This window comes from Erpetoichthys calabaricus, chromosome 2 (genome assembly GCF_900747795.2).
Source record: "Erpetoichthys calabaricus chromosome 2, fErpCal1.3, whole genome shotgun sequence".
Lineage (NCBI taxonomy): Eukaryota > Metazoa > Chordata > Cladistia > Polypteriformes > Polypteridae > Erpetoichthys > Erpetoichthys calabaricus.
Genome location: NC_041395.2, coordinates 83904312 through 84048490, shown reverse-complemented (window position 1 = coordinate 84048490; position 144179 = coordinate 83904312). Strand labels below are relative to the sequence as shown.

Here is a 144179-nt window from a genome sequence, read left to right as displayed (position 1 = left end):
GTTCTGTTGATTACTTGTCTTGTTCCATATTACACATGGAATCACCTTTTCCAATATGACAGAAATGAAGGGTGTAAGTACACTGCATGGTTGAAGATCAAAAAACTCATTAACTTGGAGTCATTTTAACTTGACATCTAGTAAGAAACCCATGTCTTGCAAGATATGTAAAAATTAGGTCACATGGCACTGATGCATAGCCATGATAATAGCACCTGAAGAGAAAACACATCTCACACTCAGGAATAATCCGGTACTATCAATATCACTTTCTCCAGTTTATTCTGCCAGCTCTTAATCCTTTTCTGGCACTGCAGAATCTGAGTCATCAGCAGTACTCGGAACTTCTACAAGCGAATTATTTTTTGATTACAGTGACTTGGTTTTGATGCCATATTTTAACAAAGGGGAAGACACAAAGTGTATACTTATCTTGCAGTGTTTGTTGCTATCCCACAGATAATCTAACAATACACTCTAGGCATCAGTTGTCAACGCTTAAAAGGTTCTGCCTTCTATCTGCTTATGTTGACTTTTATTGACAACAGCCTTGAGAAAGTTAAGCTAAACCTTATAGTTAGCAACAATTCAATTCTATACAGTTTTTGGCTAATAAAATTTTACAACAAATTTTACTCGAGTTCCTGAAGTATACACAACAACAGCAGAAAGCAATAACCAATTCCAAGTAGGTCACTAAACACTTGCTGAAATTGGGCCAACTTCATCTTTTACTAAATGACTAGTTTAGAGCCCGAAATGTGACAGGTGATTCAATTAAAGCATATAGTGATCATTTTTTTAAATGCTAAAAAAACTTGCTCATGCTAGAATATTGCACACTTACCTACTTAATCCTACAGACAAATTGATGAGGTAAACATAATGGAAAAAACAGAAAAAAGCATTTTCATATTCCTAGAAACTGACATCTTAACAAAAATGTTTATTTAACTGCAAACATAAAAATAGAGATTTTCTGCAGATTCTATTCTGCAGAAAACACATACATGTTTCACAAGAACTACCAAACCATGCTCTGTTCATATTTCTTCAGTTAACAAGGAGTACTTTTAAAATAAAAATTAAAAAAAAAAAAAAGAAAATAATAAAAAATGAAGGGGAGCTGAAGTTAAAAAGGTTTAGCGTCGTCTTCTATCTGGACTCCTACTTCTCCTTCGTCCTCCTCTGCAAAACAAAAAAACAAAATGCATTACATAAAAATTGTTTAAGTGTTTTATTATTACTGCAATGACAATCCAGACTTGAATCAAGAAAATGCTATTGATACTTTTATTATATATTGAACTTTACGCAGCATCTAGAACTATACAACATCAAAATATGACAAAAATACACACATATAAAATGGTCTCATCTAATTAGAGTGGACATCAAAAATCATATAAAAAGATAATAATAGCTCATAGCTAAAAAATTATAGCTCATAATAGATGCTCGTATCACAAATGGTTTGCTTATTTTAACCTTATAAAGAACTCACAGTCAGATAACAGTAAATGAGACTTATTTCAGATACATAATGGCAGGCCAGGAATAAGAATTGCTTTGACAGTAACACCCAAAGGGAAGGAAAGCAGCACCGGTGGGGGGTGAGAAGAAAAAAAAAAAAGCCATTTTAGGAGGACGCTGATAACACTTTAGACACTGCATAAATAATATTTAAATTCACCCACTCAAACTGTCCATAGTATTCCAACTTGAGTACATTTGTGTCCTGTCTAGTCTAACCGAGACAATCTGTATAATGTAAAAACATGGACTGGCAAGACACAAAATGTCAAAAAAACAGAAGCATTCACCTGCAGAACCGCACTGCAAGTCTACACCAGTTTCACTGTGGAATTGACGTCACTGCACATCTATACTACACATTAATGACACTAATCCTTTATCTAACATGTTATACTGTATGATAACCATACTAACCCTAATTCTGTGAATTTCCCCTTGGGATTAATAAAGTATCTATCTATCTATCTATCTATCCATCTATCTAACCCTAACATTAACTTCCACTGTGAAACTGGTCATGTAGACCTGTGGTGACGTATGGTACTGTGGCTCTGAGGTGAATATTATTGCCAAAGGATGGTAAAATGCAGTGGGTTTCACCTAACCACATCAGGTTTACCAATTATAAAAAAGTACAAACTACAAGTTTGAAATTCTCAAAGTATACCATTGAGCCTGACAAAGCCTCACAGTGTCATTAATCAGAAAAATAAGACAAGATTTGTCAATAGACTTGTCACAATGAAAACTGTTTTAACCAAGATTGGTGTGACAGACTGAGATAACTGTATACAAATTTGTATCAAAAACATTTCAAGTTTAAACGCAGTCTTAAGTATTGCACAATGTTAAACGGATACATTCATGCAGTCTGAATTCATTTATGGTTAAAAGGTCTGAATGCTTAATGAAAAATTTCTTCTATGCGAGTGGTACAGGAATCAACATGGCGGCTTTGGATTGATAGATGTTACAGCGGGTATGCCAGATGCAATACAGGGTGCTCTTTCAGTTTCCCTTCCTTGTTATGCAGACACAGCTGAGGAAACACTGTGTTGAGCTTAATTTATCATTTCCATTTTGCACATATTTAAAAGACAAACATTTACAAAAAAAATAAATAACCGTGCAAATACCATTTACATATGGTCAATAAGCCAGGATAAATATTCTAGCCTAGCACAGAATATTTCATTTTTGCCACTGTTATTATACACTCTGCAAATACTCAGCATGCAGGAGCGCATGCCACTTTGGCAGGCTTTTAGTTGTAATACGAGAAAAGTCTTAAGTATCGCATTTGTAAGGAAAAAGGGGCACGTCGAGTGAGTTTGTAACGCTACCAGTTAGGATGTAAAACTTTCCAGTGCCCGCATTGTTAGTAGATTGTGCTTTGTAAGGTTGCTTCATTATGTGTGAGAGGAACCTATTAAGACTTTAAATAAAGCAGTGAGTCAGTTTTAAAGATTTACTGTTTAATGTTATGTCTATAAGCAGAACTAAGAAATTCATTAAGAAAAAGAAAAGTAGCACTGAATACATAACACAACATACAGTGCATCCGGAAAGTATTCACAGCGCATCACTTTTTCCACATTTTGTTATGTTACAGCCTTATTCCAAAATGGATTAAATTCATTTTTTCCTCAGAATTCTACACACAACACCCCATAATGACAACGTGAAAAAAGTTTACTTGAGATTTTTGCAAATTTATTAAAAATAAAAAAATTGAGAAAGCACATGTACGTAAGTATTCACAGCCTTTGCCATGAAGCTCAAAATTGAGCTCAGGTGCATCCTGTTTCCCCTGATCATCCTTGAGATGTTTCTACAGCTTAATTGGAGTCCACCTGTGGTAAATTCAGTTGATTGGACATGATGCACCGTGAATACTTTCCGGATGCACTGTATATTTTTCTGCATTTGATTCCTATGTGCAGCATTTCTTATATTTAACATTGTTTTATTATGTATACTAGTACATAATACTGTTTGTAAGAAATAGGAAAGAACCCTAGAAGACTTGCACAAGAATGACAATATGATCTAAATAGTTGTCAGAAATATATAGAAATAAGGAAAGTTTAATAGATAGAGAGGAAGAGTAGAATATAAGCACTAATGATTAACTGCTGAAAGTTAAGTACATAAAGTGCTGAAGAGAGATCAGGTGTTAACAGAATACTGAAAATGTTATTTTCTTATGCTGCTATGAATAAACTATGAAGAAGACACTGCTGAGGAAACATTATGTTGAGTCTGATTTATTAATTATTCTCCTTTTGTAAGGGGCATAAAACAGGCTGCATCTTGTTCCATGTTAGATTAAACTAGAAAGTATTCAATCATGATATCCTCTGTAGAAGTGATGCCTTCATTAAACCACTAGGGGGCTCCGCCCCCTGCTCGCTTCGCTCGCCAACCCCTGGTGTTGGGAATGACAAAGAGCGTGATGTATGAATGAGATATAGAATAGTGTGACGGTGTAGATGATGCAAATAGAAAGCAAACAATAAAGTGTGTGGCACAGTTTAAAGGTTTATTTGAAAATTTCTTTGTACACGCCGTTTAAGTGTAAAAGGTAATTCCAGCTCAGAACTTGTAAGGTCATTTAAGATGGTTATTGTTGTGATCAGAGTCAAGTTTGTCAGAGCTTAGAAAGAGTTGTGTCTTTCCAGGAAGTAATGGAATGACTTGGGTATTTATGTTTTCCACATTAATATTTTTTGGACATAATATAGTGCGTTGTGTTAAAAGGGGCATTTGGTCTAATGAGATTGCTGTTCCAAATCTCTCTGTAACTAAGTCGTTGCAGATAAAGGCTTGAGGAATTGTAATAATATGTGGGTGAAGTCCATCTGTATTGGTGAGTGTACCATCTCTCAGTTGTAATAAGCAATTGTTATGATCTGGTTCTGGACATCGTATCTTTTTTACTAACTGTATCTTTTGAAAGCAATGCCAATTGTCTGCGTATTTTAAGGTGCACTGAACAATAGCTGAGTGAATGGCATCTGGAAGAATAGCTAATCACTGTCTAAAATCTCCTCCTCATAAAAGTACCTTTCCTCCAAATCGAATATTATTATTCATAAACGTTTGTTCATGCCATTGAACATTCATCAATAAACAACATTTTTTCAAGACGGATGTCACGTGCAGTGCCACCGTTAATGTTCATAGTGGATTCCGATTTGTAGGATCTAATGTAGTTGATAAAGATTTCACTTTCAGGTACATCGTCAGTTATAAGCTTCTGTAGATATTCAGTATATGAATGTAAAGAAGGCAGTCTAATTTGACCCTTTTGACAACAACGTGTAAATGTATTACTTGTATTGCCAGTTGTTTCTTCAGGGAAGTGAACTGAATGACAATGATTGCAAATGACATTCATTAATCCGAATTAATTTTACTGGTGTATGTTTTGCTTGTGCCGTTTGAGAGGCGCGTTGTTGCATGTGTAGTATTTGGGACGTGTTGTTTTGGAGCTGTAATCGATTTGCCTGTGCTGTGTGAGAAGCCCGTTGTAGCCTTTGCTGCCATTAACGTATGTCTGAGACGGGAGGTGTTTCGTTTTGAATCCGTGCCTGTTGCGATGCAGCACTTTGATTGATAGTTTGCGTCATGTGGATCTAGGATGTAGATTTGTGCATATTAAATGAACTATTGTAGGATCTAATGCAGTTCATAAAGTTTTTACTTTTAGGTACATCGTTAGTTAGAAGCTTTAGTTGAGCTTTGCGCATTTGGAGTCGAGTCATTTTTTCTTTTAGAAATATGGATAAGTAATAAGGAGTATTGCACTCACTGTTAATATGGAGCCTTTTCTGCGGTTGAACGGTTAATAGTGCCTTATTGTAATGAGATCCACCTATGCTGCATAGACGTCTATTTTGTTGTTTCTTTCGTGTTCGTGTGTTTGTTCCTGTTATCCTTTCCTTTTCGTTTTGTACTGCGTATTTTAAGGTGCACTGAACAATAGCTGAGTGCATGGCATCTGGAAGAATAGCTAATCACTGTCTAAAATCTCCTCCTCATAAAAGTACCTTTCCTTCAAATCGAATATTATTATTCATAAACGTTTGTAGAAGTTTATGAATGGTGTTGAGTAAGTGACTTCATGCCATTGAACATTCATCAATAAACAACATTTTTTCAAGACGGATGTCACGTGCAGTGCCACCGTTAATGTTCATAGTGGATACCGATTTGTAGGATCTAATGTAGTTGATAAAGATTTTACTTTCAGGTACATCGTCAGTTATAAGCCTCTGTAGATATTCAGTATATGAATGTAAAGAAGGCAGTCTAATTTGACCCTTTTGACAACAACGTGTAAATGTATTACTTGTATTGCCAGTTGTTTCTTCAGGGAAGTGAACTGAATGACAATGATTGCAAATGACATTCATTAATCCGAATTAATTTTACTGGTGTATGTTTTTCTTGTGCCGTTTGAGAGGCGCGTTGTTGCATGTGTAGTATTTGGGACGTGTTGTTTTGGAGCTGTAATCGATTTGCCTGTGCTGTGTGAGAAGCCCGTTGTAGCCTTCGCTGCCATTAACGTATGTCTGAGACGGGAGGTGTTTCGTTTTGAATCCATGCCTGTTGCGATGCAGCACTTTGATTGATAGTTTGCGTCATGTGGATCTAGGATGTAGATTTGTGCATATTTGCGTTGTTGATATGTTTCAGGGTGCACTGTTCCAATGCGATGCAGTATTTGTGCACATATGCGAAAGTAGTATGGGCCATTGCCTTTTGGTGGCCTGATATTTACTCCGGTATATGCAAAAGCAAATGAACCATTGTAGGATCTAATGCAGTTCATAAAGTTTTTACTTTTAGGTACATCGTTAGTTAGAAGCTTTAGTTGAGCTTTGCGTTTTTGGAGTCGAGACATTTTTTTTTTTAGAAATATGGATAAGTAATAAGGAGTATTGCACTCACTGTTAATATGGAGCCTTTTCTGCGGTTGAACGGTTAATAGTGCCTTATTGTAATGAGATCCACCTATGCTGCATAGCCGTCTATTTTGTTGTTTCTTTCGTTTTCGTGTGTTTGTTCCTGTTATCCTTTCCTTTTCGTTTTGTACCCGTGACCGTGTATTCATGACTTGTTTCTTTCTCCGCATGCGAAATATGGATAAGTAATAAGAAGGATCGCAGTCACTGTTAATATGTTTCTTTTTCTGCAGTTGAACGGTTAATAGTGCTTTATTGTAAGGAGATCCACCAATGCTGACACCTATGCTGTCTAGTGTGAAGGTGTTGATGTTCACTTTAGAATATGTGGCTTTGGGTGTCACTTCTTATGGATGTGTGTGTGTGTGTGTGTTGGGGGGGTTGAGGATTGTTGTCGCGCGAGCGTCTTCTTTCTTTTTGTGTTCCTGTGTCTTGTTGAATCCCCCTGTTTGTGTGTGTCCCGTCCCTTGCTTGTAGGGTCTGTGGGGTGGTTTTGTGTTCTTTTTTTTGTGTTCCATGGGCTTGTTGTATCCCCCTCTTGGTGTGTGTCCCGTCCGGTGCCTTGCTGTTGTGCGCGAGCCTCTTTTTTTTTCTTTTTCTTTTTTTTTTTTGGGTCTAGTTTCGTGTGCAATGTGTGTCGTGCTTTGCTTGCGTTTGAATACTTTTTTATGTGCCGTTTCCTTTTTTCGGTGCTCTTTGCGCCTCATTTCTCAATTTTTCCTGTGCTCACTCCTTTTTTCTGTGGTCTTGTCCGCCTCTCGCGGCCCCTCATCCGCCTCTCTCGCCCTCTTCTATCCGCCTTTCTCGGCTCCTCAGCCGACCCTCACGGACTCTTTTTGCGCCTGCGCAGTACGTCTTTTTGCAGCTACGGCCCATTGCCGGATGTGCCTGCGTCCATCATCCGGTTTAGCATTCTCGGTTAGTAATATGGATAATTAGGGTTGCATATCTGAGAAAGTTACTACTGCCTAAACTGTAAAGTGCTACTACATCTTATGGAAGATTCAGTTTAATCTTGAAGAAAACAAAGCTCATTTGCGCACAAGCATATTACTCACCTCCTTTTGCCTTTTGGTGGCCCTCGTACAAAAGCCCAGTCAACACTGATTGGCTGACCCATCAAATCTTGGCCATTTAGACCTTCCATAGCAGCCTGTGCTTCTTTATATGTCTCATATTCTACGAGAGCGTATCCCTACCAAAAAAAAAAAAAAATCACAACATGACATGCGTACCATTTCAAAACACATAACAGAATCTGCTGCTTCAGAGTTTTCAAAAGAACACCTTTTTTAGTGCTGAACACACCTAAAATACAGCCATATATGAATTGGCTGCAGCACTACACCATTTATAGTTCATCAAAAAAAGGCATATTCTTAAGATTGTTTTAGAATTTACACTAGAAAATATTGTATTGGAATGACTTGCATCTATTATCAAATGGCACAAGTCAGTTTAATCCCTATATGGTCTTGAAATACTGTGCTTTACGCATTTTTTCTGACCCAATCCCATCACCCCTTTTTAGGTGACCCAATTGTCAGGATTTTTCACCTCATACCTATTTTATATTGATTTACCATCTACACCTGTCAAACCAATGATCTCAAATTTAGAACAGAGGACATATAGGATGTTTTAGTGGGTAGTGATCAAATATATTGCTCTAAATGCAGAGGAAAATTCATTAAAGTCAATGCTGGGTCAGAACTGACACTCCCAGTGTTTCTCAACCCAAGCAAGTCTTTCCTTTGTATCCATGAACACCTGATTCGTGAATACTTGATCTGTGTATAACTGCTGCTTGAACTTTGCGAAGCACATTTTTAGGATATAATCCAAGAGACAGTAATTGGACATTTTTGAGACTGACAACTCTAAACCATTTCCTCTGTGGCAGTCTGCTTTTGCAATGACAGTCCTCATGAGTGCTGGTTTCATAACACCTGATGTTTTTTGCAACTACTGTCCTTGAAAAGTCTTCTGATTTTCCAGTTTGACTGACGTTCATTTCTTAAAGTAATGATGGACTGTCATTCCTTTACTAAGTAGAACTGCTCTCGATATATTAAGGACTACAATCACAAATAATGGCCTTCTACAAAATTGGCTATTTATACCCATGCTATCTTGCCTTAATAAAACTAATTCATTAATAAGGAAAGAAATTCCAAAATGTAAGATTTTTAAAAGTACATAGGGGAAGAGGCACTGGGTCACCATTATATTAATTAATTATATTAAATATTAAAACTGGATTGGGAGCAGTCAATGAAAGGAGAATTTTTTTGCCATTATAATATATGCCTTCACAACAGAGCAAGAGATTTATAATTTAAGTTTAACACTATCTGTACCTGTAGTAAATAAAACATTATTAGTCATAATTGCAATAATTATATGTTCCACCTTTTAGCGTTACAAAGACTGAAAACAGTTATTACGTGTAATCTACTACTGAATGTTGTTTTAATACCTTTAAATAACCTGTTCTTCTGTCAAGATTTAGATGAAGATTCTTGATTTCTCCAAACTCTGCAAATTTGTCGTGGATATCTTCTTCAGTAGCTTCTTCATGAACTCCAGTCACAAACAGAATCCACCCTTCTACAGCTTTGGTAGTGGGAGAGGATAAGAAAAATTAGTTTTCATATACATAATATACATTACAGTGGTAATGATATTCTGTTTCAGATCTACGCAGTGGGCACAGTGGAAAAGCTACCACTTAGCACTCTCTAGGTAATAGGGTCGAATTCTGCATCATCTGCACATTTAGCACTCCAAGTAGTAAGCGCAGATCTGAAACAGAACAGAGTTACCACTGTGACAACTGGTTAAAAATGAAATGGGCAAACACACACGAATGCAAAGATTTTGTACCAACTGATAGTTGGGCTTCAGCAACATGTCAATTAAGCAGTTTCTTTTTCTTCAATTTTAGTCTTGAATAAAGGCATACTTGTTTTGTTACACCTTTTGTGAAAAGTTAATTGGATATTTGGGCTTCAGTCTTCACACATCCTATACTTCATGTCAAAATGTTATTACTATAACATATGCAAACATTTTCTGTTTTAGCCTCAGCATTTCTTGCCTCACATTTCCTCCGTCATTCTATATTTACACAGATCATTGTAGACTTCAGCTGTGAGGATTGCAACAGGGTGATGCCTTCATCTGACTGAACAGTGGGGTGGGGATGTAGCAGGCTTCTTCTAAACCACACATTTGCAAAACAAAAGTGGGTTATTAGTGATAAGGAGCTATGAGCTTCTTGGCATACGTCAGGAAAATTTAAAGAGGTCAGGGAAAACAAAAAAAATTGTAAGCTTCAGGGATTCTAGTATTAATAGAGGTACACTTTCAAACTCATTAACTGAGGTAAAACTTTCCAAGTTCTCTATTGTTGATTATATTTTTGATTGCAAAATATCTGAATTTCAGTAAAGAAGTTAATAAAACCTTGACTGAAAAATTCAATGTATTCAGAGTAACACAGTGGTAATGCAACTACCTGTACTAAAATGCATTTTTAATTCTAGTATATGGAGATGGAATGTATTCCTTTTTTTATATATCAAAGACACCACAAGATTTCTGGGGTGATAAAAATTAAACTAAAAAATAGGTTTGCAGGTTAACTTCAGTCATATCATGTCAGGGTTGTGGGGAGTGCTGAAGCCTATCTCAGTCGGCATAGGGTACAAGGCAAGAACAAACTCTGGACAAGGCGCCAGTTGTTACAAAATGAACACACACAACTCCACACACCAAAACACTAGGACCAATTTAGCATTTCCCATTCACATAACCTGCATGTCTCTGGCCAGTGGGAGGAAACTGAAGCACCCGGGGGAAACCCATGTGGACTCCAGAGGGAGGATCTGGTACATGAACACTGGTCTCCTTACTGTGAGGTGGTATATACACTACAGGGCCTCAAGAAAGTATTTGGATCCTTCACTTTTTACACATTTTCCTAGATGGCAGCTTTCAGCTATTTAATTCCCCCCCCCACATCAATGAGATGCATTTTATTTGTAATAAGTTTGCAAAAATTTCTAAATCCCAATTTTATTCTCTGTTATTTGTGTAGTGATTCAGAGGTTCCTGGACGTAATCCACAGCTTTAACATCTACAGACTTCTACTATGAAATGGTTTCTACTGATATTTCCATTTTCAGCTTCCACTATTCTCAAAACTGACTGACACATTGCATAAAAAATGAGAATGATTTAAATAAAATACTAATGTTCAAAGTGGGCCTGCTAACAATATTTTTAAAAGACCTCTAACTACAAAAAATATTTTAACACTAAAATGTCAGGAAAACTGTTCTCCTAGTCTCTAAAATTTGGTAATTCTATTATGTACATTACTCATTATACAGGTGGAAACAGTAGTCATGGACCAATGCAACTCATAGTTGCAAAATATAAACTTACATCTTTGAGGTCCAGGTTCATCACCATCTTGCTCTACAGTGTCATAATCTTCACGTACACGTGATCGTGCTCCTTCTTCTGTATAAATGAAAAGGACACTTCAATAGAAACACAACCATTTACATGTATTTTAATTCACTGTAGAAAATTATATTGTGCATGTATGAAAACATATACAGACATACATATACTGTACAATCTATACATAATAACAAAGATATTTACCTGCACCAAAGCCTCTGCCTTTCCTTTTTTTTGCTTTCTCTTTCAACTTATGGATACTTTCTGGAGAAGAAATGAGGAAAACAAATTAAAACACAAAAGGTACTACATGAAACAGTTTTTACAGCACACCCATCAACATTTAAATGCAATACTCAACAGCTTCTAACTTTTGACAACCCCCAATTTATCTTTCCTTCATTTTCAAGCTGCATGTTCCCTGGAATTCAACTGGGGTGGGTGGCTGAAGCCATGTTATTTTCCTGTGAATTACTATTTTTGCATGGAGAAACAGAAAACTGATGTTAATGGCAGAACTTTTCACTTTTCTCTGGTATAATAACTGCTCAGTAAACTATATCAATCTGTACTTAGTTCATGAAAAAACATTTAACCGCCTTTTTGGTGGATGTTTCTTTCAGAGTGCAACAAAGCCTGAATCTGGGGAGTTAAAAAAAGAAAATATCATGCAGCACTTATGACAAAATCATTGAGACACACGGCATATACAGTATTTCATTTGGCTTTGCACTCTGATACAACATACTTAAGATAACTCAGAGTCCACTAACTTCTGGATTGCCTGTTTATTTAGTTGATCTGGGGTCTAATCCAAAAAGAGGAACTGAAAAATCATGGATCTCAAAAAGAATACCAATTGATTATCAAATACTAAAATGCTGAATTGCAGTCATCTTGCACAATATAGAATTACATGTGCTCATATCAATCTTTAAAAGCCTTTATGACTCAAGCAATGAGCAGCTGATCAACCTTCGTCTATAATTTTGAGAAACAGAGGACAACCACCTTCACACCAGCAGAGGAAAAGCTTTTGGTGTCAGGTCTTGAAAATTTTTTTGCCATATCCACCGAAAGAGGTGGGACACAGCATTAGCAGCTGCCAAGAAAAGAGAGATGTTAGTAAGATACATCACTGACAGAGTAAATGAGTAAAACAGTTATTCAGTAAAATCTGTCTACACTTCCTTACTTGTTTTAAGCACCCAAGTAAGCATTGCATTCTGTTTATTCAATACTAATGAAATCAAAAAACCTTTAAGAGTGTTCATTCAACATCCATCAGATCACTATTTGATCACATTAGAACACAGCCATTAACTGTCGACTACTAAAAACAATGGCTACGATCACTTCATCGATTAGTTGATTGTCATTTGGCTGCTTAGCTTGTGCAATGCAATTGCACCACTACTTCATTCAGTTGTGAACACATTTGAAAAAAGGAAGATTTCCAGAGTTTGGGAGCACTTTACTCTGAATGCAGAAAAGAACAGGTTGTTAATTAGAAAATGTGTAGGTCTGACCTTGTATGGCACAGGAGCACAACAAAGACACACAAAAATTTAAACAGGAAACACATCGTTACAGGCTCTGTGGAGAAGTACGACTTACTGTCATCACTATAAGTTGAATGTTACTTCAGCGTTATATGATACAGATATATGAACAGAAGATTGGCTAGGTTGGGCATAATGACATGACTTCTTGTTTGATTTGAGGAATAATTTGGAACATAATCCAGCCCCCTACAATACAAATAAAATGCTAGCATACGTGGCAAGAGTTTTACAATAAGTGACAAAAAAAAAAAAAACCATGTGTCAATAGCCACTAGCTAGTAAATCAGATTTTCACTTTCCATGTACAACATACAAATAGACATTTTTTTGATGCTAAATTATAGTGCTGCATTACACACTTGCACTCATGTGTAACATTAGCGCGTCTTTATAAAAAATGGTTGCACAGAAACGCAAGTCCCTGTACGAGCAGAAAACTTTTTTTTTCCTTTTTAGTCTTGTGTGCAAATGAAATCAAAATCTCAGAGACAGCAGCTGTGAATCGCACAGCACATTAACTTGTGACTGAAAGGCACATTGCTCATTCAGAGTCAAAAGGCAGGAATGGAAAAGCAAAAATTCAAGACTAGTTTACTGGCTTTTATACAGTCTGGAGTAAGACACAATAATGTTCAAGTGCTGCTGCAACAAGCCTAGTTTGGCCTGTAAAATAGATTTTATGGCAGGATCACAGTTTTAAAACATGAAAATCTAACAGCACACTTCCAAGAGCAAATGACATGCGACAGGTTGCAGTGGTGTGTAGGCTGCAAGCAAATGTGCCAAAGAATCTGCGGTGGTAAAAGATTTCCAGACACAAACACAGATAAATGATAATACAAAAGATATGAACTCGGCATAGAGCACAGCAAAGGAAGAACCCAGTTTCACACAAATGAAACCACTTGCTTTGCTGCAAAAGGAAAATAGTCTGGATATTTTCCCAACATATAATAACTAGCAATGGTCATTATAGAGTGTTTGTAGACGAGTCGTTATAAAAGTGAATTATCAGAGAAATACGCAGTAAACTAAAATCATTGACCATCTCATCCTGACTCTGCAGTTGTGCTCTGTAAAAGATAAAAATATTTGGTGTTTTGATAGATATATTTTCAACCCACACATCCATTTACACTGAGAAATCCCTTAATGCATTTATTCATTTAGCACACGTTTTACCTATAGCAATTTATATGGGAGCAATCCTGTGTTTTCATACAGCAGTGTACTGAAATGAGTATAAGGCTAGAGAAAAAGGTGAACTAAGCTAGTGGTAAGAAGTGCTACAGACAATATTAAAAGCAATCAACCATATGAACCGCAATATGATACATAAGTAATATACCCTAAGTTCTTGTCTATAAGCCGGACTCATGTATTAGCCGGAGACCAAAAATCATACGAATTTTTAAAATAAAATCGTATCATAGATAAGCCGGACTCATGGATAAGCCGAACGTACTATAACCTATAACTAATAGAAGGGAGGGAGGTCAGTGGTCTCACTCGCGCCCATTTAATTTCTTTAATGGGGGAGAGAGTGTGAGATATTGGCGTCTCTCTCACTCCCCGCATGGCGCGGTTGGAGCGGCCGGAGCGCGTTCTTTCTGCTCTGGGCGTCACCGAGTCAACACGAGCGCGTAGCGGTCATTTAAATTGTGATTTTATATGTAAGCATATTTAAATATATATCGTGGATTTCTGCGGACAATGGGTCTTTTAATTTCTGGTACATGCTTCCTCAGTTGGTTTGCCCAGTTGATTTCATACAAGGGACGCTATTGCCAGATGGCTGAGAAGCTACCCGGCTTACTTTTCTGTCTCTCTTGCGCTGACTATCTGTGATCCTGACGTATGGGGATTGAGCAGGGGGGCTGTTTGCACACCTAGACGATACGGACGCTCGTCTAAAAATGCTGAAAGATTATCTTCAGGTTGCTATCTTTTGTAAAGCTGATTCCTGAAAAGACATGCTGCACAGTGCTTCGCATACTTAAAAGCTCGAAGGGCACGTATTGATTTTTGACTGAAAAACAAACTCTCCCTCTCTCTCTCTTTGTCTGCTCCTGACGGAGGGGGTGTGAGCTGCCGCCTTCAACAGCTTTGTGCCGCGGTGCTTCGCATACTTAAAAGCCAAACAGACATATTGATTTGTTTGTTTCACTCCTTTGAAGAGGAAGATATGTTTGCATTCTTTTAATTGTGAGACGGAACTGTCATCTCTGTCTTGTCATGGAGCACAGTTTAAACTTTTGAAAAAGAGACAAATGTTTGTTTGCAGTGTTTGAATAACGTTCCTGTCTCTCTACAACCTCCTGTGTTTCTGCGCAAATCTGTGACCCAAGCATGACAATATAAAAATAACCATATAAACATATGGTTTCTACTTCGCGGATATTCTTATTTCGCGGGTGGCTCTGGAACGCAACCCCCGCGATGGATGTATAAGCCGGACTTATGTATAAGCCGATATTCTATTTTTTCATTTTCACAACTTTTTTCCTTAGATAAGCCGCGGCTTATAGACAAGAACTTAGGGTAGTAGTTTTACTCTATTACAGAACCCCAATCAAAACTGCATTATTAAGCATACAGGTACAGGTATTCAGGGAAGGGAGAATCTTCAGACATATTTCTCTATAAGGCGAGGGACTCATCAGAAGAGATGAAGCTAGGTAAACTGTTACACTTGAGAGCGTATTATCAGTAATTATTGCTCAGAAATGTTGCACATTTGCTTATCAGGTTTCACTACCTGTGACTCTGTGGAAAAAACTCTTCAATAGTGGTAACTTATTTCTGTCCTGGGAAGACAACCTCTGAGGGCTGACACTGCTTCATATTTATGCAGATTGCTCTAATCGTCGTGTATACTATTGCATTGTCAATATATATGTGGCATCTCCAATGTTGTGGAGAAAGCTGCCTTTAGCAAAAAAATGAAAAGCGTGGCACAGGATTCATATCACTGTCAGTTTAAAGCAACAATGCAATACACTGAACATGTCACGTTTTACAAGATCTTAATACATCTTTACAATACGTCTTCATTTGGTCATTTAGGGGTGCAATATTTTCAAAATTTCGTTCGCTTTCTGTGTTTGTTAAGTACTGCAACAGGACTGGCCTTTTGGACAGAACGACAGACAATTTGTTCAATGTTGAGATTCCCTGCTCCTCATCTATTATGGTTACAAATTATTAATATTTCATATTAATCTCATTCTTTTGCAGATTCGTTTGGAAACATCTGTTGTTACGGTGCTGGATTGGGTTAAAACAGACAAAGCCAGAGTCGCTTTCAAAAAGGAAGATTAGGAATTGTCCCCATCATTAGCCTCATTGATCATGTAATTCTGGCTTTCATATGATGCAGGAACCCCAACTCAAACTCACCAACACCTTGGTAAAGAAGGCATAACAACATCTTTACCACATCAAATGCCTCAAGTATTTCAGGCGGCCCTCCCAGGTACTGAAGAACTTTTATAAATCCGCCACTGAAAGTATTCTGACACGAAGAATTGCTGCCTGGTTTGGGAACAGCACTCGGCAAGACTGCAAAACAAGCAAAGACTTGTGCATCCACATCAAGTGACGTCTGACCAGGGCAAAAAAAATAAAAAATTATCCATGACACCAGCCATCCAAACAATGGCCTCTTTTCTGTGCCGCTGTCAGGTAAATTATTCCACTGCCTAAAGCCCAGTTCAGACAGAATGGGGAGGAACTTTTTCCCCACAGTTCATCTGCATTTTGAATAAGTACATATAAATACATGATGCCCTTTGTTAACTCTCTTACATTAAGTTATCATAGATTTATAATTCCATTAATGATTTTTGATATGTAAAGCCATGTATTATTGTCACTGTCCTTTTATATACTTCTTAAATGCACAGTCACTGGAGTTGAGAAACTAAGTCTATCACTAATTATTGTACTGTATGTATAATTTGTATGTAACAAATTTTGATTTCATATGATAGTCTTTGGGGGCCAGAGACTCAACTTGATTAAGAGGGCTCGAGGCAATGCTTCATTATATTACAGTATATGCAAAAAGCAAAGCTAAATTTTCAATGTGTCTCATTGCCGGCATCAGACAACAGTGCTGTTAATCCACTGGATTATTTTTTTCTCTTCATGCATGGAGATAAACAAGTTAACTGGTCTCTACAAAAAGGTAAACATGCAGAGCTCTAATATTTCATTAATTACTAGAACTACTATTGTTTAGCAGCTGTGAAGAATAATTAAATTATTTTTCACATATACAGTACACACATTTTGGAAGACCAGTGTTCATGTTCTTATATCACTGGAACATATATGGTGTATTACTAGAATGCCTTGTGTAACAACTTCACAAAACAAAGATGCAAGTGAAGAAGAAACTGCTAAAATTGTTAGTTGGCTCTAAACAAGAGCGAACACAGTTGACTGTACTACTTTTGAAGTTTTTAAATATTTGTAACGTCTAAAATATTAATGGAGTTTAGTTAGTAAGGACTTGCGTTCCTTGCACGGTTGCGTGCCGTTTACATGAAGTTACTGATTCCACTACTGGTCCAACATTTCTGAGTACAAGGACAAGCATATAAAAAAAATATACTTTCACTCAGACTGCCATTTTTGATTAACAATGTACTCATTTTATATTATAACTTCGTAAAGTACTGCGACTTTAGTAACGTATGAAAGAACATATCGACATTTAATGCAAGGTGCATGTCTCATATGTGCGGTAACTTATTTTAGGAAAAACTACTTGTATGCAAAATTTACTTACAGGCATAAATAAAAACTGATACATAAATGACGCATACTTAAGGCCGGTAATGTACATTCTATCTAATAAACAGTTCAAAAACGTGGACGCGAAATAAATCATGCAAGAACTGTGATAAAGGTAAAGACTGAAATGTATTTTTATTTACACACGTGACTCACTTGTATTTACAGTTGCGTATATACTAGCAACTGAATAAAACAGCAGGGCAGTTAAAAACACACACACACGCAGCACCTCGATCAAGTGACAAAACTTACGGCATAAGGAAGTCGTCGATTTTATTTTTTCACAGCAGGGACATCGAAATCACTACCGGCGGTTCTGTACACATCCATATCACACAGGCCCAAGCGGTAAAATAAATTAGCAAACGGCCAAATCCATTGATACTCAGCAAAAACTTAACAAGTCAATTTTTTTTAATCATAATTAATGCATATTTTTACCATCACCATCCTCGTCCATAGGGAAGTCTTCCCCTCCAGCTTGTAAATCCAATACATCTGCCATTTTTATCGTTTTCTTTGAACGAAGGTTTTCTTAAGAAATGCGGTGGTTACGTTTAATGCATTGCACGATGGGATACAAGGAAGTAGGCGGTGACGCGATAATGCTTCCGCTGGTCACGGAATGTAAGGAGTTCAAGTTAAGAAGAGTGTGTGTGGCTTTGTCGCTACCCGATCTGCGTGCAACAGGCTTACACAACGTGCGCCATGTTAGTAAGGTAAAGATACACTGACAGAGTGAAGGATAGGGCAAATACAAAATGTTTTTTTAAGTCAAGAGTTAGGACACTTTTGTCGACACTTGTTAAAACATGAACGTGAATGCTCGAATATACAATTGAATGTGGGAAAACTGATATTAAGTAGTCGAAAGTATTGCAACTTTTAAGCATTTAAGAATTCTTTTCAAAGTTTCTAAAGTAGCCAATCTAGCACAAGCTTACACTCACTACCACTGCACTAATTAAATAAGCTATATGTCTCTGAATTGTGAGGAAATCACATTGCTGTACACTATCTGAGCTATGTGGCATTGCCCGAGATCTGTTATAGAAAATGTTTGAACAAAGGCCGACATACAGTACTGTTAAAAGTCTGGACTTGCTCAGAATTTTTCATGTTTTTGATAGCAATGAATACCGTTTTATTATTGTGATAGCATTAAGTTGATAAAAATACAGTTAAGACATTACTAGTATTGCAAACAACTAGTACTGCTTGAAATGACAAATTTTCAATATTCCCATATGACAGCAATGCCTCACTTTAAGCAGCCATATTCCTTCTGTCTCCTAATTGTCAACTCCCTTAGCTTAACCTTAATCAGAAAGGTTTACATGGTAATTGGTTATTTGAGAAACCTTTGCAATCACATTAGCAGCGCTGACACCTGTTACTCTAATCACTTGGGTTTCAAGGTACTGGTATTCCTAAAGTATAATTCTGGGTTCAAAAATGGCCAAAATGAAACAGCTTTCATTTCTGTTTTTTTTGTTTTTGATCTAACCAGGAGAGAAAGAGAAGGGGATGGCCCATTTGCACAACTGCATAAGAGGATAAGAACATTGTAGTGTGCAGTTTGAGAAACAAATGCCTTACAGGTCCTCATTTGGCTTCTTCCTTAAATACACACCATATACCAGTGTCATCAGCAACAGTGAAAGGATGACTCTGGGATGCTGATCTTAGAAGAAGAATTTCAACGAAAAAGCCATATCTGAAACTGGCAAATAAAAAGAAAAGGTTAAAATAGGCAAAAGAACAGACATTGGATGGAAGATGACTGGTCAGCATCCTGGAGACAAACAGTAACAGCCAACACTAGTAATGTGTTTGTATTGTATAAAAAGGTATCAATTTCTATCAAAAACATTAAATTTCTTCATGTGTCCAGATACTGTGCGTTGTAAAATATATGTTGGCTGTAATTTTTTTATTATAGTGTTGGGGAGAACATATGCATATTTCTTCTTAGAACTTTCGTGAATGCTCCATAAAATTGCCTACAAGAAAAGCAATCAGTGTTCAGGTTAACAGTTTGTTTCTTAAGCAATCAGGAGCTTTTTGAAAGGAACTATCTTGTGTACTGCTACACGTTCAACCCGCTATATCCTAACACAGGGTCACAGGGGTCTGCTGGAGCCAACACAGGGCACAAGGCAGGAACAAATCCCAGGCAGGGCACCAGCCCACCGCAGAACACACACACAAACTAGGGACAATTAACCTGCATGTCTTTGAACCGTGGGAGGAAACCAAAGCACCCAGAGAAAACCCACGGGGAGATCATGCAAACTCCACTCAGGGAGGACCTGGTCTCCTTACTGCGAGGCAGCAGCACTACCACTGCGCCACCGTGCCACCCCATGTCCAATAGGAAAATCATTAATCGCGTGTAATGGGGAGCTAACAGTGTCTGGAGCACAAGAATAATTTTGTGTTCAAGTGCACCTTGGAAACCTGGCTATTGACAAGAGGGCTACATCTTGAAAAAGAGATGAGGTTATTGCACTTTTATTGATCTTGCATTTATGTCATATCTGAGAATGTATTTGACAACATGAGATGAAGACTGGGAAATGTTAATTTAACTTGGACTCTAAGACCACCCAACCACCAGAATGGACATTGCTTATAAACTGCAGATTTTGCTTGCAGTAGTCCAGAGTTTTCAAATTAAATATATATTTTATAGGCTGTAGAATCAATTTACAATCAAATCATATTTTTCGGAACTGCTGTAGTCTGGTTTGCAGTAGTGTTTTCTCTCACTCAGTTGTTGAAAGGTGGACATATTAACTATCATACATACACTGGGTAGCTACCAATGTATTCACTGTTGTCTAACCACCCCTGAACCACATCCTCCAACTTAATATTTGGTATCCCTTTAAATTGTTGCTGCATGAAACTGTACTGGGATGTGCTTTTAAGAACTGTGGACACTAGAAGTCAGTCTATAAAGCTGTTTCTAACATGAATTCCTGAATTGGATGCTGAAATGAACAAATAGGGGTCTTGTGTTTGCATCCCTGGCCTAGTTTCATGTAACTATATATTTAAAGTATACAATGTGGACTACAGTAATCCTGCCATTTTTATATTTTTTTAGACATGACCTAATCTATCAGATATTGGAAGACAACTTTCTTGGTTGGAGAGTTTAGTATACCTTTAGCATTCTCACTTCCTAAACTGTTTTAACATATATCACTTGCATATGAACATCAGATAATAAGAGAATAGTTTGAAAGGCCCATAAAGATAAAAAAAAACAAGTTGTGGAATAGTCTTAAACTTACAGGTCAGTGACAGAACCTCATATGAAAATTAAGCGCACACTATAGTGGAAGTACCTCATAAGATAATGGAGCTTCCATCATCCCTCAGAAGACAGACCACTAATGCTAAAGTATCTAGAATTGGTTACAGAACATCCTCCAATGAGCAATGTTCAGTTTGTGTCATTTTCAAAGCTTAATTGCAATAAAGTGACTGAGATGTATGTTCAACATTATTTAAATGACACATTTCATCATGGTGTAGCTTTGAATCAATGGGCAGTATCCTACATTAAGGACTGATGACCTGACATATCACTTACTATAGTATCTGTAATGATTCTAAGACCTTCTCTGGTAGTGACTTTATTGTATGAGGGTGTATTATTGTTTTGGCAAAAAATAACAGTTTTTGATGTTTTTCATGAATAGGATGACATCATGGTTGTGTTAACAGTGCCTTCAATGATAGCCAGCTAGGATCTGCTGTCACAGACTATAACTAGTGAGACTAGCCACTGACAACTTATGTCATTTAACAGAAGTCTCTGGATGAGCCAATTATCCATGCCTACTACAGAAACAATGTCAACAAAAACAGAACTAAAGATGAATTGTCTTTTAGTGATGAAAATTTTTTATATGGAGTTCAAAAAGCAGAAACAGCAATCACAGAGAAAGAAATAAAAAGATGAATCAGTGTCGCTTTTTTACCCAGCACAGCCATTACTGACATTAGACAAGCCTCCGTCTCCGACTTCTGTGTTGAGGTGTCAGAGTGAAACATCACAGTGGAACTCTTGACAGTAGGGTTGGTAGCTTATGGTCTGTCTTTTGATAGCTAATTATTTTACAAAATGAATGTATACAGTTGGCAATATGTAATTGTCATCTGGATTGTGTTGATCTTCCCTCTCTGCTGTCTTTTTGGATTATTCTATACCTTTGACTGTGCATCCATTCAGCTACCAAGTGGTGCCCCAAGTGGTGCTCACTGAAACCAGTATTGTTTGATTGCCGGTTAAGGAAAAATCAAACAAAGTTCTGAAGCTTAAAAAACAAATCAATTAAAATGAAGGAATAATAATTTTGTTCCATTACCACTAGTAATTGGTTACTAACTAACAAAGTGACTGGAAAGAAAACCTGTGACCACGGTGGTACTGTAAGATCAGAGTTTGACTTCCTTGGTCCATGCAGTGAAGGTGTATGCAGTCCAGATGGATTTTCAGGATTGTCTTCTAAATTTGTGGCTTAGATAGGCGTCACTCACAACTTGGTACATCCAGCAACTCATTTGGGCCTGTACTTTCACACCATCCCACCCAAGATTGGTATTGGTTTCTCTTGACTTTGCTTTCTTAAGGTTGGTATTGTGCTTTAATATGATGTACGGAAGATGTAAGTGATTGCTCCTAGTACTTGCTCCCACAAAATTTAGCTGTTGGTATTTTCAAATCATTGAAAATCAAAAAAATGTCAGGGGCACAGGCTGCTCTATGTCTAGCAACAACATCAAAATTTTTAATCAATCCCTGCTCTAATGGCTTCAGAATTTATTAGGATTGTTAGGCACCTCTTAAGTTTTTTTTTGGTTGAGGAGATTTAAATCGGAAATAACTTTCATTCATATAATGATAACCACTCAGCTGTATTTTCCATTATTTCATTGAGATGAAACATTGAACAAATATTAAACTTAGACCAGCGGAAGTTTGTTTAGCAGATGGTAATTACAAATCTTAGTGATTTGAAGGGTTTTAATGTTAATATAATTGAACATACATGAAATTCATGTATTGTTTTTGACAGTGCTCTTTTAGAACATTAGAACAGTTTAGACGAGAACAGGCCATTCAGCCCAACAAAGCTTGCCAGTCCTATCCAATTAGTTTTGAAAGTCCCTAAAGTCTTCCTGTCTACCATACTACTTGGTATCTTATTCCAAGTGTCTATCGTTCTTTGTGTAAAGAAAAACTTCCCAATGTTTGTGTGAAATTTACCCTTAACAAATTTCCAACTGTGTCCCTGTATTCTTGATAAATTCATTTTAAAATAACAGTCTCGATCCACTGTACTAATTCCCTTGATAATTTTATACACTTCAATCATGTCACCTCTTAATCTTCTTTTGCTTAAACTATATAGGCTCAGGTCTTTTAATCTATCCTCATAATTCAATCCCTGTAGCCCTGGAATCAGCCTAGTCAGTCTTCTCTGGACCTTTTCTAGCGCTGCTATGTCCTTTTTGATTTTGATTTAGGCCATATTAGATATCTGCCTTCTCCAGCTTCGCAGCATAGTAGATTAAGTCAGGTTCATGATATGGGCATCCAGCAGGGATCATTAGCTCCATGAATTAATCAAGTTTGGTGTTGAGTATTGCATTGTGGAAAAGTAGATCCACTGACAGTATCCCCTTAAAGCCACAACAATAGCAAAATGATAACAACCAAAACCAATTATGATTCAAAAAATAATTTTTCATGTAGCTTGTATTAAATAGTCATTCAGCGTATTATCCATATTTGGCTCCGTAAATACACACCCATTGAATATCAGCAGGGGTGAATGCTGCTGTAGAAGCTGAGAAGCTCTTTCACTGTCTCATTCTTTCTGTTACCTGAAGTGATCTTTGTGCTCCATCTTTTCCAGGTGCTGATAGTGTGGGCAGAAATTAGAAGGGCATAATGTTACAGAGGGCCTTAATTCAAAAGTCACAGGGCTGAGTAGGTCTGGAGTTGCAATGTTTTAGTGTGTCTGGTAGTCAGTGGTTATAGGGTTCTAAAATGACATGGGGAGGTAACACTTTTTATAACTTTAAGATCATATTGTTTTGGTGTAAGAAACCAATTAGTGTTTACCTAGAAGTTTCACCCCATTTTTGCTAGAAATCACTGGGAACAACAAACTTTCTCAGAGTATCTCCAGGCAGAGCACCATAAATACTTTTTTACAGAATGACACAGCATAATAGTGAAAACAAAAGAGCATGAATGTATAATAAAAAAGAAAGGCAAGTCAATGTAACATAATAATAATAATAATTAGAAACAATGTTATTTTATATATGAAATAACAATCTATATATACCGTATATAAAATGCTAAGGATTGTGTCTGAGCCCAGAACCTTGATCTTAGTCTTATTTGAAAGCATATAACGTGATACAAGCTGGTGAAGTAAAACATTTATGTAGCAGCAACTTTCGCAAAGTAATCAGGGTTCTTTGTTAAGGATAAATGTTTGACAACAGGGGACATGGTAGAAAGGAAAACTACAGCAGCTATGGCATATTGAAGTGCATTGCAGCGCCAATCTTATGAAGAAAAAGAAGAACAACAGCTCCATTTGCTGAGCGTCAAGTTGGGGGTACTGAATGCAAGCATGACAAAGACAAACAAATGCTAATGCAAAGTGATCATTGCTCGGGTGGCCTGTGCTCAGCAACCTGACCGTTGTTATTGCAATATAAAGTGATACACACCATTATGGCACGAAGAAGAACAACAGCCACAACTTCTCACCAATTTTTTTACTGTGAAGCTGTGGTAAAAGCAAAACAAGGTCTTACCAAAATGGAAAAGTTCAGCTTGCTCTATATCAAGGGTGAACAACGTCAGTCCTGGAGAACCATAGTGGCTGCAGGTTTTTGTTTCAACCCAATTGCTTAATCAGAAAACAATCCTCATCAATAATACGTCGTATTTAATATCATGACCTTAATGTCATGACTTTTACTCAAAAACAGAAGTCAGCTTCCTTGACACCACTTTTCAACTGAAAGACAACACCCCTGTTTTTCACAAACCAACAGACAGACAGACAGACCTGCCTGAGAAGTGATAGCTTCCACCCAAAGCATATAAGGTGCTCCATTATTTTCAGCCAAGCAATACGATACAACTGTATTTGCTCAGACCCAACAGACTGGGATAAACAACTGCCGGAGTTTAGACAAGATTTCATCAGACAAGGTTATACCCCCAAAACAACAGACACTCAAATAAGAAGAGCTACTGCCATACCCAGAGACCACCTTCTGGAATATATAAACAAAGACAACAAGAACCACATTCCCCTTGTTGTCACCTATAACCCACATCTTGAAGCACTTCGCAAAATTATAAAAGAAATTCAGCCAATGCTAAACAATGACAAAACGCTGAAAAATGTATTTCCAGAACCTCCTCTCCTGGCATACTGACAAATGCCAAACCTGCAGCAACTAATTGTATGAAGCTCCCTAAGTGAACCAACAGAAAATGGCACAACTCCCTGCCTACAGACAAGATGTAAAACATGTGCTCACATTTACGTATAATACAGACCGTGTAGTTAAACCACACAGCCGTCTAGGACATCGCATAAAGGGATCGTGTTCCTGCAGATCATCTAATGCGGTCTACCAAATTCTCTGTATGAAATGTCCTGACACTGCACTCTGTGTGGGAGAAACTGGACAAACACTCCACCAAAGAATTAATTAACACAGGTTCCACATCAAGCATGGCAACACATATGTTCCTGTAGCAGCCCACTTCAACAGCCATGGACACTGTGAAAGGGACTTTAAAGTCACAGGGCTTATGGGTAACCTCAGAACACAGCAAGAGAGAAAAGAATGGGAAGTCAAACTCATGCTAAAATTTAACACATTACAGCATGGTTTAAATAGAGACAAGAGTTTCATGGCCAGATATGAGGACTGTTTGCATCTCTCTGACTGACACAGACATCCTGTCTACAGACCCACATTGTATTGAAAAACTCATCAGAAACTTCAAAAGACTTTGTTGGACAGTTATCCAAAGATCATGACCATACCTTGTTCTCCTCTCTTGCTAAATGAATCTTAGCCTGAAGAGGTCTATTAATTTTTTACATTTAAGATGTCTCACTTAAAGATTTACCAATGTTGTTTCTTGTCCTAGTGTGTATATAAACACAGGGAACTCCAGTTTCTGTATTACATCTTGTGTGAAGAAGGGGCCTGAGTTGCCTCGAAAGCTTGCATATTGTAATGCTTTTAGTTAGCCAATAAAAGGTGTCATTGTGGGTTCGCTTCCCGGTTCCTCCCTGTGTGGATAGCGCTTTGAGTACTGAGAAAAGTGCTATATAAATGTAATGAATTATTATTATTATTATTTTGCTTGACTTCTCACTACATTCATAATGGCTAACATGGTACAACACCCTAGTACTAATATCATGACTTGTTAGTGTTTTAACTCTGCAATGTCAGATCATTCTTAAATCATAGATTTTTTCCTTTCTAGTGATATCATCCAAATGATTTGAAACCAAAAATTGATGAGTAATTTTCACTTCTTTACTTTCTCTTCTGTTTCCTTTGGAGTATTTTATTAAACCAAATAGTGCACAATGAATACACACAGGTAAAAACGGAAACAAGCTAGTTGGAGAACTGCTGGTTCCTTTGTCATTAGCATCTTATTGCTATTAACGAGCAGGTAAAACAATGAATGCAGCTTTTTAGGTCTAAAATAAGCAATTCAGGGTTCAAAATCTTAACAAGTGAGGACAAAAAACAAAACCTACTAACAAAACAAAATTAAATGAACGAGAATAACATTGCAAGTATAACAATATGCTTCAGAAACAATTAAAAAAAACTGTTGTATGTAACATGATTTTATTGCCATGTTTGTATGCAAATTATTAAACACAACACATCCCTGCCATGTTGATGCTGAACTCTGAACTACACTTTGCAGCAATCAGCAATAGTAGTAACTGTAGTACTATAATATGTATGGAGTACAGTGACATTCTCTGACTAACACATTGCCACTCTCTGTTACCATGATAAAGAAGAATGTATTAAAATACAGAACTTAATTTCATGTAACAGACAACACATAGAAACTTACTTGACATACTCCTTAACTCGGTTTCCATACCACTTGTTTGAGAATGCTCACTGCTCCAGAAAACGTATGGAAAAAATCCAGAGAAAAACTCCAGTATAGTTATAGGTGCAAGCCATGAATTTATATTACTAAGCTACAATTACCTACTGAATTAATATGGAAAGGAAACAAAGGAATCCAAAAATTAAACAAAAAATTTAAATGAAGTACTAATAAATACAGCTGTCAATAATATCAAGAACAAGATAAATGCCAAACATCAAAATTCCAAAAACAAACCCAATACAGTAGATGTAGTTGTATCACGGCCCTCAGGGACCTTGGGAGGTGCAACATAAACTAAAAGTGTGTCTGATAAAATAGGTGTCACTGGACAGTGTGGCCTAGTGGCTTGGGTGTTTAGCAGTACACCTCAAATTTTCCAGCTCAGTCCCAACCAGCAGATGACTCTGAGCAAATCACCTAACGTACAAGTATTGTGAATGCAATGATTAGGAAGAAACTGAAATCTGAACTTGTCATTTATAAAGTCACTTTTGAGTAAAAAACTGACGTGTCCAGCACATGCCACTCCCCTACATAAATCAGTGATTTTGAAGTTCAGATCCCATCACATACATACAGTTAGGTCCATAAATATTTGGACAGAGACAACTTTTTTCTAATTTTGGTTCTGTACATTACCACAATGAATTTTAAATGAAACAACTCAGATGCAGTTGAAGTGCAGACTTTCAGCTTTAATTCAGTGGGGTGAACAAAACGATTGCATAAAAATGTGAGGCAACTAAAGCATTTTTTTAACACAATCCCTTCATTTCAGGGGCTCAAAAGTAATTGGACAAATTAAATAACTGGAAATAAAATGTTCATTTCTAATACTTGGTTGAAAACCCTTTGCTGGCAATGACAGCCTGAAGTCTTGAACTCATGGACATTACCAGATGCTGGGTTTCCTCCTTTTTAATGCTCTGCCAGGCCTTTACTGCAGCGGCTTTCAGTTGCTGTTTGTTTGTGGGCCTTTCTGTCTGAAGTTTAGTCTTCAACAAGTGAAATGCATGCTCAATTGGGTTAAGATCAGGTGACTGACTTGGCCATTCAAGAATTTTCCACTTCTTTGCGTTAATAAACTCCTGGGTTGCTTTGGCTGTATGTCTCTGAACACCTCAGAATTCATTCGGCTGCTTCTGTCCTGTGTCACATCATCAATAAACACTAGTGTCCCAGTGCCACTGGCAGCCATGCATGCCCAAGCCATCACACTGCCTCCACCGTGTATTACAGATGATGTGGTATGCTTTGGATGAGCTGTTCCACGCCTTCTCCATACTTTTTTCTTGCCATCATTCTGGTAGAGGTTCATATTGGTTTCATCTGTCCAAAGAATGTTTTTCCAGAACTGTGCTGGCTTTTTTAGATGTTCTTTAGTAAAGTCCAATCTAGCCTTTCTATTCTTGAGGCTTATGAATAGCTTGCACCTTGCAGTGCACCCTCTGTATTTACTTTCATGCAGTCTTCTCTTTATGGTAGACTTGGATATCGATACGCCTACCCCCTGGAGAGTGTTGTACACTTGGTTGGCTGTTGTGAAGGGATTTCTCTTCACCATGGAAATGATTCTGCGATCATCCACCACTGTTGTCTTCCGTGGATGTCCAAGTCTTTTTGCGTTCCTGAGTTCACCAGTGCTTGCTTTTTTTCTCAGGATGTACCAAACTGTAGATTTTGCCACTCGAAATATTGCAGCAACTTCTCGGATGGGTTTTTTTCTGTTTTCGCAGCTTAAGGATGGCTTCTTTCACCTGCATGGAGAGCTCCTTTGACCGCATGTTGTCTGTTCACAGCAAAATCTTCCACATGCAAGCACCGCACCTCAAATCAACTCCAGGCCTTTTATCTGCTTAATTGATATTGACATAACGACAGACTTGCCCACACCTGCCCATGAAATAGCCTTTCAGTCAATTGTCCAATTACTTTTGAGCCCCTGAAATAAATAGATTGTGTTAAAAAAATGCTTTAGTTGCCTCACATTTTTATGCAATCGTTTTGTTCACCCCACTGAATTAAAGCTGAAAGTCTGCACTTCAACTGCATCTGAGTTGTTTCATTTAAAATTCATTGTGGTAATGTACAGAACCAAAATTAGGAAAAAGTTGTCTCTGTCCAAATATTTATGGACCTAACTGTACACGCATGCAGTGTATGCAATAATGTCTATAAGGGGCTTGGGAATATAAAAGACATCAGCAAAACATTACATTTAAAATTCCAGGAATTAGACACAAAACATTTTTCTTCATATTTAGGGTTTATTGCATTAGACATAAAAAGAAGATTACTTTCATAGTAAAATGCCAAAAATTACTCATATCAAATATATATTTGTCATGTAGAAAAATACAAAGAAAATTAACACACATGAATTAAATCAAAATGCAATAAAAGAGTTTGGGATACACACCTATAGATGAGGTCATAAACAACAAGTTATAAATCAGTTTTAGTGCTGCATCAAACACTGTGCAATGCACTTTTCAATTCTCCTTTGCATAATGTACATAAGAAAACACAAAAACACAACATTAACTCTATTTTGTTAGTACTTTGCAGCTACTCATGTAGAAACTAAAAATATAAAAAAGGCAATTTACTAGAAAGAGTTTAAAAAGTATATTAGTGCTGCTTTGCTTCTGTCAGGTTTCATTCTATTCACAATATGGAATTATCTAAACCATAACTGTCTGTTTTGTCGGCAGGCTTAATATGTCCGCTCGTGCATCGAGAATTGTTTTGAAAAAATAAGCAATTGTAAACAAGATTTTAAAATTAAAAAGAAATTGTACACATTACAGTCTGCATGGTTCTAGAAATATGAAAATGATAATGCAGATTACATTCTAGTGGTAATCAGAAACTTCTGGATGCCACAGCACATTGGGTTTGTGTTTTTTATTCCTGAAGTTGAGACATGGGTTTCATTATTTTTACCTTGGTGTTGTAAGGCTTACAGATAGCCATGAATCATTGTTACTAAATGAAATATCTTGTTTGAAATTCTTTGTAACTGTACCAATAACAAAACTCCAAAATCTGTGCACTATCAATAAATGTGGTAAAAATATTACAAACATTTACACAATATATGGTTCCAATGATATATATTAGTTTTATCATTGGTGCCATTGCACCTAGGCTGAATGACACTAGATTACACAAGGTTTGTTTCCTGCAGTGTTTCTTTCACATGTAAGGTTCAATTGTGTGTGTGAGTGTTATCAGTGATGAACTGTTGCTCTACCTAGGGTTGGTTCCTGTCTTGCACCCAATGCTGCTAGGACAGACACTGGCTCCTCTCAACTGCTAACTGTATAAGCAGGCTAGTATGTAGACTGTTGAGCATAAGTTGGGTACCGTATATGTACAATACTGAACTAGAAAATGGATAGGTGGATGTTCCATGTAACATTCTTGGTCGCAAAAGTTTCCATAGGACACTCCACTTCTTCCCCATACTACAAAGAACTACTGTAAAAAACCTAAATGTGTATTGCTTTTTACACTACATTAGACTGATTATCTTTCACAATGGATTTCTCTTAAATGAGCTGTGATGTCAGGAAAAGCTCTGAGATCAAGCAGCTATGAATTGTGTAAGTAGGATAATCTTCAACCCACTAAACTTTAAGTTTGTAAACTGCGTCATTTTCACCCGCAATTTCTCCTTGCTTCTCCTTACTTTTCCTACAGTTAAGTCATCAGATATGCATGAGGAAGTGGAATTCCAATAGCACAAAGAGATTAGAGCTACTAGTGACATTATTAAAATGGATATGTGTAATTAAAAATAGTGCCACTGGAGTATATATAGGCATTGTCATAAAAAGAAGAAGTAAAAAATTCAAGATAAATGCAGAGCCTACTTTAATATGTTATGATAGTCGTGACTGCAGAGTAAATGGCATTTCCAGTTCTTGCAGTCAATATAAGTAGGAAAACTCACTGGGATAAAAAAATCCAGTAAGGATTTCACACTAAACACCACTCCTTTGATGAATCTGATCTGAAATACCTCACTGTAACTAAAATTATCATTTAATTAATGTTCTAATGACTGCCACTATCCTCTGACTTTCATCCCAGCTACTCTTATTATCACTGATTAATTGCTTCAATTTAAACTGTTGTAATTATAGTACTGAGATGTGAGTGACTATGATGTCCGCTCAATGTAAAATGCGGACAAGAGTAGGAAATGGCACAGAGAACTGCTGGAATGTAAACCCACACAGTTAGACGACTGTTTGCTCAAAAACATCATTGTGTAATTAAAAAGACACCTCTTTTTTCTATATTAACGGAATCATCAAAACACAGTTAGGAGTTATTCTACAATGACAAACAGTAATCACCACAAGCCTGGTTAGACACAGTTGCTTACCTCTGCACAATGATTTAAGTAACAATGCATTCTAGATGTTGCAGATTAGATCATTACATTTTGCATAGTACAATTTTTGAAGTATATAAAAATAAGGCAATAACCCTTTGTAAATATAAAATAACAACTCAATTCACTGTCTGGCAAAATATACATGATGTGCTCTTTGATCCACATCTGGATAAGTCTTTGCAGGTTTGACTAAACTAATACGTTAGAAAAGCTAATTGGAAATAAAATATCTCAGAAGACAGCAGCTGCTGAGGTTATGCTTCCTACAAGCTGCAGTACAAACAATGACAACTGCACGTGACATCATTTTTATGAAAAAGATACTATCATGAAATCCTTCAGATAACCTATTACTCACTCATATGTCAAATGTACATACTGTAGATTCACTGGCTAATATGTATGATATGTATGACTGGGGTGACTTTTATAGGCCCAACTGCAAACATATTTTGAGTGCAAACAGTCATGTTAAACTAAAATACATGTTGAGCACACTTTAAAGTAACATATTAAGAAAATTACAAGATGGCACAGCTGCTCAAAAAGTAATCTTGATTTATTTGAAAGAGACCCTAGTAAACTTGGCAAAATAGCAGAAGGCATTGTGAAAGTGACCCAGTGCTTTGCTAAATGTTAACAGATTTGCACAGCACAAACACTAAGAACAAATACAGCATGTATATATTGTAGCACATTGCTGGGTTGGCAAGGCTGTGCCATGTTATAACGTGATGGAGACAAGTAGACAAAACAGTGACCAGGTTAGAGGTAATATAGACCTGAAACCACTAGATGGCTGTCTAAATCGGAAAAGTGTGGCAAGGAGAACCCATTGTAGGTAGGCAGCACTTCTGATCGGTGCATGCCCTAAAAGCTTATTCAGCTCCCCGGAAATAACTTCACTGTGGGCACAGGATTTACACAAGTTATGAGAATACACAATGAAGCCTAGTGAAGTTTTCCAAACCACCAAATAACAACACAGGGTCCTCTTGATGCTACCATAGATGGAATCAGCAACACAAATGAATACTGGAACTTTGACTATGATTTGGGGTTCAGGGATACAATGAAACTGGGAGTTGCCAGAGGTAGATTTGGTGACACAACCCAAGAACTTTCACGGGGTGTATCTGACACTAGAAGAAGATTAAGGGACTGTCCTAGAAGGAACTCCAGGTTGGGTTTGAAAGGCTGCTTCCTGCCAGTGACTCATTGGATGACACAGCACTTAATGATCCAGGGACAAACAGGGGCTGTTTTTTCTTTTTTACTTTCTCGTATATGAAGTATAGGGAAAGTATTGTAATCATCCAAAAATTTGATGTCGAGATTTTGATGAATCTCGACATTTTACACATTCCCGACCTTCTCACATATGAAGTGTAAGGAAAGTATTGGAATCCTCCAAAAATTCCATTTTGTGGTTTCGATTAATCTTGACGGTTTAGACCTCCCTGAGTCCGAAAATACCATTTTTGGAATTATGTCTGTGTGTCTGTCTGTCTGTGTGTGTGTATGTACACACAATAACTTGAGTACACTTTCACTTAGGTCAACCAAATTTTGCATACAAGTATTAAGTACAACACATTTATTTCTATTAACTTTTGGGCTATTTTCGCTAACCGGAGGTGGTACTTTACCTTTTATTCATGCAGCTGCCGAGTCCGATTTATTCAACTTTACTTTTGTAATAATTGTTCAATATATTATTAATTTGATTTGATTTGCTGTTGATGGTTCTTTAATGTACATAATATAAAAATATAATCATTGTCTTGAGGTTTACTCCTCAAATCCATTCCCATATCTGAGTATACGAGAAAGTCTAGGGGAGACCACTCCCCATTTTTATTTGATTCTTTTGTGTTGTTCCTTTGAAAATCCCTACGTATACTGTTTAATATTAATATAAAAATTACTTTTCATATTGTTTTCATTTTGGCACTCTTTTTTCTAAGGTTAGTGTACATATTTAATTTGTAAACTGCATTTTAATTATAGACATTTTTAGAGTTATATTAAAATTGTAGGGTAATCAACAATGAGAGATTGTATTATGTACAAAAATGTTAAGTGCAGTCTAACACTTATCAGTTAAAATTTTGCAGGATAAATCTTACTAATAACATCTGGGTTATAATAATTGAAAATTGGTGATTAATTAATCAGTTTACTCCATTTATGAATGGTTACAGTGGTGCCATCACCGAGTGAAACAACACTGTAGTCTTTGCCCTCCAAATTAATTGGGGGGGGGGGGGGGGGTGTACTGTGACCAAGAATACTGTTCTATGCCCTAGATTTTTTTGCAAAAATCAGAGCCTTTTAGCTCTTTAGCAGTTGGCTGGCAGAGTGTTCGCATTAGAATTGCCCAGCTGCCCAACTGCCAACATAAGGATGTCCTTTTTTTCCTTGTGAAAACGCAGCTCACGGCCTGCCAGTCGGGCTTCTTCCAACTCTCTTTCAGCAGCCCCAAGCTCCCGTGCAATAGTGCCTGGCACAGTCTGCTCCCTGTTCACCCAGTCCGCTGCCATCTGTGTACGCATGTCATCATCCAGCGCACGATGAGAATAGTGTGCCAGTACCTCCTGCAGATTGAACAAAATAAAAAATTATCTGGGGTGTAAAGGAATGCTCAGAGTATTCTGAACGTAAGAAACATATGTGAAAAAGCAAGAGCATCTAAATTAGTTACTAAATTAGCAACATACTTAGTAACTTACTTAATAGTATTATTAAACTACTTAGAGAATCAGGAAGATTTATGAGAAATTATATTGTAAAACCTACTTTGTATGCATCACTTAAATAAAACAATAATCTATCCAAATCATGGAACTATAGAATCAATATTTGCTGTTTGTGCAGAATACTCAGCATCCTCTGGTTTGCTCCTACATCCCAAAGACGTGCTTGTTAGGGTACCTGGTGACTCTAAATTGGCCCAATGTGATTGTGGATGACTTGTGGTGTCTGGTGGCCTGTACAGAGTTGGTTCCGGCCTTGTGCTTCATGCTGCCTGGATAGGCGCATCCCTAGGCTTAGTAGGTTTGAGACTATCAATATTTGTTATGTCATTTGAACCAGCATGAAATATGTATTTCTTTTGTTTTGGTAATTTTATTTTATTAAATTGAACAAAAAGAAAAAATAAACAATTACAACTAACTTTGAATAAGCAATGGATAAATCAGAGAAACAATCTCTCTCTCCAGTCCCACCTAAATAAAAACACAGCAGAGGGAGGACAGCAGCCAAAACACTAGACCAAAACTGAAAGGACAACAGGGAGACTAAGCAAAGAAATTGAGATCTCCACCTAGCTTCTCATCGGTCAATCGAGAGACACCCTCTTCTTAATGTTGGAGGTGGATGACCCATTAATCTGCAACACCAGGAGTTTGAGAAGTACCAGGTTGTAAAAAGAAGACTTCCAGAAACTGGTAGAAAGACATTTTGTGAGAGCTAACTTAGCAGCAATTGTGCCCAAGGAAAAGATCACTTACTGTATAGAAATAAGAGTAAGAACAGAGAGGTTAAGTAGAAGAAATATGCGTGATGAGGGAGTAAAATCAATAGAGGAAACTGAGAAAAGAAAATTAGAGATGAAGACTCAAAAGTAGAAGACAGAACATGTGGAGGAGAGTGCCAGTTGCAATTAAAGAACAAAGGAAGTATAGCTTATAGGACAGATCCATGGGAAATCACTTATGGGACATAATATTTAAATGATACAAAAATCTGAACTGAATAGGTTTATACTGTTCTAGAAAAAGGAGCATATTTTTGACATTTTGATTATAGAACTTCAGCAGTTCTTATTTGATTTAAATTTGTTGTCAGTGAATTAATTTCACAATACTGGAGCAGGAGCATTTTTCTTCTTGAAGAGGAGCTATATTCACTTTTAGTTACAGCTGGAAGTGACTTTCTTTTTAGAAGCTTTTTGATAAAAATTACAAATCAGTATCAAACAAATAGGCTAGACAACAAATAAACTGCTATTCACCTAAAGAACCAATAGTAATATTGATAAATTTGTTCAATTCTGCAGTCACACTCAGATAAAAGTTGGCTAAGTAGAAAAATCTGCAGCCACTAGGGCACTCTGGAATTGAGACTCAACAGAAGACCATTTGAGAAATTTTGACAAGAACAGACTATTTAGCTTAACAAAGCTCTCCTAGCCTGTCCACCTAACTTCTCCAAAATAACATCAATTCAAGTTTTGAAGGTTCCTAAAGTCCTGCTCCATACCACACTACATGGTAATAAATTCCATGTGTCTATCATTCTCTGTGTGATGAAAAAACATTCTAAGGTTTGTGTGAATTTTACCCTTAACAAGATTCCAACTGTGTCCCCATGTTCATGTTGAAGAACTCATTTTAAAATAATGATTGGGAGCAGCAGTAATGGTTATTAATTAAGTTCCTGGGATAATAACCTGCACCCACTGCAGCACTTCAGGATCTGAGTTTGACACCCCAGTTTTATACAGTTGCTTCTTTCTTTGCAGCTTCTTTGTAGCTCTTTATTTAATTAAAAAAATAATTTTTTACTGCTTCTAAATTTGGGGATTAAATTGTCCTAAGTTATAAATAAAAGGCTTTTAAACCTTTTCCACTATTCCTTGATTGTTTCCACACTTAAAAGCTTATCCTAGTTTAGCATCTTTGGACTTTGCATATCTGCTTAGAATTTGCCCTACTAAAGTCATAGTTTTAATTTTTCCATAGGTCATTTGCCAAAACAATGTCAAATATATTATATTATGGGCATTAGATCCTAGAATGGCTCAATCATATTTACTCCCAATTCTATCTTGACTACTACAAAATACTAAATACAGACAGGCTTCCCCTCTCACTGGTGTTTTAAAATACTGTGTTGACATACAGTGATAGTGTTTTAAATTATTCACACTATAAGGCCTCCATCCATAATGCTTTCTAGCTGGATCCAGATATCCTTACTATAATATCCAACTGAAAAAGAGAACACTTTAAATAAAGTGCAGAAGCTAGTAAACAAGAATATACTCAGACTTGGAATTCAATAAGGCACAAGATAGTTCCAGCCACAGCAAGAAAAACTACTCAGACTTGTGTAACTGTATAAGTCTGTGTAACTCTTTATGGAGTTACACAAGCCTACAGAATATTAGGTCATATAGTGCTTGCCATGATTTTAGGGTTTTGAACAATTCTATTTCTGTAATTATTTTTTTACACATTTGGATTCTCTGTGGTATTTGAATAATTTTGTTTTTATTTTCTCTGATATTGCCATGGGCATTTTGTGCATATATGGTGGGGACGGCCATATAATTATTATACCTATTACCAGTCACGTGACATATTATGTCATCGATCCACACCTACTATATACTGTATAAGACAGGGTAGGACAGAGTTTCTCAACCTTTAAGTATTTGCGACCCGAGTTTTCATAACAGTTTTAATCGCGTCCACCTATCGTTTTTTTGAAACCCTAATAAAATTTATTCCTATATTTTTTGCTGCCAATACACTGCTACAAGTTTAAAATTTCCCTACGAATAGTGAAATTACGCCACATTATGCAACATTTGCGGCCCCTTTTTTGTTACTTCATTGTTTTTTTGTTACTTTTTTTGTAACTTACTTTGTTACACAGTTTGTGAACCGCTGGGGTAGGACAAGGCAAGCCACATGGACAAACAAAGATATGGGTCAGAAGATGAAACATAGTAAAGCCTTTCCAAAATCAAATTCCGTTGAAACTCATCATCAGTAACACTGTAGCAAGTTCGAAACATAAAATGTATGTAGAATATTTAATAAAGATCTAGAAACATTTGGCAAAATTTATCACTGATTTGTACAAAGCATGTCAAGTCATAAGTTACAGTAGGTATTCTATATATTATGAGATTTGTGTGACCCTGACAACTCCCCCAACTGCTCTGTGTGACAAAACTTAATGTAGGAAGGGATTGCTTGTTCGCCTTCCGTGTACCTGCAAGTTCATAAGCTTGCTACTGACTTGGCAGTGTGCTCATTGTCTGTCTTCTCCCTTGTGCTGCAAGTCTGTCTACTTTTTTAATCTGAGAAGGCAGAAAATACAAGATGACATCAGCATCACTGCATGCGGACTGGGTTTTTGTGAGTGCTGAAGAGACAGCTCCCTTTTGGATAATTTTAAGACAATAATAAAGTTGATTTTGCCAGAAACCTGGACTCATCTCCTTCACTCTTATGCAAGTCTGTGACCCACACATCACAAGTATGTATATATAATGTAAAGTTGACTCACTCACTGCACGCAACATTATTTTTCACTTAGTTAAAAACAAGGGGGCTCTGCCCCCTGCTCGCCTACCCCCGGTGTTTTGAACCCGTGCCTGCTGGGCAACCACGTGTGAGGATGACGCACGTTTAATACGGAGCGTTCGCCCGTGTCACTCTGGGGCCCCCCACTGTTAATACGGAGCTCCGTCCGTACTATTATGCGGTGCATTGTGGACTACTGCGGACCCCATAGTGTTTCCCGTTTCAGTTTGTATCTCGGTCAGTCGATCTTTTGTTTTTGAAGCTTTTGAATTCCGGTCTTCATTATCTGTAACCTGCTGTCCATGTGTTTGGCCCCCTCGTTTAACTTGTTTATGTTTTATTTTGCTTTCTACTCTGTCTTTCATTTCTGATCTCGCTTTATTCTGCTTTTGTTTCAATGACACCTAGTCCGTGGTGAATATATTTTCCCTTTTTTGAGTAATAATTTTTATTTGTTTGCGATACTGTGATGTTTATCGTACTGTTAATAATGCATCACTGTAATGTGATTCACCTATGCTGTATAGTTTGGATGTGTGAGGATGACGTATGTTTAATACGGAGCGTTCGCCCGTGTCACTCTGGGTCTCCCCACTGTTACTACGAAGCTCTTTCCGAACTATTATGCGGTGCATTGTGGAGCACTGCGGACTCTGTAGTGTTTCCCGTTTCACTTCATATCTCATTTAGTCAAGCTCTTTCTTTTTGGAGCAGTGCCTGCCTGGTCTGCGGCATTTCAGACGCACGTTGTAGGCGCCTGCGTTCATTAATTATATCCAGGCAGGCGCGTGTTTGTATCTCGGTCACTCGAGCTGTGTCGTGTTGAATCCGTGCCTGCTTTGCCTACGCAGTTTGAGATGCGCGTTGTAGGTGTCCACGTTCATTAGATCTGTCCACGCGGGCTCGGTGTCGAAGCTGTGTTAGTTGTTGAGCTGTTTGGTTTTGGAGCCGAGATAGTTTTGCTTCCGCGGTTTCAGACACGTGTCCGTACCATCTCGGGTTTGATGTATGAACCTATGTGGACTGCGTAGTGTGTCCCGTTTCACTCGGGGGCGGGGCGTTGACTCCTCTTGTTTTACTATGTCTCCTCCTGCGCCTTCACCACGCATTAGTGCCACTCACAATATGGCGTGCATGTGTTTCGTGCCTAGGTTTTTTTGAAGCTGTTGCATTCCAGTTTTCATCATCTGTAACCCGCTCTCCATATGTTCGTCCCCGTTCTTTAATCCCTTTATAAAGTTTTACTTTGTTTCCTACTCTGTGTTTTATTTCTGACCTCGCTTTATCCTGCTTGCGGCATGTCAGACGGTTTGTAGTCTCTCTCGTTTTACTCTGGGGAGGGGGGCTTTGTTCTGTAACCTGCTCTCCATGTGTTTGTCCCTGTTCTTTAACCTCTTTATGACGTTTTACTTTGTTTCCTACTCTGATAGTTCGTAGTCTCTCCCGTTTTGCTCTGGTGCGGGGGGGGGCTTTGTGTGGCACCTGCGCACGTGCGTAGTCTCTCCCGTTTCACTCTGGGGGGGGGGGGGGGGGCTTTGTGTGGCACTTGCGCACTATGTCTTTTGCATCCACGGGCAGGTCCCTGTGTCCATATCCGGTTTACCATTCTCGTTTAGTAATATGGATCACAAATTTAGCAGAATTGTACATCTAGGCCACTAGGTATCCGCTAAGAAAGGACATTTAGATTTATCAATTTATAGTTGTAAAAACCTCCTTACAACAGGAAAACTAAATACCCCAAAATCTCAAAAAAGCTTTGACTAATTTGATTAAAATTTGGTGGTGAAAAAAGAAACTTAGCTAACATATGAAATTTTACTTTGTCTATATGTATTAATATTATGTTAACTTACATGATCCACTGAACAGTATCATCTCCAGACAGAGGAGCAGCTTCAGCGACAGACTGCTGTCAATGTCCCGCTCAACTGACAGACTGAGGAGATCGTTCCACCCCCACACTATGCGACTCTTCAATTCTACCCGGGGGGGGGGGGGGTAAACGTTAAAATTATACAAAGTTATTGTCTGTCTGTACACCTGCATTGTTATCACTCTTTAATTTAATATTGTTCTTTATCAGTATTCTGCTGCTGGAGTATGTGAATTTCCCTTTGGGATTAATAAAGTATCTATCTATCTATCTATCTATCTATCTATCTATCTATCTATCTATCTATCTATCTATCTATCTATCTATCTATCTATCTATCTATCTATCTATCTATCTATCTATCTATCTATCTATCTATCCTGTCTTACTGTTACTCTGTGTGTCGATTGCTTTGGTCTGGAGTGGGAGTGGCCTTTGTGCTAGCAGGAGAGTGAGTGTAGCTTTTTCTTTTTTTCCTTTTTTTTATTTTATTCTTTTTTTTTCTTCTCTCTAGTCATTTCTCTTAATTTTTAGCTGTGTTATTTATATATAGTTATTATTTCAAGTTTATATAGTATTTTGTTTTTAAAAAGAAGTGGCTAGGATGGCTGTGTCCCGAGGGATACAGCCAGGCCTTTTGCCACATGGCTTTGAAAATCTTAGCAGAAGAAATGGCATCAAGTTGATTGTTGATCCAGTAGTTTCAGTAGAGAAGTGTGTTACTGAAATTGGAAAAATACTTGGATGTAAAAACATTATTTCTGCTTCACGAATGAATAAGGCAGTTGTGGTATTTCTAAATGAGGAGGCCTTAGTTCACCAACTGGTTCAGGAAGGCCTAGTTATTAATGGAACCCTCATTTCTGTTTTGCCGCTTTCAACTCCTGCAAAGAGGATTATAATCTCTAATGTTCCTCCTTTCTTGAAGAATGAACTGCTACGTAATGAATTGCGCAGGTATGGCGAGATTATTTCTGATATTACTTTGATTCCTTTGGGGTGTAAACAGCCAGAATTAAAGCATGTGGTTTCATTTAGGAGACAGGTTTTTATGCTCCTCAACAGAGGTTACACTGAGTTAGATGTTGCTCTGAAATTCAAAGTTGATGGATGTGATTATATTGTGTTTATATCTTCTGAATCAATGAAATGTTTTAAATGTGGCCGTGCAGGGCACAAAGCAGTTGATTGTAAGAGAACTGATGGAAGTTATTCTATGGGAGGTAACATACATGTAGTGAGGGAGTCAGATGTAGAGAATGAGTCTGAGGACTCCGACTCCGATGCTGAAGATCAGCAGATTGTTATCTGTGAGGTATCCACAGGTACTCTTAGCTTGACTTCAGGAAGTTCTGAAAATCAGATACCCAGTTGTAGCTCCACAGTTGAAAGGAGTGAAATAAAGAAAGCTGAGACAAAAATGCCTGAAGTGGACGGATTGGCTAAGGCCGAGTTGAAGTCCTCTAATCTAAATATACATCAGGTTGAAGAAAAGGGCCCAGCTGAGGCTGAGGCTGAGGTTATGCAGCTTATCAGAGAAACAGCACCAACTGAGGTGGATGACATTGAAAATCTGAATGCTGCTGCTGCTACTGCCTGTGAACCATCTAAGGTGGATGAGCGGGCCGAGGCCAGTCCTGAGTCCACAGTCCACAGTGAAGCTGCTCGCCCTCTCTTGAATCTCAAAGCTGTGGCAGAAACTGAAACAGGCACCACTTCAGGTAGTGCAGTTAGGGAAGAAAAAGCTGGAATTGTTGAGGAAATGAATGTTGAAGAAGAATGGACGACACTCCCCAGAAAGAGGAAAGAAACCTCAGACGGTGGAGTAGGTGCAAAGAGAAGTAACAAAATGAACCTGACAGAGGGGGCTGACGTGTCTTTAAAAAATCGCTTTTTAAATACCAGAGAGGTGACAATTAGCCCAGAGTGTGAGGAGAGTCAGCAGGGTGGTGAGGACAGTGACTCTTGCATGTCAAGTGACAATTTAACTGGTACTCTTGGAAAAACGGAGTACAGCACTGAAAGCATTCTGAGCTTTCTGGATTTTCTTGAAGGCAAAAGGAGGGTCAATGTTGTAGAACATTTTCCTGACCTGGAACTTTTTTTGGTTTCAGCCAAGCGTGTTATGCGCAATGCTGTTCCTTTGGGAATGGAAAGAAAAGAATTTAATCGTTTAAAGAATGTTATCAGCAAAGTTAGAAAGTCTCTCACCTCCAGCACATAATGGCTCCACACCAGTTCCTCTTTGCTTCATTAGTTAAAGTTCTTGTTGTTATTGCTGCTCCATTTCTATTCTTTCTAATGCCTGCTCTCTCTTTGGGCTCTTTGAACGTTAACGGCTGCAGAGACTCCTCAAAGAGAGCCGTACTTTTTCAATATTTAGAACAGAAAAAACTTGATGTGATTTTTCTTCAAGAAACTCATACTGACCCAATGAATGAATCGGAGTGGCAGAGGGACTGGGGTGGCATGACGTTTCTGAGCCACGGCTCCAGTGCCAGCGCAGGGGTGGCAGTGCTCTTCAGTAAAGCAATTCTCCCAGAGTCCATCGACTGTATTGAGCAAGTTAAAGGCCATCTCATGAAGGTTGTTGTTCATATTCAGGGGAAAAATATTATTTTTATAAATGTCTACGCTCCAAATGAGGGCAAAGAGAGAATTTCTTTTTTTCTTTTGTTAAAAGACGTACTCGCTGAGTGCAGTTCAGAGGATGTCGTGTTCTTAGCTGGTGATTTTAATTGCACTGACAATGCAGTGATGGACAGGAATGGCGCTGAGCCTCACCCGGGGTCAGTCAAGGTGTTGCAGTCGGTCCTTCATCAGCAAGAATTTGTGGATGTGTGGAGGGAGTTGAACCCGACGGCGAGACAGTACACATGGCTCAAGGCCTCCAGTGGCATGGTATCTATGGCACGGCTGGACAGGATTTATACTTTACAGCACAATTTGAACCTCATTTTGGGCTCTTGCCTTCTGCCCACAGGGTTTTCAGACCATAGTTTAGCTCTCACTCGTTTTTCTTTGGGGTCTGAAAGTAATTTTAAATCTTTCTGGCACTTTAACTCTAAACTTCTTAAAGACTCTCTATTTCTTCAACACTTTCATCTCTTTTGGGACAAATGGAGACTCAGTAAAAGTGAATTCTCATCTCTGAAACAATGGTGGGATGTCTCCAAGGTCCAAATTAAACTGTTTTGCCAGTTTTATTCTGAACATTCTTCTAGAAAGGTCACCATGGCCATTAAAGAACTGGAAGAGGACATTGGGCTAATTCAAGCCAAACTGGATAGCGGTTTTGATGCCACTTTGCTTGAGTCCCTACAAGACAAAAAGGATTCTCTGAGGTCCCTGCTGGATGAACAGGTGAAGGGCGCCATTGTCCGGGGGAGATTCCAGAATATTTCTCACATAGACGCCCCTACGCAGTTTTTCTTTTCTTTGGAGAAAAAGGTTGCTCAGGCAAAAATCATTCACTGTCTGAAAACTGCAGATGGGACTGAAATGACGGAGACTGAGGAGATCAAGGAATTTGCCTTAAAATTTTACAAAGACTTATTCTCTGCAGAAACCGTGGACTTGTCTTCAACCACAGAATTTTTCTTTGATGACTTACCACAGTTGACTCCATCCACTAAGGAAGTACTCGACCTGCCACTATCGCTGGAGGAACTCACTAGTGCTCTTGGGAGTCTAAATCAGAACAAAGCCCCTGGGATTGATGGACTTCCCGTCGAATTCTACAAGTCCTTTTGGGATATCATGGGTAAGGACTTCCTGACTGTGTTCGTGGAGAGCATCAGGGATAAAGAACTTCCTGTGAGTTGTCGGAGAGCTGTTTTGACTCTTTTGCCAAAAAAAAGGGGATCTTTGCAACATTAAGAACTGGAGACCAATCAGCCTACTATGCTCGGACTACAAAATCTTTTCTAAAGCGTTGGCTCTTCGTCTGAGGACTGTTATGAACTGCTTGGTGGCTTTCGATCAGTCATACTGTGTCCCTGAACGATGTATTTTTGATAACATTTTCTTTGTGCGGGATTTGGTATCTGCATCTGAGATTCTTGGGTTTAAGGCGGGTCTTATCTCATTGGATCAAGAAAAGGCCTTTGACCGGGTAGACTACCAGTATTTATTTAAAGTTCTAGAGAGGTTTGGTTTTGGTGAGACCTTTCTAGGTTATATTAAATTAATGTACACAAATGTGTTTAGTGTTTTAAAAATTAATGGAGGATTGGGAGCCCCATTTTCTGTTACAAGGGGCATTCGTCAGGGGTGTGCACTCTCTGGTATGTTATACTCACTGTCCATAGAGCCCCTGCTCCACAGACTTCGCCAATTACTTCATGGCCTGTCATTGCCTGTGTGTCCCACTGCATCCTTTAAAGTGGTGGCATATGCTGACGATGTCACAGTTGTCATCACTGAACCCAATGATGTTGTCCTGTTGCAGGACTGTTTACAGGTGTTTCAAACGGTGTCATCTGCCAGGGTCAACTGGTCCAAATGTAACGCCTTTCTGATGGGCAAGTGGGACTGTCCTCCCCCAAGACTCCCAAGTGGTTTAACATGGAATTCTAAGGTGTTTAAACATCTGGGAATTTACATTGGGAAGTCTGGAGCCACAGCTGATAACTGGGAGGGCTTAATTGATCAAATTCAGGGGAGACTGAAGAAATGGAAATGGGTGGTCACCAAGCTCTCTTTTAGGGGTAGAGTGCTGATTATTAATAATTTAATCGCTTCAATGCTTTGGCATAAATTTAGGTGTACAGATCCTCCACTTTGGCTATTAAAAGAAATTCAGAGAATTTTGCTGGATTTTTTTTGGGACAAAATTCATTGGGTTAAACGCAGTGTGGTACATCTGCCTGTGGATGAAGGTGGTCAGGGCTTGGTGGACATTCTGTGCAGAATTGAAGCTTTTAGGCTGACAGATTTACAGCGTCTTTTGTACGCCCCTCAGCCTTTACTGTGGAGGAGTTTGGCGTTCGCTTTTTTTCATAGGGTTGGTAATCTTCATTTTGATTTGCAACTCCTTTTCATTGACGTCAAACAATTGGCGCTGTCTGTGCTGCCCGTTTTTTACCGCAATATGTTATTAATTTGGCATACTAAAGCAAGCAGAGTGGGAATTAATCTGGACTCAGTCTTCTGGTTACTTGAAGAACCAGTAGTATGGAATCCAACCTTGGAGTTTGACTCGGTTAGTTTGAACTCCCTGCTTATGAGCAAAGGCTTTACTAAAGTAGCTGACTTTATTGATCCGGTCAGCAACCAGTGGAAGTCTGAGGCAGCTGTGACACATGAGCTCGGGATTAGGTCTGTCCGTTTTGGGGGGTCGATTATTAACAAACTAAAAGTCTCTTTAGTGCAATTGGGTGCAGGTCCCCTGTGTGAGGAGTTTTTCTCTGGTGATCTCATAAAAGAGGCGGAACCTCCTGAATGTGATATTAGAATTAAACCAAATGTAAAGGATTTTATCAGGCCTATAAACTCAATTTTAAAAATTAATCACATAAATGGAATTTTGTTCCAAGATTTGTCAAAAAAAGAATTGTATGACTGGTGTCTTAGTGTCCCATTTTATACATTTGAAGGAAATGACTGATACCCTCTGGAGGAACACTCTGTGTCTGCATGACACGACATCTCCAGCATGGAGGACTTTATATAAACCTCCCATTGAGAAAAGAGTTGGGGACCTGCAGTGGAGGATTCTACATGTAGCACTAGCTACCAATTCATTCTTAAAAACCATTGGCGCCAGCACAACAGATCAGTGTCCATTTTGCCTTCAGAAAGAAACAATTTATCATTTATTCCTGTATTGTACCAGATTACAACCATTGCTAACTTTCCTTGCTTTATTGTTGTTGAATTTTGGAATTGTATTTAATGAACTCATTTATATTTTTGGAATGTCGGTGTCGAGAATTCATAAAAGAGAATGTTTACTTTGCAATTTTTTGTTAGGCCAGGCCAAGATGGCAACTTTAAAAACAAGAAGAAATAGAGATAAAGGTCTGAAAACCACTGACGCCCTATTAATGTTTAAGGTCCTCCTTCAAAGGAGAGTGAAGATTGAATTTGCATATTTTAAACTAATTAATCAATTAGATGTATTTAGTGAAATTTGGGCTGTAAATGATGTTTTATGTTCCATGGAAAATGAATGTCTGGTACTAAAGTCTGAGTAGGAAAACTTTACTTTTAAATGTTGGCTGTTAATTTGACTGCAGTTGTGTTATAATTGTTAATAAAGGTCATTTTAAAATTAAAAAAAATTATCTATCTATCTATCTATCTATCTATCTATCTATCTATCTATCTATCTATCTATCTATCTATCTATCTATCTATCTATCTATCTATCTATCTATCTATCTATCTATCTATCTATCTATCTATCTATCTATCTATCTATCTATCTATCTATCTATGATCTGCATGGCTCTGACAGGGGGCTTTATAGAAATCATGGATGCTACAAAAGAGATTGATAACAGCACTTGCTAATAGGATGTATAGGAAAAACCAGACGTACTCACATTTGCCGTGTATAGTGAGGTGAAATATGGAAAAGAGAAAGTTTGGGGACGCTCAATACTTAGAAACTGCTATAATGCTCAAGTGCTGGCGCCAAACACTGTGGCAGTGAGTGTTGGTGTTGCTTTACCAGAAACAAAAAGGCAGGGAGAGAGAAGTAGAGTCAGAAGAGCCATCCTTGGATCCAAGGAAAATGGGAAAGATGTTGTAAATTTAAACTTAACAGTCCCCCATAGGCTATTCCATTGTAATATACATTCACATCTACAGAATTTAAAAGGGGGCCTCCACCCTACCTTCCAAAATTGTTTACATTTACATTAGCATCTGATCCCACTCCACCCTGCTCTACAAACTTCTTTACATATACTTTCTCATTTGCAGCCTTTAAACTGGAACCGACGATTGTTTAAGAAATCTCCAAAACATAGTACTTGCAGCACAGTTATTTTCTTACTATTCAAGCACTAGAGAAACCCAGAAGTGAAAACATTCAATTCGTTACATGAGCTGCCTAAATGTTGCTGTTTGCAAAAAGTTAAAGTAAAATGTGATGTGCTGCAACTTTATTGTCTGCCTATATCTATGGTAAAAAATATACAAGATTTAACATACAACTGATGAAAAACACAAAAAGAAATACTCAAGTGAACAACGTAAACAAGTGAAAATCATAAACATCTAATAATGATAACAATATACACATACAGTAATCCCTCACTATATCGCGCTTCGCCTTTCGCGGCTTCACTCCATCGCGGATTTTATATGTAAGCATATTTAAATATATATCGCAGATTTTTCGCTGCTTTGCGGGTTTCTGCGGACAATGGGTCTTTTAATTTCTGGTACATGCTTCCTCAGTTGGTTTGCCCAGTTGATTTCATACAAGGGACGCTATTGGCAGATGGCTGAGAAGCTACCCAGCTTACTTTTCTCTTTCTCTTGCGCTGACTTTCTCTGATCCTGACGTAGGGGGATTGAGCAGGGGGGCTGTTCGCACACCTAGACGATACGGACACTCGTCTAAAAATGCTGAAAGATTACCTTCACGTTGCTATCTTTTGTGCAGCTGCTTCCTGAAACGACATGCTGCACTGTGCTTTGCATACTTAAAAGCTCGAAGGGCACGTATTGATTTGTGCTTGAAAAACAAACTCTGTCTCTCTCTCTCTCTCTGTCTGCTCCTGACGGAGGGGGTGTGAGCTGCCGCCTTCAACAGCTTTGTGCGGCGGTGCTTTGCATACTTAAGCCAAACAGCCCTATTGATTTGTTTGCTTTTCTCTCTATCTCTGTGACAGTCACTGCTCCTGACACGCACTCCTTTGAAGAGGAAGATATGTTTGCATTCTTTTAATTGTGAGACGGAACTGTCATCTCTGTCTTGTTATGGAGCACAGTTTAAACTTTTGAAAAAGAGACAAATGTTTGTTTGCAGTGTTTGAATAACGTTCCTGTCTCTCTGCAACCTCCTGTGTTTCTGCGCAAATCTGTGACCCAAGCATGACAATATAAAAATAACCATATGAACATATGGTTTCTACTTCGCGGATTTTCTTATTTCGCGGATGGCTCTGGAACGCAACCCCCGCAATGGAGGAGGGATTACTGTACTCAGATTTCACATTATTCTTACTGATTATCCATCCATTTCAGTTCAAATAAATACACTTTCCTGTGTGCAGTGAAATGACCATAAACAAAAGCCAAGTCACACGGAAAACCAGGAATTGATCTAATGCAGGAATGTTTTACTGATGCACAGTGGTATATAGCATAAGAAAGCAGCTCCTGTGTCCTTATAATATTATTACTTATTATTTGACTGACACTTTCATCCAAGGTGATTTTCAACTTTTGAGAAACAACCGTTTACATTTAATTTGTTCTTCTAATTGGAGCACGGGCAGGTGAAGTGACGTGCTCATGGTCACAGTGTCAGTAGCAGGACTTTAACCCACAACTTCAGGATTTAAATTCCTAGGTCCAAAGCCTTAACCATTACACCACACTGCTTGCCAATAATATATTAAAATATATTGCTATATTAAAATAGTATACAGTTAGGTCCATAAATATTTGGACAGAGACAACTTTTTTCTAATTTTGGTTCTATACATTACCACAATAAATTATAAATGAAACAACTCAGATGCAGTTGAAGTGCAGACTTTCAACAAAACGATTGCATAAAAATGCGAGGCAAGTAAAGTATTTTTTTTAACACAATCCCTTCATTTCAGGGGCTCAAAAGTAATTGGACAAATTAAATAACTGGAAATAAAATGTTCATTTCTAATACTTGGTTGAAAACCCTTTGCTGGCAATGACAGCCTGAAGTCTTGAACTCATGGACATCACCAGATGCTGGGTTTCCTCCTTTTTAATGCTCTGCCAGGCCTTTACTGCAGCGGTTTTCAGTTGCTGTTTGTTTGTGGGCCTTTCTGTCTGAAGTTTAGTCTTCAACAAGTGAAATGCATGCTCAGTTGGGTTAAGATCAGGTGACTGACTTGGCCATTCAAGAACTTTCCACTTCTTTGCTTTAATAAACTCCTGGGTTGCTTTGGCTGTATGTTTTGGGTCATTGTCCATCTGTATCATGAAATGCCGCCCAATCAATTTGACTACATTTAGCTGGATTTGAGCAGACAGTATGTCTCTGAACATCTCAGAATTCATTCGGCTGCTTCTGTCCTGTGTCACATTATCAATAAACACTAGTGTCCCAGTGCCACTGGCAGCCATGCACGCCCAAGCCATCACACTGCCTCCACCATGTTTTACAGATGATGTGGTATGCTTTGGATAATGAGCTGTTCCACGCCTTCTTCATACTATTTTCTTGCCATCATTCTGGTAGAGGTTGATCTTGGTTTCATCTGTCCAAAGAACGTTTTTCCAAAACTGTGCTGGCTTTTTTAGATGTTCTTTAGCAAAGTCCAATCTAGCCTTTCTATTCTTGAGACTTATGAATAGCTTGGACCTTGCAGTGCACCCTCTGTATTTACTTTCATGCAGTCTTCTCTTTATGGTAGACTTGGATATTGATACGCCTACCCCCTGGAGAGTGTTGTTCACTTGGTTGGCTGTTGTGAAGGGATTTCTCTTCACCATGGAAATGATTCTGCGATCATCCACCACTGTTGTCTTCCGTGGACGTCCAGGTCTTTTTGCATTGCTGAGTTCACCAGTGCTTGCTTTCTTTCTCAGGATGTACCAAACTGTAGATTTTGCCACTTGTAATATTGTAGCACTTTCTCGGATGGGTTTTTTCTGTTTTCGCAGCTTAAGGATGGCTTCTTTCACCTGCATGGAGAGCTCCTTTGACTGCATGTTGTCTGTTCACAGCAAAATCTTCCACATGCAAGCACCACACCTCAAATCAACTCCAGGCCTTTTATCTGCTTAGTTGATAATGACATAACGACGGACTTGCCCACACCTGCCCATGAAATAGCCTTTGAATCAATTGTCCAATTACTTTTGAGCCTCTGAAATGAAGGGATTGTGTTAAAAAATGCTTTAGTTGCCTCACATTTTTATGCAATCTTTTTGTTCACCCCACTGAATTAAAGCTGAAAGTCTATACTTCAGCTGCATCTGAGTTGTTTCATTTAAAATTCATTGTGGTAATGTACAAAACCAAAATTAGAAAAAAGTTGTCTCTGTCCAAATATTTATGGACCTAACTGTATATTGTATGCAAAAAGTACTTAGTTACATATTATTTTACTTCTGATATATCTGATTAGCTGATGGCACGATACAGTAACTGAGGTCTATTGTCTTATGAAATTTCCCAGAAAACACAGATAATTTACAGTAATACTGGGTATGGGTCAGTTTCTCAAATTAACATGAGCTGCCATCACAAAAAGACTGGATCTAAGCAATGACTTGAGATTGAGCACCAATGCTTGCATTGTGAAGAAATGTAAATGTCTTTTTTTTTTTTGTTCTTTATTTCATCTTATACGATTTCTCTTATTAGAAATTTGTTAGTTTTCGCATACCCCTTGGGGTCAGAGCGCAGGGTCAGCCATTGTACAGCGCCCCTGGAGCAATTACAGGTTAAGGGTCTTGCTCAAGGGCCCAGCAGAGTAAGATCTCTTTTGGCAGTGACGGGGATTCGAACCGGCAACCTTCAGGATACCAGCGCAGATCCTTAGCCTCAGAGCCACCACTCCACTCCAGTATGAAACTAAAGATCCAAAAATATCAGAGAACAAGCAATCACTTAATAATAAGGAGATACAAGAATACTTAAGGAAATAATTAAAAATAGTTAGCTACTCTTACTGTATCATTTTCATTATGATAATTACTTTTCTTCGGTAATTCATGCAAAGAAACAAAGACACATGGAATAAATTACTAAAAAGTCTGGTGGAGAGTAGAACTTTAGGGACCTGTTATTTTGGACAATCTTGGTGAATTGGATGGATGAACTTTTTGGGCTGGCCTGTTCTCATCACAATTGTTATAATGTACTAATTTACTTTAAATAGAATCTGACATCATTATAGTTACCCATACTTTGATGGTTAAAAACAATAATCATTTAAAATGAAGGTGATACAGTGTATATGGAATAACATTAGAATAAAATACATTTTTGCAGTGCTACAGCAAGTTTATTTTTAATTAATTTTTATATATTTTATTTATTGATTTATATTTATATTTTAAAATATAACCTAACAATGTATTTGCGTTGTTAATTGCTTCTGTTTATTTCCTGCTTAGGATAAGGATGCTGTTTAACATACACCCACAAGTCTTAAAATTTGATTCCCGTGGGGATTACTTATCTTATAGAACATTCATTATAATGTGCAATGTATGTACTTATGAGGGAATCAGATAAAATGGGAACCAGGTTGTATTGGCATTTACCACTCACCTGTCTAGAGCACTGCCTCTCACGCATCGCTTTTAGGCTGCCATTCCAATGCAACAACTGAAAGACTGTCATCAGCTCCTGGAAAGAAAACTGACAAACCTGAGCTTCTGCTGAATTAGTAGAATTACACACAATTCATAGTTATTTTTCATTACAAAACTATTGTACTTTATGAAGTTAACAATATTTACCTGAAATTCCAACATTGATTTGCCTTTATTGGATTCTAGCATGAAGCGGAAGGCTCCTATACCAGTGTTAGGATTGTCTGCTTCCTCCCTGTTTCCCTGAAATTATAAAGGCCGATATTGGCAACAAAATTAATTGTAAGCAAAAAGAGTCAGCCATCCTGTGTAGCATCAAGAGTCAACTTACATTGAATGAAGCTAGGGCTTCACAGACACTTCTTTCGATGAACTCATCAGTAATGCGTCGTGATGGGTGTTCATTAAAGACGGAGTTCATTAAGGCAATCTTGGCAGCACTGCGACGGGCTTCAGCCTTTGTAGGGCAGAACTGTAAAAAAAGTAAAATTAAAAAAAAAATAATGCATTAAGACTAGTTTCTTATGCCTCGTTGCAAAAATAGGTAGTCCAGTTATTATACTGAAACCTCTTTAATAAAAGTGTACTGTCTAGCATACTGAATAACATCATGTATTGACTTTCAAAATACTCTTAAAATTATTTATTAATACTCCAGGCAGTTATCTTTGAAAGACAGGACTCTGGCACCTGTTCACCGAACTTTCTTTCTTGAGAGTTGAATCATTTAGAGGAACAAATAGTCAAGACACCCAGCAGTATAAGGGCAGAGTGTTTGTGATGCTGCTACTCAACAAGAACATAATCCCTCTGGATCTTCCCTTTTGATAATACATATGTGTGTTCCTTGCATATTGGATAAACCCAATGCCAGTTTTTATTGACATCAGTCATTATTCCTGCATAAATAAACCTTCTACAAATGATGTTTGAAAAACCAAAAGCTGAGCTGCATTGGTATGTTATAATACTTACAGTATAGTATGTAAGATATTTAGTGCTTAATGACTGCTGAAATGTCTGTATTCCTGTGATATAATTTCTATCTTTATCTAATTTCATTAAAGTACTTAACTATTCAAAAGGGTTTAGAATCATTATATAATGTACTAACTGTTCCCTGTGGCTCTGCCCGCATAGTAGTGAAACAGGGAAAACTTAAAAAATCAATAAACAAACAGGTATTGCTAGCTAAGTGGAGGCAAGGTACGCTCCAAACATGGCCAGAGGTAGACCGATTCGAACGGAGGCTGGTGCGTAAGTGAGGAGGGCCCCACCTGGCTCCCTACTCCTGATGCCATGCTTCCCCTCCACTCGGCCCGCAACCTATGTCTCAGATTAGCATGAATATATTGCTCCTGCAAGTGAACTGTGATACTTAGCACAATGAGGGAAGTTGCAAAATCAACCGGAATGTTTAAGCAAATTACAGAAAAACCTGTTAAGTGTTTTTTTGTGAAATGTGGAGTGGACAGACATACAAACAAACAGAAGTTGGATTTTATATATATATAGAGAGATTAATTACTTTAACTATGTAATCTTCTCTGAGGTACATATTCAATGCAATTGTTGCATACTGCAAAGCTTAAAGAAAGTAATTTAACACAGGCCTGCTAATATAGAGTCCATGTCCACCTTGAATGTGGATAATTGGCTATTAAAATAGCAGAGATAAGAAAAAAGAGATCCCAGAAGAGTCACATTTATTGAAGAGCCATGTTAAAGGGAACACCTCTCCTGTGAGACTGCAGTACCTGTTGCAGTTGCCAGGAAATAGCACTGTATGATCAGTTTAATACTAGCTATCAGAAGCATGTGCAAGACATATGAGTGATCATATGGCCCAAGGGCAAGGGTATATAAAGAGACCACATGCACTGTTTCAGGGAGTCTAATATCTAGCAGAAAATGAGCAGGGATGAATCCTACCTAGCAGCTGTTGTAATTCTCGTTTGTGAACCCGAATGTGATTTTTTCATAAATTTTTAATGTTCAGAATCACCTTTGATATGTTTGATACATTTTTCAATTACATAATTAATGTCATCTCAACACCATTTTGTATTCTGTTTTTCTCATTTTCTGGTTGTTTTCCATGGCTGTAGCTACATTGTTGATGGCAATGGTGTTCTTTACTGGTGATGTGATTCACCACATGATGTTATATGATGTCATCACATTGCTGTTATATAAGACTGTATTGTAACATGCTACAATTTTTCTATCCAAGCTCTGGAAAAAACTCATAATCTAACACTGATTTTGGCTTTAGATAGGGAAAGTTTATTAGACAAGTTTGCATTTTTTGGTTTTGTTTATCTTGACTTTGATTTTGTATTCAACTTTAAGAACTGCTTCTCTCCTGCTTATTTTTTATTGACATCACTTTGATCCCAGACCATTTTTTGAACTCCCTTTATAAAAGTCTTTTATGTTCCCTAGTCAATTTGAGTAGTCCTCCACCTTGGTCTCAAAAGTAGCGAGATACTGTTATGACCCCAGAAGATGGCAGAAGTTAAATGAAATGCTTTCAGGAATTATTTAAGAACATTTTTGGGTTTTCTGAGGTGAGTAAGCAAACATGCCACTAAGATAAACAGAACAGTTCAAGTTGAAATCTAATTTGCTGTAACAATTATTTCATTTGTGTGTTTTCTAAACCTACATACTGTACTAAACTACAAGAATTACATCAAGACTTCTAACAAGTTCCATACTAAAAGGTCTAGCTGAGGTTGGCTGGGGATGAGGGTGCAGCGCTGAGTTTAAAGTCAAAGTAAATGATGTTTTGTTGACATCTACTGTTTTAAAAGTACACCCTATAATTTCCTTTATTCTGTGCTCTTGCTGTTATGTTTGTAACATGAGTAATATGTGTAACATGATATTTTTTTCCCAATGGACGTTTCTCATATTGTTTGCCTTTGTACAACATTGGTCACCGTTGACTTGTCTTATATCAAAAGCTTTTTTGAAACTGAATTAAGAGGATCCAGTAGATGGAAAAAACATATTGCAATGGTATGTATTACTAATGCTTGCTAAAGACACTTACAAAGAACCCCTAAAGTGGTTATTTATCAGAAATATGGCCTACTAAAGTTTGGAATGGAGGCATAAGTGAGACATATGTCTGTTGATATTGCATACCTCAGTATAAGATTTGTGAATCCTTCATATTCACAAGTTATTTTATCAGCAGTAGTATTCCAGACTGAACAGTGATGACTAATCATTCTATTAAGACCAAAAGAAGTTATTGTCTTCTTACATAACAGTAAGTGAGTAATAGATGCTTTTCTGCAGTATCAAAAAATTATGCTTATCCTTATTTGTATCATACCATTGCACCACCATTTTGTACTCTTTGTTTTCTTACAGATGTTGCCATTTTTTTCTGTTCCTTTTTTTGTGGGCTCCACCATGTTGTTGTCTGTAACTACCCCAGTCATCAGTCTCTCAACACTGTTGTGATGTGTGACGTAATGTAATCACTGCTATAAAATACAGCTGTGTGGAGCAGCTGCATACAACTTTAAACTTCTCCCTAATAAATAAATACATTTTTGGACAGCAGTGAAGGAAAGACTTAACAGAGAGAATGAGGATGTTTAGCTTTAAGTTGTGGGTTAATGAATTTATGATTCCTATATTATGTTTTAACTATAGGTTTCCTTGTCTTATCTAGCTATTGAACGCCCTGACTGTCTTAGACTACTCTTTTAGTTTTGTAAAGAAACCTGTTCATTACCATCTCCATAATTAATTAAGTCAGTCCTCTGGACTTACCATAAGTCAGCTTGGCTTACATCCTGATTTTAAACTGAAAATGCAGAGTAACTGAACGTTTTTAAAACTACTTTGGTTACTGCCACCTATTCAAGATTTTAGAAAGATTTTGTTGCGCGTTATGCTCTAGTAATCTTTTGGCAGCTGGGTAAAACTCTATATATCCCACAATATTGAAAAAGTAAAATCATAAACAGCAGACATATGAAATGACGAAGTATTAAGCTCTTGAACTCTAACTAAAAACCTTCAGACATATTTCTTTCATTTTCCACATTCACATTCTCACTTTGATGATAAAAGGTCCCATCTGTGAATTTTTTGGTGCAATTTTGTGGTTTGATGAGAAGAGTAATAATCTTTTGGTGAGATCATTTAGCTCATTTCCCATCTTAATTTGCAATGATATGTGGGTTATGAAATCATACCATGTACAATGTAAAGGGGGAGGTGACCCAGCCTTTGTTTTCCTTTTTAACTGAAATCTACACTAAACTATTTTTAGGATAATCTGTAACAAGTTTTGAGTGTCAATAATAAAACTGCACTTTTATCTCCTAATATTCTAACTCAGAATACCTAAACTATAATTATGAAAAAGGTAAAAAATGTTGAATTTTAATTGACTATTATAAAACAATGAATAAAAATATTTTTCTAGGTGGGTTACTTGCCTTACATATAAATTTAATAATTGAAGACAAAAGTATGTATTTAAATAGTGTATTGCTTGGATTTTCCAGTTAAAGCATATAACCAAAAGGAATAAAGTAGACCAAAGGCAAAAAATAAATCTCTGGCTGTATGTCTATAAGTGACATACAAAAAAAATTCAATAACACTGTGGTTGGCTTGCTCTGCGCTTGTCACAAGCTCAAATCCTGCTTGACTTACGGTTTATGTCCGCACATAGATCAGCCAAGACACAGAATGGAAAAGAGACAGATTTAGCCTGCTAAATTAAAGAAACTTCTATTCATCTGGTTAGCTACAATAACTCTTCTTTGTTCTGGTATCTGCATCTCTCAGTTCAATAGGTTGACTCTTTGATAATTTAGCCCTCTATCAGGTCAGGTCAGGAAGCATGCACTGGTACAGTGCGTTGCCGCACCCACCACATGACGAAACAGCTCGGGATCCTGGTTGGCAACCCCCCAGGCAGAGATGCGGTCCAGTCCCACCCTCAGGAAATGACCGTCTATCTGCTGCAACCAGGTGTTACGTGATGTCCCCTTGGCCTGGTCCAGCCCCTTGGGTCCTCAACAATGAGGATCCTGCAAGCCAGATCGCCCTCAAGGAATCGTGCCACATGGCCATAGTGCTGTAACTGACGCTCCCTCACAATGCAGGTATTGTGCCTCATTTGGGACTCCATGAGCAACCGCTCATTCGACACAAAGTCAAATCAGCAGTACCCAAGGATTCTCCAAAGAGACACAGTACCAAATGAGCCCAGTCTTTATCTCAGGTCACTGGATAGCATCCATGTCTCGCAACAATATAGCAAGACAGGAATCACCAGGACTCTAAAGACTTGGACCTTCATCCTTTTGCATACATATCGGGAGCACCGCACACCCCTTTCCAGTGACCTCATGAACCCCCATGCTCTCCCAATCCATCTACTGACTTCATAGGAAGAGTCACCAGAGACATGAATGTCACTGCCGAGGTAAGTAAACCTCTTGATATGGTCGACACTCTCTCCACAAACAGACACATCGCTGATGGATGTGCCTAAGAGGTCATTAAAGGCCTGGATCTTGGTTTTTATCCAGGACACTCACAAGCCCAGACACTCAGACTCCTCGCTCAGTCTCTCAAGAGCCCCGCTCACAGCCTCCATTGACACTGTGAAGATCACAGCATCATCAGCAAATTTAAGATCAGTGAATCTTTCTTCACCAACAGATGCCCCATAGCCCACTATACTATTTAATTTTGCAATCTTCAGAGAAGACCAGCCCACTTCAGATACCAGTATAACTAGTTTTTCATCACTGACACGTCCTTCTTGAACTGTAACCTCCAACCTCCAGCCTAGACCAGAACAATGAGCCAAAGAAAGGTCCACTGGCCTAAGAAACACATCCAAATTTCCTTTGGATAGTGGATGACCTTATTGCATAGTTAAACACAATATTCTCATTCCTTAACTCAGCTACATTACTTTCAAATTAAATTCATCATCAGTGTCATTATCTGCAAATTACTATAGAATACATAACATCTTACAGCTCTTACATTTTGCAAGCTGGTCCCCTCCTGAACTTGAAACTATGAATTCCAGCTTAACAGAAAAATCTCTGAATGGAAGAACAAACAACTTAGTCTAATGTGCTTAAGTAATATTGAGTCCCTCTTCTCCTGTCTTTCATATTCATGTTATTGTGCTACATAACTCAATAGTTTTACTCATTAACTGCTACATTTTCCCACAATTACATTCATTAGTACCATAAAAGGCTAGCCATTTCTACCTCCAAAGTAAAAGGTCTCTTCACTCTATACGTTGAACTATTTCTGCACTTGAACTTATGACCTTACACTTAAAAACAGTCACAGAGAAGAAAAGTGTACTAGAAGTGTACTAACTTCACCAGATAAAAAAACTTGAAATTTAATGTTTCTTTATCAGTGCAAACTACAGTCATGCTTCCTAAATAGTCGTGGCCAAAAGTTTGGAGAATGACAGAAGTATTAGTTTTCACGAAGTTTGCTGCTTCAGTGTTTTTAGATCTTTGTGTAAGATGTTTCTATGGTATACTGAAGTATAATTACAAGTATTTCATAAGTTTGAAAGGCGTTTATTGATAATTACATTAAGTTTGTAATAAGATTTTTTTAAGATTTAATTTAAGAGTCAATATATGATGGCAGCCCATTCTTGCATAATCAATGCTTGGAGTTTGTCGGAATTTGTGGGTTTTTGTTTGTTCACCTGCCTCTTGAGGATTGACCACAAGTTCTCAATGGGATTAAGGTCTGGGGAGATTCCTGGCCATGAACCCAAAATTTTGATGTTTTGTTCCCAGAGGCACTTAGTTATCACTTTTGCCTTATGGCACAGTGCTCCATCATGCTGAAAAAGACATTGTTCGTCACCAAATTGTTCTTGGATGGTTGGGAGAAGTTGCTCTCAGGGGATGTTTTGGTACCATTCTTTATTTATGGCTGTGTTCTTAGGCAAAATTGTGAGTGAGCCCACTCCCTTGGCTGTGAAGCAACCCCACACATGAATAGTCTCAGGATGCTTTACTGTTGGCATGACACAGGACTGATGGTAGCGCTCACCTTTTCTTCCCCAGACAACCTTTTTTTCTGGATGCCTCAAACAATCGGAAAGGGGATTCATCAGAGAAAATGACTTTCCCCCAGCAGTCCACTTGCTTGCTGCCTGCACTCTGCAAGCTCTGCACTGGTGGTGCCCCAATCCCACAGCCAAATCAACTTTAGGAGATGGTTCTGGCGCTTGCTGGACTTTCTTGGGTGCTCTAAAGTCTTCTTCACAACAATTGAACCCCTCTATTCTAACTCAATCAGCATGACAGAGTGATCTCCAGCCTTGTCCTCATCAACACTCTCACCTGTGTTAACGAGAGGATCACTGAAATGATGTCAGCAGATCCTTTTGTGGCAGGGCTAAATTGCAGTGGAAATGTTTTTTTTGGGATTAGGTTCATTTCATGGCAAAGATGGAGTTTGCAATTAATTGCAATTCATCAGGTCACTCTTCATAACATTCTGGAGTATATGCAAATTGCCATCATAAAAACTGAGGCAGTAAACTTTTTAAAAATTAATATTTGTGTCATTCTCAAAACGTTTTGCCACAACTGTAGTAACATCCCTGCCATCCTCCATTCAACAGTTCACTCCTTTGTAGAGCAAAGGGCATCAAAAAAAAAAAAAAAGAAAAGAATGTATTGTAAGAAAAAAAACACAGAAGTGCACACAATACACAAAATAATCATCAAAATGACTCTTATCTATTCTCCTCTACTTTATTCCACACTCCCTGCACTGGTTACTGGAAAGAGTTCTCAAGCCTCAATCAGGTGCTACTTCTAAAGACAGGCCGTGAGATTGTTTTCTAGGATCATGAATTATGTTGCAAACTCATTGGGCTGTTCTTCTAACACTTCTTTCTAATGGCCCCAGGTGTCTCTGCAATCTTGATCACCACATCTCATTTATAGAGCTAGTCGTATTCCAGGTCATCTCATCTTTTATGACCATGAACATGGTCTCATTTATATTGCATTTGGTCTTCTTGTTGCCACCAAGCAGCAATACAGACTCTTGCAATAATTTCCATTGTAGTCTACTGTTCAAGACTCATATTGATAGTTACTCCAGGAGTAAAATGGCAAGTTCCAAATGAAGATTATGTAGTGTCATATATAGAATGGTGTAACATCCTGACTGCTGCATCTACTGTATAACACCAAATACCTTCTGAATGTAGAATGATGCCTTCAGAGCATGGTGGAAGAATTCCTAGACAAGTTTGGGGATTACCTGGAAAAACAATACTACTTTTTCTTTATAAATGTATAAGCCTGCAAATAAATGCACAAGTGTATGAGGTCATATATCTTTTGTTTTTGAAATACCTTTGTACAAAATGAAATATCAAAGGATAGTTAATAGGAGCCAAAATGGGCAAAAGCACCAAAATACAAAGGATTAGTGTTGACAGTTAATTACAGAAAATATTTCCAGAACTGACCAGGAATCAGAGTCATACAATAACAAGTTCCTGGGTTTGATTAACTAGGGCAGAAGACTAAATTATAAAATATGTTCAAGAAGGAAATTAATAGATTCAGCTATCTTAATTGTATGAATATTGTATGAATATGAGATATCCTTATTTTCCATGTAATTTACTTCTCTAAGGAGCTAAATAAGCTGGTTTGTGTGGATGTTTTCTTCAGCACTAACAAAAAGTATGGAAGGTTTTTGTAAATTGTATTTGCTTAATGCTATTTCGGTCGAATGTGTAGGCAACATAAACAATAGGCCACACAAGTAATTCAGACACCTCCAGGCTTTGAGTAATTCTGACAGTCACACACAAAACAGAAAACTACATAGAAATATGTAACTTGTGAAAATGAGACCTTATGCAGGTTCATTTTTATTACCAAGGTATGTGCATTTATATACAATATAATGTAATTTAAGTTATTGTAAATATGTTGGTATTTCACAGTGCCAATAAAGATTACTTAAATGTTCTTAACGTCCACATTCCACTTTCTTCTCAGTCACAAGTTGTGCCACTTCTGTTTTTTTTCCTGTCACATCTATCCTCCTTTACACATGACCTTTCCTGGAAACTGCACTATGATTTTTTGTTTGCATTTATGATTTCAGACAACAGACGATTTGAGTAATTTACATTATTTATATATGTCTAATATTCCCAAATCGACACTACCTTGGTACTTGCGCACTTATCATGTATTGTGGAAGTGCTAGGTTGTTCCTGTATTGCTGGCTAAGGAAAGCCATGTAACCAATGCAACTGTGATTTTATGGAAGGCAATTTAATTTGACTCAGATCTGAATTAAGAATGTAAGAAAATGGATTGGTAGGCTGATTACTTTGTACTTAATTAGCAATTTATACAGTACGTATCTATGCAGCTAACAACAATTATTCACACACCCATTATTATACCTGATCAATGCAGTTCATGGTTGTGAGGAGAAGAACTTATCTTGATCTAATCAAATCAGGAACTATCTTAGGAAATTCTCGCTCACACACCTACACTTTCTCACATCACATCAGTTTAGATCTGCCAATTAACCTCACCTTCATGTCTTGAGAATTTGGAGGAAACGAGTATACATTATATCACACACACACATTGCAAACAGACAATAACTTTGCCAGGATTTAAACCCAGTTTCTTGGACCTTTAAGGTGATGGCCTAACCAATGTGTTATATGAAAAAATGGGATGCTTTTAAATCCTGCATCGGATGAAGCATAAGCAACACACTAGTGGCAGTAGTTAATTAATAATGATTCACAAATATTTTTATCAACAGTACCTTTTTATAGTGATAGTAATAATTATAAAAAAATAATATTTCTAACTTTAATTTACAGGTAAGTTAAGTATTTTTTGAGAGCTACGCAGTGAGTCAGAGGCGGGGATCAAATAAATAGTAAACAAATTAAAACACACTTTGCAAATTCCCACTTCTACCAGACTTCAACTATGTAAATCCCTTACAAAATCACATAGTAAATATGGGTTTTTTTTGAGTCCCCCTTTTTAAAAATATTAACTCAAAGAATTATCTTTTAAACAAAGTGACTCAGCAATCTGATTATTGTCTACAACATTATGGTTAACAATGTAATTTCCTACCCTGTATAAATTAAACATTTCAGTACAGCATTAAGTTCGTTTTATTTGTTGGATACCTTCCAAAGCAAGGAGACACATCCTCCATTAGAGGGGTGGGGGGTGGGGTCGTGGTTGGGAGTATGCTGTTGCAGTCAAACCTTAATGAATTGCTGCACTATAATAAATTCCAGATGCAAAATCCTACAGTTTTCCAACCACAGAATTGGAAAGATCCATTACTGTAAAAATCAGGACTTCACCCTACTCTTTAAAGCAAGTAAAAAGATAGAAATCACTGAAATACACAAAGAATTAGCATTTTCCATACCAGGGATAATGTTTGGTTGTCTCTATATACAGTAAAATGGGCTTCCTGTTTTAGACATTTGAAGACATAGCTTTATGGCAAATACCTTTTATAATTCTTGCTTATCTATAGCGGTATTGTATATAAGAAAATGGGAGAATAATGCTGAGTTGGACTGTCTCTAAGCGTTTCTTACACAATATTTGTACAGCCAAGATAATAAAGCATCTAAAGGCTGGTCTGCAAAAATTCTGAAATGTCTCAAATGTCTTCTTTGAAAATGAAGTGGACAACTTTAATTACAGGGAGAGATTTCTTTGAAGATTCAAGTGCTTTATTGTATGTATAAAGTTTACAAGATAAAGTGAAATGTTACATAAGCTAACAATACCCTGAAATACTTGTTGGAAAATGGAGGTTTGGGTAGTAGTAGTAGTGCCTCTCTCAGATGCTAAAACTCAGATTAGCTCCCACTGTGACCATCTCTGCTTCTTTCTCTCTATACTGTCTGCCAGGAAGATTCAGCCTTGACCACAAAGTGCTGAGAGATCACTGTGGTCTAAGGCTTACTTTAGTTTTATTTATGTTCTGTTGAGCAGTACTGGGTGAAGATGATTGCTTACTTTTCTTACACTTGCAATTACTTTTCTCAGCAAGTCACAAAAAATAAAAAAAATCATGTGGATACTGTAATTTTTATGTATCATATGATGCAATCAAAGCTAAATATGTAAAATAATGTAGGGGTGTAAAACCTTCCACACATTTCCAGGACCAACTTAATCCATTTTAGGCTTGCATACTGGCTCATTCAGGCACAAGGTAGGAAAGAACTCTGGATCAAATGCTAGTGTTTACACACAGCAGCTCATATAGTCATTAATCAACTGAGACTGCACATTTTTGGGATATTACAGGAAAATCTGTGTATCTAAAGAGAACCTGAAGAGATACAGGGTGAATATGCAAACTTTACACAATGACTAGGTCAGGATTGACAGCCATTTTCTTAGAGCTATGTACTGTATGAAAAGCCAAAGCTGACTGCTGCACAACTATGCTGTCCTGGTGAAAACCAGCATTCCTTAAGTATACAGATTGGGTTAGTAAGCGAGTGTGGCCACTCAGTCAATTTGAATAATAATTCATAATCATCACCTCTAACTTTACTCTTGAACGTTTCTCTGCAATATGCACAATTAAGTGTATTTTGTATAGCAAAGTAATGTAAGACATTCTAAGTCAGGAGAATGCAACTCTGAAATGTGCAAGTGGTTGTAGGTTTTTCCTCTGTCATTTTCTTTGCTAAAATCCAAATCTTATTAATGCAGCATGCCACTTCATTAGTAGATTGATCCTACTTTTATTCTGAGAATTCTGCATTCCCAAAAAAGTGCATTTAACTTAAAAAAATATCAAAATGTTCAGTGAGTTTTCTTCAATTTATTTCTAAATATTTATAAACAAAAAATTGATGAAAAACATATATAGGGGCAAGTATCACTAAATTAGGAGGTGACCCATTTTATATGTGACTCATTTGTAACTGTGGTTCTTCAGCACAGGTGTTCCCCACCCTTACTCTAAGGAGAAATGCAATTATTAATGTGACAAAAATATGTCCATTACATCAGTACCTCTTGTTGGCAATATTAGTGTAATATTGTACTGTTTTAAATAATTTAATTATTGTATAAAGTTGTCAAGTTTTGAACCCTGGAGTAACCTGTAAGTCAAGCGTTCATTAAAGAACTACTTAGAAGAGTGTGGCATGCTTTAGTTATTCTTTATGCCCAACTACAGACTTGCATTCAAGAAAAAGACAAAATTGGTCTGACTGAGATCATGCCAAAATTGGTATAGCAGCTTTAAGCTGTTCTGTTTCACTAAGGATTGTGAAAGCACATACTGTATATTTTTTCTACGGGTGTCTCTTTTCTGTTAATCCTTTGCAGATTACCTGCATGGCAATACTAGGCACAGGCAGAAACCCAGGATTTGAACTTGGACCATGGTACGATATATTGCCATGCCTCTGTATTCTTCCTTACTTGTTTCATCTTCCAATTATTTTTTATTACATGTTATTTTTTTTTCTGGATAGTGTCAAAGGGAATCACATCCTTACCCAGTAGCATTGGATGTAAGGCAAAAACTAGTCTTGCATAGGACAGCAGTCCCTCACTAGACACACTCATGCATACACAACAGACCTGTATTTAATCACACCTGACCCCTCAACTTAACTTCATGTCTTTGAAGTGTGGGAGGAAACAAGAGGAAGACAAATTATCAATCCATGCATCTATTTTGTGAATCTCATTTTTCAATTAAAGAACTGCAAAAAAAAAAAACATAAGTTATCTTGGTAGAATCCGACACAAGACAAGTTAAGAAACACAGGATGTATTGTGGATACTCATTTTCACTCATGTCACATAAGTTTAGAGGTGCCAACAAAAATAATGTTCAGAATTTCAACATGAACGAAGAAACCAGAGTGGCAAGAGAAAAACTTCAGACATAGGAAGAATAAGTGGTTTTCACACACACACACACCTGAAACTATGTAGCTTTAAGGTTAATCATTACACTACTGTATCATTATGACTTAAATAGATGTTGAAATCGCTACGGACCTCCTTATGTGTCGAAATATTCAGTTCATAATATGACTACATTTTGATTTTGCATGTTTTAAAATATTAATTATTGAAATAAATTATGTTATATATTCTGCAGTATATATTCTAATATATGGATTGCCTTTTTATTTGACTTAAGATGAAACTGAAATAACATAACAATAGGATAATCTATCCCTTCAATAAGAAAATCACTTGATTCAATCCATTGTACTTACATATTATTTTAATTTTTTGGCAGTCTCAACAGTTACAGTATACTATAAAACAAATTCATTGGTCAAGATCTAAATTTATCTCTGAGACAGTTCATATACCACATGTTAAAATATGAATTTAAAACACTTGGTGCTATCTAAATATACATTGCTATAAAGTAACTAAAGACCTTTAAAATGAAATTTTTTTGAAGTAAATCATTAAACTTTCAAACATAAGCAAAACTATGCTATAATAAATAAATATTTTATCTTAATTAGCCAGGGGAAAAGGTTTCCTAATTCCCATCTCGGTACTTTTATTTCAGAGACACTAGCCTTATTATCCTTTTGCTTGCAGAGCTTTGATGAAGCTCATACAAGATTAACTTTAGAAAACTTCCGGACAAGCCAGCAAACACTGCATCTGTCAAAATTTCAAAGCAATTTCTTCTTAGGTCTCTTGATTGTCCTTTTTCTCTTTCATTACCTTAATTTAAAAATCTTCCTTCAAGCACACCATCAGCAAGTATTGGGGAAACAGACCTACTTTGTACTGTGATGAACTACTTGATTTTAATAAGTCAGTGCTTGCAAACAGTGTTTTTCATATCAGGTCCTTTCTTTGCATTCTTTCTTTCAGCACTGTGAAAATGAAAGTACAAAAATGCCTGACTTAAAGGAATTCTCTACCCAAAAATGATATTTTTCCTATGTTTCTTACCCATGTGGTTTATATTGTTGGCTTAGAAAAAGATTTAAGCTTATGTTGTCATGGAGAAAAGACATAACGAAGATTCAAACTGAACAGGTGACCGACTGCAGACAATGGCAAAATGTGTAACGTCCATGGAAAAATGAAAAAAATTCTCACAGAACTTTTGTTGTACAATCTACGTGTTCATTTTCCATTCTTTATTTCTCAGAATGTGCAAAATACATGCATTTTTTGCTAACATATTATTAATATGTACTTCCAGAAAACTCAGCATAAAAGATAAAAAGGAAAGGCACATTCCCAAAGCACTGTGTGCTTGAAATGAAGACAGGATTCGTGACTAATGAATGAGAGGGATCTTCAATGGGTCCCATTCAGTTTGATTCTTTTTTATGTCTTTTCTCCACTAAAACATGAGATTAGTAACACATGAGGTAAGTAACACATAAAAAGAAAAATGTCATTTTTGGGGATAGCATTCCTTCAAACCTGGATAAACCACTTTGCACAGGAATTTCCATGACATTACTAGTGTTTGTGGTATGTTGGAATCTGTTGGAATGTTGAAGGAATAAATTCTGTTAAGCAAATGTTAATAAAAAATGTCTTCATCATTCCCAAAAATATATATTAGTAGTACTGAGAAGATTTCTGTGCCTGTACAAAAATACAAAAAAGGGCCCTGATATTTGTTCTCAGTGTAATGATGATATATTACGCTGAAAAATATTGCAATAAACAATCCTGATATATGTCCTGAGTGCATTGATAACATTTTATATTATTTTTTTCCTAGTCCTCTCAATCTTAATTTTTAAACCGTTTTTTCTACTACAAAGCATTATTGGATTGGTATGCTTTAAAAACCTTTTTTTAAAAAAACTCTCAATATGAAAACAAATCACCCTTAAATCACTGTTACAGTTTCTAAAACTGTGTTGTTATTATTAGAAGCACATGTTGATATATTTTTAAATATTACTAAACCTCTGTATACACAGGACCTTCAAGCATGCAGGTAAAAATATCAATCTGTTGATTATATGCTGTGTGGTGTTGAGCTGAGTGGGGTCTTTGAATATTTTGCCATGAAAATGGACATGGTGTCCTAAATTATATTAAGTATTTTTCAAACAACCAGCAGTGTCCCATCACAATTTTCCCATTGTACATAAGACTTAGTATATACATCTGCTGTGAAATGTTTCATATTACATTCTACAAAATATAACTCTACCAATTTAACTGTAATAGCAAAACATTTCCATTTTGTATTAGAGAAATTAGAAAAAATTATACATTTGTAAATTCCTTATTTCTAAATTGTTGTTAAAAACTATCTGAGTAGGAAAAAAAAACTTGCTCCTCAAATTAGAATATTTCAAGTTATGAATCTAATCGTAGTCAAGTAAGGCTCTCACTGGTAACAAAAAACTATAAACAATGCTTTATAAATTTCCCCTGGATCAAAATGTCAACAAAATCATGGAAACTAGTCCTAAATGATCACCCTTGAATTACAGTGCAGCACACCAGGCTATTTTATTTTCCTAACTATTTCATTCAGCAAAGACGCATTCTGATTTCAGTATATGGAGTTCTATGATATAAATATCTTGAGTACCTGGAAACTTCCAAAACAGCTGCCACCAGGAAGGCTTACATAGCAGACATATGGGGGGCTGCTTGACGGTACCATCTCATAAACCACCAGGGCACCATTCTTAAGGTCTGCTCCTCGTGTCTGCTTCATCTGCCAGAACTCTTGCAAGGCTTCAACCACATTTACTGTGCCAAAAAAGAGACAAAATGTGTAAGTCTATACAATAGGTTTACTAAAATAAAGGGTTATTGAAAGTATAACAAAACTACTTTAAATATTGGAATAAACTTGGTGTAAAAATTGGGACCCGGAGGAAACCCACGCAGACATGGGGAGAACATGAAAACTCCACGCAGGGAGGACCTGGGAAGCGAACCCAGGACTCCTAACTGCGAGGCAGCAGCGCTACCACTGTGCCACCATGCCACCTGTTACACAGATTATTGAACCAAAATTATTTTTCTGCTGAACTGAAGAGTAAAGTCTTTTAACTCATAAATCAATTTGAGTATTTGACACTAAACCAGTAAGTAAACTGAGCACTTTGCTCTGTATACCCCATCTCTTAAAGGCCGCTTAAAGCCCTGTTATATTCTGGTGTGGAGATGTGAAACCACCACACCAAACCTATGATGAACTTATGTGGGTACACAGAGTAAGCAGTAGGCTGTGTCAGTATTTTCAGTTATCTGAAAATTTCTCATTTAAGATTTTTTTCAGATGTTGACACTTTTGTTGACTTTTTCTCCTTGCCTATGCCCCACTCAACTTCAAACCTGTTGGAAAATTCCTGTCTCATTTCTCGCTAGTGCTCTTTATGGAATCTTTTCCTTCCATATTTCATTATTTTTAATTTGTATATTTAAATAAGCATTTAACTAACAAGTGAAATTTGACCATGCTAATAAATTACAATGACTAGCAAATCTGATGGAGATGGACAAATAAACTGAGCCATTTTAGTAGAATGCAACATAATATTTTGCACATGGAAAGTAAAATATTAACCATGATTATACAATGAATGTGGGGTTTGGAGCAATAATGTTCAGTTTATTAAGAAGCATAGATTAAAAAAGGCATTAAGTGGCCAATAGTCTTGTTTAAGGCTGGGATTCCTCAAATTGCTGTATTCATAAATCTGCACTTAATCTCAACCTGTATACTTTCCAAGAACTTGACAAAATTTTTCCATCCTTTGATATTTTGGTAATGATGCATTTCTGCAAGAAACACTTGCGTCTTTAAATAAATATATCAATCATATTTATTCTACATAGTGCCTATAATAATATAAATTACCAAATGTTTCCAATTGCCTGCATTTCTGAGAGTCTAAATGTTATCAAGTGGTATTGCCCAATTGGATGTTCTGGTGATAAATGGCGTGAATGCAGTGGGCTGACAGACCCAATTGCTACAGCCAACTTGATGTTTTCTTAGAAGAAAATGCTGATCTGATTTTTCAGTTATTTGCTTACAATGTGAAACACTAGCATAGTGAAACTCACTAAATGGGCTTAATGATAAGTCCATATGTTTCAATCACATCATGCTTTTATGAACCTCTGTTCACCAGGTATGCCTTACATTGTTTTTTCTTTTCCTTTGGACATGCTAGCTCTTACACTCCTCTTTCTTTGTGCTTCTTATTGCCTTTCTTCGTCAGCCCTGTTTTGGATGATGTGATGAATGGATGTACGCCACATGGTTTACTCTCTTATACCAGCCACTTGCCTTTGTTCATAGGACATTCCCTTCCCCATTCTCTTGTGGATGCCAGACACCATTATGCCCAAGCAAGAGCACTGATGGCTGGAAGGACGTATTATCGCTGTATATATAGGGAGTTTTTAGATAGATAGATAGATAGATAGATAGATAGATAGATAGATAGATAGATAGATAGATAGATAGATAGATAGATAGATAGATAGATAGATAGATAGATAGATAGATAGATAGATAGATAGATAGATAGATAGATAGATAGATAGATAGATACTTTATTAATCCCAATGGGAAATTCACATTCTCCAGCAGCAGCATACTGATACAATAAATAATATTAAATTAAATTATTAAGTTTAAATTTATGAAAGGTTTCTTTGTATATACTGTATACAGTAGGTGTTTGAACCCTTGACAATCTGCATTTAGTTCTTTCAATAGTTCCCTTTAGAAGAAGAAAATCTTTGGAAGTGAGTAGCTTCCATGCAATAAGCAGTTTCTATATGCTCTTTACCTGAAACTAGTAAAAGATCAGTTCACCTTGCTTTATTTGCTTTGTTACTGGGCTGATTTGATTCCAAGCTCTGTGCCTCTGGCTTTTCAATTGTTTTCACATGTTCTCATTTTCCTTCATACTCCAAAGACATGTTGTTTCATTACCTAGTAACTGCACATTGCCCTGGTTTAAGCATGTCTGACATTTTGTTTGTGTGTAACCTGTAATGAAGCAGTGTGCCAAGGGTGGGTTTCTGCCTTATGCCTGCTTTTGGTTGGGTTCTGCTTTGCTGTGATACAGTTTGAAATGTAATGGATTGTAAGGTAAGCCAAATAACACTGACATTCTGACATGTTGATAGGCTTTGTTATTTTGCTCTTCTATGGCATGTATTTTCCATCATGCCTTGCACCCTACAGTGTTGTGTTCCTATAACCCCAACTTGGATAATCAGCTTCAGAAAGTCTAAGGGTGTTTTCAAACACATAAACAAAATAAAACACCTGGTTCTAATAAAAACGTGTTGCGCCACATGCAATGTTAGATTAATGGGGGGTCGGCTGTTGTGGTACCTATTGGGAATAAGCCAGTTCAGAAGCATTTTCATCAAATTAATAACATTTCATTACATGCATGCATTTTCAAACCTAATAGATCCATTTTAGGGTTGAGATTCTCATGAGACAACTCAGTAGCTTCTCTCTCCTGCATTCTTCTAACTCTAATTTGGTGAAAATATTTTGTTCAAGTAAGTTCATTATTTTTACATAATAAAGTACTCTTGACCTTAGACAAGTTTAAAGCACAAGGTTACGTAGAAATACAAAATAGTCAGAGACTTACATAACCATACACTTACATACTCTGACGCTGACTTTGTACTCAGTGTTTGTGTAACCATTAAAGTTTAGTGACAAAATGTTCAGAAAAAAAATCCACCATTAATGTAAACACTTATTGTAACAATCCACATAAGTATGCTCAAGTGTTAAGGCTAACAGTGATGATTTTGATGTGTAGCTCCTTGTAATTTCTCATAGAATTCATACAGAGCAGATATTAGATTTGTTTAAGCCATTATATAGGCTCCCAAGCAGTCAAAATACTGTAATCAAAACACTGCTTCTCACCTATCAAATGTTTATAAAGTAATCCCTCGTTATATCGCGCTTTGATTTTCGCGGCTTCACTCTAGCGCGGATTTTATATGTAAGCATATCTAAATATATAACGCGGATTTTTCGCTGCTTCGTGGGTTCCTGTGGACAATGGGTCTTTTTACTTCTGGTACTTGCTTCCTCAGTTGGTTTGCCCAGTTGATTTCATACAAGGGACGCTATTGGCGGATGACTGAGAAGCTACCTAATCAGAGCACACAGTTAAGTTCCTGTGTGCTGACTGGCTCAGTGACAGAGTGCTGCATTAACCAGGAAGTCTCATCTCACTCATTCAGCATTAACGTGCTCCTGCTACTGCTTCAGGGGCCGTGTCCAAGCGCCAACAGAAGATGCAAATGATTGCAGAAAAGGTAAAAGTTTTGGATATGTTGAAGGAAGGGAACAGCTACACCGCTGCAGGACACCATTATGGCATCAATGAGTCCACGATTCTTTTTATTTAAAAAGGAGGAAAAGCATATCAGATCTACAGCCGCAGTGTCCTTTAACCAGGGCGCAAAACGAGTTGCAAGTGGACGTGATAAGGCAGTAGTCTGGATGGAATCTGCTTTAGGGATTTGGATTGAAGAGTGCTGGAAGAAGAACAACGGCGGTGCTACACAGTCGCCTGAAGAGGCTCCTTTAGAAGAGCTGTAACGCTATCCTTTGTTGTGCAGTAAAATTAAACTCATCGTTATCGAACAAGTCGTCGTGTCATTGTTGGTGAGTAACCATAATTAATTATCTACGTACAGTACTTATTACATGCACATAGTTTAGTGTCACTGTACACACATTTTACTGTATACAATTTTTCTTGCATTGTACGTATTTATTGCTGGTGGCCTGTCTGTCGTAATGGCTGTAACATATGTGATATCGGAGACGCTCGATATCTTTAAAATAATATTTAGGTTTTACTGTATATAAACTGTGTTTACATACATAATTTCAACGAATCTTACCTAATATCTAAGAGAATACAAAGGGTTTATGCTGTATAATTGTGCGGGAAATGTTTATAATAGTGTGGGAGAGTTTATAAGGGCTTAAAATATATAAAAAGAACCATATGAACATATGGTTTCTACTTCGCGGATTTTCACCTTTCGCGGGGGGTTCTGAAACGTAACCCCCGCGATGGAGGAGGGATTACTGTACCTCCATATCCTTAGAAGAAAATAGCTACATTTTCTGCCTTCTGTCTTGCCCTTAAACTGACTCCACCTAGCTGATTATACAGTATTCTGTCTAGCCAACTGTTGAATGGAATACAACCAGACAACAACAGCAACAGCACAATTTGAAACGGCTTCCTTAGCAGATTGTAGCTATGCAGTGTAGGCTGCTATATTTTGTTACCCAATCAAGATTTCTTTGTAATATGTTTTAAATCACTCTGACATTCTGGTTTCTTCTCCATTGCTGCCAATTGGCATTCAGTTATGACATATCATGCTAATTTTTAGGTATTAACTGAATCTGTACATCACTATGAGACAAACTGCTTTGAAAGATGCTGTATAAAATTTACCTGAAATACATTGCAGAGAAAAGCCAAGCAAAAAAGATTACAATATGCAAGCTTTCGAGGCAAATCAGGCCCCTTCTTCAGGCATATTGAAGAAGGGGCCCGAGTTGCCTCGAAAGCTTGCATATTGTAATCTTTTTAGTTAGCCAATAAAAGGTGTCATTTTGCTTGGCTTTTCTCTACATTCATAATGGCTAACACAGTACAACACCCTAGTACCCCTGAAATACATTGTTATCTTCAAACTATTTTGTCACATAATCCATATAAAATATTATTTTGTCCTGAATAGTTATTCCCAGTTTGCAAATTTTAGATTATCTTTCTTTAAAGCATTTCCTTAAAATGATTACATCCACATACTGATTTAGTTTTTGTGGCTCTATATGCAAACCACACTTGAATTTGAAAGCTAAACCAAACTTTTAGCTATTAAATTATTTCAAGATGACTCAAGCAGCTCTGAATCAAATAACAAAGAACAAACCATAATTATTAACAGTATTGAGAACAACTGCAAATAAATCAGTAGCAGAAATTTTTTAACTTATCAACTGTCCCTCCATTTGTTAAACACACTTTAAAGTATAGAACCTCATCAACAGATTGACCCAAGTCTGGAACTTGCTCTTGATGGGACCACCAGTATAGAACTAAGTAAAGAAATTCCAGAATTAGATGGGAAGCTTTCTTAAAGCATTATAAGACTGCACTTTTTAATTTTCTTATAATTAAAAAAATCATGTTTGGGTGTTTATAATAATTATGTTTATTATCTTGGGCTGCACTCAAAGATCAACAGCTTTGGAGTATTTTGAATTGACTTCAATGAACAAAAATAACTGCATGTTCTCACCCTGCTGTAGTCTACTCTCTTCACTTTCTTTACATACTAATTCCTAAAGAATATTTTATTATGTTTTTCTCATCTCTCCTATTCAGGATGAGCTAAACTTATATGTAGCTTGAGGTAAAGAATAACCAAAAACTAATATATTGCTGTGTTCTGCAAATGTAATCAGCATACATGTAAAGTATGCTTGATTTACTTATATATACTTGACATACACTCATATATATACAGGTCAAATTTCGTTACAACAAATATCTTTACAATGAAATTTTCAAGTGTTTTTAGGATCCCGACAGTTGTCTCATAAGACTGAGTCTATAAAAATCTCGTTACTACGAAATACATTCAGCAGATACTTTCATTACAATGAAATGCCCAAAAGACCTTGAAATGCCTGAATGAATCATCCACAGAGCAGTTAGTTCTGTGGTCGCAGCTCAGTTGTGCTCAACAATCCCCAAACAGAAACATTGTAAATTTTTCTCTTTCTTTGAACTTTACTCATACTGTTTTTTTTTTGCTGTGTTTGTTTTCTGTGGTTTTCAATGATACCTTTTGCTTATTGCTCGTCAACATTTGAAAAACATCCATTGAAATTTAACTCATTGTCACCCTCCTATGGCAGACACGAAAAAATGGCAACAGTTCACATTAGAAAAAAATCTTGAAATTTTTGGGGCTCTTGATTCCGGCAAAAAGAAAAAAGACGTTGCTAGTGAATTTGGAACTTCGCCATCAACACTGCCACTGTCAACTTTCTTGAAAGACTGAGCAAAAATAGAAGAAAAATCTCATGTTGCAAACCTTGGGCCTCAGAGCAAACGTATGCGAACTACTGCATTTGAAGACATTGAAAAAGCAGTTTTTATGTGGCTCAGTGATACTCGTTACAGAAACATTCCTATTAGTGGGCCACTCATTCAAGATAAAGCAAAGTCACTGTCTATCTCCTAGGGCCACGAAGATTTTACTGCCAGCTGTGACTGGCTAATTCACTTTTGGGATCATTTTGGAATTGCAGCCAAAGCAATCTGTGGAGAAAATCTGCAGCTCCAATTGAAAAAGCAAACGAATTGCATGCAGGTGAAATCAGGAAAATCATTTCAGCTTATGAGTCTGAAGACATCTACAATGCTGATGAGACTGGAGTCTATTACCAGCTGCTACCGCCTCGCACTTTAACACTCAAACTGACCTCAAACTGAGCACCTCCTCTGACCCATGCTGAGGAGGAAAAAAATCTAAACAAAGGTTGACAGCTCTACTTTGCTGCACTTCAGCTGGGTGCCACAAAGTTATTCCTCTCATCATTGGCAAGTCGACCAATCCTTGGTGTGTTAAGCATGTTACATTACTTCTCTGTGAGTATAAAGCAAATCAGCGTGTTTGGATGACTGAAGACATTTTGGGAAACTGGCTGCAACAACTTGACAAGGATATGAAGAAGAAAAAAAGGAAAATTCTGCTTCTGATTGATAATTGTGTTGCCCATAGCATGCTTACATTTAGATAATGCTTGCGTTGAGTTCCTCCGACCCAATTGCATGGCAGTGCTTCAGCCATTGGATTTGGTCATCCTTCGTACCCTGAAAGCATATTATCGCAAGGAAATGCTGAGAAAAATTCTCATCAGCATAACTTGTATACAGGAGGAGATGAAAATTAATGTGAAAGAAGATATTGAAATGATTGCAAACACCTGGATGCAAGTTAAAGAAAGCACTATGGCGACAAATACAGAATCTCATTACTACGAAATATTTTTTAGGTCCCTGGCACTTTGTTGTAATGGAATTTGACCTGTATATAAATAAATCAATAAATAAATAAATTGTCACACATGTGTGTTTAGGAGAAAACTAAAGGGCTTGAATGAATGTAATTCCACGCCGAGCCAGGGGGTGGCAAAGTGTACTAATTCTCTCTCTCAATCCCTTGCAGACCATTCTCGGGAAATCCCCCGTTTCTGGTGCAGCCAGTGACGTCACTTCCGGTTCCGGACCTGATGACATCACTTCCCTTACTGGCCTATAAAACTGCCATCTTGCCTTCAGTATATCAGTTCTGTTTTGGACTCAGTTGTGTGAACATATCTGTTCATGATACGCATTTTTGCAGCCAGGAAGTATTATGCGGGTGGCTGCCCCAAACCTTTGCAATGTCTTTGTGTCGTTCTTGTGACAATACTGTATATATAAATACATATATAGTCATGGCATTAACTGTTTTTCTTTTCTTTTTTAACATATATATAGACATATCAACATTTGATCTGCATTTGAATGGTACCTACTGTATATATAAAGTGATATATAACAAACTTCATGTCACATTTACATTTTGTAGTCTATTGTATATTTAAAAGAAACCTAAATGCTATTTTTCCAAGTACTATTACTAAGCACACCCCTACATTTACCACTACCTCAAATACCTGCACCAGATCTGGGGCAAATGACTAGGACATCATTAGAGAGAATTGTGGAGGAACCTGTCTTATTTAAACCTGAGACATTTAGTTTGGTTTGCTCTTTGTTGTTGAAGTTTTTGTTATCATCATGCCTAAATCAACAGAGATCTGTGGGGCCTTCAGAAATAACATGATAGAGCTCTATGAGACTGGGGAGAGATTTAAAAAGATCTCCAAACAATTGGAATGAGGCTGATCAAATTAGATCTGCCAGTGTGCCAGAAGGAATTCTTTGCTGTCCAGAAAGAACACTGGGAGAAGGCGCCCAAGGTGCCATGAACACCTAGGCAAATACCTGGACCTCTGGAACAATGTGCTATGGACAGACAAGGCAAAGATAGAGTTACTTATCCACAGTACCAGAAGACATGCATTCAGAAGGTTGAAGATTAACCAAAAGTGTTCCTTGTAACATGACAATGACCCTAAATATACCAGTAAATCTTCCAAACAATCTTTGAAAAAAAAAATTGAGGGTTTTGTAATGGCCAAGTCAAAGCTAGATCTAAATCTCACTGAGATGATATGGGAGGATTTAAAATAAGCTGTGCAAGCAAGGCACTCCTCAAACATCACACAGCTGAAAGAATTCTACATGGAGGAATGGAAGAAAACTTTCTCCTAGTCCATGTGAGAGACTGGTAGAGGAAAGACCTACTTGAAGGGGCAATATTAGCTATTATTGCCAAGGGTGGACTTACTTTTTTTCACAGATAGAATACTGTTTAAATGAAGATCAAATCTTAGTATGGTATATGCTAATAAAGAAGAATATTTCATGGGGTTTCCTTGCTTTTTCAAATGACACATACATATAAAATATTTATACTGTGATGGTCTACCCTGGCAACAGATGGGCTTATGAATATAAAATTTTATAATTGAATAACCAAATAAATGGCAAACCGATCTAATGCATTCATGAAGATGATTTTGTTATACTGTTACTATTGCTTTTTAACGTTTATTAGCATGCATTTGTGATGTAGGAGAAAATAAAGAGAGAAAACACCTATTTAGCTCTTATATATTTATAGACAAACAAATTCTTACTTGATTGGGTAGACTTTTAAACAAAAAGAAATGTACTAATTTCAATAGCTGCCATTCCTTAGTTTTTGAACTCAGCTGACAGACAAAGGAGTTCAGACTCTACAGACAATATATTGCTATTTCTGAGCTGTAGCCTGCCTCCTACTTAGCTGAAGAGAAAAACAATCAAACCACTGTGCTGTTTTCTAATAGCATTCTTTATCTCTTTAGGGTTAGGGTTAGGGTTATAAGAGCTTTTTAAGCTAGCATTAAATTAACAAAATTAAGTATACCCTTCCCTTAAACTTTTTATTCCCTTCCCTGTCTTGGGCATTTGTGAAACCAATTACAAAGTAGTCAGCACTAGTGCCTCACTGCTCCGGAATCCCGGCTTGAAAATTCAAATCCTGTGTTTGAATCCTAGCTTGAAATTTGGAATCCTGTCTTTGAACTCCAGCTTGCTCAGTCTCTATGTAACAATTGAACGCTCTTCTATTGTCTGTGTGTATTTATTTCCAGGTACTGTGATTCTCCTCCCATATTCCAAGGAAATGCTTTGTGACTCTTTGTTTTTCATTCTGAGTTTGACGTGTGTGTGAATGATGTTCTACTATTAATTAGTGTTAGGGTCACCAGCTCCAATCCTGGAGGACCACCGTGGCTGCAGGTTTTCATTTTAACCCTTTTCTTAATGAGTAACCTGTTTTTGCTGCTAATTAACTTCTTTTGAACTAATTTGAATTGACTTGAAGACTCGGACCCCTTAATTGCTTCTTTTTCCAAAATTAGCAGCCAAACAGTAGTGAGATACAAAATGAGCCAAAACAACTGGTGTCCATCATATAATATCTGAAAAAAAAGAAAGAAGAAGGTCTCAGGAATGTCAATCTGCTCAGGTCTCCAAAACATTTGGCCAGTGCTCTTAGAAATTAGAAAATCAATAATTTCTGAAATGTCCGCTATTGCACCATGAGAGCAGCAACAAGCCATGAAATTAAAGAACGGGTTTAATTAATGACAAGAATTGTCACCTCATTAAACAGCTGGTTGGAGTGAAATTGGTTGGAGTTTGAAGCCCAGATTTACTTGGTCTTCTGTTGGCTCCCTCACTTCACATTTCATTTCTGTTTGGGTGCCATTTAAGGAAAGAAATAAAGCAATACAGAGGAATGATGAAGAAATTCAGGGTAACAAATCTTAAAAAAGAAGTCAATTAGCAGCACAAACTGGGCATTCATTAAAAAAGGGTTAGAATGAAAACCTGCAGCCACGGTGGTCCTCCAGAACCGGACTTGGCGACCCCTGAATTAGTGTGTTATGCGGGGCTACTGCACATCATTAAGTGACGGTTCCTGTCTTGTACACTGCTGCCACAATGTGGACCTCACAATTCAGAAATGAGCAAATGCAGGTTGGATAATTACAGGTTAGAATAAGTTATGTTCCCAGGAAATCTAGGCTCCTGATGGATACATTATGCATAAATGTCTCAGACCACTTATTCTAATACACGGCGGGGAGGACAAACAGCGTTTCTTGACTGTAATGGGTGCAAGGCAGAAACCAGCCCTGGATAAAGTGTCAGATCACCACAGACCAGAGCCACTCACACACTAACACACATTATTATTATTATTGAAATCAGTCATTCAATCATCCACTTCCATACAGAGACTGTTTTGAGCCACTGTTCAGTCTCTTTGGAATGTAGGAGGAAAATCAGAGACCTGGAAAGAAACTTACTGTACAAAAGGACAGTGTCCTGAACTGCATTCTAACTGCTGTACCATTGTGCCACTCAGACCGAGAATTTAGAATACAGTTAAAATGATGTGTTGTACACTGCTATGCAATGGTTTGTAATGATATAGTCAAATAAGCAAAGATGTGGCAGACTGACCTAATGCATCCAGGAGAAGGCTGTGTTATACTGTAGCTCAGTGTTACATTCTACAGTTTAGCCTGCTTTACTGCTTGCCCTGTGTACTGCTCACAAATCTTTTTCTAAGGCAAGTGTGCCAAAATCATCCATATTTGTGATTACACCTTTATAACTGGCTTCTACTTAAATCAGCATAAACAGCCTGTCAAATGAGAAATTACTTGTGCATTACAGTTGTGATGAAACTTTGATGAGCATGCCCAAATAGTTTGCCTTATAATTAATTAAATTCAATGTAAAGAAAAGCACCGTTGAAGAGTTTTAATCCAAAGATCCTGTTTCATTCAACATAAACACAAATTGCTACTGACGAGGAAGTCTGTCTGGCATGAGCATTAACTGCAAAATGCACTTCAACAGTTGTGCCTCACATTTGGCTTCCATCATAAAATATAATCCTCATCTTCAAAACCCTTTCCGCTTCCTCTCATTTCTTAAATTGTTTGTTGGACGGCTTCCACTGGAATCTCTTTCTTTTTGTAAAAGGTCCCACAGGTCAATAAATCAATCGTTTCCAGCATGGTGGTCTCTACACACTTATGTTGTGCATTCCTTTACAGTAGGCAGCTGGAAAATGGCCTTTACTGAAAGTTTTGAATGAACTGGTAAATATTTACAGCTTGAGAGAAGCTGATAAAACGCTAATACTACTTTACAATATACATTAAACAATTGTTAATGAGTTTAATGAATATTCAGGCTATAATTTTATTATTAACTTATATATTTTGATGTAATAAAGTAATCACATTTAAAGAATAATGTGCAGCTGCCTTTACTCACTTTTAAAAGTTAAATGGAAATAGAATAATCCAGTATGGGTTTATCCTGCTTTGTGAAGATAATCCATTCAGGAAAAACCATTCATAAGATGATTATTCATAATGAAAATGTATAATGAAAAATGAATTTAAATGGAAAACAATTATAAGTGTTCCCAGGCCCCAAACACTGACCCCTATTTTTGCTCAAATAACATCAATTCAAGAAACTTTACAGTATTTGTTTAATGATAACATTAGTCTTCACAAATCATAATAAGCCATTTTCCCATCATTAAATACTGTTTATTAAAGATGTTAACCTTTGCTTTATCACTTTAAATTTCACATTTAAAGGACTATTATTGTAACGTTTCTTGATCTTTTCCAACCATTTCATGAAAATGCTCAAGATAATCCAAGAAACTTGTAACAAGTTGACGGAACCATAGCATGTGAATGCAGTATCAAGTACGAGACTAACTGAGAGTATGACTGCATGTTACTTACACTCAACAGAATCTCACGCATCCAGCCACACACCAGTTACAGGTTACAGCAAGACATATAAGGAGAGGTGATTGATTGTTACTGCTATTGAGTTTGCACATTCTCCTCTGTCTGCATGGACTGTTTCTATGGGTACTGTTTTCCTCTCTTATCCAAAAGAAGGTTTAGCTTAGGGTTGACTCACGGCACTAAATTGTCTATGTATAAGTGTGCCAAGTGATGGACTTTGGGCCCTGTGCTCAGGGCCGTCTTAACATCATTATAGTCCCCCGGGCAAAGTGGTGCACTGGGGCCCTTACCTACACCAGCACTCAGCAAGTCACAATATACATAGATTAGCATGGAGACCCCAGGCAACTGCCCAGCGTGCTCATGCATTAAGATGGCCCCACCTGTGCTACCTGGAAGCTGGATCAGTGAGGCAAGAGCACTGACCAATAAACCGACATGTCGCTCCAATTGGGAAGATTGATTGTTTTCATTAGTGGCACCTTCATTTGTTTCCCACCAAAAGTAAACCTTTGATGTGGTTATGATAGGCAGCGAGGTCTAATGATTCAATGACAAAACCCCATGGCTTAAGAATGGATACCACTGATTCAATATGCAGCCCAGAACTCCAGTTGTAACCAAATGTGCTTCTGTACAAAATGTTCAGTGCTGGTCATGGTATGTGCTTTGGTAGGGTGTTTATCGTAAAAGGTGTGATATAAAATAAAGATCATATGTTTGAGTAAGAAACAGAGACCAGAATAGCCACATTTCATTACTTACAAACATACATAAAAGCATCTTTCACATTAATCCTGGTCTCATATCTACAATGTGATTACATTAGAAGCATTTAAAAATAAATTCTAGAACTCATTATGACTTAAAAATTTGGAAATTTAAGAGTAAATATTTCCCAGATGGATCTAAACAATGTCTTCTACATTCTAAAACTAAAGGTGACATATAATTAACAAGGTACTTTAATACTTTATGGACCACTTCATTATACAGTGATCCCTCGCTATATCGCGCTTCGCCTTTCGCGGCTTCACTCCATCGCGGATTTTATATGTAAGCATATTTAAATATATATCGCGGATTTTTCGCTGCTTCGCGGGTTTCTGCGGACAATAGGTCTTTTAATTTCTGGTACATGCTTCCTCAGTTGGTTTGCCCAGTTGATTTCATTGGCAGATGGCTGAGAAGCTATCCAGCTTACTTTCTCTCTTCCTCTCTCTCTCTCTCTCTCTTGCGCTGACGTAGGGGGGTGTGAGCAGGGGGGCTGTGTGCAGCTGCTTCCTGAAGGACAGGCTGCACGGAGCTTCGCATACTTAAAAGCTCAAAGGGCACGTATTGATTTTCTGTGGCTCTCTCTCTCTCTCTTCCTGCTCCTGACAGAGGGGGTGTGAGCTGCCGCCTTCAACAGCTTTGTGCCGCGGTGCTTCGCATACTTAAAAGCAAACAGCCCTATTGATTTGTGTGCTCCTTTGAAGAGGAAGATATGTTTGCATTCTTTTAATTGTGAGACTGAACTGTCATCTCTGTCTTGTCATGGAGCACAGTTTAAACTTTTGAAAAAGAGACAAATGTTTGTTTGCAGTGTTTGAATAACGTTCCTGTCTCTCTACAACCTCCTGTGTTTCTGGGCAAATCTGTGACCCAAGCATGACAATATAAAAATAACCATATAAACATATGGTTTCTACTTCGCGGATTTTCCTATTTCGCGGGTGGCTCTGGAACGCAACCCCCGCGATGGAGGAGGGATTACTGTACAGTAATGTCCACATGGAATAAATACATCTTAATTGACTTAGCTCTTCCACCACAAATACACTGTAGGAACGCAAATGATGTGCAACAGTAGCCCCATCACTCCTATACCAACAGAATCTCCAAAAAGACATTCCATAGTACTGTACAAGAATCCTCCGAATCCTCAAATCGATTGCTGGTGGGGGAAAAATGATGACTTAAATTTAAACACTGCAGCCTCAAGAATTAAGCATACTGGGTTTGAATACCATGCCTGTGTCATTGTCTGTGTGGAGATTGCATGTTCTCCCTGTGTCTGTATACTCTTTTCTCTGTGTACTCTAGGTTTTCCAAATTTATACCAAAGACATGCTAATTAAGTTTAACTAACAACCCTAAATTGGTCCCATGTGAATGTGAACACAGTGAATACAAAAAGTATTCAGACCCCTTTAGTTTCTGCACACTGTATTGTGTTGCAGATTTTATTCTAAATGGATACATTTGCAATTTTTGCTTATTAATCTACACTGAATAACCCATTGTTGTGATGTGAAATTTTGCATACAAGTTGATAAATATTTTGTATGTCTTTATTTGTAACTTAGGCAAAGCAATGTAATATTAGTGTTACATTAGTGAGAAGCATTCATGTTTAGCCTCCAACTTTCAGGAATGGGTCTCTTTGAATTTTACGATAGGGTTGGGAGGAAGTGCCTCAAACAAGTTTGGTAAGTGTTTCTCCGTTAAAGTCTCTCTCTCAACCTCCCCATACATTGCCAGGCTGCTTAACTGCCAAGCTTTACCTTAACACATGGTTTGGAGGGCAGGTGTGAAGATGTTCTATTCCCCCATTGGTCTGAAGTATGGCTGTTTGGAACTGGCTTGTGTCAGAAGCCTTTAAGTACCATGATGTCCTATTGGCTCAAGGGGTTGAACAGAAAACCTATACATTTTCTAACTCCCTCACTCTCTCTCTCTTACCAAACTGATGAATGACCATCTCACACCATGAACTGAAAAGGACAACACAATGAAGAACACAGCTCAGCAGCCATATTGAGACTGGCAATGTGGCCTGTTCTGAAGAAAGCTGACCACAAAATGATGCCTTAACTAAAGACATTTTTAAGTACCCTAAGTTCTTGTCAATAAGCCGCGGCTTATCTAAGGAAAAAAGTTGTGAAAATGAAAAAATAGAATATCGGCTTATACATAAGTCCGGCTTATACATCCATCGCGGGGGGTTGCGTTCCAGAACCACCCGCAAAATAAGAATATCCGCGAAGTAGAAACCATATGTTTATATGGTTATTTTTATATTGTCATGCTTGGGTCACAGATTTGCGCAGAAACACAGGAGGTTGTAGAGAGACAGGAACGTTACTCAAACACTGCAAACAAACATTTGTCTCTTTTTCAAAAGTTTAAACTGTGCTCCATGACAAGACAGAGATGACAGTTCCGTCTCACAATTAAAAGAATGCAAACATATCTTCCTCTTCAAAGCAGTGAAGCAAACAAATCAATATGTCTGTTTGGCTTTTAAGTATGCGAAGCACCGCGGCACAAAGCTGTTGAAGGCGGCAGCTCACACCCCCTCCGTCAGGAGCAGACAAAGAGAGGGAGAGGGAGAGTTTGTTTTTCAGTCAAAAATCAATACGTGCCCTTCGAGCTTTTAAGTATGCGAAGCACTGTGCAGCATGTCTTTTCAGGAATCAGCTTTACAAAAGATAGCAACGTGAAGATAATCTTTCAGCATTTTTAGACGAGCGTCCGTATCGTCTAGGTGTGCAAACAGCCCCCCTGCTCAATCCCCATACGTCAGGATCACAGATAGTCAGCGCAAGAGAGAGAGAACAGTAAGCCGGGTAGCTTCTCAGCCATCTGCCAAAAGCGTCCCTTGTATGAAATCAACTGGGCAAACCAACTGAGGAAGCATGTACCAGAAATTAAAAGACCCATTGTCCGCAGAAATCCGCGATATATATTTAAATATGCTTACATATAAAATCACAATTTAAATGACCGCTACGCGCTCGTGTTGACTCGGCGACGCCCAGAGCAGAAAGAACGCGCTCCGGCCGCTCCAACCGCGCCATGCGGGGAGTGAGAGAGACGGCAATATCTCACACTCTCTCCCCCTTAAAGAAATTAAATGGGCGCGAGTGCAATATCTCACACTCTCTCCCCCCTTAAAGAAATTAAATGGGCGCGAGTGAGACCACTGACCTCCCTCCCTTCTATTAGTTATAGGTTATAGTACGTTCGGCTTATCCATGAGTCCGGCTTATCTATGATACGATTTTATTTTAAAAATTCGTATGATTTTTGGTCTCCGGCTAATACATGAGTCCGGCTTATAGACAAGAACTTAGGGTAACTAACAAGTCTGTGTGCCACCTGAAACTGCACATCACCATTTATCAGGTTGTATGGTTGCCAATATTCAAATGTACTTTGCATATTGTTATTATTTATGAATTAATAAAGTATCTATCTATCTATCTATCTATCTATCTATCTATCTATCTATCTATCTATCTATCTATCTATCTATCTATCTATCTATCTATCTATCTATCTATCTATCTATCTATCTATCTATCTATCTATTATTAATAATACATTGTTTAAATTGTAACTTAACTCCTGCTTGTCTTTTACTACACCTAATTGCTTGAGGTTATAAATGTAGAAGGGAAGGTGGGGAGAAGTTATATGGTACAATACCTTAGAAACAGTAGTGAGTCTGTGAGATATGAGGCATTCTGACAAAGGCTACATATACAAAAGGGGAAAGTAGAGTAAAATATTGCTCTACCAAGACAAAACACCCATAATGCCAAAGTGAACACTTTTAAAAATGAAAACCTGAAATCTCTCATTTATACTGTAAGTAAACAGACTCTTAATGCAGTACTTTGTAGAAGCCCGTCTAGCAGCAATTACAGCTTCAAATCTCTTGGGAACATCTACAGGTTTTGCACACCTGGCTTTGAGATCTTCAAGGCAGATCCTCTCAAGCTCCCTTAGACTGAATGAGAAGTGTCTATAAATTGACATCTTCAAATGTTCTACGGGGTTTTAGTCAGGGCTTTTGCTTGGTCACTCAAAGACAGTCAGAGACAAGTCCTTCAGTCTGAGGTCACATGCACTCTGCAGAAGGTTTTATTCAAAGACCCCTTTATATTTGGCTGTATTCATCCTTCCCTCAATACTGACCAGACTCCCTGTCCCTACCAGTGAGAAGCACACCCATAGCATGATGCTGCCCCATCAGGCTTCACTGTTGGTAATGTTTCAGGCAGATGATGAACAGTGCTAAGTCTTTGCTAGGTCTCTGCTAGGTAATGCTTGGAGTTCTTCCCAAAGAGTTCATTTTTTGTCTTATCAGACTGGAGACTCTTTTCTTCAAGCTCTCACAGTCCTTTAAATTGTCATATGTCATTAACAAAAGAATGTCTACCCTCCATACCAAAAACTGCTGCTCAGATAGTGGTCTTTTCAACTGGTTCTCCCATCTCAGCAAAGGACTTCTGAAGTACTCTTAAGGTGACTGCTGGGTTCTTGGTCATTTCCCTGCCTAAGGCTCAGTTTACCTTGCCAGTTACTCAGTTTGGCTGGACATCAAACTTTAGAAAGAGTCCTGGTGGTTTCCATCTTCCTCCTCTTCACAACAATTGAGGCGACTGTCCTCCTGAGAACACTCAAAACTTTACTTACTTTAGAAATAGGAATATTCAAAGTTTTAGAAAAGGTTTTATGCCCTTGCCCTGATCTATGCCTCACTGAAATTTTATCACAGTGGTCTACAGAGAGTTTCTTGGACTTCATGGTTTAGTTTTTGTCCTGATGTGCAGTGTGAATTGTGGGACCTTATATTCAGGTGTGTACCTATCTAAATTATGTCCTATCATTTCAGTTTGCCACAAGTGGGCTACAATCAAGTTGTAGACAAGGCACACATGTTTTAGAACTAGTCTGCCATCCATTGTAAAGGTGAATGTTTATTCGCTGTCATATAAGATGGATTAACTGTCTGCTTTTATAGCGGGGTCATGGAACATATAATAATGGTGGCATTTTGTATTTTATGGACAGCGGACTTAAATCTGATGTACCTGACACTGTTAATGCTGGACTGATTTTGTCTTATATGTGCAGACAGAGACCCAGTGTGGTGTGGAAAAAGGGCAGGAGGGGGACTGGTCATCAATGTGAATGAGGAATGGAGTAAAAGGAAGCATAATATAACACTATAGATAGTAATTCAGACATTGAAATTCTTGCTGTTGCAATTCATCCACATTATTTGCCCAAGGAGATAAATTACATCTTCCTTATTAATGTTTACTTTTCTCCGTCTACAAATGGAGATTCAGCAACACTTTAATAATGAATCAATCTGACCCTGCTGTTATAACATGTGGTGACTTCAGCCATTTAAGAAGTAAAAATGTTAGGTTTAAATACGCAATGGGAGGTCTGAAAATTGAAAGTACACTTTATGATAGGAGTAGGCAACGTCGGTTCTGGAAGGCCACAGTGGCTGCAAGTTTTTGTTCCAGCCCTGTTTCATAATGAGAGGTCAATTATTGCTGGTGAAGCACTTATTGCTCATGTGACATTTTGACGGTTCATTTTAGAGGCCTCGCTTGTTAAGGTTCCCCATTCTTAATTGTTTATTTCAGTCTTAAACAGCTGCATTCACCATTTTTAATGGCTCCTTATTAGCAATAAGATGCAACTGACAAAGAAGCCAGCAGTTCTCCATCTAATTTGTTTCCATTTACATCTGTGTGGATTCATCATGCACTATTTAGTTTAATAAAACATTTAAGAGAAAAATGTGACAGACTGAAAATTACACACTTTAGGCTGCAAATCATTTAGATGATATTCTTGGAAAGGAAAAAAAAATCTATGATATAAGAACCTAACATTACAGAGTAACAAGCCATAAAATTACATAAGGTCTGAGATTGGTAAGGATAAGCAATTGGGTTGGAACGGAAACCTGCAGCCACTGCGGCCATCCAGGACCAATGTTGCCTAACCCTGCCTTATGACAAGGATTTAGAAGTCACAGGGGACTCGACACTATCAACTACCAGATCATGTTCAGAAGCCATTAAAGAGGCTAACAGAATGTTAGGTTATATAGCACAACGTGTAGAGCAGGCATGCGCAACCTTTCCGCTATCGACGGCCGCACTACAGACTTTTTACTTTAATAACGGCCGCACTACAGACTTTTTACTTTAATAATGGCCGCCAGTAAGTCCAAGTAAACTTAATAATGTTTTATGATTTATGTAAAAATTTACAGATTACACATTAAAACAGAGTATGATATATCTGACAATATTCAATTTACTGGTCTACATATGTAAAAAAATGTCTACGAAACGTCATATAGGACAAAAAACCTTTACAGCAATTGTTTCAGGAAGTTTGGAAAACATCGCCATTAATGGCTTCCTTGCTCTTGCATGTTTGCAGACAGACTTGCAAAGTCAGGGGACTCGCTGGAGACCATTAGCCGTATTCCAGACTCTAGATTGCTGTCTACCAATCGGGTTCGGTTCTTGTTTTTCAGATATTTCATTCTGGAAAACGCTGCTTCGCACAAATAATTGCTTCCGAAAAGAACGAGAATGTTCCTGGCCAGTTCTCGTAGTTGTGGGTATTCTACTGCTGATTTCCACGATGAATATATAAAGGGCAACATTTTGGTCAACATACCGACCCGGCTAAGGAAGGTTCTGCGGTGTTTGAGATTCTACACTTGCAGGAGTCTAGAGACCCCAGAGTCCAAATCGGCTTTCGGCGTCACCATACCGACCCGGCCGACAAAGATTCCGCGGCGTTGAGACCCCTTACTCGCTGGAGTCCAGAGACCCTACACCTGCACGGCCGCCATTACGTACACTTTAATATACACGTCCACGGCCGCCAAAGTCCTTGCCCACGGCCGCATGCGGCCGTACGGCCGCAGGTTGCGCACAGCTGGTGTAGAGTATGTCCAAAGAGGTTATGCTTAAGCTTTATAATGCATTGATGAAGCCTCATCTGTAGCGCTTGGTGTTATGGGTACAAAAAGGACATACTGTAACAGCACTAGAAAAAGTCCAGAGAAGGGTGACTAGGCTGATTTCAGGGCTACAGGGAATGAATTATGAAGAAAGATGAAAAGCAAAAGAAAATAAAGAGGAGACATGATTGAAGTGTTTAAAATTATGAAGGGAATTAGTACAGTGGATTGAGACTGTTATTTTAAAATGAGTTCTTCAAGAAAACAGGGACACAGTTGGAAACTTGTTAAGCATAAATTTCACACAAACATTAGGAAATATTTATTTACACAGAGAACCATAGACACTTGGAATAAGCTACCAGGTAGTGTGGTTGACCGTAGGACTTTAGGGACTTTCAAAATTCGACTTGATGTTTTTTGGAAGAATCAAGTGGATAGGTTTGGCTTTTGTTGGGTTGAATGGCCTGTTCTCATTTAGATTGTTTTAATATGAGAACTTTCTAACAGTTTGTGCCATGTTCCACTTAGGAAATAAGAAACTGGACAAATTATATTCAAATGTTCAAGAAGCCTTTAAATGTAAACTACTGGCACCTTTAGGCAGATTTGACCACAGCCTGATTATTTTTATTCCTAGCTACAAGCTTGTTATTAGATGGAGGAAGTGGAGCCTGCTGGCTGAAATTTTTCTGAATGGCTGCTTCCAAATGACAGACTGGGAAATGATGTGCAAGTCACATAGGGATAATATTGAGGAACTCAGTCACTACATCACAGAATATATTTACTTTTGCGTTGGCAATGTGGTACCATCAAAGACAGTGAGTTCCTTTCCAAACAACAAGCCCTGGATTAGTAAGGACCTAAAAGATCTCCTGAATGAGAAAAACAGAGCATTTAAATCCAGTGGCAAACAGGCACTGAAGGAGGTGCAGCAAGTGTGGAAGCACACTTACAAGAGAGCTTACAAAGCTAAAATAGAAAACAAACACACTCAGAATAACATGAAAGATGTCTGGAAAGGATTGGGTATAATTACTGGACTTAAGCAATCCAGGGTTCTGGTGCAAGAAGAGGATGTGGACAGAGCTAATGCCTGGAACCATTTTATTAAGATTCTCCATCGCAATGCCACCTTCTTCTAATGACCAGACTCCTCATGCCATCCCTACTACATCAAAAACTCCTACCATGGAAAACTCCAGGATGGGTCCACCTCTGACAAACAGTATGGGCTGTCCATAACTGAAGACCAAGTAAGGTGACAACTAAGAAAGCCAAACACAGGAAAAACCAAGGGACCAGATGGAGTTAGTCCTCAAGTTTTTAAGGCCTGTGCTAACTAACTTTGTGGTATTCACTGTCACCTGCTCAGTCTGTCTCTAAAACTCCAGAAGGTGTCAGTGCTGTTGAATCCTGCATTGTTCCTGTTCCAAGGAAAGTAAGCATCTCTTCACCTAATGATTACAGAATAGTGGCACTTATGTCTCACATCAGGCAGACCTTTGAGAGGCTGGTCCTGGACTCTATGAGTTCCCTTGTGGTAGACCAGCTAGACACACTGCAGTTTGCCCATCAGACAAAGATTAGAGTGGTGGTTGCTTTATCTATCTACTCTGCAAGGCACATTCTCACCTGGACAATGCTGGCAATGCTGTGCGGATTATGTTTTTTGATTTCACCAGTGCCTTCAGTACAATCCAGCCATCCCTGTTAGGGGGTAAACTCAGAGAAATGCATGTGGATGAGCCTATTGTGTCCTGGATAATGGACTATCTGTTGGGTGGCCCACAGTTTATGACACTCAAGGACTGTGTTTCTGATACGGATGTGAGCAACACTGGAGGAGTACAAGGAACAGTTGTGTCTCCTTTTCTCTTCACTCTGTACATCAAATTATAAACCTGGTCACGTCACTTGCAGAAATTCTCAGATGACTGCACTTATGGGGTGTATTGATAAAAGGGGTGAAACAGAGTATAGGAGTCAGGTGAAACACTTTGTTTTTTAGTACAGGAAAAATTGCCTGCAACTTAACATCAGCAAAATCAAGGAATTGGTTGTTGTCTTTTGCCACACCAAAATCCTCTCTGTCCAGTCACAATTTAGGGAGTGGATATAGAGGTGTTACACTCCTACAAGTACTTGGGGCTCTACATCAATGACAGGTTGGACTGGTCTCGGAACAAAGAGGAACCATACAAGAAAGAGCAGAGCACATGCTTTTTTATTAGGAGACTGTGCTCCTTTTATGTGGGTTGTGACATCCTTCACATCTTCTACAACTCTGTGATGGCCAGTGTGATTTTTTGCACTGTGGTGTGCTGGGCTGTTAACATCACTTCAAGAGAGGCTCACTGCATCAACACACCAATTAAAAGTGCAGGCTCAGCTATAGGATAAACTCAGGACCCCCTGGAGGTAGTAGCAAAGGTGAGAATTAAAATAAAACTGAGTGCCATTATGAATAATGTTACACATCCTCTCTCTGACACACTAACACTTTCAGGCAATGAGTCATGAAACTTTACTGGGGCTGCAATATACCAATAGCAGTACAAATGCATTATGCCTCAGTGTGACTGCCACGTCAGTTTTTTTTCTTTTTAATTTTCTTCCTTTTTAGTCAATCTGGTTTGTGCTCAGACCATAATGTGTGTGTATATACAGTATATTTCTCCCTGGGGACAAATAAAGTTCTATCTATCTATCTATCTATCTATCTATCTATCTATCTATCTATCTATCTATCTATCTATCTATCTATCTATCTATCTATCTATCTATCTATCTATCTATCTATCTATCTATCTATCTATCTATCGAAAGGATAATTAAGGCAAACAAGATGCACTTGGCCACAATTCGGAGTGCCACAGCAAACAGGTACAAATACTTAAATAAATGAGAGTTATCAGTTTTTCATTTTTGTAAACCTTTCTGAAAACATGTTTTCATTTTCTCATTATGGGTTAGTGAGTGTAGATTAATGGGCAAAAGTTGAAATTTTTTCCATTTAAAATGAAATCTAAAGCACAAAAAATTATGCAGAGATGAAGACCTTTAATGGCCTCTTAGGCACAGCCATCATCAGTGTGTCAGTCTGCAGATAGAGTGTTGACTGCGTCGAGAGGTTTATTACATCAACAGCAACAATCATGTCTCTGGTGACTCTTTCCATGAAGTCAGTAGATGGAGTGCGAGAGCAAGGGGGGGCCATGAGGTCGCTGGAAAGGGGTGTGTGGTGCTCACGATATCTCTGCAAAAGGATGAAGGTCCAAGTCTTTAGAGTCCTGCTGCTTCCTGTTTGACTGTATTGTTGCGAGACAAGAACACTATCCAGTGACCTGAGACAAACACTGGACTCCTTCAGTACTGTGTCTCTTCTGTGTGGGTACTGCTGGTTTGACTATGTGTCAAAGAAGCGGTTGTTGATGGAGTCAAGAATAAGGTACAGTACATTACCTGCATTGTAAGGGAGGTCAGTTACGGCACTATGCCCATGTGGCGTAATTCTCTGAGGATAATCAGGCTTACAGGATCCTCGTTGTTGAGGACCCGAGCAGCTGGACCCAGCCAAGGGGACGCCCATGTAACACCTGGCTCTGGCAGATAGATGGTCATTTTTCAGAGGGTGGGACTAGACCGTGTGATTGCTTAGGGGGTTGCCAACCAGGATCCCAAGCTATTTCGTTGAGTGGTGGGTGCAGCAATGCACTGTACAAGTGCATGCTCCCCAACCTGACCGGATCTGACACAGAAGGGTTTGAAATACTTTCTGAATCCTCCATATATGGGTGTGTAGGCCCATGTGTCTTGTCCCTGTTCATAGACTAAAGTACTATTCTAGTATTCTATTGCACATTTTCTTACATAAACATGTTTGTGAAAAAGTTCTTCCTGGTAAATCAACTGACTACAACCCTTTTAAGGCCAAGACCTGTCACTTTCAAAGTTTTCTGTTGGCTGTTTATTCAAAGTGTCATGATTCATGAAACACCTGTAAATATATTTTTATTTATTGGCTGGTTGCCATGACACTGCATGGTGCTAAGCATATCAATTGCAGATGCAATGTGTGATGTTGTGGTGGATTGCTATTTAACACTGAGCCATGTGCCTACTAGTGCCTTGACTTTGTTTAAAAATAAACAATACAGTATGAGTAGAAATGCTGTTAGGAAATATTTTTTCAAACTATTTCCTTTAGAATATCGCAGGTCTAAACCAACAATGTTGTGAAATTAAGTTCAGAAACATCTCCCCAGTATATATATAGAGAGAGATACTGATACTGTGCGTTGCTGCACCCATCGCACCACAAACCACCACAAGATCCCAAATTTGGACCCGAGCACAGCTGTGCAACTAGTTTAAATGAAATGGAACAGTGTGAGAATCCTTTACAGTGGTTAGAGTACTAATATAACCACCAACCCTCGAGTTTTCCCTGCAAGTTGGTGGACTTGCTGGATGCAGGATAATGTCATACCCAGGACAGAGCAATTGCAGGTTAAGGGCCTTACTCATGGGCCTAATGGAGAGGAATCACTTCTGACATTTATGCGATTTGGACCAGCAACCTTCCGATTGCTGGCACAGAGCCACCTTTATATATACAGAGTGCCCTTATGTTTCTTTATCTTCTGGCAATCATAATGGAGGTAAACTTTAGTGTATCTCTAACACACATAACATGGATGGACAAACTACATGGATTTGTTGAGACTCACTGAGAGCCATGAAGCAGGAATCAGGTTAAGAAAACTGCTATGTTTTGTACTTCTGTTTTTTTATGACTTAAACACTATAACTGGCCTAACAATTCTTGAGGAGTATCCAAATCAGAGCAAAGGTTAAACAACAAACTTACTCATTAGAAAACAGATATTAAAACCTCATTGTTTCACACACACATTTTCAATTCCATGACACAGTTAGAGGTACTGGCGAATGAAGAACATTTAGCAGTCTACACAATGGGAATGCTTTTGTTCCTGGCAAATCAAAGACTTTTTCATGCAGTTATAAAAGTAGACATACTATTACAGCAAGGGTGTTTACCACTGCAGACGACCATGAGCCAAGTGAGAACCCTTACTTTAAAATGTGTAATGAAGTATTTTAACATTTTTGCAAGAGATTGAAAAGTGGTTGCAGCTAAAAAAAATAGAATATTGAGTCGAGAAACCCATGACACTTTTAAATGTTCTTATGATGTCTCAGTTTAAAGTTTAAAAATGTTATAAACTCAAGCCAGCGATGATATCTCAGTTTAAAATTTAAAAAAGGTATAGCCTCAAGGCTACACTGGCTAACTCTGCTAAAGACAATTGGATTCACTCAACCTGACAAACACTGAACAGAAGCAGACTATACATTATTTTGTTTTAGACAGCAAGGACAGATATGGTCCATGACCAAAACTAAAGTGTGATGTCTCTCAGCATACAACAGTTTCATTCAATTATTGAATTATCCATTCCAAGCCTATAGTAATGCTCCTCCCAGCATTGCATAATAGGGGAATATCACTGACAACTGCCATATTTTTCTGTCACTGTGGTGTATCACCTTAGTGGACTTGTGGTGGTATAGATGACAACTGTAATATTTCAATCAAAGAAGAACAAGAAAAAAAAAACAAGATTTAAATGAAATAAAATTTAAATAAAAAAGTTAACAAACCAGTAATACCAAAAAATGCCACAAGAATTAGACAAGAATACGGTCCTAACCAAATTGTGGGATACTAGCACTGATGAAATGAAAAGGGCTGAAAGCACAGGAGAAAAAACAAAATGAAAGATTGTGCCAAACAATATAAGAAATAGTGATGAGTAAAAACAAAAGCTTTCTCAAATACTAATGATTAAATCAGTTAATCTATCTGACATGCGTGCATTATGGCAACTACTGCCTGGCAGCCCGGGATGCTGCTAGCAGACTGGAAGTGACATTGACAAAAGAGAACAAGGATTGATATAGTGAGGCAAAACTGCAGACCTCTCAGTCATGAAATTACTCTTCCCAGTAATGCATTAAATGATAAAAATAAGTACACTAGAAATGGTAAAATCAAAAAGTATTTCACACATGTATAGCTGCGGGAATAAGGGCACAAGGCCACTGTGGAGCTCAGAGTGATGTCCAGGAGGTAAGGGATAAATACTAAATGACTTGCTAGTAATAACATACATATGGCAAAAATCTGATGCTTTCAGACCAGGCATCTAGACAGAAAACGTACTGCCTTGAACAAAATTAAGTGAGTGTAATCTTCATATTTCAGGGGATGAGAGGTGTTTATCTTCACAATGAAATACCCTTTTTTGGTAATGTATGGTACATGTTAACTGCCAGCACAAAAGGATCCAGTTCTCTGTAATGTCCATTTCAAAGGTTTCACACACCAAAAATGGGCTGAAAAAAATACTGTGCTCCATTATACCATCTTAGAGGCTAACAGTTTGTCCTTTAACATCTGTTGGGTTACTTGAAGTGGAAATTAAAATGGGAAAAATGCTGATAAAAATCAGGAAAAAAAGCTACATATTAAAAGTAGGCCTACCTGTATAGCTTAAAATGAATTTCTGAGCAATGGTCATCTTCTTTAAAATAAAAAAAAAGAAAAAGAAATTGTGTTCATCTAACGGCGTAACTACACATTTTTATACACCCGATGTAATTCCAAGCATAACATGATAAAAGTTAAGACTGTGTTCCAGATTAAACTCAGTGGTTTTAAAATTATAAATCCTTTACTATATGATGTCAGAATATACAAGAGTACCTCACTTTCAGTTGTGTACTTTGTTTTTATTGCATTCCACAGGCCAATACTGATATCGTCACTTTGCCATAAAAAGACACGGTTAAACCACCTATAAAGTGCTATTTTGATGTGAAATAATGCAAGTATTCTTTCAATAACTTTATAAAAAGACATTATTTCTGTACTGTTATTAATCATACCGGATTCTTCTATAATAAAAATAACAATGCATTTATGGCTCAGTTTGTACATTGAGCTGGATGGTACATTTTTGATCTAACGGTACAGTTTGGCTTTAAGCCTCGGCAAAAATACAAAACTAAAGAATTTTAATATCTTTTTTATAAATCATTTCACGGTTTTGGGGCCCCAATGACCAACTACATAATTATCATAACAAATAAACGACATATAACAATTGACTGTTAACACTAATTACAATAATTTCTACAAAAACGAAGCCAAACTGTTCTATCCTCGTATAAAATGGATTCAGTAATGACATACTGAGCACAAGCAGTATAGCACCATATGGCGAGGATTACGAAAAGCCAACCATTGCGCACAATCCCCATTACTATTATTTACCCCTGAGGTCCGTATACAGTATGAAACCAAAACACGCTTGCATGCAATGAGAAGGAGGACACACTTACCCCGGCCATAACCTTGCGTGTGTTTCGCAAAGCTTCGTACCACAGCTTCCACTGCCTCCCGTAACACCGCGGGGTTCCCTGGACTCCCCAGTCCGACCCGAACTCCCGCCGTGGCTCCCAGCCCGGAAGCTCCTGCTACCCCCATCCCTAGGCTATGCAGCTGCAGCGGTGGCGGCGGCGGGGGAGGACCCGAGGCGGACAAACAGGAGACGGGAGGCGGCGGGGCGGTAGGGACGGTCACTCCCGGACGAAGAGATGAACGGAGGGTCCCGCTTGCGTTTCCAAGCCCGATGCCAGGTTGCAACCGCTGAGGACGTAACGACTCCATGACTTCGACGTTAAGCGGATGAATCAAGTTTGGTACGCAGCTTCATGTAATAAGAGACCACCGAGAAGAAATGCAGAACAATCCCCTAAACTGCGCCTGCTTCGTGAAGGATATACATATCGTATAGCCGTAATTCAAGAATAACGGTACTAAGCAGACAGGGGTTTAGAAAAATAGCCAATCCCTGAAAAGTAGGGGCGGGGTTGTAGCAAGACAACACAATAGGAGTTTAGACAGCCTTGTCAATCTTTCGGCAGTGGGCGGTGTGAGGCTGTCTTCCAACAAGGAGAGTCAAGACTTTGTTTCAGGTAAATAAATAAATAAATGCTTGGATAATTGTGGTCCCGAGAGAGCAGCTTCTACTACTGTTCTGCATTAGGCTCTAGTCCGTACAACATTTCATAAACATATTGTATATCATTCTTTAAATTTCACATAGAGTTTATTATATTCTATATGAGAATCCAGTGTCTTAAGTCTCAGATAATACTATGTATATTTATTTAATGTTCTTCTTTCAAACTCTTATCTGTTTCACAGGCTTAAACACTATACCGTTTGGCCTAGTGGTTAAAGGTTTTTCATTCTTTAAATTTCACATAGAGTTTATTATATTCTATATGAGAATCCAGTGTCTTAAGTCTCAGATAATACTATGTATATTTATTTAATGTTCTTCTTTCAAACTCTTATCTGTTTCACAGGCTTAAACACTATACCGTTTGGCCTAGTGGTTAAAGGTTTTGGACTTCAGACGCTGAGGGTATGGGTTCCAGTCCTGCTGCTGACACTGTGTGGCCATGAGAAAGCCCCTCTGCCTGCCTGTGCTCCAACTGGTAAAAAAGAAATGTAATCAGTTATATCTCAAATATTGTAAGTCGACTTGGATAAGGTATCATCCCAATAGTACAGTATTATTAATTTTAGTTTATTTGAGCTTATAGATCTCATTAAATAAGTGACATACAGCTCAGTCAAAATACAATCAGTACAACTCTGTAAACATTAATGTTTAAAATTAAATTATTTTTAATCATGTTCAATACTCAACACTTCTCTGTACCTTGTCGGAGAGCTATGTGAACAGTGAAACCAGTATCACACAGTACCTCTAAGTAAACTGAAGTATCCAAAAAATTAAAAAAAATAAAACTAAATTAAACTTGAATCTAGCAAGCTAATTTATAAAACATAATTCTTGCCCTAATAAAGAAAATATGATTTTTTTTCCTAGTTTGAAGTTGGGGTGTAAGACTCAAATTCTGGAGTGCTGCAGTGATCATTTTCTTAATTAGTAACCAACCACTAATGGAATGAACGTCTTTTGCCTTAATTTTAAATGACCTCAAAACCATTAACTGTTTCTTTTTCCTTATCCTGGAACCAAGCAATAAATGAGATACAAAGAGAGCCAACAAATAACCAGCTAACTTAATTCCATCTGCATGTATGTACCCATCAAATAATTTCTATTTAAATAAAAATTGTGAAAAAAAAAGTTCGATGATCGACTTTGTGGTCGTGTTGTCGGACTTGCGGCCACATGTCTTAGACACTCGGGTGAAGAGAGGGGCGGAGCTGTCAACTGATCACCACCTGGTGGTGAGTTAGCTTCGATGGTGGGGGAGGATGCCGGTCAGGCGTGGTAGGCCCAAACGTGTTGTGAGGGTCTGCTGGGAACGTCTGGCAGAGCCCCCTGTCAGAAGTAGCTTCAACTCCCACCTCCGGCAGAACTTTGACCACATCCCGAGGGAGGTGGGGGACATTGAGTCCGAATGGGCCATGTTCCGTGCCTCTATTGTTGAGGCAGCTGACCGGAGCTGTGGCCGTAAGGTGGTCGGTGCCTGTCGTGGCGGCAATCCCCGAACCCGTTGGTGGGCACCGGCGGTGAAGGATGCCGTCAAGCTGAAGAAGGAGTCCTACAGGACCCTTTTGTCCTGTGGGACCCTGGAGGCAGCTGATAGGTACCGGCAGGCCAAGCGGAATGCGGCTTTGGTGGTTGCTGAGGCAAAAACTCGGGCGTGGGAGGAGTTTGGGGAGGCCATGGAGAACGACTTTCGGACGGCTTCAAGGAAATTCTGGTCCACCATCCGGCGTCTCAGGAAGGGGAAGCAGTGCAGTGTCAACACTGTATATGGTGGGGATGGTGCGCTGCTGACCTCGACTCGGGACGTTGTGGGTCGGTGGGGGGAGTACTTCGAAGACCTCCTCAATCCCATTAACATGCCTTCCAATGAGGAAGCAGAGCCTGGGGACTCAGAGGTGGGCTCCCCCATCTCTGGGACTGAGGTCACCGAGGTGGTCAAAAAACTCCTTGGTGGCAGGGCCCCGGGGGTGGATGAGATACACCCGGAGTTCCTCAAGGCTCTGGATGTTGTAGGACTGTCTTGGTTGACACGCATGGACATCAGGGACAGTGCCTCTGGATTGGCAGACCGGGGTGGTAGTCCCCCTCTTTAAGAAGGGGGATCGGAGGGTGTGTTCCAACTACAGAGGGATCACACTCCTCAGCCTCCCTGGAAAAGTCTATTCAGGGGTCCTGGAGAGGAGGGTCCCTCGGATAGTCGAGCCTCGGATTCAGGAGGAACAGTGTGGTTTTTGTCCTGGTCGCGGAACAGTGGACCAGCTCTATACCCTTAGCAGGGTCCTGGAGGGTGCATGGGAGTTTGCCCAACCAGTCTACATGTGTTTTGTGGACTTGGAAAAGGCATTCGACCGTGTCCCTCGGGGAATCCTGTGGGGGGTACTCCGAGAGTATGGGGTACCGGCCCCCCTGATAAGGGCTGTTCGGTCCCTGTACGATCGGTGCCAGAGCCTGGTCCGCATTGCCGGCAGTAAGTCGAACCTGTTTCCAGTGAGAGTTGGACTCTGCCAGGGCTGCCCTTTGTCACCGATTCTGTTCATAACTTTTATGGACAGAATTTCTAGGCACAGCCAGGGCGTTGAGGGGGTCCGGTTTGGTGGGCTCAGGATTGGGTCACTGCTTTTTGCAGATGATGTTGTCCTGTTTGCTTCATCAGGCCATGATCTTCAGCTCTCTCTGGATTGGTTCGCAGCCGAGTGTGAAGCGGCTGGGATGAGAATCAGCACCTCCAAATCCAAGACCATGGTCCTCAGCCGGAAAAGGGTGGAGTGCCCTCTCAGGGTTGGTAGCGAGATCCTGCCCCAAGTGGAGGAGTTCAAGTATCTCGGGGTCTTGTTCACGAGTGAGGGAAGAATGGAGTGTGAGATTGACAGGCGGATCGGTGCGGCATCCGCAGTAATGCGGGCTCTGCATCGGTCTGTCGTGGTGAAAAAGGAGCTGAGCCGCAAGGCGAAGCTCTCAATTTACCAGTCGATCTATGTTCCTACCCTCACCTATGGTCATGAACTATGGGTAGTGACCGAAAGAACGAGATTGCGAATACAAGCGGCTGAAATGAGTTTCCTCCGCAGGGTGTCTGGGCTTTCCCTTAAAATTAGGGTGAGAAGCTCAGTCATCCGGGAGGGGCTCAGAGTAGAGCCGCTGCTCCTCCACATCGAGAGGAGTCAGATGAGGTGGCTCGGGCATCTGATCAGGATGCCTCCTGGACGCCTCCCTGGTGAGGTGTTCCGGGCACGTCTAACCGGGAGGAGGCCCCGGGGAAGACCCAGGACACGTTGGAGGGACTATGTCTCTCGACTGGCCTGGGAACGCCTTGGGATTCTCCCGGAAGAGCTAGAAGAAGTGGCCGGGGAGAGGGAAGTCTGGGCATCTCTGCTCAAGCTGCTGCCCCCGCAACCCGACCTCGGATAAGCGGGAGACAATGGATGGATGGATGGATGGATGGATGGAAAAAAAAAGTAATTTGGCGACATTTGATGGTGCTTTCAAAAAAAAAAAAAGAAAGAAAGAAAATCAGAAGTTTTTGAAATCACTAATTTGGTGGAATGAGACCACTGACAGGTCATGAAAGTAAATGACGTGTTTCATTAACAGCAAGATTTGAATTCTAATTAACAACAACAACATTTATTTATATAGCACATTTTCATACAAAATATGTAGCTCAAAGTGCATGTTTTACAGGATGAAGAAAGAGAAAAAAGACAAAATATAAAAATATAACTAGGCAATACTAATTAACATAGAATAAAAGTAAGGTCCGATGGCCAGGGAATTAAGAAACTGGTTAGAGCAAAAACGATGGCCGGCAACCTAGAAACTGAGTTTGAGAGTTAGCCAAGTAACCTGGTTATATTCTAATTGTAACTATAATAATAATGATTAAATATTCTAAGAAATGAAAGAATGAAATGTGACCTATTAATGAAATGAATAATTACTACATTAATGAAATGTGTCTGATGTGCAACACAATTCACTTTATTCAAATTAATTTTGAGTCCCTATAAAAGTTGCCCACCAGCTTTAAAGTAAGTGGCAATGATAAGTATGTCTAACTGATACAGAGCACCGCATCATCAGCATAATGAGATACTTTTTGTTCAAGGCCTTTCTGGTCTCCTTTTGTTTCTAACTCTCTTTCCAGAGATGTATAGCCAGATAGCGCCTTGAGCATGGGAAAGGTAATATATTTATAAAATGTATTATTATTATTATTATTATTATTATTATTCAGTAGCAATTAAAATAGTATTGGCAATTGTAGACAAGCTGATAGTTTGTCCATGTGTGTGAACCTTAGACTTCTTACACAAGTACTTATTTTATTGCATACGTGTTCTGTAATGTCATGTTATTTTCTAACCCACTTAATCCAGACCAGGATTGCAGGGTGTGCTGGAGGGTATCACAGCTAGCAAAGGGAGCAAGGTGGGAGCAAACATTGGACAGGGCATAAGTCCATCACAGGGCAACCACACTCACACACACCCAAAACACACACTAGGACCAATTTAATGTCACCAGTTCACCTAACCTGCATGTCTTTGGACAACCGAAAGAAACCAAAGCACCCAGGAGAAACCTATGGAGATATGGGAAGGACATGCAAACTGGGATGCAAACACTGGTCTTCTTACTGTGTGGCAGTACCAATACTACTGCATCACTGTCAAGGTGGTAAGTCTGTTTTATAGGTATTGAAGTGCACGTTCTGTAGTTGCCTTTGTTAATTTGTTGGCAGTTCTCAAAAGTACCAATGTCCCTTTATAAATTATTGTACCTCAAACTACATAGTGTCTGAAGTGAAAATAAAAAGTAATATTTAGTTTTATATGCTATGTTTCAATTTAACTGACCAACTGTCTGTGAAGGTGATCACTTCACCATTCATTTTGGTTTGGCAGCTTAAAAATAACATGGAGAAGATTGGTCAAGGATTTCAGTACTTGGGACCCTAAGGTTCGACAGTGACATAGCTGAGAATTGGTGTATATTTTAATATTGATATGACAGTGTCAGTGCCATAGTCCACAATGACAACCAAGCTAAAACAAAATCCTACATACTCACTTGTCTTGCGGGACTGCAGCCTATTTAAAGTGGACACCTTTCATATACACTCTGGCAGTGATGGACAACAGTGGACAAGATGTCACTGCTTGACTTACATGGGAATCCTGAATGCCTGAGTAGAATGTTCAGAGAAATTTGCAGACCACAGACAAATATCACAATGGAAAGCGTTCATTTAATACTATAATTCAGTACCCAGGAAAAAACCATTGAAGCATGCATATTACATATTGAGATACATTTTGGGATTTGTGGGATGAAATAAAAAGAGACAGATTAATTTGTGACATAATTAGGAATAGCATAAGGAAAACAATATTTAAAGAAAGTACACTAACTTTACTTAATGCTGTTAGAATTGTTCAGATAAGTAAATGAACTGAGCAGCACTCAAAGGTGCTTGCTGAGTCTCACACACCAGTAGCTTACCAGTGCATGTCAATGCCATGCACCCAATGAGAAAATAATATAATAGCATAAACCAGAAGTATCTCAAGGATCAGGCTGCAACAAAATACATGACAAATTGTAAGAACTGTGGTATAAATATCTAGAAAAAAATCTGAGTGCAAAGCATGTGAACAACAATGTCTATTGCAAGAAGTACGGCATTTGAAGTTTCACAGCAGTTCAGAACTACAAGGTGAGCATTACAAATCTGCCAATCTGGAAACAGAAACTGCTTGAAATGGTAGTGATGTGTCCTTTCATACTGACAAAATATCACTAGATGCCAGAGACACTGACATATTCATTGAAAAAAAGGAAAGCAAGAAATTCATTGTGCTGTGTGGTAATTAATGGCAAGAAACTTGATCTTAAAGTAGGTACAGAAGCAAAATGCAATATGATTTCTGCGAATAGCAATAGAACTATGAAGAACAAAAACGGAACTCAAAGTGTAAAACTTTAAAACTGGTGGCCTACAGAGGAACTGTAATAAACACTTCAGCTACAGTGCAACTGGTGTGTCAAACACACAGACACTGTTTAACATACGTGCATCTTCTTAAGAAGGTCAGTCCACAACTGGGCTGAAAATTTATCCATACAAAATACTGAATATGCTAATTCGTTCAGGGATGACTAAGGATCACATCCATTTTGTTGCCATGCAGAACAAATTGAAAGCAGAACAGACAAACATAATGGAACCTACTTATTGGGTGTCTTCAGTGGAGAGTAAACACAAAATAAGACACTGACAAAGTTTGTATCTGCATTGTCCCGAGGGACTTAAACAAAACATGTATGTGTACTCACCATCTGATGTTTACAATCAAAGAGGTGACTTCACAAATATCAAATGTCACTGTGTTTTCAATCCCAGAGTTATTAAACCTAATTGTAAATATGACACTTGATTGACATAGGATATGTTTATTGCTCATATTAAGCTAATGTTTGTTACTGAATTTAAAGTTACCTCAGAATGTGATTGTATTTTTAGGAAAAAAAATATTAAACTAATAAGAAGGGTATGTAGACTAGTTGTTAATTTGCTCTTGTGTGTGTCTTAGTCTGCGTGTGTATGAGGTCTGGTAATGTGGATGTGATGAGTCTCTTTGCTGTATTGGATTGCATGTTCTGTAGTTGCTTTTATCAACAAACTGTTGGCAGTTCTCTAACATACTAGTGTCACCATATGAATAACTGCACAACAATCTAGCAACCACAGACATCCCTGTCTGGTTACACATTCTAGGGTAAAATAGACAGAATTCATATTATTCCTAGAATAAGAGTTTTAGGGGCTAAAGTAAAGTGTTTTTATTTGATTTCATATACTGTTGTGTACAGTACAGTACAGAGATCTCCCCACTGAACTTTTTCAAAAGGTTGTCAAGCTTGTCAAGTCCATCCTCTCTAGCCAACACATTGATTACTGGAATTTGAGATCTTCCACTAGCTCAGTACTAGACCAGTGACTTCTCTCATGATTTATATGAAAATAGACTGCCCACCTTTATGGTGCAAATTTTTTCAGAGCTCCCACTTTGCTATTAAAACATAGAAACATGTGATTGTTCCTCTTTTAATGATATTTGTACTTTCAGATATGATATAAGAATTGTCAGTGTTCCCTATTTATTTCTGGAGATATGATGGTCCTGCGGTGGGCTGGCGCCCTGCTCGGGGTTTGTTCCTTCTTTGTGCCCCATGTTGGCTGAGATTGGCTCCAGCAGACCCCCATGAGCCTGTAATTAGGATATAGCGGGTTGGATAATGGATGGATGGATATGATGGTCTCTGTAGAAATATTAATTTGTGTGGGAACTGATTTAATAAAATCTTCATCAGCAAATTTTAATAGGTTGAATGGCCAATAACAAGTTGTATTCGTAAGGTACTGTATAATGATTTGAGTTCCAGAACAAAGGGAGCATGGTCAGAGATAACAATACCAACATATTTGCAAGGTTAAGCAAAAAGCAGTAAGTTGTCTGGATGGGTGAATAATTTCAAGTAGTGCCCAAAAAGTACTGGGGTACCAATCAAATTTTAATTTTCTGCAATATAATTCAAAATGTAGTGCTTGGGGGCTCAAAAATGAAAGCAACATAAACAGCATTCTTGGCTATGAGAAAAGACTTTGACTCCAGAGAGTAGGTCTGTCACTGGAAGTTCCACCCTTCCACTAAGTCCTGGTCCAAATGAGATGCTGACATCAATCAACGTCTGACCTTTATAGCCTGGCTGGGGTTATTTTCCCTCAAAGGGTGTCTTTTTACCACTGTAGATAAAGAGAAAAAAGATGAGGCTGTTAGCAACCGTACCCCCTCTCGCCTCAATGGAGTATTGCATACCTGTGATGAGCTGGTAGGGTGTTCCTGTGATACACATCAGTAAAAAGTACACGGTCTGTGAGTAACTGTGATGTGATGTTAAATATAACCAATTTGTATCACATATGGGTCTAAGAAGAGATAAAATATCTAGTTTTAGATATGGTGGTTGCTGGTGTTGATGACCTATGCAATTCAGGGTTTAATACATGAGTAAAATCTCCTGCCATTATAAGCTCATTATAAGCACAAGACAATGGTCCAAGCAAGAACTTTAACCACTGTTATTTGTGTGAGCAAGCTGCAAGCCTCACGGGAGCCAATTTAAATAGGCTTCCAGGTTACCCCACATCTTACCTGTTTGTCCTCTTCCTCTACAGTTGTTATTTCATCAACCTGAAAGAGTTTATCTGACCCTTCTGATGTCCAAGATATGTAAGCCCTGCAACACCAGAAAGTGTGAATGGCACACCAGTGTAACTGATGGATACATTTTGTTATTTTTTTATTATCTACCTGACTATTGCCATTAAACAAAAAGCCCCAATTGGATCCTGAACTCTTCTCTACATGTTTGTCTTCTATTTCTTATATCATAAATTCTTAATCATCTAAATTCAGTACGCATACAGTATAGTAGCCAGAATTGATTTACATTGTACTATTTCTTCATTACCTTAATGCATCACCTTTCATAATCCAATATTATATCATGTGATGGACAGCCGGGTCCCATGCCCGGCAGGGACGCCCCTGCTGCATCTGCTCTGGGGGAGCAACCATGGGCAGCTCAATACCTCCTCCGGGACGCTTGGTGGCAGCCTCCCTGGTGGACGGTGATCCCCCAACCTTTCGCATGGCTCCATGGGAGATGGAGTCTTCCACAGCCTGGTTGGGAGCTCGGATGGCCGCTAGGGGGAGCTGCATGGAGTCAACAGCCCGGCTGGACGAATCTTCAGCCCCACCCAGAAGTGCAATTAGGACCAGGTGGTCAAGCACCTGGAGCGCTTCCAGTTGGGCTATGAAAAGGGCCAGCCACCACCACTTGAGAGCCAGAGTCGGGAGGAGGAGGACTAAGCTAGAGGAGGAGTGGTGGTAAAAGAGAAGAGTGTTTTGGTGGTGTTGTAATTGTGCTTTGGGACTGTGTTGGGCTGTGTGGCACGGGGAAGACGTGTCCCACAGTTGAAGAATAATAAAGCCTGTGTTCATTTTGTACATGCCTCTGCGTCAGTCTGTGCCGGGTCGGGCGCTATACGGCGTCTAGATTACAATAAGTAGTTTCAAAGCAGATCACTTTGTGAATCCAAATTCCCACAATTCTGATCTTTTTATGATAGTTACAGTGAAAAACTTAGCCAATGCAATTAAATTGATCCTTATTATTTAAGTGGATGCTCTGTAAAAATAATATATCTAACCTTATGAAGCTGAGAAGTGAACTTTATTTTTCTCTTGAGTTCCTGATTGAGCCATTTTGTATTCCAACTTGAAAAATATAATTAAATGATCAATATTATACAGTTGTATTTTAGAGTTCATTTTTCAAGATAGAAATGAAAAAATACCTCTTTAGGTATTCTTCTTACAGAGGAACTTTCACATTTCCACTGCCAAGTTCTGCCATCAGTAATGCAACCAGTAAATTACCAGAATAACAATATGAGTATAGAATAAGATAAATATAAACTTGGGTGGCACGGTGGCACAGTGGTAGTGCTGCTGCCTCGTACTTAGGAGACCTGGGTTTGCTTCCTGGGTCCTCCATGCGTGGAGTTTGCATGTTCTCTGCCTGGGTTTCTTCCGGGTACTCCAGTTTCCTCCCACAGTCCAAAGACATGCAGGTTAGGTGCATTGGTGATTCTAAATTGTCCCTAGTGTGTCCAGCGCTGGCACCCTGCCTGGGATTTGTTCCTGCCTTGCGCCCTGGGATTGGCTCCAGCAGACCTCCATGACCCTGTGTTAGGATATAGCGGGTTGGATAATTGATGGATGGATAAATATGAACTTTCTTTAGTGCCTTACCCCCATCATTTATTGACCTGTTTTCTAAATCTCCTTATTTAATAGTGAAAAGAAACACATTCTGGCAGAAACTAGGCTTGACTGGAATGCAGATACATGGCTAGACACACTTTTTCTCTCTTTTTTAATCGGAAAATAACAACACAACAACATAGAGCAGATAATGGATCAGGCAATGGTTTAACTGTGAGAGAAAATTTACAGTGCCCTTGTTCAAAACAACCCATCAGTTTCTGAAAAATCAATGGTAGCATTGTATAACATTATTAAACCTGTTTTGAAGAGGTAGAGACTGTACAAAGAGCATTGGTTGCAAGGCAGGGACCAACTTTTGCAGGGCCCATTCCTGTGCACACACCCAGGATCCAGCTAAAATTGTCGATTTACCTCACCCAAAGGTCACAGGGATAGGGAAGGAAAACCAATGTAGACATAACATAACATAACATAACATAACATAACATAACATAACATAACATAACATAACATCCATCCATCGTCCAACCCGCTGAATCTGAACACAGGGTCACGGGGGTCTGCTGGAGCCAATCCCAGCCAAAACAGGGCACAAGGCAGGAACCAATCCCAGGCAGGGTGCCAACCCACCACAGGACACACACAAACACACCAGGGCCAATTTAAAATAACCAATCCACCTAACCTGCATGTCTTTGGACTGTGGGAGGAAACCCACACATGCAAACTCCACACAGGGAGGACCCGGGAAGCGAACCCAGGTCCCCCAACTGCAAGGCAGCAGCGCTACCCACTGCGCCACCGTGCTGCCATATAACATAACATAACATAACATAACATTGTACCACCTGCCTGATCAGAATAAGGATCAAAGGGAGCTAAGGCCTACTGTGTCGATATTGGTTTGAAGGTAGAAAGCCACCCAGGATTGGGTGTCCATCCATTGCAAGGACCACACAGACTCACATACACACATAGTAATTAAATGTTGTTATTAGCAATGAAGCCCTGTTGTCACCATGTGACACAGACTAGATAAGCAGAAAAGAAGATGGATGGATGGATGTTTCAAATTTTTCATTCTCCCCTTGGGTTATAGGAGGAATGGTGTTTGGGGGTAAGACAGAAGAGGTTTGGTGGCGCATATTTTAAAATTGTGGGTTCTGCCACTTAAAGGTAAAGACAGATATTATTTGTGAATGAAAGAGATGAAACAGTCAAAAAGCCAGGCCAGGTTCGACTCCAAAAAAATCAATAAACTGTGCTTGTAAATGCGTAACCTCAAACATAAAACCAAAATTCTTACATAACAACACACAGGTGTTTTGATAAAAGCCCAAGGAAAATTCAGAAACTATTAAGTTAAACAGCTGATCACAGCACTACTCAGTTATACTGCAGGAATGAGTCCTGTCAAGATTTTCAATGACCTATTGATGGCAGTAGAGTCTTGTAGTTTTAAACATCTGATTTTATGTCATTACTCACTACTGCATGAAGTGTCCAGAAAAAACAGCTACCATTTTAAGGTCAATTTCTATATCTTTTACTGATTTTATATACTCTGTAAGTTGGTATTTGGGGATATGCCTTAAGGTTCAACTCCCTTTATTTTTCCCACGCTATGTTTTCCCTTGTTGGTGTGCCTGACTGATCGGGGATTCCTGACTGATACAGGATTCATTCTGTTCATGGAACAGACAACATCCACATTTATCAGCTTTTAAATCTGTTTCTGAGCCTGTAGGTGTACATCATTATTCACCTAGCTATTCAGTTCTTGAACACATTGTGGTAGATGGCTGGGGGCCTTGCCCGGCCAGGATGCCCCTGTGATGGGGGGACGGGGGGACTAGACATATTCAAGGCAATAACTAACCCGAAACTTGAGAGGGCAACCCCCAAGGCCCACAGCAGGGGCACGAGTTTGGAGTTTAGAAACTCAGCCCTGCTGGGGCACATGGCCATCGCCAGGGGGCACCTAGACAGTTTCAGAGCCCTGGGTTGCAGCACTTCCCCCACACCCGGAAGTGCTGCCGAAAGAGGATCTGGGACTGCCTGGAGCACTTCCGGGTGTCCTACAAAAGGGGCCGCCTCACTCCATTCAAAGTGCCAGAGTTGGGAGGAGGTGGACAAAGCTTGCTGGGAGTGGAGGTGACAAAGAAAGACAGAAAGGACTGTGTTGTGCTACTTGTGTACTGTGCTGTGTTGTGCAGTGGGGAGCAAAGGGAAAGGGCTTCCCCACAGGAATAAACTTCTGTGCTGGACTGGAACTTGTGTCTGCCTGTCTGTGTTGGGTACGGTGGCTTGTACGCCCCCTTGGTGGTCCACAACATTTATACCAGTCTTGGGTTTTGGGGAGCCAGACCAAATTATTTCATTGGGCAAGAGGCAAGGGATAATTCTGGACAATCCATTTCAGGGCACACTCACCTATACAACCACAATCATGCCCAAAGAGCCAATTTGGAGACACCACTTACCTTAACAGACACATCTTGGGGAAACAGGAAAAAATGGCTCTACTGGGAGCAGGGCCTATAAAAAGCCCACACAGAATGTGCAAACATCACATTCAAATTAGTTTCCTAATGCCGTGAAGCTGCATTGGTAACTACAGTGCTGTTATGTTAATCCAGTTCTCCATCAGTTCAACTGCAGTTTTAGAAATTAATTATTAGCTGGGTAATCATATTCACCAACCGAACAAAGCGTCACTTATTGTTACATCAATGATATCTATTACCTAGACATTTTAGGTTTCTTTATTTTCACTTAGTCTTGTCTGTTCTAACACTGCCTTTAACTTTTTCACCTCATTTGCTTTACCATAATTGAAATCACATTTTTTCATTCCTGCACATGACATCCAAAGTATTTGGGATTTTTTGAAAACTGGAATAAGCTATTAGCATTTTTTTCATTCTGCCTGCCAGTAATCCAGTAAAGTTTCTGTCTGTGTTCAGTGCTATTACTTACTTTTTTATTCTAAACAAATGTTTTTTCTTTACATCAGTCTACTATGACTTAATCTTCCTTAGTCAGTCAGTCATTATCCAACCTGTTATATCCTACCACAGGGCCAAACCCAGCCAACACAGGGTTTAAGGCAGTAACAAACCCCGGGAAGGATGCCAGCCCACCGCAGGGCACACGCGCCCACACACCAAGCACAATTTAGGATCACCAATGCACCTAACCTGCATGTCTTTGGACTGTGGGAGGAAACACGGGGAGAACATGCAAACTCCACTCACTGAGGACCCGGGAAGTGAACCCAAGTCTCCTAACTGCGAGGCAGAAGCGCTACCACTGTGCCACCGTGCCGCCCTCCTTAGTTACTGGTTACATTTTTAATCGACTTTATTAATACCTTATTGTTATTTGAAGCTTTAATTGTCTCAGCACTTACTTACACAGCTATAAACCTTGCTTCATACATATCAGCACTTCAAACTTTTCATCACTGTGAACGTCTATAGAAAAAAATGTATCTCTGCACACGTGTACTCATTGTCAACGTTTACTGTTCAAAGGTTGATCATTGATGACTCATGAGACTTAAAAGAAATTCTCATTTATGTTTCTTGTAAGAATCAACTTTGTTTCTTCTAAAGTTCAGTTGGAGAAATAGCTTTAGACAAAATGGAAACATGAAATACAACTAAGGTAAAAGAAGTCAAATTAAGAATTTGTTTTGAAAAGCATGTTATATTTTGTGAGATCCAGTCTTGTTTCAGTCTTTTTCAAGACTTCATATTTGTACTTATTATTGGACTGATGCCTTTATCCAGGGTGGCTTATAACACAGATATTAGATACTGTATGATCCCTATCATTTCTTTTGTTTTTTCCATTTGGAGCACAGACATATGAAGTGTCACTAGCAGGATTTGAAGTCACAGCCTCGGAGTTTGAAGTCCAAAGTCACTATGCCACACTCTCTGCCTTTTATTCTAGAATGAGTATGATCTATTTGGAGCACAGTAATATGAAATAGAGCAAGTAATAGCATTTTTGGAAGCAAGCACCACAGTTTTGTAATCAAAGTAAAATGTTTTATTACCACAAACAACTCCATTTTATTTCTTTCTGATTTCATTGTTGTCTAGGAGAAACCAAAAAGATATTAAGGAGATCTGTTCTTTGATTTTTCATTTCTATGGGTAGGCTGTAGAGCTGCCCACCTGCATTAGAGGCTGTAAAGCTATAGCACTTTAAAAACATCCACAAAGAAACCTTCATTCCTTACTCATGACTTATTTGATTGAAAAGACTTTTGTTTCAACATTTTTTTTGTGCTACAATATTTTTTTTTTCTGTAATGCTACCACTACAGGTACTCGGTACTCAAATGTGGCACTTGGTGCCACGGCCCACCTGCCTAAGGTAAAGTCATCCCTGATGGAGGATCGCAGGAATTGTCGGGTAGAGGGGTCCTTTCATCAGATTGGCTGGCCCAGCACTGGCCAAATGGGGGAGGCAGCTTAAGGTCTCCAGGTCTCTAAACAAATCCAAATCATATTATGTGATATCATCTACTGTTAAATTCTGCTCCATATTTGTGATATTTTCATTTTTTTATTATATTGAGGATTACTTGTGTTCTGTTCTGTGTATTGTATTGACCCCCTTCTTTTTGACACCCACTGCACGCCCAACCTACCTGGAAAGGGGTCTCTTTTTGAACTGCCTTTCCCAAGGTTTCTTTCATTTTTTCCCTACAAGAGTTTTTCCTTGTCTTCTTAGAGAATCAAGGCTGGGGGGGGGGGCTGTCAAGAGGCCTGTTAAAGCCCATTGCAGCACTTCTTGCGTGATTTTGATCTATACAAAAATAAATTGTATTGTATTGTATTGTATTGTATTGTATTGTATTGTATTGTATTGTTTTGTATTGTATTGTACAGGGTATAACATACAATCTTTCCATGTATCCATTTGGTGAATTTGTGTTTTCTAGTAAGGTTCACTGAAGCTTGGAGCCTATTCTGGCAGTACCAGGTGCAAGGTAGGAGCAAACCTTTATCATCATAGGGCACAAGCACATGTACATTCGTACTAATTCAAAATGGGCCAACTTAGGCCTCACCTCTGGGACTTTTAATCTAAAATACATGTGTTAAGTTCACCCATCCATTCTTAGAACTTATTAAATTAGTTACCAAGTTGTAGGGAATGATCACTGGGGTGAGGCAATAACCAACCTTGGTCCAGGTGCCACTCCTTTGCACAATATATTGATATCCAAATTCATACTGAGCCAATTTAGAGTTTTCATTTAGCCTGCCATGCATGTTTTGTGAAGTCCGTTTATCCATCCACCCTTTTAGCCTAAAATATAAATATAAGATTAGGCACTACTACTAAGTAACAAAGAATAAATAAGGCCCAATGACCAGGAGAACAGAAACAAAAAAAAACTCCAGAGGGCTGGAGAAAAAAACAAAATCTGCAGGGGTTCTGAGGCTACAAGACCACCCAGCACCTTCTGGGCAGTCTACCTAACATAAACGATCTAAATCAGTCATCATAGTTTTCAGGCTTCACATGGAAGAATTAGACGATGATGGTCATCTGGACATCTGGCCTTCAATCCATCAATGTAGGAACTGCATGGTGTACTGATCAGGTGGTGGTGGTGATCAAAACTGGAAAGAGAACAACAGAGAAAGAAGATGTTAGTATGGATTGTGGAACCATGATAAAAACGATAATTAAACGCATATACAGAATATCAGGGTTACACTAAAATGAAGCTATGAGAAAACCATGTTAAAATAATGAGGTTTTAGCAGTTTTTTAAAGTGCTCCACTATATTCTATCAGTAAGCTATTCCAGATTTTAGGTGGATATGAGCAGAAGGCCACCTCACCACTTCTTTTAAGTTTAGCTCTTGGAATTATAAGCAGACACTCATTTGAAGATCAAAGTTTACGATTTGGAGTGTAAGGTGAGAGGCATTCTGAGATATAGGATGGAGCGAGATTATTTAAGGCTTTGTAAACCATAAGCAGTAATTTAAAGTAAATTCTAAATGGCACAGGTAACCAGTGTAGTGACATCAGAATTGGAGAGATGTGCTCAGATTTTCTTTTCCTAGTTAAGATTCTGGCAGATGCACTCGCTGCAATCGATTGATGTCTTTTTTGGGTAGTCCTGAGAGAAGTGCATTACAGAGTAATCTAGCCGACTAAAAACAAAAGCGTGAACTGATTTCTCAGTATCTTGCAATGCTAGAGGTCTAACTTTTGCAATATTTTTTCATTGAAAAAATGCTGCCCTAGTGATCTGATTAATATGTGATTTAAAATTTAGGTCAGAGTCAATAATTACCCCTAAATTCTTTATCTCTGTCTTGACTTTTAAGCCTAAGTTTATTTCTAATGCCTTCACTATTTCCAGTTTTGCCACTCACTAAGATTTCTGTTTTCTCCTTATTTAGTTTGAAGCTATACTCACACCCACACTCACTGACACTTGGCCTGTTTAAAGTCACCAGTTATCTTATCTGTAGAGTAATGAATATGTGAATTTAATACATGTGATAGGATGAGAAGAAGTTTATGTTATTAAACCTAACTTTTGCCTGCATTGTTTATTTATGTGCAGTTTCATGTATAGTATTAGAATGAAATACAAAATGATCTGTCTAAACTACCACATCAAAACTTTTTAACACTATACAGGATCATGTAGTTCTCTTTTATCTTAGTTCAGTTTACAGTCATCTACAAAAGAAGTTGACACGAAGCACTGGTATATAATAACAAAAAATTAATAATTTTCTTAGAAATATCATTTAATCATAGGAACAGTGAATCAAAGCATTTTTAAAAAATCAAAGCGTTAAAAAGAAACACAACAAACCATTTGTAATCTTGTCAGTCTAAGACCAACCTCCAATTGCTGCTTTGAGTAAATGTTTACTTTGCACAAGGTAAATATGAGTGATCTGGCAACTGCAAGTAGTCATGTTTTGTAACAGTGGAATAGCCCAGTGCAGAGTACACTGCATTGTAAGCTGCTCCTCTCATTTATCTATCCTTTATTTATGTAACAGGTCCAACTGACTCATTTAAGAAAACTGAAAACTTAGATCAAGTCATGGGGTCTATCACAAAATGAAAGGCACCTGATTAATGTTTTATTGTATTTTATTTTTACATATGTGAGCTCTTTATGAGGTGGATGTAATAGGCACTCTGGATTGATGTGCAGCTTGGGACCTGACTGTCTTCAGTACTTGTGTAGCTAGGCCCAAGAAGTAAATAGGGTTTGATTTGGTGCTTTACTCCTCAGTTTGTTGTTTCTTTCCTTGGTATGTGTTTCCTCTTTAATAAAAGCACTGTGTTGGTATTTTTGCTTGCTTGGCAATATTTTGGATGTTAAGAAATGTCATAAGGGGATTTTCTTGCTAATACTGTACATACCTGTACATGAGAGAGAGACCTGTAACCTCTAACACTAACACTATAGTTATTTTATTCTTTTAATTCCACAAAAACTTTTATTCAGTTCCTACAAGACTTGTCAAACAGAAATAGTGCTTTTGTAGAGCATTTCAAAGTTGTTTTGTTTTTCAAAGAGTTTGTCTTTTACTTTCTTCTTCCTGTGGGCTTGATCTCACTCACTACATATACAGCATCTTTCAAAGGATGGAATTCCTCCTCTGGCAGCAGCCTATGTGAACTACTTAAATTCTCTCCTTGAGCATCTTTGGGTGGCATAGTTGGAATGATGGAGGCCTTATGTGCGTTTATATGCTATCAGGGTTTTCTGAGCTCCAACTGGTGATGTTTCAGCTTCCCAGTTCAGTGCATTGAAGTTAATTTTAAGTCTATCTTTTCAGAAGAATGTGAAGTTGCTGTTGATTTGTTTAGATTAGGAACTTAAAACAATTAAAGATGAACTGCATTTTTTTCATGTTAATAAAGAATGAATTAAACATAATAAAATTTGTGTGACTTGCTCCACAAGCGATTTGACCACAAATATTAAATTTTTGGCTGACCAGGTTACATGATTTATTTCATGCAATTGACTATGGTGAAAGGGCAGTGTTACGCTAGAACTCACTGAATTTGTGTAGCATTGTTTTTTTCCAAATTGTTTCTGACTTGCACTTTCCATCTGTTCAGTAGCATTTGAATGCAGCATTAGGCCAATCTTCTACAAAGCTCATGAACAGGCCCTGATGCTGGACATTGTCTCGTTCCTCCTTGGTGCTGTTTGATTGAGCTGACTTCCACTCCTTCCTGAGAAAAGGAGAAAACACACTTTGAGGCATCTAAAGCTTCTTGGTCCTGTTCGTGATCCTTCTCTGTGCTCCCAGCCCAGATGTCGCAAGTAGCAAAGAAAAAATATAGGTCTCATGTGTGGAAGTGATGTCAGTTGTCCTCCTCTTCACTTTCATTCTAGATTAAACATAAAATATGTTAATTCTCCCACCTCACCCAAAACCAACTAAAACCTTTACCTGAGATGCACACATGTCTGACAATATTTATATACTTATCTCTTGAGACAGCCTCCAGGATTGGAAAAGAGCCATGCTTGTTCAAGTGTGGGAATGAAGGGGCCACTAGGGAACAGTATGTGAATATAGCATGTGCTGAATGCCCAGAAACTGCACTGGAACAGTGAATCCAGGTATTGTAATTGAAAGATACAGGCTGTAGAAAGGCATGTTATTTTCCATCTAAACGTCAGGATGGGGGGGTGGGGGTTAACCCAGCTACAGTTAGCAATGCCAAAGAGAGAAAGAGAAGAACTGGCTACACTTCCTGGTTAAAAGAGTGTTCCAGAAGTAAACATATAGGAGAAGGCTGCAGTTCAGTGATGTTACCTTTAAGCACTTTAATATCAACTGAAGTTTCAGAAGTGCAGGGACATCAGAAGTTGCTAGACTGGGTCCTAGCCTTGTGTGCCCTGGAAGATATGAATGACTGCCTTTAACACTGGAAGTGGTTACAATAGAAATTAGCAAGAGGAACAGGACACATGGTCCGGAAGTGATAGAGAGAGAGAGAGATACACATGGAGGTAAAGGGAGTGTTTTGTACTGGTAATAAGGTGGGCAAGTGGATGAGCCACCTCATGAGATAGACAAGGGTTCAAAACCTATTTAGTTATGCCCAGAGGGGCAGCAGGTTTTGTTTTCTCTTAATTTATTCAAATGTGATTTCTCCAATTCTCTAATATTTTTGCATATTTCTGTTTGCTTTGTCTCCTTAAGAGTGGGGAGGGAATGCCAGAAGTAACCTTGCGAATAAATATGATGATATTTATAACACATTCACAAACACATGCACACACATACAGTATATATATAGTGAGATGTTTAAGCTCTTTTGAGCTCCTCCCCAACGGTGCTACACACCGAAATGCGGCTGATGTGTCTGTCAAGGGTTGCTTGTCTGTCATCAAGGTGCCACAGACGCAACTGTAAGTTCTCATCCTCTCTGTGCATAACACGTGTGTCACCTGATGGTTGATGCAGGGAACATTCTAACCTGGCCACTGACCTGGAGCCATCACTTCTTGTTTGCGGTGCCTGTACTGAAGTGGTAGCTCCCATTTGAATAAATACTCTGACTGTTCCTGTTTTGATTGGAATAAAGTTGGTTTTGGACTAAGCACCTTCTCTTGGGTACAAGACATTGACTCACGTGACACCACATATATATATACAGTATATATATGGACACAAGTCACTTGTGCATATGCCACTTATGTCACTGTACCTTTTGAAACAAGGCAGTAGTGAATGTGGGACTTTTTGTAGTAATTTCTAATGTTTGTCTAAGGCTGGCTAAGAGTGTGTTTCCTCATATGTATGGATTTGGGAGTAGTTGAATTTCAGTACTCCCTGCATTATTAGGACTTCTCTATGTTATTTTCAAAACCTTTATATATAATTAGGTGCTATCTTTATGTGCTGTAGTTCTTTTATCAATTTATACACATTAGTCAGGTATCTCTCTGCTTACCCTGAAAAATATGACGATTCTTCTGGCTTTACTGATATTTAATAGACTGTTTGTCAGCAGTTCTTATGTTCTCATTACAATCTTGAGAGCATTCAAGTTTACAAATGAACAGCTGAGTGTCAATATCCGAATACTGTGAAACTTTGGTACATTCAGTATCTGTAGAGGTGCCAGAGGTCAACAATGTTGACATTTCTAGGAATAATACATTTAAAGGGACCCACAGGTCTGCTCCCTTGGCAGTTCAAATTATATTGTGTTCTTGAATTTTTTAAACCTTTCCACTCACCTATGAGATGCTGAAACTAAACTTTGCTATAAATTTTGAGAATCTAAGGGATTTACCCATTCTAAACCTGCATCACAACCAAGATTGGCTGAAAACACACTTCTTTTTATGTCCTTGCTGTAAATTGTAACCTTTCTTTAATCTCTGTGTTGCACTCCAACAGAAGAGGAGTTCTTCATTTGAATCCAGAACAACAACATTCAACTCCACACAGACATCAGACATTTTCCTTGAAGGTTTGGAAATTGTAAACTATTAATATGTGGCAAGATAAATTAGAACTCTAAATAGTCATGAATTGGAGTCTTAACCATAACATAAATAGGTATGAGGTCTCCAAAAGGCTTCACTGACCAGGCTAGGCCCCTTTAGCTTTCCTGGAAAACAGTCCTCACCCCAGTGGGCTTTATCCCAGCTCACTGGCCTGGTTGAGGCCTTGCAGGCTCAAAAGAGCCTTAATATAAACTTAAATAAAGGTCTTTGGCCTTAATAAAAGCCTTAAATAAAAGCCTTAATAATAAACTTAAATGTCCCAAAAATACCTCCAAAACCACAAAGGAGGAGGCTAACCGAAAACCTCGGATTGTGCAAATAAGGGACAAAAAAAACTTTGTATATAAAAGGGTTTATTTAAAAAAAAATTCAAAAATACAAAGAAAAGCTCACAAGAGAGGTAAGGAGGCAATCCAAAGGCAAATATGTCCTAATTGGTAAATCCACTAACAGAATCCAACAAACAAAGCAAAAAAAAAAAAATTCAAATGACACAGTGCTAACCATTACTCCCAATAGATTTCAATGCGCCATGCACCATGTTTGAGCCCTCCTTTGGCTTTGACCTAAATAGCCAGAGGGAGGGTTCAGACATGATGATGTCAAAGTGGCCCCGCCTCTTGGGACTCCACCCACAAAGAACACAGAATATACTGTAAGCAAATTTAAGTTGGATGTTTTATAATTACTTCCAATTTTTAGATCATCACCTATGTTCTCTTTCACACTTAACCGTAATATTAAGGATATGGTGGATAAAACATCTGACCTGAAGCTGAACAGTCATGTGGATTTGCCCAATAGATTTAGAAAACCGTGACATTTCCCCCTGTCTACAATGGAGATGTTTCAACAATGTACATAGAGGAGTTCAGATAACAAGTGCTAATTTTACCATCATGTTGAAGTATCGACCTGATTGTGGGACTAAAGGTGTTATATATTTACTTTTTTCTCCTCATTTATTGTTCTCTGTGGGCTTAAAGTGGAACATAAGAGTATTATCAGAAGGTTGTCAGAAAAGCGACCTGTTTTGAAACATTTTAAGGAACGTAATCACTCAGTCATAGACTTGAAATACATCATCCTGGAGATAGTCAAACCATATCCAAGGAGCGACAACTATGAGAAAACCCTATTAAGTAGAGAAACTTCTAGAATCTTTCATTTAAAAATGCTTAAACTGATTGGCATAAATGAATCATTTGACTTGGGATGCTTTTTTTGATATTCACGCACATCCATGCACCTTTGCCTTTCAACTTTTGTTCATTGAAAGATGAATGTTAGTGGGCATAGTGCTTTGCAGTTATACTAATTATAAAGACTACTGAATATATATATGGGCCTCTGAGAGTTACTACCTGTTACATAGTAACATACGTATGTCCCACCTCAGTGTAATTGGTGCTTACGATGCTTGGATATTATTTGTATATGTCTACACATTGCTATTTATTTTTAGTTTAGTTGTTAATCACTCAATTGGAATCACCATCAGTGGAGTCTAAGTATGAATCCTGATGAGCTGTGGATACCTGTGTGAATATTAGATTTCTGACTATATTTGGTTATCGTTCAGCTTTATTCCTCATTGTTTTTTGTTGAATTTTTTTAAAAAAAATTTCTGCATGTTTTAGTGTCAAATTTGTTTTTTTATTGTGCATGCGTAAGGAATAATGATGTGAAAAGTTCAATATGTTTTAGAAATGTTTCCTAATATGCTTTTAAGCCATAGTGCATCATTGCCCATGTGATATTAATCCTTGATAAAGGAACAGGGCCAGTTCCGAAATGCTTAGGAAGAAAGAAACGGAGTTTGACTTCTTCTGCTACAGGAAAGAGGACACTGACCTTCAATTGAACTACTAAGCTGGTATCAAGAGGTACACTCAATTTGAGGGTCATCAGTTCTCTTGGCACCTAGATTTGGGGCTTAAGATATATAGTATTTGTATCTTGATGGACTGCAAGACGTCTTCCTTCTCCAAGCATTAACACATGGGATTAACCTTCATCTGTGTTTTCTTGATACATAACTTTTTATAGGATTGATTTTGGTGCATAAAGGTTTTTTTTAGTTTAACTGTGAGGGTATTACATTTGTAAAATGGGTGTGTTTTTTTGACGAAAATAAATGATGGCTTCTAGTTTATTTGGCTGTGGTGTGATTCTGATATCGGTATACGAGTCTATGTAGTATATTGATGGTTTACCTTTTCTTTAAAATGACTGTTTGAATCTAGCCTTATTTTATTAATACTTATTGTTGTGTGAGAGAACAATGCACTTCTCTTTTACTGTTAAGTACATAATTAGACACATAACATAAAATAAAACAATATACTGTAATAATTCAGAAATAACAATAAAATACATGCAATATCATAACATAAGTAGCTAGTAAACAGCCGGCCTCTTGTGTGTTACAGTATATGTTTGCCTGTCTTCTATGTCAGTATATACTGTGTGCAGTGTAAGACACAAACAGGCAGGACACATGTTCACTCAACACCCGTGTTTATTTACAGTTTGTGCACCAATCACCAACACCACAATACACAATCCATTCCCTTCCTTGCCATCAGTCCTTCCGCCTCCACTCTTCCTCAGGCTTTATCCACTCCTTCCTCCTGACTCTGGCCCCTGAATGGCGGGACTGACCCTTTTTTATAGGGCACCTGGAAGGAAGCCAGGTGCCTAACAAGCTTCTTCCAGTCACACTTCTGAGTGTGGTGGAAGTGTGGCCAAATAAGGTCCTGAAAAGGTCCATGCGACCCCTGGCAGTGGCCATGGGTTCCAACAGGGTTGAGCTCCCATGCTCTTAACCCGTGGCCCCACTGGAAACCAAGGCGGCTACTTTCTATCGGCCGTGGGGAGAAACTGTCCCACAAATACTCTCACCCCCCGGTCCTTCCACACTATGGGCATCCTGGCCGGGTACGGATTCCGGCTACCTGCAACAGCAGTTATCTACTCTCTATATATAAAATCCTAAGTCTAAAAGTGCAATGATTTTATGTGATGTTTTTATGTCACGTTTTTGTCAATCGGGCTTATTTTAAAACCTACATATATATGTTTGGTATCATTCTTTTCAGAATCTATCGAACTTTAATGTGATGTTGTTAGATTTTCAGATTCTTATTGTGTTTTTAAATTATAAACTAAAAAATATCAAGAACTCATGTCCTACGAGACAAGACTTTGTGCCAAGAGATTTAACCACACCCGGGGCCGGAAATAAAAGACAAAGAGTAGATGACAAAGACAGCTGCTCTACAGGCTTTTAAATATTCAAAGCGTGAAGCAAGCCAGCAGCTTATCGAGCAAAGAGGAGGTAAAAAAAAAACCCAACTCTATTTGTTTCCCATTTTATCACCGTTTAAGAGGGGGTTTCGGAGGAGCAACTGCGTCTCCTTGGGGTGCGTTCAGACCCCCTCTTCACAACGTGAGTGGCAGAGATGTGAAGTGGCTGGGGCGTAGCACAGGCTGGAGGGGTTGGCGAGCGAAGTGAACAGGGTCCAAACCCTCTTGTATTACTATAATCCTTATGTTTATAAATAAATTATATTATTCTGTTTCTTAAAATGAGTACTACTTAAAATGAGTATATATTGGTTACATTGTTATAAGTTTAACAGCCAGAAACCCGTCCTACAGAGCTAGGAAAAATAAAGTCGGAGCCTTACCAAATTATTTAATGAATTACTGACATTGCCAAAGGCAAAACTGATAATTAATTAACTGATTGATTTACATTAAACAATCAATTCTTTTTCTTACATCTATACACCACTACCTAAATTGAATTAGTGTCCCTCAATTTTCTACATTTATTTGGAGTCTTTGGGTGGATGAAACAGAAATCCCTCACATTTCCTACACTGTTAAAAAGACATCTCATTGGAGAGCTGTCCCTTTTGACCTCACATTAGAGCCCAGAAATAAAGAAATCTGGGTTGGTCTAAAGATGTTATGGCCTGATTTTTACTAAGTTTACAAAGACTTCAGTGGTTACTGAATTAGCTTTGAGGGTTGCCCAAAAGCAAAGTGCCTGGAGAGGCAGAAATGAATGTTGCCTGTAGCTAAGACAAAGCAAATAGTACTTAAATGAATTCACAATCAATTTTCAAGCCAATGCCTGCCTCAGATGTGTGTGTCTGAGGAACAAAGGGATGCATAAATTCTGGTCTCCTCAATAGGCCAGCTAATCATAAAACTGTCTGTGGGTAACTGATTGGTGCCACATTTTTTGTTTGGTTGATTAACTCAAATGCTATAATTGGCTTCTTTCATTCCAAAATGAAATGAATATTTGAGGGTTTTAATTTTTTTCATAAAATGGTTAAAGTGTGGCCCTGAAATAGGCTAGTGAATTTCCCCTTGGGATTAATAAAGTATCTATCTATCTATCTATCTATCTATCTATCTATCTATCTATCTATCTATCTATCTATCTATCTATCTATCTATCAAATAGCAAAGTCATCCAAATACACTACATTATACCTAAAGTAGATTTTTACCATGTTCTCTTGTCTAGTGCTCCAAGTAACTCAAATAGAAAAATACATTATTGCTGTCATAGTAACCTCTAAAAGTGCATTTGGCATTTGTTCATTATGCACTAATAACAACAACATATATTCATATAGAACATTGTCATAAATAGTAATTAAAGAAATTACAAATGCAAAATAAATAAAAGGTAATTTATCACAGACTGCACTGCAGTTGTATAGCTGTGCACCTTCTTTATGTTCTTTAAATGGGATTACATGTTTTGAAAATTGGTGCAGGGATTGATCCATATGGTGCAATGATTCTCTTTTCCAAGTCTGGCTGCCTTTTTTGCATCTATCTTTCATTAGCTAGTAGCCCTTTTTATTATCTCATTAGCATCAAGTCAAACCCAACTAACCTTCATTATTGTCCTGAACACAAAAAGAAGATGGAATAGGATTGTGAAATCATATAAAATTCCACTTTCTCTGCAGCTTTTCTAAGACCTTTATAATCCCCATGTAAGTGTAGGTGTGTGCGTTAGTTTATCCTTCAATGGACTGGTAACTCATCAAATATTGGTTCATGCTTCGCACTCAAAGCTGATGGGATAGGTTCTTACCAGACCGACCCTAACCAAGATTAAATGGTTTTTGATAATGTTTTTTGTTATGTGACATTAGACTGCATACTTTTTCGATTTTTTTTGTCTTATGAGCATATGTGAAACTCTTAGTATTGGTCAGATATGATTTAGAGTTAGGAAAACTTTGGATCATACCATCCTATATCTCATGCAACTCTTTACTTGAACTCTGATACTTGAACCATGCACATGCAAGCAAAAACTGATGTCAGACAGGAAATTGGTCTGGACTGAGGAGCTCTAAGGCTGCATGGATATAATAGACTACATTATGTTACCTTTGTACCTTTCTCACAGGTTAGTTCACAACTTTGTGCCTTCAAATGGACATATTGTCTGCTACTTGGCTGCATCTATAGACCCATTAGTCTTACCAGCTAGGCCAAATATCACTTTTCGTAGCCCTTGACAACAGCTTCCATATCATGCAACAGGCAGACAGAAACCAACCATACTAAAACATGGTGCCAACTAAAAATTTTTTATTTTCTTAGTTGCGTTTGCTTTTTCATTTGGTATCAATTGATGGGCAGCAATTCACTGGAATGAAACTGCATGCTGCTACTAGGAATGTGTGTTGCACACTGTTTGAAGTGTGACGTCACCCTGATTGATTATTTACACTTGGACCACATGTAAACTGAACTTTGTGCAAAAAAGCAATGACGTTTTGGGAAAATTTTATTCTTGAGTAATCTAGTAAGAAAAGGAAACATAGAAAAAAATGTAGGTTGCGAGACATGGATGCTATCCAGTGACCTGAGACAAAAACTGGTCTCCTTTGGTACTGTGTCTCTTCAGAGAATCCTTGGGTACCGTTGGTTTGACTGTGTTGAATGAGCGGTTGCTCATGGAGTCCCGAATGAGGCACATTACCTGCATTGTGAGGCAGCATCAGTTATGGCACTACGGCCATGTGACGCGATTCCCCGAGAGTGATCCAGCTTGCAGGATCCTCATTGTTGAGGACCCGAGTGGCTGGACCAGGCCAAGGGAATCCCCACATAACACCTGGCTGCGACAGATAGATGGTCATTTCCGGAGGGTGGGACTGGACCGCGTGTCTGCCTGGAGGTTTGCCAACCAGGATCCTGAGCTGTTGCTTTGTGTGGTGGGTGCAGCAACCTGACCTGACCTGAATTTAACCAAAGCTACTTTTGTTTAATTAGTTTGGCAATATTTAGGTTTAGTGTGTTCACCTGCTCAAATTCTCTCTAAACTTTTACTTTAACAGTACTGTCTGCCACTCTGTTATTTGGATTTAATTAGATGTGGTGGTTCTATTGTTTGCAGAATTTTAAGCTAATTACTGGCCCAGTTCGGTGTCCCAGAGTGTTACTGTTCCTGGAAAAAGGACTAAATAATCTACAGTAAATGACTACAAATTATGTTGCCCTGTCATCTATGGAAAACATTTAATGTAATTGATTCTGTCCTACCTTAAGGTCACCTTCTCATTTGCACTTTCTTCCACCTGCAGTCTGCATGCAAAGTTAAAAGATCTGTGGACGATACTACTTATGCTAGAATTCTGTTTATTACCTCAAGCTTTTAACACTATCAACAAAACACAAGTTGTCACAAATTAAGCTGTATCAATCTACCTACAAGTGGATCTAGAACTTTCTGGCAACTTGGAAGAGATATGTATGTCATATTACAAGTACAGGTAAATTGCAGGGTTGGGGCCTTTCTCAATAATTGTACTCTCTGTACACCAAGAGCTGCATTTCAAGTGACCCCAAATTCAAGTTATTTAAACATTCAGATCAGGCATTTTTTGTAGGCTTATACAATACAATACAGTTTATTTTTGTATAGCTCAAAATCACACAGGAAGTGCTGCAATATCACAGATTATCACTTATCAGAGATGAAGATAAATTCGTGTACAGAAAAGGAGTTAAACATTTTGATTTTGCCCCCAGTAATCAAAGACATAGCTGTTAATATGATGGAGTCCATTAAATTCCTAGGTACTGTAGATGCCACAGGGGCTGGATGGGCATCCCGGACAGAAGTGGGGATAATTCCTTACCTAGACGGGAGGATCCTAACAGGCAGATGGACATCCTGGCCGGGGAGGAGAAAGGGATCAGACCCAGAAGGAAGGACTAGAAGAGATGGATGGACAGCCCAATGAAAAGGAAAGATGCAGATGGGGGCTTTTTTCTTCCCCAGCACACTAGATGGCAGCAGCCCCGGATATCCATGCCCAGTGGGAAGCCAGCAGGTCATGCCGGGAAATGTAGGCCAGCAGGGCAGCCCTGCTGAGGTCACTGGGTGCCGTGAGAGGGCGCTGCAGGGAGACAAGAGCCCTGTTATAATGGACTTCTGTGTGACCCGGAAGTGCTTCCATCAGGCAATCGCCCTGGCACCGGAAGTGCTCCCAGGTCTGTAATAAAAGGGGCTGCACTCCCTTATCAAGGGGAGTCGGAGCTGGGAGGTAGACAGACAACACTTGACTGGAGGTTGGTAGTGCGGTGGTGGTGTAAATTGTGGAGAAAGAAAACCTTTTTTTGTGCTTTTGTTACTGGTTGGAAGAGTTAAGGTAAATAAAGCAACCTTTATTTGAACCTGGGACTCTGTGTTTGTGTTTGGGGCTCGCTAATGCCCCGGTTTCTATCACAGTACCATAATTTCCAGCCAGTTCATAAACACCATTTACATCACAAAAGAAGCAGAGCAATGTATGTTTCTTCTGAAGCAACTCCAATAATTTAACACTGAAAGCCCATTTAATGTGACAAGGTATAAGAATGGGCTTTCATTGCCTGTTGTTGTCTTTTTTGGCTTCCTGACTGCAAAATCCAAAAAGTCAAATACAAACTACTATCAAGTGTGCTGAAGAAGTCGTCTGCTGCAATCTATCATTGATGATATGCACAAACAGAGTAAATAACTGGGATCCCAATATTGCTGGTGACACCTCCCATCCTGGACAGCATACAAGGGAAAAATACCACCCTTCTGATGATGTGCTACATAATTATGAGGCATAATGCCCCTGGATGATGGCAGCCCATTTCCACTGGCATGATCAAATGGGTTTCCTAAGCAAGTTGTCTCTGTGCCAGACCATCTTAATACTCAGCTCCTGTTGTGTACTCCCTGCAGCACCGAACGCATGTATTTAAAAACATGGTCACAGCTGGCCAAAACCTATTCTATCACAATTAGGTGCATGAAAGGAACCAAACCTGGACAAGACATCATTCTCTTAAAGAGCAAAACTCAGTGATTCAGGAGCAATTCACAGTCATCAGTTGATGTAATCTGTACCACACCAACCTGGAAAAAGTTACTCCCGGGAAAGACGTTTAGACTTTACACAGGCATTCTCCTCATGGGAATTTAAACTCTTCAAGCTAGAAGGCCACATTTTCAACCACCATGTAGTCTTTTCTATTTTTCATATAAAATGAAATTCAGCATTTCTAAATCTGCTCCACACCCTGTCGGCATCCTAGCCAGTGACTATTGCTGCTGTTCATATTTTAATGACAAACTCAATCTAAAAACTCCAAGGAACTGCAGCAACCACACTTGTGAAGTTCCAAGTTATTTAGATAAAGTGCATGCTATTAATACAGTGGATTCAGAAATCTTAATCAGCAATAAATGTGTGAAGTTGTGCCACATGGAATCAGTATTCTTGGACAAATCCCACTACATTAGGAACTGGTTAAACACTAGCGCTGAAACATGAAGCCAGAGTGTACTACTCCAGATTGTCACTGTAAGTCTGCTCCAAGCTACAAGTGAAGTCTCCTTTCAACGCGAAGCATTTTGTTATATAATAATTTATAATTATATTATTTCTTTCCCATTTTACTGAAAATTGCTGGACAAGTGAAATATTTTCTCGTAACTATGTGTACAAACTGAGCAGAAAGTTCAACTCACCCTGGACTGGAGTACATAAACGAATGTGTTGCATGATTCTGTATGAAGAAAATGAATACTTTGGTAATGTAGTACAGTTGCACTCATATACTATTTGATTTTGTAACAAGCACATGGTTATTAAAATTATATACAACAGACACCATGAAATACATGAATATTGGTTACTAAATGTTTCCTTGTGCAGCACGGTGGCGCAGTGGTAGCGCTGCTGCCTCGCAGTTAGGAGACCCGGGTTCGCTTCCCAGGTCCTCCTTGCGTGGACTTTGCATGTTTTCCCCGTGTCTGCGTGGGTTTCCTCCGGGCGCTCCGGTTTCCTCCCACAGTCCAAAGACATGCTGGTTAGGTGGATCTTCAATTCTAAATTGGCCCTAGTGTGTGCTTGGTGTGTGGTTGTGTTTGTGTGTGTCCTGCGGTGGGTTGGCACCCTGCCCGGGATTGGTTCCTGCCTTGTGCCCCGTGTTGGCTGGGATTGGCTCCAGCAGACCCCCGTGACCCTGTGTTTGGATTCAGCGGGTTGGAAAATGGATGAATGGAAATGTTTCCTTGGTACTTAATTTCATTATAATAAAACTACACCTTCTTTATAAAACCTGCAGAACCAGTGGACTGAAAGTTTATTTATTCCATATATTTGAAATTGAAAAAAACACTAAGATTAAAACTATGCTATGTAGAACCATTTGTATAATGAATATAAAGCTCAAGCGTAAGATGAAAAAAGTGCATATGGTAAATAAATTATGAATACTTTAAAAATAATTAAATTGTTATTCAGAAACATGCAGATCTTATATAGGAGTGGTAAAGAAGTTGCATAACATGAACTTTACTCTCACAGTTATATTACAGTTACCTTTGTATACTTTTAGATAGCATGGACAGTAAGTATTGTGTGTTTTATTAATATATCATTAATATACCACCATATCATCATGTGCAATATATAGCTTACCCTGGTGTATGGTTTACCACAAAGACATTACATAAAAACCTATGACTTGTCTATAAAATATTGCATAATATAATAATATTGTATAACCTGCTGAACCCACCCAATTTGGGTTGTGGAGGGCTGGAATCTATCAAGGCACCATTGCAGTATATACAGTATCTAACTATCTCTATATATATGTATTTGTATTTTATATATATATATATATGGGCGGCACGGTGGCGCAGTGGGTAGCGCTGCTGCCTCGCAGTTGGGAGACCTGGGGACCTGGGTTCGCTTCCCGGGTCCTCCCTGCGTGGAGTTTGCATGTTCTCCCCGTGTCTGCGTGGGTTTCCTCCGGGCCCTCCGGTTTCCTCCCACAGTCCAAAGACATGCTGGTTAGGTGGATTGGCGATTCTAAATTGGCCCTAGTGTGTGCTTGGTGTGTGGATGTGTTTGTGTGTGTCCTGCGGTGGGTTGGCACCCTGCCCGGGATTGGTTCCTGCCTTGTGCCCTGTGTTGGCTGGATTGGCTCCAGCAGACCCCCGTGACCCTGTGTTCGGATTCAGCGGGTTGGAAAATGGATGGATGGATATATATATATATATATATATATATATATATATATATATATATATATCCATATTACTAACCGAGAATGCTAAACCGGATGATGGACGCAGGCACATCCGGCAATGGGCCGTAGCTGCAAAAAGACGTACTGCGCAGGCGCAAAAAGAGTCCGCGAGAGTCGGCTGAGGAGCCGAGAAAGGCGGACAAAAGAGGGCGAGAGAGGCGGATGAGGGGCCGCGAGAGGCGGACAAGACCACAGAAAAAAGGAGTGAGCACAGGAAAAATGGAGAAATGAGGCGCAAAGAGCACCGAAAAAAGGAAAAGGCACATAAAAAAGTATTCAAACGCAAGCAAAGCACGAAACACATTGCACACGAAACTAGACCCAAAAAAAAAAAAAAAAAAAAAAAGAGGCTCACGCACAACAGCAAGGCACCCCCCCCCCCCCCACAGGCACCGGACGGGACACACACCAAGAGGGGGATTCAACAAGCCCATAGAACACAAAAAAAAGAACACAAAACCACCCCACAGACCCTACAAGCAAGGGACGGGACACACACAAAGAGGGGGATTCAACAACACACAGGAACACAAAAAGAAAGAAGACGCTCGCGCGACAACAATCCTCACCCCCCCCCCCCCCCCCCACACACACACACATCCATAAGAAGTGACACCCAAAGCCACATATTCTAAAGTGAACGTCAACACCTTCACACTAGACAGCATAGGTGTCAGCATAGGTGGATCTCCTTACAATAAAGCACTATTAACCGTTCAACTGCAGAAAAGGAAACATATTAACAGTGACTGCGATCCTCCTTATTACTTATCCATATTTCGCATGCTGAGAAAGAAACAAGTCATGAATACACGGTCACGGGTACAAAACGAAAAGGAAATGATAACAGGAACAAACACACGAACACGAAAGAAACAACAAAATAGACGGGTATGCAGCATAGGTGGATCTCATTACAATAAGGCACTATTAACCGTTCAACCGCAGAAAAGGCTCCATATTAACAGTGAGTGCAATACTCCTTATTACTTATCCATATTTCTAAAAGAAAAAATGTCTCGACTCCAAAAACGCAAAGCTCAACTAAAGCTTCTAACTAACAATGTACCTAAAAGTAAAAACTTTATGAACTGCATTAGATCCTACAATAGTTCATTTGCTTTTGCATATACCGGAGTAAATATCAGGCCACCAAAAGGCAATGGCCCATACTGCATTCGCATATGTGCACAAATACTGCATCGCATTGGAACAGTGCACCCTGAAACAAATCAACAACGCAAATATGCACAAATCTACATCCTAGATCCACATTACACAAACTATCAATCAAAGTGCTGCATCGCAACAGGCACGGATTCAAAACGAAACACCTCCCATCTCAGACATACGTTAATGGCAGCGAAGGCTACAACGGGCTTCTCACACAGCACAGGCAAATCGATTACAGCTCCAAAACAACACGTCCCAAATACTACACATGCAACAATGCGCCTCTCAAACGGCACAAGCAAAACATACACCAGGAAAATTCATTCGGATTAATGAATGTCATTTGCAATCATTGTCATTCAGTTCACTTCCCTGAAGAAACAACTGGCAATACAAGTTATACATTTACACGTTGTTGTCAAAAGGGTCAAATTAGACTGCCTTCTTTACATTCATATACTGAATATCTACAGAAGCTTATAACTGACGATGTACCTGAAAGTGAAATCTTTATCAACTACATTAGATCCTACAAATCGGTATTCACTATGAACATTAACGGTGGCACTGCACGTGACATCCGTCTTGAAAAAATGTTGTTTATTGATGAATGTTCAATGGCATGAAGTCACTTACTCAACACCATTCATAAACTTCTACAAACGTTTAGGAATAATAATATTCGATTTGGAGGAAAGGTACTTTTATGAGGAGGAGATTTTAGACAGTGATTAGCTATTCTTCCAGATGCCATGCACTCAGCTATTGTTCAGTGCACCTTAAAATACGCAGACAATTGGCATTGCTTTCAAAAGATACAGTTAGTAAAAAAGATACGATGTCCAGAACCAGATCATAACAATTGCTTATTACAACTGAGAGATGGTACACTCACCAATACAGATGGACTTCAGCCACATATTATTACAATTCCTCAAGCCTTTATCTGCGACGACTTAGTTACAGAGACATTTGGAACAGCAATCTCATTAGACCAAATGCCCCTTTTAACACAACGCACTATATTATGTCCAAAAAATATTAATGTGGAAAACATTAATACCCAAGTCATTCCATTGCTTCCTGGAGAGACACAACTCTTTCTAAGCTCTGACAAACTTGACTCTGATCACAACAATAACCATCTTAAATGACCTTACAAGTTCTGAGCTGGAATTACCTTTTACACTTAAACGGCGTGTGCAAAGAAATAAACCTTTACACTGTGCCACACACTTTATTGTTTGCTTTCTATTTGCATCATCTACACCGTCACACTATTCTATATCTCATTCATACATCACGCTCTTTGTCATTCCCAACACCAGGGGTTGGCGAGCGAAGCGAGCAGGGGGCGGAGCCCCCTAGTATATATATATACAGTATATATATATATATATAGTGACAATAACGTTATACCACAGCTTAACCCAACACAGACAGACACAGGAGGCACACTGATAAAACACGAATGGTTTTATTTTCTTCACCTCGTGGGAAACTCGTTTCCCACAGGCACAACACAGTCCCAATACACAGAACACTGCACAATACTCTCCTTCTCTATTTTCTTTCTCCTCCACTCCTCCTGGCAAGCTTTGTCTCCCTCCTCCCAACTCTGGCTCACCATGTAGTGGCTGCTGGCTCCTTTTATAAAGCATCCAGAAGTGCTCCAGGTGCTCGCTGACCTAATTCTGGCGGGAGAGCTGCTTTCCAAGGCTTAGCACTTCCAGGTGGGGCAAATATGCTGCCCAGACTGCAGCACCCCTGGCGGCACCTGCGGAACCCAACAGGGCTACACCCAACTCCAATTCGCATGGAGCCCTGCGGGAAACTGAAGCACCGCTAAAACCCAGGAGGGCGGCCATCCAGCGGCCAGTGGGAGGTATCGCACCGTCCAGGGCTGCTACCCCTGAATATACAGTGAAGGGGCATCCAGGCCTGGCATGGACCCCAGCCATCCGCCACAATATATATATGTACATTTATTTGTGTATATGCAAAATAAACAAAACATATATAATCACATAATGTTCCTCTGTTTATGTTAGCATTACATTTTATTTTATATTATATTATATTTTTATAATATATTTGTAATTATTTTGAAACTCCTATGTGGAATTGCACTTAAAAAGAATCAATTCACAATTTGCACAGCATTAAAGTATAGTAAATATTAAGTGGGATTTTTTTTTTTTTTTTTGCTTAGATTGCCGTCTTCAGTGTTAGGCCTCTTGTGGGTATGCTGATATTTCCATTCTAACAAGAGGAAAAGCTGTTTCAGCACAGCCAGTCTTTATCTGTGCTGACTTGATAAGATGAGGACAGCTAAAATGACGTAATCTCTGTTTACGTAATGAAGGGTCGAAAGATAAACTACATGATGCAAAGACATACACGTCTTAAGATGTGATGGTGGCAAAAAAAAGGAATCAAATTTATCTCTAGTGTAAAGGCTGGTTTGCCTGATACTCACTGCAGCAACAATTTTTCCCTCGGACTTTCATTCATGTAGTTTGCTTAGTCTTCTCTGTCTGGTTAAGATAGTTTAAAAGCTTTGCTGATTTCAAAATTATTTGTTTCAGTTTAACAGATTTAAGCACTTGACTGAGACAAATGTATTATTTACATTTTCACCACAATTTAAAACTACTTTTCTTGAGTTCTAAGCATAACAAAATGCATCACACTAATAGTGAGTTAAATAGCATCAGGTTTAGATCTGAAACACATTATGTACTTATACAACTTAAAATGTTAATATATGTTTATGCTTGCATAATTAACATAGCATTACATAACATAATGTTTTACATAGTCATATATTACAACTTACATAAAACAAATAGAAACTCCCACTTATTTAAAATTAATTTTACTATATCTGAATAATGTTCTTTGGGTAAGGTCTTCTGCTAGCATAAGGAAAGAAAATGGAATAACCATCAGAAGATCTTGACATAACAATAACATTTGCTGCTTGTCCCATTTCCAATCAGACATTGGGGAAAAAGTATAAGGTTCAGCAGCCAATTAAACACATTTTTATATTTTTTATAATTTGTTTGCTTTTCTTTTGTTTGGTGAAAGATCTCCCATTGTTTTCCCAGATCTGAGACAACCATAGTGCTGGCAGGCATGGTCAAGTGCCCACCGACATTGCAGCTATTTGTCAACATGTCTCAGTAGCCATTTCACATATAAAAGGAGGCCAAGGATGAAAGTTAATTTTGTCAGCTTTTCTCATTTTGTTAGATAAGGTATGTTTAGTAATTTTGACATTGGCTTTATCTCTATTTATTATACTTTGATGTTAATTTGTAGTGTTAGTAAACATTTTATTAACACTCTTATTAGTAGGTCTCATGCTTTGCAGCTGTCGGCTTTTTTTGGTAGTATGGTTTTTGTTTGCACTTACAGTATATGTAACTAGTTAATCTAGACAGGCACTCATTTCTGGACTCCTAGGTTCTAATAAGTGAACCAAGTACTTGGGAGCTTGACCATAATGCTTTTGCCTTTACCAGGCTAGTAATTAGAGTCAGTTGGGGGTATCTGGCACAACAAGCAGGTTTTGTTTTGAATGTCCATGTCTCTAATAACACTGGCTTCTTTTATATCTTGTATTATTTTTGACAACACGTGAGAAGATGATAAGACAACAAAGTTTTTTAAATGTGCATCTCTGTATTTTACATGGGCCTACAATTAGTGGAATATGATCCAAAAAATTTCAGATTTAGGACAGCTGTGGAATAAACTTTCATTTCTTCTCTAGGACTACATGCTTTGCTATTACATTGACATTTATTTTGCTGTCACATTAACACCTGATTAATGCTTATACATTTCTGTCATTTGTAATTTCGAGGTTACAAGTTCTGATGACATATAAATCATTTCTGATCTAAACTAAGACATGAGTTCATTTTTCACAGCCATCCTAAATCTGACATTTTTTGGATCATACAAATACGATTATTTCCAAAAAACAAACACAATTATTTCATGGCCATGGTTGAGGTTTTTTTAGGAATCAGTCCTTACTTTTCAGGTACGTATATTTATACATTTGTGGAATGCCATAATCATAACATAACTTATGTGCATATTTGTATCTACAGTATGATTTCAAACAGGTTATAAAAGTTATCCTTACTACTTTCAACTAGAAGAGTAATTAATTCAAATCAACCTCACATTGTAACAGACTATCACAGATTAGCTGACCACTTTAGTTTTGAAATGTAACTACCGTCACACGCATTTGTACAATTGTTGACTGAAATGACTGATTTGAAACTGCGTAAGGATGCGTTCAGAAACATTACTAGCAAATTTGTGCTGACTGCGTTCGGTTGAACACTGATTATGTTTTATTCTAAAGCATGCAGAACAAGTCCAAATCAATGCCGGGTTACTCAAAGTAATATTTGGACTTCTTTTTTTTCCTTTGTATTTATTACTGTTTTATTTGAAGATTTTTTTTTTATTTCCATGTGATGCCAGGGCCCCCTGAACGCTGAGGCCCATGTGATGTCAGACCCTACACACATGGTAGTTACACTCCTGTCTTGGTCATATTTTGGACTGTAATATGTTGGGCATTTACAAAGTTTTTGATACGTGGTAGTGTATAGGCATTACATCGAGGAAGTCATTAAAGAACTATCAAGATGGGATAGGACTGGGTACTAACACAGTCATTAGATTATAGGATTTTCTTCTCATAAATATCAGTAAGGGCTTTCCACTTTTGCTTCAATTTCCCTTTTGAATCACCAAAAGAGATGTTCTTCACTACACCTGGATTATTATAACAAAAGAAAAATGTCATGTGTTGAGTCAGCTTTGTCACACACAGAATGCTTTAAATGCTCTAATACTGAACATCCTTTGGGGACTCTTTGATTTTCAAATTGTATTTTCTCAGTAGTTCTCTTAGGCTATTGATCTGTGCCGGCAATTGGAAGGTTGCCGGTTCGAATCCTATAAACATCAGAAGTGACTCTACTCTGTTGGGCCCCTGAGCAAGGCTCTTAACCTGCAATGGCACCATCCTGGGTATGACATTAATCTGTATCCAGCTCTGCAAGAAGGTCATCTGTCAGTATTGCTTAAGCATCTTAGATGTATACGATCTGAAAAAATTAATATGATGTAGCCCCTATTTTTCACTTTTCATATCATAACAAGATATGGGCTACATGTCTGTTTCTCTCTGTAATGCAAGCAGCTGTTGAGTAAGAACTGGGAATTAGAAGTCTAACAATGGTCCTACAGCTGAACAGTTTTAAGAAGAGTATACAACTATGTCTAGTTAAACCGGGCACATTCTAACAGGGACATGCGGTCAGGGGAGGCAGGTGAGGCAGAGCGTCACCTGTCATCATGAAAAGTAAAAGAACTTATAATGATAACATAAAATAAATATGTCCACTGGTCTATGCTATAAATTTGTTTTTTGTATTATTCCAATAACTTTAATCATTTTTATAGTCAATTTTTATAGAGCCTCACCTCGGACTGCGCTCTCCCTCACACACTGGGTTGATGCATGCAATTGGCGCGTGCCTGTTGCTGTCTCTCTGTGTATCGCCAATATAATGTTTGCAGACATGTTTATTATACACCCTGACTTTCTGCAGTCTGGCTAATATAATAATAATAATAATAAATTTTATTTAATATGTTTAATGTATGTGTGCGACATATTTAGTCTTGCTGATTTGACATAAAACTTCAGTGAAAAGGCACAAGATGTGTCAGATGGTATCATGCCGCCCTGAAGGGGGTGCATGTGAGCCTAACAGGTGCTTGTTGCTGCTGTTCTTCTACACAGAGGCGCCAATAAGTTAGCGATATCAGAAAATCAAGTGCACTGCAGCGGTCCGTTTATTTTTATTTTTTGTTCCGACTGACTGCCAAAATGAAAGATTAAGATTTTTAAAACTAAAGGAAAATAAGGAGGACTTTTACAAGAAAGTGACGGAGATTTTCGTGGAGAAGGATAGGCGCATGGACTTCATTTACAAATAAAGGTAAGACCATAAACGGTTTTCAATGTTATAAAAAATGGAATTAGACTAAGAAAAAAACAATCCAATAACAATCCAATATCCAAAACCACTGAGTGGATTCCTGTATGACACAGGTGAGGTTCTAATGCAGGTTTTAGAGGGCAGACATACCATGTTTTTGGCTGAAATTTACCGTTTTTGATGTCCAGTGTGATGAAGGCTGATTCGGGACTACCAGAAGAAGCTCTGCAGAGAATGCCATGGGACATTCTAACAGCACTACTGACCACAGAAGTGGTTCATGGGATTTTCTCAGAAGCAGCTCTAAGCAGAAGCAAAAGCTGCTCCTTGACCAGAAGGCCTTGGAGTCTTATTTTGGAGGAGAGTTGGACAGGGTCTCATTCTGGGAGAGGGCGGAAGTGGCCATTGTTTTGGAAAGTGCAGAACAGTTTGAAAGGGAGTGGAGCCTTTGCATAATGAGGAACAGTGGATGAATCAGCCTGCTTGCTAGACAGGGTCCAAATCCCATTAACAAAGCTAATTTCAACAACTAGGCTTTAATGTCTTTCTATTTTAAAACCTCATATTCTCCCATCCACATCAGTTGTATGTACTGTATTTAGTTTTTTATAATAAATCACTTATTTTTGAGCCAATAATACCCTTTACAGTTCAACTTTCAGAGGTATTCCTTTTGCCTTTCTCATGTGTGCATTTACACTTTATCTGTTAATTATAGTACATGTCATGTATATATATATTATATAATATTATTTTACTCAGATAGTCTGCTGTAGTATACTGGGATGCATAATAAGAGAAATTATGTTATATAACCATGCACAATCTTCCTCTTTTCCTTGCTCCCCAAGTAAACTCTTATTTGATTACCTACTATTTGGGAGTATTGCTCTCAATACCTTTTTGCTACTCACACTGGATTACAATGGAACAAGCATACAAGAACAATAATTAATTATTAAAACAAAAAAAATGCATATGAGTTGTGAAAAAATTGTTTTGAAACGTTTATTGATATTTTGCTTTTTTATCTGGGGCAAGTATTCATTCTTCACAAAGATAAAACAAACAGAACTTTATGTGCTAAGTGTGGTCATTACCCCAAAGAGTACCACAAAATGTTTGTGTGATTGTCTTGTTTTTTAATCAAATAAACATGGGATGTTTGCTCTATCAGCGCTCAGCTGCTCACAGCCTTGGACTTTGGGTTCCTCTTCTAAGCAGCTGAATTGAGCTCAAGGGTTAGTCCAACAAAACACATGCAGATACCAACCTTTACCACTGTGACTGACAACGGACAATGCCCAATCACCTGAAACTTTTTATCCTTTTTAGCCTACCAGAAGGGGACTTAGCCCACTGTGAGGATATAAAAGCTTCAGAAGTTCTTCATGGGACAGCATCAAGACTCTTGGCTGCCTCTGAGTAGGTAAGGGCTCTTTACTTCCCTTATTCTGGTTAATTAGTTAAGGAACTCATTTGGTTCAAATATTAAGAGCTTTTATATTTAATTGTTACTTTGAAAAATGCAATGAGATGTATTCCAGTCTTTATATGTGAATATATGCTTCATTGTCCTGAAATGGTAATGTTTTATGTTTAGTTTCTTCATAAATCTAAAACAGTAGTACTTGGCTTCTACCCTAGAAGTTTTGCTTTTAAATGTTTTCAAAATGAAGACTAACAAGCCTAAAGCCTTTATTTACTTTAAATTTAAAGACAGAGTCAAGACATGAGTGATGTTCACGATTCTATGCTTTCTTGTATGAACTAGCTTTTCATTTATTTATTTCTGTTTCTGTCATTACTGTTAAGATTTTAATATTGATTCTGGATTTTCTCAATGTTATAACATACAATAAGGCTTATGAAATTATATGCAGTTGTGACTGATGTTAATCATATTATCTGAGGGTTTACTTTTTGAACTCCAGTGTTATTTTAATTTGACTTGTAAGTGAATAATTAAAATTAGTGTCAGATCTGCTATAAAAGAATATGCTTGTAATCATGACATACAGCAATAAAGCAACTTACTACTGTAACTAATATAAATGTATCATTTAGAAAATGTATTTAGCAGTTTCTATTATAATAAATTCAACTTTGAAGAAAACTGATGTCATACTATTATTTCAGTTTGTGGAAAACTAACAGAACGAGGTCAACAGAAAATGGCTGATGACTTCTCTTTATACAAAAATGGCACTGAATTAATTTGTGTTTTCTCCTCTTTTTAAAAATGGTGCTGTAAACTTTAGGGACCTCAGATAGGGGACAGTGGTCCAGCATTCTGAGGTCAACTCCATGCTTAGAGACTGTCTCTGTGCAGTTTGCACATTCTCAGATTTCCAACCAAAGCCTAGAATGAGCAGTGACTGTATATATGTGCATGGACACCATGATAGACTGGTATCATGTCCAGGACTGAGTCCTGCCTGGTCTGCTGTTTTTAAATAAGAGTTAATGATCTTTTACACGCTGTGTGGATTATCATTCAAACAAATGATTTGCCAACATGTGCCATTTTTGATTGGCCTAATGCAGCACTTTTACATCTGCCCTTTTGTTAGCACCATAGAAGAAAACATATGCAATTTCTTCTACTATACTAATGGTATAACAGATGAGCTTGATGAATTAAAAAGTTACCTCATTCAATTTCTTATGTTTTTATGTTTGTTTAGTTCTTTATGCAAGGGAGGTGAGAGGAGAAAATTACATATAAGACAAAATTGATAAATACTATTGTGAGTGATTAATAGCAAGAAAGTAACTAGAGTCAGTGCAGTCAGTCAAAATTAGAATTATTTTTTAATTTCTTTGAATAAAGAATCAAAAATATAATGAAATAAGTAAGTAAATTCCTACTTGAACCCAGAAAAAACATGAAAGACATTTAGTTGTTATTTTCACACATTTAGTTATGTTAGAGAACCACTATTGTGGCACTTCATCCAAGTATTCAGTATATGGAGTATTAAAGTGATAGATATTGTCTTCCAATTCACTGATTCAGCAAGTGAGGTATGAACTCAAGTTTAATTTCGTAAGAACATAAAAGATAGTGTGCAAATCTCTATTCACATAAACCTTTGAAAATATCATCAAGTTGAGATCCCCAAAGTACTGTTTTCTACTACACTTCTTGATTAAATTATTGCATATATCTTTGCGTAGAAGGCAAATAAGGTAGGCACATAACTGAAATACCAAGCCAAAACTTGCACTATTCTTCATGGAAGTCGTTAAACAGAGCATCATCACATTAAGTAACATCCTGATGAGCTGGTCATATCTGTGAAAGTCCAGTTTGAAGGCGTAACAAGAGGACCAGGGTCCAGTTCTCATCCCATGGCTGCAATTAAAAGTGAAAATTAATGTTGGAATATACAAAAAGTTAACTTTCTCTTACACTGATTAAAAACATTACTATATTATGCAGACTCACAAATAAACTCGTACTTGACCAAATTTAGAATCACCAACTAATATAACTCTCACATCTTTGGTAAGGGAAAGTTGAGCTTGCAGGGAAAAATCTGTGCAGGCCTAGGGAGTGTGTGCAAACTCCACTGACAGTGTGCAGGCCTGGGACTCAGCTCTGTTGGGCCCTTCAGCAAGGCCCTTAACCTGCACTTGCTGAGCGCTTTAAGTAGTGAGAAAAAGCGCTATATAAATGCAAAAAATTATTATTATTATTAACTTCTGAAGTTACTGGACCACCATGCTCCTTGACTGTTACAGTATTGCTAGGAAAATATTAACTGTTTGGTTCTATTTATTAATAAGTTTGTAATCATAATAGAAGAAAGACATTCACACTAAAAAAAAAATTAAACATTTTAAGAACATGGGGTTGCATTTGGAATTCTCTGTATTTACCTTTATTATTTTATATATTTAATTAATAACATTTAACCTTTAATGTATGTTTATGTCCTCTAGAGATCAGGCAATTCCACAAACATGAAGGTTTCAGTCATCTCTGTCTTGGCTCTTGCCATGGCCATGTTTTATGGTAAGATATCAGCCATTAATTATAAGAGTCAATGTATTTGCCAAATTAAGTTCTCTTTTTAGGTTTCTCTTAATTCATTAAAGAAGATTTCAAATGGTGAGTGAGTTAAGGCAGTCAGAAATTGATATAAGGTATTTACAAGTCCTGATTTCCTAAATTTGCCTCTTTGCTTATCTGATGAACTCCTGTGTGCAGTGACAAATATTCTCTTAACAATATTACCATATGTAAAAGACAGGGGGCATCACTGAGCCCCAAAACCCCAGACACACCACACAAAACAGCCCCAGGTGTAAAAATTTTTTTTTTCACAAAATACCCATTTTCCAATTAATCCACAGCCTTCGAATAAGCAATCCTCCTCTTTCTCTTCCAGGTAAGCTTCGCCTTCTACCTCCCAACTCTGACTCCATAGACAGCTTGCTTTTATGTCAGATCCAGGAGTGCTTCCAGTACCAGGGCACTCGAGGAAACAGGGAGCCCTTCTCTCTGCAGTCCCCCCTTGTGGCACCCAAGGACTCTGACAGAGTTGTCTCGCAGGACTACGATTCCCATAAACCTTATTGGGTCCACGGCAGCAGAGCACTGCCATCTATTATGCTGGGGGAGAAACTGCTGTTCATATCCTAGCTCCTTCCTGCTGTCCACTAATTTATCCCTTTGCATGGGATGTTGATTTAGCTCAGTCCCAGCCGAGTTGTGCCTCCTTCCATGCTGATCTTCCATTACGGCGTCCCAGCTGGGAAAGGGTCCAGCATGGCATTCACACATACAAAATACTTACTGTGAACCCCTTTTAGAAAATGCTATGTCTTTTACTCAAATCAGTCAGGTAAAAAGAGTCTATCCTTAGTACAATACAAAATAATAAAAAAGAAAACTGAATTATGGAAATAATGTAATTTTATATTTATATTACTGTTTTTTGATTTTATTAAAACAGATGGATTAAGTGATTATAAAAACGTATGATGCCAGGATAGGATTTAGCACCTGTTACTCCTTTTAGGACTACTTGAAAGTGGATAAGTGAACTTAAAAAAATCAATGTACTGATCATTTATCGTTTAGAATTTTCTGCTTTTATAAAACATATTCGGGTGATTAACTATGTAAGGCATTCCTTCTTCCTTATAATCCTTGTTCTTATAACTTTTTGTCTTTTTTCAGGCAGTGAAGCCGCCTCACTAACAAAAAGGGAGGTTCCAGATGTTATGGGCCAAGTGGAAACTCTGACCAAATACGTTGAAGAATTAACTAATTTAGTGAAAACCAGCACCCAGGACTTAATGAGCAAACTGAAAGCAGAGGAGCTGAACTCCAAAGCCCAGTAATTATACGTTTTACTAACTGACTATCATTCAATGCAGCTGCGAGTATCTGGCTATGACACGGTGCAGGAAGGAACTTTATTTCTTGTACTGCTTTAAATTTATGAAATGATTATACTTGCCTTTTTTTTTAATGCCCTTCATTTAAAACATTTAATGACGCATTTCTTTTAGTGAACAGTAACAATAAATGTATCAATTCTTAGTTCTTTCATTTTGGAGATGTTCATGCATTGGAATGGAAGTGCAGTGGTTAGCATAGTACATGTGTCGATGACTGGGGTTGGAAACAGTTGTGTGGTTGTTACAGTTCTCTGTATTTTTGTTTTGTTCTTTGTTTTTGCCTTATACAATTTCTTATATTAGAAATTTGTTAGTTTTTGCATACCCCTTAGGGTCTGAGCGCAGGGTCAGCCATTGTACGGCGCCCCTGGAGCAATTGCATATAAAGACCTTGCTCAACAGTCCAGCAGAGTAGGATCTCTTTTGGCAGAAATGGGGATTTGAACCAGAAACCTACCAGATACCGGCACAGATCCTTAGTCTCAGAGCAGCCACTCCGCCCTAAATTTATTGGCTTAGTACGAGTGGGAACAGACATCTTCTATGGAGGAATATTTTATCCAAAATTTAAAAAGTAAATAAATACACAAATAATTAAAAGTACTGTGAAATTTGACAATAAATAAAGAAAAAGGCCATGAAATGTCAGCCAATATATATATATATATATATATATATATATTTAAACGTGTCACAGAATGTCTTTTGTTTATTTATTTAAACTTGTCCATAATATTCCTCCAAACACAACGTGAAATACGGTTTGAATTTCAAACTGTCACTTTTACTTGTCAAAGCTGAGATGGCAGGCTTTTAGTGAGTGCTGTGTTTTAATTGGTGAATCGTTAATACAGCTGTCTTAAACCTTCAGCCATAAAATGCCACATTTATAGCAGACACTTTTTAAAAGCTTCTAAGGTTGAAGTCGGATTTTATAGGATTAAAGTAGCTGCATATTGCAGTAGTTCTACTCAAGTTTTTCTTGCACTTGCAGTCGATGTGTACAGTCACAACTCTGAGCACGTGCATAGGCCACGGGATTCCCAAGTCATGCAAAACATGTACATGCACTTTGTGGAAGATTCACCAATCAAAAAACAGTGCTTAACAGAGCCCATCCACTCAGCTTCGATGAGTGAAAGTGACAGTTTTAAATTTGTTAGAAGGAATATTATGAACAATTAAATAAAAATGGGCAACAAAAAATGCATTCTGTGACACACTTAGTTATTTGCGCTCATATTTCATGTACTTTTTCTTTATTTATTGTCACATTTCACAATACGTTTATTCATTTTCATATTTATTTATTTAATTTCATCAAAAAATTCCTCAAATCTTCAGATGAGTATTCTAACACAATGACTAACACTGCAGCCGTTCAGCCCCATGGCAATAGTTATGATTTCTGCCTGGATTGGTGTTCATATGGAATTCACAACTTTTATTCCAATATTTTCTCATATGCCAAGAAATACTTCAGAAAATGTACATATTGTATCACATCATTCTCTGACCTGCTGCATCCCATTCCGGGTTGCTGGGGCCTGTCTAAGCAGCACTGGGCACAAGACAGGAAACACTTCATCAGAAGAGCCACTCATGCACACATCCACACTGAAACTCACAGGGACTTATTTGCAATCTCCATTTAAGCTAACCTGAACATCTTTGAGGATTTGGGAGGAAATCTAGAGTAACTGAAGGAAAAACTATGCAGACACTGTAGAACAGGGGTGGGCAAAGTCAGTCCTGGAGGGCCGCAGTGGCTGCAGGTTTTTGTTCCATCCTGGTTGCTTAATTACAAAACAATTGTTGCCAATAATTTAATTTTATGGCTTGTTAGTACTTTAACTCTTCTATGTCAAGTCATTCTCATATCCTAGATTTTCCTCCCCTTTCTAAGGATATCATCCAAATGATTTAAAGGCTAAAACATACGAGTAATTCTCAGTCCTTTACTTTTTTCTCTTCACTTTCCTTCCAAGTATTTAATTAAACCAAATAGTGCACAATAAATACACACAGGTGTAAATGGAAACAAGCTAAATGGAGAACAGTTGGTTTCTTTTGTCATTTGCATCTTATTGCTAATAAGGAGCAATTAAAAACCAAGACTGTTTAAGACTAAAATAAGCAAATCTTAATGAGCCAGACATGAAAATGAAGCAGAAGTGTTACTTGAGCAATAAGAGCTTCTTATTAAGCAATTGGGTTGCAACAAAAACCTGCAGGCACTGCGGCCCTCCAGAAACAATTTTGCCCATTCCTGCTGTAGAATGGGAAATCTCCACTTGGACAACAACACAAGCCACTAGATCCATGAAACAGCAGCTTTGGCCACTGTGCTACACTGTCACACAGTTTAGATATTGTAATATTATTTATTTATACATGTGGCAGAAACATTAAAATGTTTTTTAAACATATTGCACATCTATTTGAAACATTGACCATATTATATAATTTAGGTTGACCGTTAATTTAAAATTGGCCCTGTGTTAATGTGTCCATGAGTTAAGCCCTGAGGTGGCCTGGTTCCCCTTCCAGGATCGGCTTCTGTTTTGCACCCAGTGCTGACAAGGTGACTAGAGCATTGCAGAGAAGAGGAAGGACCCTAAAAGGCCCTGACCATAAAGGAAAGCCTGGATGGACTGACATGTAACCATCCTAGTTTAGTGAGGCCCCATGCTGTCTCTGTGGGTTTATTTTGTGTACTTCTTTGTTGCTCCTTTCCTTAACTTATCTCTTGTTCTTCATTTATAAAACAAACATCATTTTATATACTTTTGACTTCATGGGAATTCACTCCAGAGCTCACCCACAATCCACTTATGTTATGTTATTATATTGATAGTATCGGTTCATTATTATGCACAACAAGGGCTGCTGCTCTGTGTATTGACAGCACATGGCAGTGCATACAAGAAAAAATAAAGCTTGCAGTGTACTGTCCATGTTTTATCCATGAATGAAATAATATTTTTGCATTGATCTGCTGGCTCTCATATCCAGAATTGTTTCCTGTATCATGTCTCTTTGCAACTGAAATTCAAGTTTATTACGTACCTTGAAAATTGGTTAATAGGTGCATTTTCTGAGAAAACAAATTTCTTCTTGGATTAATGCATATATTTTTTTATCATACGGTGCTTGCTGTTCAGACATTTCTTGTTAACACAAACCTGATTTTGAGCACTTTTATTATGGTTTGGACCACTTGCCTAAATGTTTTCCTCTCATCAAAGTGTCTTAATGCTTTTGCTGATGCTCCTTCTTGTTTGTTTTATTTAAGGGAATACATAAAAAGCAGCAGATCTCAGCTGGAAGAGAACCTCAAGCCCATTGCAGATAACATGGAGAGCCAAATGAAACCTCTGATTGAAAGCTTGAAAGCTCAGGCAGAGCAATGGCAACCAATGGCTGATTCCTTGCAAACCAGCATGATGGATATGTGGAAAAGTCTCATGGATTCCACCAAGTCACTGAGTTCCGCATAGAAAAACTATCAGGGATATCTAGAAGATTAATCGGCCTACCTCCGTGTCTGTCAGTCTGCTTACACAAATTCATTCTGTCATTGTGATTTTGCAATGCTTTGAGCAATAAAAGTATTTTGTGCACTTTTGCTTCGCATACATTTTGTATATACAGTATATTAATCCTTCCAGCAATGCAGTATGAATAATTTAATGTATATAATTTCACTAAGTTATCCACGCACATGACATCTTGAAGGATGTCACTCTGTGGCCAGAGAGTGGTGCTGTTGTATAGTGAAAGAAGACGTCTCGGTGCTGGACTACTGCTCGGCAGCAACCCGAGTGCTCATTGCATTTAAAGGACCTGCAGACTGTGGCTAAATACAAACAACTCGCCTGTGATGCATTCAAGCACACAAAAAATAGGACCCACACTCTGTTATTTTGCAACTTTGCAATAGTAAAAAATGTCCACTTTAGTGTAGAGAGCATTTAAAATTCAGACTAATATGTTGTTTTATTTGCTGACATAATAGAATTAGAATGAAAAAGACCATTGTGAGTCCTGGTCTGAAAAATAATATTTGATTCTATTCTGTCAGCACTTTTTCACTTACACAAGCCCAATACTGCTCCCCAATGAAGCATCACCCATCTTCTCCTTGCTTGCCCTCAATGCCCCTTGAGCTCTCGCTTCTAGATTTACTACAAAGATGGCCTTCGTCCATTTTAATGCATTTGGTTAAACTACAAAGCAATAGACCAGAAAGACATGGTGCACTTCACACGGCAACAAATAAACCTTCTGCACCAACTGTTGACGTGCAAAATAAGGGAAATGAATAAGAAAAAGCAATATATTTTAAACATGCAGAATAAGGTCAAGCAGCACCTATGGATTGTGAACTGGATAAGTGTATTAGACAATGAATGGGTGGGTGGGTGTGCAACATGCCTGAAAGAAGGGGAAACATCTGTAGCAAGATGCAAATTTAGTAGAAAACAAATCCTCATGGAAAGAAAAATTCTGATAATCCTAGACCTGCTGGTGTTTCATGTTCTCGACTCAGTGGCATACAATGAACACACATTCTTAAAGTACAGATGTGTTTTGAATAAAGCCTATGGTACTAGGGTGTTGTACCGTGTTAGCCATTATGAATGTAGAGAAAAGCCAAGCAAAATGACACCTTTTATTGGCTAACTAGAAAGATTACAATATGCAAGCTTTCGAGGCAACTCAGGCCCCTTCTTCAGGCAAGATGTAAAGCCTATGACTTCTAATATTCTTCCATTATAAATTAAAGTAGCAGCAATCCCAATAACCACAAGTATGAGCACACTTGTACTACTTCCCATATTGTCTGCTCCTAGCTGCAAGCAATGTCAAGTGTTTTTACGATTTTCATGTACGAAGGCAGTGATATCTTTCAGCAGTTTTCTACAATGATTTCTTTTTCACTTTTCCATGATACCTTCGTGGACTGATTCTGCCTATATCGATCATTTCTGTATCACTGAGCTAAGAAACTTCTCCTCCTCCTCAAACCTCGATCCTGTCACTACTTCTCTTCTTAAGTTCTGTGCCTTAGTTATTGCCGGCCCAATTTCTCACATTGCTAATACATCTTTAGATTCTGGCTGTGTCCCATCTTCTCTTAAAACTGGTGCTGTAACACATTTTCTCAAAAGTCTTTTCTTGAGCCATCATGTCTTGATGGCGGAAGGCCTGTCTCCTGCTTTCCGTTCCTAGCAAGATGGTGGAAGGTGCTGTCACTAAGCTACTTCAACGGTATTTACTGTTGCTAAACAGATCTATAAAACATTTTAGTCTGGTTTTCACATGTTATAAAACACAAAGACTGCTCTCTTGAAAACTGTTAATATTCTGTTTTAATCTGCCTCTTGGCATTTTTCTGTTCCTTGAGCTTAGTGTGGCTTTTGACACTTTGAATCAAAATAAGCTTTCATCTTGCCTTTCCCTAATTGGTAATCCTGCCACAGATTTGTCCTTGTTTAAATCGTATCGATCTCATAGACAGTATTTTGTTACAATTGTTCATATACAGGTACATAGGATTCAGAAAGTATTCAGACCCCTTAACTTTTCTCACATTTTGCTGTTGTGCTGCTTTATGCTAAAATCATTCAAATTAATTTTTTTCCTCAAATCAGGTAACACTCAATTCCCCAGAATGAGAAAAAAGTAAATTTTAGAATTTTGTTACAAATTTATTGAAAATAAAAAATTGAAATAACACATTGACACAAGTATTTAGACCCTATGCTATGACACTTGACATCTGGCTCAGGTGCATCCCATTCTAT

General features: G+C 38.3%; 3 protein-coding genes across 4 annotated transcripts; 1 reads left to right on the top strand and 2 right to left on the bottom strand.

The window, feature by feature from the left end:
• Window positions 1-926: 926 nt before the first annotated feature.
• rbm8a (RNA binding motif protein 8A) lies at window positions 927-17946 on the bottom strand. Its single transcript, XM_028794008.2, has 6 exons — window positions 17790-17946; window positions 11185-11244; window positions 10960-11037; window positions 8986-9122; window positions 7565-7701; window positions 927-1188 (listed from the first exon to the last, which is right to left on the bottom strand). The coding sequence occupies exons 1-6, from the start codon at window positions 17851-17853 to the stop codon at window positions 1143-1145; spliced, it is 522 nt and encodes a 173-aa protein (XP_028649841.1). The 5' UTR covers window positions 17854-17946; the 3' UTR covers window positions 927-1142.
• Window positions 17947-28815: 10869 nt separating this feature from the next.
• lix1l (limb and CNS expressed 1 like) lies at window positions 28816-94520 on the bottom strand. The gene is made up of 6 exons (XM_028794007.2): window positions 94005-94520; window positions 66323-66486; window positions 51000-51140; window positions 50816-50911; window positions 50625-50702; window positions 28816-33573 (listed from the first exon to the last, which is right to left on the bottom strand). The coding sequence occupies exons 1-6, from the start codon at window positions 94330-94332 to the stop codon at window positions 33319-33321; spliced, it is 1062 nt and encodes a 353-aa protein (XP_028649840.1). The 5' UTR covers window positions 94333-94520; the 3' UTR covers window positions 28816-33318.
• A 39770-nt stretch (window positions 94521-134290) lies between these two features.
• Window positions 134291-141992, top strand: afp4 (antifreeze protein type IV). 2 transcript variants are annotated; one of them, XM_051923317.1, is made up of 4 exons: window positions 134291-134383; window positions 136903-136975; window positions 138146-138305; window positions 141665-141992. In XM_051923317.1, the coding sequence occupies exons 2-4, from the start codon at window positions 136924-136926 to the stop codon at window positions 141867-141869; spliced, it is 417 nt and encodes a 138-aa protein (XP_051779277.1). In that variant the 5' UTR covers window positions 134291-134383; window positions 136903-136923; the 3' UTR covers window positions 141870-141992. The 2 variants fall into 2 exon arrangements, with proteins under 2 accessions (XP_051779277.1, XP_051779276.1); XM_051923316.1 differs by lacking the exon at window positions 134291-134383 and adding an exon at window positions 134504-134539.
• Window positions 141993-144179: the final 2187 nt, after the last annotated feature.

Coding starts and splice junctions, on each gene's coding strand:
- lix1l (XM_028794007.2), bottom strand. CDS start 94,332: ATGGAGTCGTTACGTCCTCAGCGGTTGCAACCTGGCATCGGGCTTGGA. Junction 50,912..50,999: donor AAGCCCTAGCTTCATTCAAT/GTAAGTTGACTC, acceptor TTATAATTTCAG/GGAAACAGGGAGGAAGCAGA. Junction 33,574..50,624: donor AGAGGCAGTGCTCTAGACAG/GTGAGTGGTAAA, acceptor TTCAATCTGCAG/GAGGTACTGGCACACTATTC.
- rbm8a (XM_028794008.2), bottom strand. CDS start 17,853: ATGGCAGATGTATTGGATTTACAAGCTGGAGGGGAAGACTTCCCTATG. Junction 9,123..10,959: donor TGAACCTGGACCTCAAAGAT/GTAAGTTTATAT, acceptor CCACTACCAAAG/CTGTAGAAGGGTGGATTCTG. Junction 7,702..8,985: donor GAAGAACAGGTTATTTAAAG/GTATTAAAACAA, acceptor TTTTTTTGGTAG/GGATACGCTCTCGTAGAATA.
- afp4 (XM_051923316.1), top strand. CDS start 134,519: ATGCTTCATTGTCCTGAAATG. Junction 134,540..136,902: donor TGCTTCATTGTCCTGAAATG/GTAATGTTTTAT, acceptor TATGTCCTCTAG/AGATCAGGCAATTCCACAAA. Junction 136,976..138,145: donor TGCCATGGCCATGTTTTATG/GTAAGATATCAG, acceptor GTCTTTTTTCAG/GCAGTGAAGCCGCCTCACTA.